The 144,179-nt window shown below is 34.7% G+C and overlaps 7 protein-coding genes and 1 pseudogene across 23 annotated transcripts; 5 read left to right on the forward strand and 3 right to left on the reverse strand.

Moving 5' to 3' along the window:
* Nucleotides 1-658: 658 nt before the first annotated feature.
* LOC127789768 (probable pectate lyase 18) lies at nt 659-2,768 on the forward strand. Its single transcript, XM_052318753.1, has 4 exons — nt 659-840; nt 1,220-1,960; nt 2,036-2,174; nt 2,272-2,768. The coding sequence occupies exons 1-4, from the start codon at nt 722-724 to the stop codon at nt 2,491-2,493; spliced, it is 1,221 nt and encodes a 406-aa protein (XP_052174713.1). The 5' UTR covers nt 659-721; the 3' UTR covers nt 2,494-2,768.
* Nucleotides 2,769-5,345: 2,577 nt separating this feature from the next.
* LOC127791146 (RNA-directed DNA methylation 4-like) lies at nt 5,346-62,020 on the reverse strand. Of its 7 annotated transcripts, none has more exons than XM_052320951.1 (12): nt 19,630-19,834; nt 17,784-17,880; nt 16,664-16,921; nt 16,477-16,557; nt 15,950-16,041; nt 15,723-15,794; nt 7,925-7,966; nt 6,360-6,514; nt 6,153-6,271; nt 5,967-6,057; nt 5,812-5,885; nt 5,346-5,708 (listed from the first exon to the last, which is right to left on the reverse strand). In XM_052320951.1, the coding sequence occupies exons 3-12, from the start codon at nt 16,764-16,766 to the stop codon at nt 5,527-5,529; spliced, it is 1,011 nt and encodes a 336-aa protein (XP_052176911.1). In that variant the 5' UTR covers nt 16,767-16,921; nt 17,784-17,880; nt 19,630-19,834; the 3' UTR covers nt 5,346-5,526. The 7 variants fall into 7 exon arrangements, with proteins under 7 accessions (XP_052176911.1, XP_052176912.1, XP_052176913.1 ...); XM_052320952.1 differs by having other exon boundaries at nt 16,664-16,930; XM_052320953.1 differs by lacking the exon at nt 19,630-19,834 and adding an exon at nt 17,972-18,012.
* LOC127791143 (BTB/POZ and TAZ domain-containing protein 1-like) lies at nt 27,309-80,679 on the forward strand. Of its 9 annotated transcripts, XR_008020876.1 has the most exons (6): nt 75,237-75,424; nt 75,767-75,900; nt 76,773-77,079; nt 77,206-77,522; nt 79,746-79,960; nt 80,401-80,679. XR_008020876.1 is itself a non-coding variant. In XM_052320945.1 (5 exons), the coding sequence occupies exons 1-5, from the start codon at nt 27,346-27,348 to the stop codon at nt 79,891-79,893; spliced, it is 1,053 nt and encodes a 350-aa protein (XP_052176905.1). In that variant the 5' UTR covers nt 27,309-27,345; the 3' UTR covers nt 79,894-80,215. The 9 variants fall into 9 exon arrangements, 8 of the variants coding, with proteins under 8 accessions (XP_052176905.1, XP_052176903.1, XP_052176906.1 ...); XM_052320945.1 differs by lacking the exons at nt 75,237-75,424; nt 75,767-75,900; nt 76,773-77,079; nt 77,206-77,522; nt 80,401-80,679 and adding exons at nt 27,309-27,492; nt 27,836-27,969; nt 28,844-29,150; nt 29,278-29,594 and having other exon boundaries at nt 79,746-80,215; XM_052320943.1 differs by lacking the exons at nt 75,237-75,424; nt 75,767-75,900; nt 80,401-80,679 and adding exons at nt 27,309-27,492; nt 27,836-27,969 and having other exon boundaries at nt 79,746-80,215.
* LOC127790071 (putative pentatricopeptide repeat-containing protein At1g09680) lies at nt 32,387-35,509 on the forward strand (annotated as a pseudogene).
* LOC127791147 (peptide methionine sulfoxide reductase-like) lies at nt 46,322-47,456 on the forward strand. The gene is made up of 2 exons (XM_052320957.1): nt 46,322-46,785; nt 47,029-47,456. Exons 1-2 carry the CDS (start codon nt 46,387-46,389, stop codon nt 47,284-47,286), a joined length of 657 nt encoding a protein of 218 aa, XP_052176917.1. The 5' UTR covers nt 46,322-46,386; the 3' UTR covers nt 47,287-47,456.
* A 3,307-nt stretch (nt 80,680-83,986) lies between the features above and the next one.
* LOC127789567 (peptide methionine sulfoxide reductase-like) lies at nt 83,987-85,073 on the forward strand. Its single transcript, XM_052318489.1, has 2 exons — nt 83,987-84,400; nt 84,643-85,073. The coding sequence occupies exons 1-2, from the start codon at nt 84,002-84,004 to the stop codon at nt 84,898-84,900; spliced, it is 657 nt and encodes a 218-aa protein (XP_052174449.1). The 5' UTR covers nt 83,987-84,001; the 3' UTR covers nt 84,901-85,073.
* Nucleotides 85,074-90,120: 5,047 nt separating this feature from the next.
* On the reverse strand, nt 90,121-101,378 carry LOC127790829 (autophagy-related protein 16-like). Of its 3 annotated transcripts, none has more exons than XM_052320532.1 (6): nt 101,313-101,378; nt 101,100-101,186; nt 100,868-100,994; nt 99,042-99,223; nt 98,681-98,876; nt 90,121-91,513 (listed from the first exon to the last, which is right to left on the reverse strand). In XM_052320532.1, coding segments are annotated over exons 2-6 (1,527 nt in total). In that variant the 5' UTR covers nt 101,102-101,186; nt 101,313-101,378; the 3' UTR covers nt 90,121-90,493. The 3 variants fall into 3 exon arrangements, with proteins under 3 accessions (XP_052176492.1, XP_052176491.1, XP_052176490.1); XM_052320531.1 differs by lacking the exon at nt 101,313-101,378 and having other exon boundaries at nt 90,121-90,918; nt 91,000-91,513; nt 99,042-99,216; nt 101,100-101,301; XM_052320530.1 differs by lacking the exon at nt 101,313-101,378 and having other exon boundaries at nt 99,042-99,216; nt 101,100-101,301.
* Nucleotides 101,379-122,092: 20,714 nt separating this feature from the next.
* On the reverse strand, nt 122,093-124,386 carry LOC127790501 (leucine-rich repeat receptor-like serine/threonine/tyrosine-protein kinase SOBIR1). The gene has a single exon (XM_052320045.1). The coding sequence runs from the start codon at nt 124,336-124,338 to the stop codon at nt 122,365-122,367; it is 1,974 nt and encodes a 657-aa protein (XP_052176005.1). The 5' UTR covers nt 124,339-124,386; the 3' UTR covers nt 122,093-122,364.
* Nucleotides 124,387-144,179: the final 19,793 nt, after the last annotated feature.

The raw sequence follows: 144,179 nt of genomic DNA on the forward strand, positions 1-144,179 counted from the left end.
TCTTTAATGATCAAATCAATCATTATTTTTTAGAATGATGTAGTAATGATGTAATAAATTTCATATTTGGTTCTTAAAATACCGTACTTTTATATAAGTTTGTTAAGAGGTCAATAAAGACTAAGATAATGTCACGTGAAAGATTGAATTGAATATTAATCTAGGTGAATTGGATGAGCTAACTATGGGTGTGTGCTTAGACCCGAATATTTTTTTGAACATAATTTATGATTGTATAGCGTTGGGCTAGTAGGCATGGTCATTGCCTTATTTTATTGAATCTTCAAATTAGAACTACGATATTTTGAGTTTAGATTTTGTTCCATTATTATTAAAATAAAGATTGATAATCGACCTTCCTTAGTGAAACTAGGAAACTTAACATGCTATTGCTAGGAGTAAATTATTATTTTAAAATTTAAATAATACCTTTAAGAATATGATTCCAAATGATCTTATATTACACTTTAGCAATTAATTATACCAAACCATCTGTCAACGACAGATTAGAAGGATGCCCCACAATTTCCAGTAATCACGAGGGGCGATATATAGGGAGGCCCACAAGTTTAGTTTAATCACGCCACTGCACCCGGCTTTATTCCCCTTTATATACCAGCCCCCTTATTTCACTCTCTCATCTCATCCATACCCCTACCCTCCACAGACTCTTTCTTCTCTCCTGGCAAATCCTCTCCAAGCAGAGAGAAAGAAAGGGCAAATGGCAAATGCTTTCCCATTCTCTCTTCACTTTCTTTTCCTTCTATCTCTCTTAACCTTAACCTTCGTCTTCTCCTCTCCTGTCCAAGAGCCCGAAGCGATCGTTTATGAAGTTCAAAGGTAAATATTGAAACTCCGCATTACAACAATAGCATGTTTTGTATTATAGTAATGCTCGTTAACCCTTTAACGGTTAGCAAGTTGGTAAATGACTAAAATATTGATCTTATTTGTAAGTTTTTTTATAGTACATTTACTTATTAGAACATATTTTGTGAGTTGTTAAATGCATAATTTTTTTTTTAATAGAATCTTATAGAAACATTACCTTAAAAAAAAGGGTAATGTTAACTATTGCCTTAAAAGACAATTGTTAAGGTGTAATTAATTAAATGTCATATAATTAAATTATTTAGATATTAAAATAAGATAAAATAAATGTAATTTATTTAAAATGTGACATTTAAATATTGTTATTTTATTTATTTTGTTTAATTAGGAGTGTGAACGCATCGAGGAGGAATTTGGGTTACCTTTCATGCGGGACGGGCAACCCGATGGATGACTGCTGGCGGTGCGACCCCAGCTGGGAGAAGAACCGCCGCCGGCTGGCCGACTGCGCCATCGGCTTCGGCCGCGACGCCATTGGGGGTCGCGACGGCCGAATCTACGTGGTCACCGACTCGGGCGACGACGACCCCGTCAACCCCCGGCCAGGCACTCTTCGGTACGCCGTCATCCAGGACGAGCCGCTCTGGATCATCTTCAAGCGCGACATGGTCATCCGGCTGAAGGAGGAGCTCATCATGAACTCCTTCAAGACCATCGACGGCCGTGGTGCCAGCGTCCACATCGCCGGCGGCCCCTGCATCACGATCCAGTACGTCTCCAACATCATCATCCACGGCATCCACATCCACGACTGCAAGCAGGGCGGCAACACTATGGTGCGGAGCAACCCACGGCACTTCGGCTGGAGAACCTTGTCGGACGGTGACGGAGTGTCCATCTTCGGCGGCAGCCACGTCTGGATTGATCACTGCTCCCTGTCCAACTGCCGCGACGGGCTGATCGACGCCATCATGGGGTCCACCGCCATCACCATCTCAAACAATTACATGACCCACCATAACAAGGTCATGCTGCTGGGGCACAGCGACTCTTACTCCGCCGACAAGAGCATGCAGGTCACCATTGCCTACAATCACTTTGGGGAAGGTCTCGTCCAAAGGATGCCCCGGTAATATCATTATTATATAAGGGCTTTATAGAAGATAAAAACGATAAAAATGATTGACTGAGTTAAAATTTACAGGTGTCGACATGGATACTTCCACGTCGTGAACAACGACTACACCCACTGGGAAATGTATGCGATCGGGGGGAGTGCTTCGCCCACCATCAACAGCCAAGGCAACCGGTTTCTTGCACCCGACATTAGATTCAGTAAAGAGGTGAGAAGAATTCGTCTCACCCCGTGATTGAGCAGTGACGTTAATTACATGAATTCTAACTTTTTGTTCGTTTCTATATATGTACGGCGACATGCAGGTGACGAAGCACGAGGATGCGCCAGAGAGTGAATGGAAGAGCTGGAACTGGAGATCGGAGGGAGACTTGATGCTGAACGGAGCCTATTTTACGCCGTCCGGCGCCGGAGCCTCTTCAAGCTATTCCAGGGCTTCAAGCCTAGGTGCCCGGCCGTCTACTCTGGTCTCCACCATAACCGGCGGCGCCGGCGCACTGAGCTGCAAGAAGGGTTCTCGTTGCTGATCCCGCAATAATAATCATGATCGTCGACATCTAACACCGCCTTATTGCTGATTAATTAGCTTAATTATATAATTAAGATGCATTGTTGAGTGGGGCAGTGGCTTTGGGCATCTGCTGAGCCCTTCCCAAAACACCACATTCGGACACGACAGTAGCTTGTGTAGGGCTACTCATGAAAATAATTTATTATTTTCATGAATTTGTAATTTTATGCAGTCTTTTTAATTTTGATAATCAATTAGATTTCAATTGTCTCAATTGAGTACAATTTTATATGGTAATTTAGTATCTCAAGTATTATATAATAATAATAATATTTGTGGGACTTATATATAATAAAAATAAATATGTAACTTAAGCTCCCAAATTATCCCTCTATCCTCTTCTCTGGAACCCTTGAACATTGTAGATCGTCATTAGCCCCTCGTAGTCACTGCATTAGTTGTCATTTTAAATCATCATGACTGCTCACATGCCTTCTCTGATCATCTTGCTCGATCGTCGGTCTTTTCCTGTTGATGAGACCTCTTGCTTTCTCTTCTTCGGTCATAGTCTTCTCAATTGATAGTGCCTCTAACCTTCTGTCTTCTTCTTCAGTTATAGCAACCGACCATCTATTCAATTGGTTAGTCTTTCTTGATTGACAGCTTTTGTGCCTCTTCACCTTTCACCACTGTCAACAATATTCTCTACCACTTTCTGTCATCGCTAATGTCTTTTTATTTTATTTTATTTATATGTACATTTGGATATATAAATATTATTATTATTTGACATCTGTCATGTTAAATCAACATGAATACACTTCTTCTAAATCGATTTTACGTGTTAGATAAAATTGCATATAATTGAGTTAATTTGAATATAATTGCCTACATTGAAAGAATGAGATAAAATTATAAATTTATAAAAACAAATTAGATTATTTTCATGATTAACCCTTACGTATAATATGCCATGATAATATAGCGTTGCTAAAACAAATACTTGCATATTAATGGATATTGTAATAAATATATGAAGTCATTCTAATTCCTTATATTACTATATATATCCTTATTTTTATTAATTTTTCATAATAACTTAACGGATAAATTTGTTGAGAGTCAAAGCTCAATATCTAGCCTCTCGGATAGATATAGGCAATTTTGCACGAAGACAAATTATACTTAAATTTGATTTAATTGAATTAGTTCAATTTTATTTTATGATTGAATAGATACTTGAAGCTGTTAATTTTTTCTTTTTTTTTTGAGTGTGTAACTTAACAAATACTTTTATTTATCGGTAAAATGTTTATGAAATTAAATAAAAGAAAATCAACATAATTCATAAAAAATCTAAAAACATTTATTTTACATATTTTTTAAATATTAAAAATCAGTTGGGTTTTTCAACAACAATCAAATGTTGCCTCTAACTTTAAGAGCCTAACATCACTTTTGCTATAATTAGAATATTTGATCATTAACCTAAAGGAACAAATTTGAGGCTTTTTGAGGGGACAAATTTGCAAAAGGAAATTAAAGCACATGATATTGTTCTTCTTCTCACCGTACTTAATTAATTAAATAATAATAATAATAATAATATTAATTAATTAATTATTATTATTATTAGTGTTGCTTGACTTTGACAAATTTGCCCCAATATTGATTAGCACCTTTAAACATTTTACTCAATCTATAACTTTTACGCAAGTGGAAATAACCTTTGTGAGTAAATTTCGATCAATTCAATTATTTCGATTTTTTTTCAATAAAGAGATCGAATCGAACCGAAATAATTAAAAAATTCAAATTTAGAAACTAAATCGAACCATTTTACAAATCGAACCGAACCACCAATTTTGGCCAAATTTATTCAATTATTTTATTTTAATCAAAATTTTACTCACCCTTAAATATAAGCATGAGAGAACTGCTATTTACACTTTTTTAAACATTTTTTCTTTAGATGTTGTCACCTCATTATTGAGGTTATTTTGTCTTTTAATAATTTAATTTTTTTTATCTAAACAACCTTAACCATGGTTAGATGACAATATGTTAAAAAAAGAGAATATTTAAGATGACTAACTAGCATTTTTTTGAGGAGTAAAACTTCATTTATTTAAAAAAAAATTCTTTTATTAAGTAATAATCTATTTGCTTCACAATAAATAAATTAATGGAACTAATCTTATTGTTTTGTGTATTGATTCTATACAAATATTAATGTTATATGTAATAAATGGATCCATTGAGAGTTCCCTTGATATGAGTACTTGGATGATGAAGTTAAAGATGAATTACCTAAATCCTTAAATCTTAAATCCTAAATTACCTAAATTAGATGCAAATTAAGACAATGTTGTTAAAAAACTTCACAAATGCTTGTTATCTTAAACAAGTGTTTTCAAAAAAGTAATAAAATAAAAACATGAGAAAATGTGTAAATAAAAAAATTATAAGAAATAATTATTTAACTTAAAAATAAACATAATTTTTTTAATACATTCAAACAAACATAAATATAAATTCTAGATAAATCATGACTTAATAATTAAAAATAAATAATAAATTAAAAAAATAATTAAACATAATTTAATCCCTCTTAACTTTTTCATGGATGGATATTTTTTTAATATTACAAAATCATCTTGAAACATTTATGAAATTATAGAAACGGCTCAAAAATATTTTTTTGGATGTTTTTTAACGTTTCAGTACAAAAATATTTCAAAAACATCAAAGCAACACCCCCAACATATTTCCATTCATCATAACCCTCCGATCCCCCCCTACTCTCAAGCCTTTTTCAAATCCCCTTGATCCAAATCCAAATCCAAAGCAGAGTGAGAGCTGATAATATGAATTTGTTAATCTCATGATCGGAGCATAAACTAATATATTAAACCTATTTGAACACAAATCAAAGTTCTGTACACCCTAATTGAGAAACTAACTTATTAGCACATAATGTTCTCTCTCATTACGCATTAATAACATCACCATCTTCAAAATCATCATCATGATCATTAATGTCATCTTCCTACATGGAGAAGGCTGCTGCATCATCAGACCAGTTGTCTAAATCTTCATGATCTAAGGATGATTTGCTCTCACTTGCACTATCATCAGTCTCTTCTAATTCATCACAAGAGTTTCTACTACTTTTGCTATCCTCTGATATCTCCTCTTCATCAGGATAATCGTTCAGAGGATTCTCCTCAGCTAACAACCCAAGAATTATAATCATAAACTAAACTCAAGAAAATGCCAAGGGGAAAAATATTTAATTGCTTGCTGTAAATAAATGAAGCACAAAATTGATTACCATTAGAATCATCAGTTTTGTCCTCAGATTCAGCTGGTCCCTCATAGAACTCATCATCTTCATCCACTTGCACCCTGTACCCAAGACATCCATCGATATAATGAACAATGCGTAGACTATGAGGTTATGAACATGCCAATCTATGATGTCCTTACAAAGGAAAAAATGAGTTTGAAGCATCATCTTCTGTTACTTTGGCGCCATCCTTCATGGTATATAAATCATAGACATAGCAATCATCGGATGCTGCAGAACGATTGGGAGGGGCACATGAAAATGGAGGGGAGGGGGGGAAAAAGAGTTTGCAAGAAGAACAAGAAGAAGATGCACCGTAAGAAGACCTCGATGGGGCATGTAATCATGAATGTTCGACTCAAATTCAGCAGCAGCACTTGGGATGAATTCTCTTAACAAAGGAAGATAGCTAGACATAATTCTGTGGTCCTCCAAATCACTATACCTGTATCAAAATCCAGACAAAACCAAACAATTTTCAAAAGTAATGCTTCTGAAGATAACACCATAAATCATGTTATGATAAAACTTACTCTTGTTCTTGCGCTTCATTGGTTGTTTCCTCGGCATCAATACGAACAACATCATAAATGCGACACATGTCATCAAGTGCACTGTCTTGCAATGTTTCTGTTTTACTTGTTCTGCTCCTCCATATTTGCTCAAAACGAGCATTTTTTGAAAGGACCTGGTCAACATCAAAAGAAAACCAAACACTTATGACAGAAAAACATCTGACAGGAAAAGTTGAATTGTTCCTCACTCCACACTATTGTAAAAAGCATTATCAATACACTGAAAGCATGACAAAGCAATTTGCATTTTAACTGACAATCAACTACTATCTACTTTCCTACACATTGTTCTAGGACAGATGTTATAAACTGAATACAAAAATATGATACTACAAAAGTGAGGGTTGGGCATTTGATACTTAAAAATTTGGATCTTAAGAAAAAAAGATGTTTCGCAATATTGAAGAATGGATCTTAACTTATACATAAGCTATTGACAAGAAGTCTGGCTTCAAAGGAAAAGTGATTGTAGGAGTTATACTTCTGAGAGAGCAGGTCTATGGAAAAGAGTGCCAGATTGCGAATTGGGAATGGACTGTGGCCTGAAACTTGGTGTAGGGTCTCCTCTTTATGAGGCTTCTTTGGTGTCATACAGCAAAGCAATTGAGCAAAATGCTTTGCTGCTCACTTTTCAGCATTTTCTGGGACAGGAATAATGCTGGAGTCCAGTTCATTAAAGCAATTAAGAATTGCTGGGTTAAAGCTGTGGATGAATTTCTTCGGATGGTATAGTGGGATATTAATAAGGATGGGTAGGATGTCATGAAGTGGAAAATGCAATGAGAGACTCAGTGAAGTCTCCTTTTCCTCCTTCTCAGGTGCTTCGGGAACCTAGTTCTGTTGAAGAGTATTTGGAAGAATAGAATTCCTAAAAAGGTGTTGAGTTTTGTATGGCAGCAGCCTTAGAGCTGATTCTCCCAAGTATCAAATGAGGAAGATGGGTTATCAGGTTGGTTATTAGCATTGTCAGAAGGCAGAACATTACTTCAACTTTTTGTCTGTTCATTGTGAGATAAGGGATTTATGCGGTATGCTGTTTTCTGATTTTGTTGTTTACTAGATGGTGCCAAGACACAACATGATCTTTGAAGGGGTGGGGGACAACTATAGATACATAAAGATAATGATCAATCATTACTGCATGGTTTATATTGGCTTCAGGGTGAGATTTGTGAATCACCATTCTCTTTTATAGATTTTACAAAAACATTAGTATTGTGATTGGTTCTTTTAACTTCAGTAAGTTCCCCCAGTTTATCTAGACTGACCATTTGGCAATACAGTAATGCATGCAGAAAGCAGTGACAGCACAATTAAGTGTGCTAGTTATTGTTACTGCAGGACGTAAATTCATGATAACCACAGGGGCAACAGAAACAGAAATAAATAAAATATTCCAACCTTATCTCCAGAACAAAGAAAAAAATTTAGCATGTAAAGGTACAATACAAAGCACAAAGATGTATAGATGGCAGTATACATTAAGTTATCTAAATCAGTGCCAGAAAATTCCATCCTCATACCTCTTGCTTTTGTTTGGCTTTAACCAGCAATTGGTCTTGTTTCTGCCATAGCATAACATTGACAATGCTGCAGTGTCAGTTACAAGAAGTATGCTGAAATTACAGTTATTTTAAACAGTTAACCATATGCAAGACTCTGTCCAATAAGACAAATAATTATGTAGAAGAGAAAATAGATGAAACAGCCTACATTTTGGAACACCTTTTAAAAGGAGGTGAACAAATGTCAAGCAATTGGAATATGGATTACATCATAACCAAAGAAATTTGATTGAGAATGTCTACAAAAAAAATCCTCAAATAGCAATAAGTTTACTAGTGTATGCCAGTTTCAGAATCAGGGATCTGACACAAGGGCCACAAAAAAGTAACAATAAATAGCTAAACACATGATCCATGTTATGGAACTTATGATCTTACAAAACCGAGACATTGAAGCAACAATAGCATGGCATCATCAAATTCTACAGTAGGCATCAAGAGTTAATAAATTAACATGGTAAGAGAAACCCAATAAATTAGAACCTAAAGGACTGTAAGTTTACAATCAAAACTTGCTATGACAAATACTCTAGATCATGATTTGAGAAAATAATAGGCCACTAAAATAATATCCTAGACTTTTATCACTCAAATCAACCATGCCATTGGAGCAGATGGTGCTGTAAGCTTAGAATGTAAAAAGGTTATTTCCAAATATGGGGATCTGATCTGGAAATTTTTACCAAGAGGAGTTAGCTGGTTCCACTCTTATTTATTTATTTATTTTTTCTATAAGTTCTTCATATTCTCTATTTATAAGCATCCATGAAATAATTTCTTACATTTTTCAAGTATTTTTCCACTGCCAGTAACAAACCAAAAAAGTATGTGCCAATATGGAACTTTGTCCATACAATCAATCATGGGGTTAAATCTTTCTTTCTTTCTTTCTTTACACATTCAAGATTATACACAAGCATTTAGTAAACCAATTTTGAAAACAGTTATAAAGTGTGGGAAAAAAGGTGAATAAATAGAATATTTTTAAATTTGTCAAAAAAATTTATTTCAAAAACTGTCAAAGTTCATGCAGTGGAGCTATTGAAACTGTGGTGGGAAGGAAAGACTCAGAAAGGGCTTCCAGCTGAGGACACTGCACTTTCTTTGAGATGACTGTCTTCTGGATCCAAGTTGAACTTAACAAAGATCTAAGGTCAAATATGTTAAAAGAGGTAATTTCCTTTCTTCTTCTTCTTCTTCTTCTCTCTCTCTTTTTTTTCTTTTTTTTTTGGCTACAACAATGATATTTTTATAATTATTATTTACTTTAATTCTTAAATTTTTAATACATAGTTTCTAATAGTCATCCTATTAGAAAAACACCTATTAAAGTGGTTCATAGTTGTAAAAAAAAATATTAAATAAAATCTTAATAATCTTTTTATACAAAAAATTTATAAAAACATCATTTTTATTATTAGTATTACTCTTGTGAAATTGCATGTGATAGCTGCCCAATCCAAGTTTATATCCGGCAAGAAAAAGATCTAGCATGAAGAAATCTATATCCAGCATGAAAAGGTTTGGCTTCTCTAGATCACAAGAGGACAAGCAATTGATTGGTTGTGCATGTGTATATAATCTAACGAATCATCACAAGGTACCACAGTTTCTTCCCGCAGATATGCATGCCAAATAAGTCAGATGACTATCATATTCAAAAGACCAAAGGGCTGGCTGAAATTAAAAACCTCTGAATTGACTATATAAGGTTTTTGAAGAATGGTAAAACATTAAATTACAGTAATCAAATTCTTGAGTACTTTTATCAAATAAATACATATTACTAAGTTATATTCTTTCATTCATGTTTAAACGGTTGCTGTCCAACTAGGTAAAGTGAAGGGATTCAAATATTGAAGGCAAAACAAAATGAACTTGGAACCAAGAACCCTATCGCAACCAAAGAAGACAAGGTCAAGTAGTTTTCATGATTTTCATGGGTAGATATAAATGTGTAAGTGACCAAATACTAGACTCCTCTCAGAAGGCAGGACCAACCAAAACCAAGTGGAGATTGCAACGCAAAAAAGATCATGGTTTTAGTTTCTTCTGTTGCTTCTAACCAAGGCCTCAACTGTGTTGGTGTTATTAGCTAGGTAAATCTCCCCACTACTACTGTCTTTTTTTTTTTTTCCTGTAAATAACTCCCCCCCACTACTACTGTCATTCTAATGCAAACATATTAATGCAAGAAGAATGAAGATATTTTGACATCAATTCTCCACAGCATGGAGAAAAGTAGAATTAATTGGAACTAAGATGTTATCATTCTATTGGATGGATCATGGAGTGTCTTATCACTTGTGCTTCTCCGATTTGGGACTAGCCAACTAGCAACACATAGGGTTCTGAGGGTGACCTTATGAGATGAGGAATCAAATCAATAGATTAGTCCTCACCAACCAATTCCAGCTAGAAAAGTTGATTCTTGCTTTTTCAGAAAGATCTCCAGTGGAGATTGTACCTATTGCACATCTTTAGGAATCATGACTCATGAGATTCCAACAAAAAGTAATTGCCAGCAGGGAGGCCAAGACCCTTTCAGATAATTTACCTGACCAAGATCTAACATGTGCCCAAAGAAGGATAGTTAACTACTACATGAAGTGCCCCGACCATTACATGTTGGATCAGCAAAAACGAAGCTAATTGATCCATATTTCTAAAAGTTTTCAATGTCTTCAGTAATGACTTATTACTGTTTAGAGCCCCTTTTCGGTTTCTGTTTTTGATCGTTTTGAGTATTGAGTTTCGAGGAGTAATTAAAATCTTATCACGGATAGTATTCAACAGGTTGAACCTAAAACACATTGCACATTTTTAATAAAGGGATCAGACATGCAAAAACAGAGGATGAGTTTTGGTAAAAACGGTAATGTTGCTCCCCTGTAATCAGAAGAGCACAAATTTGAGTTATGAAAACAACCTCCTTGCTAAAAAAAGAAGCAAAACTGAATACAAATATGATCCTCTTCTAACCTTCACAAAAGAAGTGCCTAGTGCATTGAAGGACATATGAAGACGGTAGTTCTAATCTTTCGAATCAACCTGGTTACTTTCGGTTGTGGATTCAGAGAATTAAAGCATATATAATATAAGCCAGAGAATCTAGACATTTTAGTTTAATGGGAGAAACAAATCAATCTTTACTACTTTCCTAGTAGTTGTTTCTCATGATTTGTGGCCAAAAATAAATGTTTGTCATGGCTTATAATTATATATTATGCAGCTCAATCTAAGTATAACAAATTTAAAAATAATATAAAGGATTACACTTAGTATCCATAAAGCCTCTTGAACATCACACAAGAGAGGAAATTTGGCCACCTCATGCTTCAACTTTCAGGAGATAAGCACACAATTGGGCCACCAATTTCAGTTGGCTGCCGCTTCATCTTGCACATGTCCCAATCAATAATTAAAAGAAAATATTATGACAGAGGAAAGCAATAAAAAGCTGTTGGCCAGTGCTGAAACCTGATGCCACCTCATGCCTAATGCTAAATAATCTCTTACCACCTCCTGCCTCCTGCTTTGAAACTCTCAAGAAGAAAAGAGAGAGTTTCTACCGCCTTATATACCTATTCACGCTTGAATTTTCCACTGTAAAACATTGTCACCTTAGGCTTTAATGACCAAAGTCCAGATCTTTCATGTGGCAACCTGGTTGCCCCTTGATCCCAGCTTCTCAATTAATATATAAAGAACAAAAAAATCCAATTAATCTTGAGTCATGATTATACCATTCCACTAAATCTTAACCAATACCACTTTGAAGAGATTATTATCAAAAGAATCAAATTCAACAAGGTTATTTTCAAATGTCTTTACCATACAATCAATTTCAGTGAGAAATATTTTCAAAATTACTCAAAGCTTTCAAGGATGATACATGTGGACCCTTGTCATGATCCTAGGAGGTGAGCTAGGGTATGAAAGGAAGATCGAGAATGATAAGAGAAGAATTTGGGGAAGAGATCAGTTGAGAGGGAGAAATCAGCAAGAAGATAGGGAGAAGATCACCGAGAGAGAGAGAGAGAGAGAGGGGAGAAATATTAGAGAGAAAACAGAGTATTCAATTCATTTTTATCATATCCCCTTCCTACAGCTGAGGCAATATATATATAGCCTCACTTATCTATCAAACAAAGCTCTCTAATCAACTAAGTTACAAGACAAAAAGAGAAAATAACAGAATAACAACACCCATGTGCTGTAACCGAATTACAAAAATACCCCCTAACTGTAATTGTAACTCAATTACAGCTTTTGCCCTTATAATACACAAGGTCGTGACAATTTCCCCCCCTTGAAATATTTCTTGTTCCCAAGAAACTTATTACCACCTAGCCGTTACTTCTTTATCCAATGCCCATCTTCACCCAGTGGTTTCTTCTTTGTTTTTCCTTCTTCTTATCTTGTTTTTCCCTTTTCTTTTGCCTTCTTTTTTCTTTCTCCTCAGCAACAACATTATGTCTTGCTGCCACACCAATTTCAGCCATCCGCCTCTTCCTTAGTGCCGTTAAAAATGAATCCAAATGTATCGCCAGCCCTATAACCCCATCCTTTTCAATTATGGACATTACTTCCAACTTTTCTTGCTGCAATGTTACCTTTGCTTTGTCTTGTGTGCTCGTGCCAATGACATACATGTGAAATGTTCCAAGCAAGGTGCCCGGTGCAATCCCTTGTTCCTTCTCCTCAAGTACTTGGTGAAGAGGCTTTTTTGGCTCCTTCTTCTGCTGCTTCCAGAAATCAATAGAGTCAAGTGTCTCAGCACTAGTAAGAGTGCTTGAGAGATTGTCATTCTCCAATTCTTCTTCCTCACCCTCTTCTTCCATGTACTCCTTAGCCCTCTCCCTCTTCTCGCTTCCCATTTTACCCCAAGCCAAAGAATCCTTAGCTTTTGGTAGGTCCAAAATAGGAGGAAGGATTTCAGCCTCAACATCTGTGTAGATTGAGGGTCCTTCAGTCAGATTTTCTTGATCCAATGCTATTCCATTTCCCACAAACTTCTGATCCGAAACACCCCCAAATCCTTCAACCCATGCATTAGCCAATGAGGGTAATGAGTTGGCATCTTCCTTGTCAATTTCGCCTAAACTGGTATACTTCTTCTGCTCAACATTGGAGGTGAGCAATGAATCTACTTCCCACCTCCTCAATTTCTCCTTTAGCGACTATTTTAAGGAATTCGTCTCTGTTAAAACTCCCGCGATAATCATCGAAGTATTCAGCGGGAAAGTTGTAATGATACTTCTTGATTAGTATCATCGCAAACTCCTACAGCTTCTCGCGGAACATACGGCCAAATTTCTCGCACTCTTTATCAATCCCACTTCTTTTTTCCTTGTCCCCGTGGCTGATCTCCTTCTCAAAATCCTTTCCCCATGTTTGATGCTTCTGGTCAACTGAAAATGCAACCTTCTTTGGTTGCCATAGAGACTCCATTCCAACTGAAAATGCAGCCTTCTTTGGCTTCCATAGAGGCTCCATGCCAACTGAAAATGAAGCATTCTGCTTCATGTATGTACTGCCGCCCCTAGCTTCATGATTAGGACACCCCACTAAAAATGCAGCCTTCTTTGGCTGCCATTGAGGTTCCATTCCAACTGAAAATGAAGAATTCTTTTGCTGCAATTGAGACTCCAATGGTCTCATATATACACTGCTACCCATGGCCGAATTTTCACCAACAGCATACTTCGACGGCCAAGGAATGGGAGTTCTATATATGCTTCTGTTTTTTTTTTTGTTATAGCAGTTCCTATACTCACCTCAATTGCAACTCAAGAGTTGGGGTACCCGCTCTTCTTTTCCTTTCCACTTTGACCCAAGTTAGCAAAAAATTTACAGCCAAAATCTACCTCTTGTTTTCTTTGCTCACAGCCTAAAGCACCAACAATTAACGGGCATAATAAGTTGGAAGAATCCGCTTCTCAAATAGAATCCACCTCTGATTCTTTTTCCACAACTTCCCCCTTCTGGTACTGCTTACTAATTTATAATTGGCTGCTCCAAATTCGCCTCCAATATTAGTAGGCTCCCATGCGATTGCTATAATTTTTCGAATTCAGGCCGGAAGTCACTGCACCCACTGTCTAGTTCAATGGCAGTCACTTGTCTTGCTTTTACTTTCAATTTAGACTGCTTTACTCGCAACTTCCAAAGTCACCAAAGCCTTGCCAGTGAATCCGTTTCTATAAACGCCTATTACCTGTGTTCAACTTCCACTCTTCCTCCACAATTTAAATTGAGACTCATATTTTGAGAATTAATCACGTTGGAAGGTAATAGCCTAGAATCGGTCAGAACCTACCTTGCTCATTTTCAATGTCGAACAAGTGACCAACGTCTTAGCTGGAGGTCACTCCTCCGACGTTTCCTTCAAATCCTAGCTGACCTCACCTTCTCATGCATCAGAATCAGTTACTACTTCAGATCCAACATTCGATTGCCTTGATTCAACAATTACTTCCAAACTTGCGTCCTTACTCATCGGAATCTCGACTCGGCCGCCAAAGACCCCCCAGCTTGCTTACTTCAAATCGGATTGAACACTATTGAATTCTAAACTCTAGCCGAGGAAGACCGCTCTGTGATGCCTTCTGATTGGGTCCGTGAGATGATAAAAAATCACTTGACCCTGCTTCTCCCTCAAACCTTCCTCATTTGACAAGGGCTATTCACCGAATCCGTTTGAACTGGCTATGATAGCCTTCCTCACCCTTGTCGTCAACTCCGGTGGAACTCCTACAACCTGTCTTCTGCTTCAGTCGCACGCGCCTAGGCCATCAGCTTCACCCTTCGATGGACTCACGCCTCTTCGGGACATCCACTACAGTCGCGAACGCTCGGTGGTCCGCTTAACTCTCCAACGGACTGCCGCTTCTCAAGAATGACGTCTGTTCGCGTCACCCCACTGTCCGCTTCTCACAAACAACGTCTATTCGCGTCAACCCACTGTCCGCTTCTCACGAACGACTGTTGTCCGCTTCTCTGGCGTGCTCGCCGGTCGACCCCACTCCGTTTGACTGCAAGGCCATAAGCTCTGGTCGAAATCACCTTCCAACCCAAGTGAGCAACACACCGTCGAGTCCCAGTCGGATTCGCCTTCAAATTAGAGTCGCAACAGAAACACAACCAAGGATGGTACTGCTTTGATACCAATTTGTCATGATCCTAGGAGGTGAGCTAGGGTATGAAAGGAAGATCGAGAATGATAAGAGAAGAATTTGGGGAAGAGATCAGTTGAGAGGGAGAAATCAGCAAGAAGATAGGGAGAAGATCATCGAGAAAGAGAGAGAGAGAGAGAGAGAGAGAGAGAGGGGAGAAATATTTGAGAGAAAATAAAGTATTCAATTCATTTTTATCGCATCCCCTTCCTACAGCTGAGGCAATATATATATAGCCTCACTTAGCTACCAAACAAAGCTCTCTAACCAACAAAGCTACAAGACAAAAAGGGAAAATAACAAAATAACAATACCCATGTGCTGTAACCGAATTACAAAAATACCCCCTAATTGTAATTGTAACTCAATTACAGCTTTTGCCCCTATAATACCCAAGGTCGTGACAACCCCCATGAACTGGGATCAAACTCACTTTATTTCATTTTATTAAATTTGGTTAGCTAAACTAGCGAAGAGAAATCATACATTCCTGGCATAAGGTCCTTCTAACAAGTTATGACACTTAATAATGTCTTACCATAATAATTAACAAGTGACTTGAGAAAGAGAGATCTTACACTTTCAGTCTTAAACATGCGCCTTTGTTCCATAATTTTGCCCTTACTTTCAAATTCATCAGCAGATTTAGGCTGCTTAAGAAATATCAAATCATTAGAACACTTACTATTAGATTCTTCAGAGGTCAAAGCTTGAGATGATTGAAACCGCACATGAAAATCAGACTTCCAAGCACATTCCAGCAAAGAGATCAATAAAACAGTGACACAGGGAAAAACAACTGTACCATAAATGATAGCAAAACATCACTGGAGACCTCTGAGCTGCTTACTGTCTCGACATGTTGCACAAAGAGTTTTCTAGCCTTCAATTCCTCTACTGCAAATTGCTAAATACTTTAGATAGAGGTTGACTGATGCAAGTTTACAAGTTTGTATATTATCTTATCCTAAACAGGAAAGTGGCCAAAAGCTAAATATCTCATAACATGCAATCTATATTTCAAGCATATAGGTTAAGGTCAGCCTGCTAGTAATCACCATAGCAGTTTAGGCACAAAGCTCCCTAAGGACATTCCATGGTATGATGCATAATCAAACTAATTGGAAACAATCTTTATCAATTCATACTCAAATTGAAATTTAGAGAGAGAGAGAGAGAGAACCCAATGTCACAATTGAAGTTCTCTTCTTATACTATACATGCAGGCACTAGTTAAAGTACATACGTTGTCTGTATGCATGCATATATGGGTCCATATGTAGAGAGAGAGAGAGAGAGAGAGAGAGAGAGAGAGAGAGAGGTTGAATGCACCTTTCGCAGGAGAATCAGAAATCGAAAGCTTCTGAAAGTCTAGAAGGGGCCGCTTCAAAGGCCTCTCATTGATTTCAAGCCCTAGAAGGAGCAAGCTTTGCAATCAAACTCTCAGAAACAGAGTTCGGAGATGAAAAAGAAACAATGAGGCATACAAAAAGGCGAAGTGAAGGTTTAAACAACTCACAGAAGGCTTCAAGGGCAGACTGATGAGCTTTGCGTTTAACCCTAACAATCACAGGCGTTTTGTTCTTTGATGGAACTGAAGAGCTTGAGGCTGTGTCAGCCATTGGTGGTACAGAATAAATTAGGGTTAGGGTTTAAAGCTAGTTCATTTCAGAGGAAACACTCTGCCTATAAGTGAGAGAGAAGGTAAGTTTAATTGCAAATGGGAGAGAAGGCTGCTCGCTGCTCCGACTACTCGTACTTAGTTTCCATTTTTAGCCTGCAAAAGCTAAGAAACGGTGGTGTAAGCAAACAATAAATGCAATAAAAATTAAAATAATCTCTCCCTTTGGAGTAACCATTTAAAGATCAAACAAGGTGCATTCTAGTCAAAATTTCACATGGTTCACCTACAAGAAAAGTCTAAAACTTGAATAGCGATCCATCTAGCCAGGTTGCATCAATTTCCATGGTGTAGAGTTTTACAGATGCTGGTCCTCAAAAACAACTATAGAGATTGAAGGAAGAATATTATTTGCCAGCCAATTAGCCAGCAGCTGGTGTAGGCTAAATTACCAACAAAGTTGAGGCTTTTTCTCATAACTGTAAATACCAAGTCAATTTGTTGATGCTCTAAGTATTACTCATATCTAAGGGAATAAAAGCTTGCTTCCAAAATTCAGCACACAAATTTATAGCTTGATTAACAAATAATACATGAATGATTAACAGAATAGCCTGCTTTGCAACTCATTCATGTTGCTTGTATATGCATCCATAGCCATCAGGAAAAGAAAACTACCAGTAATGATTCCCCATCCTCCTTTTCCGCAAGAATTTAAAAAGGAAAACACATTCAAACACAGAAGAAAGTTTTGCATTGAAATAATTTTAAAAAAAAAAGTTTGCGAAAGAGGTTCAACCATTATTTAGTGGACCATTTTCATCATATCTAAATCCTACACTACTAAGAAGTTAGCAATATTTACAGCACTAACCTTCTGTAGAATTTTTTAGCAGAATGGAAAATGAAAAGAAAATAAATAACTTGTATGCATGCATTTTAAGATGCACTAAAGAATGACTATTTCCTGTCCTGCCACAAATCCTACTTCTAAATATAGTATAAATCTTAATCCTACACGTATGATTAGCAATCATGTAGCCCAGTGATCCACACCAAGGAGATATCATCATCACATTATCATGCCCCACGCACAGAGAAGATTGTGTTTGTGCCTGTAAATTAACCCAACCGCATCTTATCAGATATGTATGACACAAATCAAATTTGTAAGAACAATGGATCGATGTTGTTAAAAAATAGAACCATCTCCATGTCACCCAAGTTCTCATCCAGCTGATTGCACTCTGTGCAGATGCTAATAATTTCAAAAGACTGCATACAGAATAACTGATCACATAGCATCATTTTTCTTGCAACAACAATATAAATACGATGTTATATCACATTTCTAAACCATGCTGCCTTGATATACAGTACAGAAAAGCATCAACAACTGCAGTACGAAAATCCTACATGCCTAGAGATTTTCAAGATGTATATCAATGAACAACTAGAATAAAGGATCAAAGGCTGCATGTTGAAAATGGTGGTCTGTAAGGAGGCATTTAGCAAATTCATGAAGCATAAGACAGAATCAAAAAAGTTGCACTGTGATAAGTATGTTGGAGTCCCCAGGAGGATAGTTAATGAGGTCACCAACAAGAAATAACCACAAAATTATCCAGATACAATAAAATGACTACCCCCTCATGGCTTGGCCCATTATGGTGCATAAACATGCATACACTAAACAAAGTAATCACAATATTAGGAAAACAAAATTCAGGAACTACATAATCATCTCCATCGTTCTGAGATACCACAGAACATTGATCATAGCTGTCCAAAGGGCAAAGCGCATAGAGGCACAAAGGCTGTTTGATGCCAAGGTGCAAAGGTCAGGTGCATGCCTCAGAATGTGAGACACGCATCTATCAAATGTGTATAATACCACCTTTTAAAAAAAAAATTGTAACTGAGAAAGGTCAAATAAGAGTAATTGAAACAAATGATAATTGGAACATTACAATACTGAATTGATAAAAATTGGAATAAAAAGTGGGGAAATGCAGTGAATATACATAGGCTACCCACAAAGTTCAAATAACAAGCATGTCGTGGATAATCTTTAAAAACTATGACACTTACAGCACCTAAAGGTTCACGTAGGGGCAGATCATCTTTGGCAATCAAACAACATAGTTGCCAAGAACAGTTGCTCCACCCATATACGAAGATTTAGCTTTGCAACCTCAATCGATCGGAGGTCAAATACTAATGAAGCTTATAATCTTCATGGGCAAACAATAGGATGGTAGTCATCCCCCACAGTAAACATGAAATTGCCAATCTACCATTCCAAATCCGTGTAGACATGAAAGTACTTGAGAACCCTTTAAACTATCAATGACATAATGTTACCCTAAACAAATGGCCAATCTCTCTATTTGTTCTGATTAGCAATTGCTCCAATATTAGACCATATATACTAGGATAATGATTTACAGCCCGAAATTGGGCGTCTGAATGAGCCGGAGGAGGGCTGAAATGTCCATTTCACCCCTCCTTGCTTTTATGAATGTTACGTTTCAAATCCAAATTAGATATGGTTAGGAGTCTGATCATTCACAAGTCCTAATTTTCCACTTTATTCTCCCACAATTTCTAAGCAGCCAAGCCCCAAACGTGCTTCCACACAGAATGCTTGAGCAGCAAGCGAAAACCTAGACAAAATGAAGCCACTTCTGAAAATTTTAACACATCAACGTTGAAACTTCTCCTAAGCCGAAGGAAGAATTCAAACTCTACCACATTTCGGAGCCACAATGTATACAGAGTTTCAAGCTACAATATAGATTCCTATTTTTCAGACAACAATCAATGGCAAGAACCAAAATTAACAGGAAGGTGAAGCTCTTTACCTTCTTTCTGGACCTTCTCGTTCGGATTCTTTATGTATTTTACGTAGTCTGATTAGGCGGAATATCTCCACTAAGTATCACCGCTATCTATCTATCAATCTCTACGAGAGAATTTGCAAACTGCGTGAGTGAGTGAGTGAGAGAGAGAGAGAGAGAGATGGCAGGGCGGTGTGAACTGGAAGGAGATGCTCTGGACCAACGTGCCCTCGAGCCCTCCAAAAGAATTTTGGCCAAATTCATATTTTTATTATTCATATTCAGTAAAAATAAACAATAATAATGTGATAATTTATATGAAAATATTTACCTAAAAAAAAAATAGTTAATAAATTTTGTTTTTTATATTCTTTAAATAGATATATAATGCTAACTAAATACTTTCACATAAACTGTCACATCACTATTGTTTATCTCTACTAGAACTGAATAATATTACTCGTAATTTTATGTATCTATTTAATTCTTGCATTTGATATTTTTTTTGTATAGCAATTCAAATTTTCGTTATTTTGATTACATATCTAAACCTGTATTTTTGAGTTTATTTGACCATTTACTTTTATGTGAAAAAAAGAATTAAATAAAATAATAAAATACATGTCACATTCTGTTTTACATCAAAGTATAACTGTATAAAGGTTAAATTGATTCAAAAATACAAGTTTATAAATATAATCGAAATATTAAAAATTCGGGTTAACACGAAAAAAAGTCAAAGTACATGAATTAAATTAACTTGAAAATATAAATCCAAAAACGCAATCGAAATAATGAAAAGTTCAAATAATCACATAAAAAAATATAAAAAAGTATAAAAATAAAAATATAGATTTCATCGCAATACGAGTGATGCTTTCACAAAGGAAGGTTTTGGCTTAAATTATCTCTTAAGAGACCCTCCCATATTCTCTCGAGCTTTATCACATTGAGATACTTTTTGTCATTTTCTCATAATTATATGTTATGTTATATTTAGTTTATTTACTCTTTAACTTGTATGTTTGAGACTATTATAGTATTATTTCATTTTTTAGCATGAATGTTGAATTGTATCTTTGTTTTTTTAGCGATGTATGCCCTGGTTTTTTCTTGTAAATGCTTATATACTTTTTTTTTATTAATATATTTTTATTTACAAGAAAAAATATAGAATTGACCAAAGAATTTTCCTTATTTGTTGGGATTAAAATATATAAATGGTACATTCTTTTAAAGGCAAATTGTTCTATTGCCCACGTTCGTCAATAGATCAATTTGTTAGACGTTTGCTAGACATGAGCAAATGAGGCATAGGATCCCGAGAGGGGACCCAATCACCTTGCCCTCTTATAACTCTGTGTCGGGCAACATATTGGGCCTATCTTTTGAAAATAGACCCAACCACATTTTTAAACATATTTATTATTTTGATACTTATTCTTTTAATACTGAGTACTAAATTTAATAACAAAAACTTATTATGAGAGACAAAAATCATATTCTTATAAAAATTCAACGCTTGATGTGCGGGATGTCCAATTTTGACAAAATAATGATAATATCAAGTCATAAATTTAATCCTAGGGTAGATAAAAAGTCCTATTCTTATAAAATTCTAATGCTTGATACGTTGAATATACATTTTTAACAAAATAATAAACCACTCTCTTAATATGGAATACTAAATTTGATCGTCAAAACCCATTAGGAGAGAGAAAAGCCTTATAAAAACCTAACACTTGATGTGATGTTTGTGAAGATGCTAAATTAATAATTTAATAAACAATATTCTTAAATTAATCATAGAAAAGAGTTAGAAGATTAGGACGGGCTTACCGGCCCACTTACCAACCGCAATTTTATTTTTCTTTTTTTTTAGGGTGGGGGGCTTAAATGGCTACATCAATGAGCTTACCACCACAAATAAGGACCAGATTCTGATAGGCTCCTCAAATTTATATATATATATATATATATTAAAATTTTCAAAAAAAGATAAATTATCAAAATACATATATTTAGAGATTCACAAATACTCAATTCGATTATGGAACTAACCAGAATTTACTAATCGATTGAATTAAATCGATCAGTAAAATTAAACCGAATTGACTAATTAACTCAAAAAATTGAATTTACCGATAACTCAAAAAATTAAATTCAAACTGTATAAATCTAACTGAATTGAACTAATTAAATCGAAATAACCGACATAAAGCATACAAAATTAAAGAAAATGATTTCTTTTTATAAATATCAAAATAATATTATTTTAAAGTTTCGACTATTTGATTAATTCAGTTTTTCTAATCAAAAAATCGAGCTGAAATTGAAATTCGAAGTTTTGAGAAAAATTAACCAAACCAAACTTATGCAAAAAAAAAATTAAACCGAACCTACAAGTTCGATCAATTTGATTTGATTAGTTAAGATAGACTGAACTCTTGCTCTCCCCTATATTTTCCAAGAGACATCAATTTACCAAGTGTTTAAAAATCATTAGTTGTCAGTTTTGTGTTCAAATTAAATAGAAATAGAATAAAATGATTAATAGGATAAAATATTAATGGGTTGAAATAATACCAAACCATGTTTAGTAAATGAGGTATTGAATGAGTTTACAATTATTTTATATTTGGTATATTAAGAAGTGAATAAAATATTTCATATTATTAGTTGTAAAATAACTAATTTTGTCCAAAAGCATTTTTAAGGGGTTTTATGGTTCTGTGCCCTTAAGGCACTTGATAAGGGTAACAGTTACAATTGTTGGAGCTTGTCCTTGTTTGGAGCGAGTTCTCCTTAGGAAGGTTTTCTTATGGGAGAATGAATATTTTTTTAGAAAAGAAATTATCTTGAGAAGAGTTGTATTAGAGAATAGCGAGAAGCTTTCCTAGAGAGGCATATGACATATCATGATTCACTTGGTTGTGCTATTCTCCTGGATAAGGACAAGGGATAACCTTTTCTCAAACAATCTTGTCCTGCATTGTCTGAGACAACGTAACTCACTTAAAATAGGCTTTCCTTCCTCCAAAGGACCATTCTTTCAAGGGTGAGTGTTTCACTAAAGCCTTTTTCAAGCTTAACTCCGGGACAATACCATGTACGATTGGGATAACATTGCACATCGCATTTTGCAGACGAGATAGTAACGCGTCCCCTGTGTATGTATGCCATGTGTCCCTATCACGTACTAAAGGGTATAAAGACCCCTCAACTCTATGTATTTTGGATCTCTTTCTTGAGCTTTCACTTTCTATCACTTGCATAATTGTGTACAACTTAATTCTCCTAAAAAAGCCCACTTATCGTGGACAACCGACAACTACATGCTTGCATACATTTTTCTTTGCATCCTAAGAACACCATAATATCTTCTAACTTAAGCATTGAAGGGCACATGGTAGGAGAAATTCTCACGTGCCTTTTAATTGCCTTTCGCCTTGCAAATCATCATTCCTTGACAATTAGCTTCTCCCTATCAATTCTCCCCAACATCAAATAAAGCCTTTCCCAACACTCCTCCGAATGACCTTGTTCTGCACTTGGCCTTGCCAATTTCTTGAACTTTTTCAAACAAATAAATTTTAATTGTTGTATTCGAAGAACAACAATAAATCATTTATTATTGTTTTACTTGTTTTTATTCTTTAACAAAAATAGTTTTCTTTAGTGGTAAAACATATATATCTAAAAAGGATATTATAGTCTAAGAATAAGATGGGTTAAGAAAATTTCAAATTTTGAATATTTTCAAATATTTATAAATTTTATGTTTTAAGAGCATGAGATAGAAGAGCCATATTATAATTATATAAAAATATATTTTAATTTACATACAATATATTTTTATTAGAAAAATATATATCTAAATATATTTTGATTAGTCATTTCTTATATTTTGTACCAAACGAAATTCTATTGATTTTGATGATATTATTAATAAAAAATCAAAATGGATGTCACGTATAAAAACCGAATTCCATACTTGAGTCTTCCAATAGATTAGATAAGACGTTTCAAATGCACAAACATAAAACTATGATTAGACTTTAGAGAGTGTTTGGTTTACCGCTTTGACTGTTTATAAGCTTTATTTTCAACTCATAAGTTACATAATTTATTTAGTTGCACGTTTGTTGAAATTTAAGAGTTTTAAACATTGTTGAGCTTATAAATTTTTTTAATAGCATTTGAGATAAGCTACTTTCTAAGCTTTTTCAAATAAGCTCTTGATAGCTTATTTAATTAATCAAGTAAATAACAAATTTACCCTCAAATAAAATATATATTTTCAACATCTACCCTTCTCCTTTATCCCCGTGCCTTCTTTGTCGCCGCCTCACCTATATCTTCTCCGTCGCCGTCACTATCTCCATCTCCTCCATGGTAGCTACCGTGTCAAGCCCCATCCCTATCAATCGCTACCTCTAGACCTATTTCCATTGGCCATCGCCTCTAGCCTCCATCGCCGCCTCCTTCATGTCCATCGTCGTTGTTCATCTTCATCACCATCGCTGTTGTCCATCTTCTCTTCCGTTCACTATATATATATATATACATATAATATTTTAATATATATTGTATTAAAAAATTTAATATTTTTATAAATTAAACCTAAATTTAAACATAAAATATTATATTAATATATATTTTTAATAATTATATATAATTTATCAACATCCAATGATAAAAATTGTATTAGTTGGTCATTAATTTATATTTTATTTTTTATTAAAAATTAATATTTTATAAATTTTATTTATATTATTCAGCAATATGTCTATTTTCATTTTTTAGTTAGATACATATAATTCATTAGTTTTTTTCAAACTAAACATATAACTATATAAATGATAGTTTAAAATACATTTATTCAAATATATTATAAACTTAAATACTACTCAACTTATAAGTATAAAGGCTCCTAAGCACCAAACAATCTCTAAATTAATAGATGTCATAGTGTGAGGCTTGATTTTTTTTTTTCTCTATAGTTGAGAAAATAGAGTTTCGTATATTTTTTGCCCATAAAGTTGATTGGAGGTACATTTGAATTTCAAAGGTTTGACAAAAACAAAATGTCAAAAACCCATTTCTTCTAATGGAGATAACTTATATAGTGTGGGAGAAGCAACCAAACTAATCAACTAATTGACTTTCACCATGTATCAAGGTGTAATGATCGGACTTTTAATGGTTGAATATGTCTATTTTTGTCTTTTTGTTAAGTTCTGATAGCTTGTCAATTCTTTTAAATTAAATACATAACTATATAAATAACAATTTAAATCATATTTATCCAAACACGTTATAAAATTAAACGTTATCTAAATTTTAAGATTTACATAATTTATAAGTATAAAGACTTATAAATTATAAAAAAAAAATAGCTAAATAGTCTCTAAATTAGTATATGTTATAGCACGAGGCTTGATTTCGACCCCCCTTTTATTTTTTTCTATAGTTGAGAAAATGAAATTTCGTATCTTTTTCTCCCTTAAAAGTTGATTGCAGGTAATTGTGAATTTCAAAGGTTTGACAAAAAAAAAAACAAAAACCCACTCCTTCAAATGGAGATAACTTATATAGAGTGAGAGAAGCAACCACCCTAATCAATCAACTAATTGCCTTCTCACCATGTATCAATGTGTAACCATCAGACTCTTAGTGGTTGAAATTTGTGGCCCGTTGGGGCCAATATGTTAATAAGACTTGGTAAAATTACCATTGTGTGTAAACCGACTAAATGAAATTGATAATTAAAAATAGGAGTTAATTAAATATAATCATTGTCGGGCCGACAAGTACATGGTATCCAAGCGAATCGCGAATCGGTGCTGGATTTTCTTTTTTATTTATTTATTCTATAGCACACCATTCTCATTTGCAATAATTTATAATAATAATAATAATTAATAAGAGTTGGTAAATCGAGACAAGTACTGCTTGAGTCACATGATACATTCCTTAACATAAACATATAAATAAGCATGCTACTACGATGCACATAAATGTTTTAAAGGTATTAAAACGTTTTCCAAAGTTTTTTGTATCGAAATATTAAAAAAAATATTTTAGAGCTATTTTTATAATTTTAAAAACGTTTCAAGACTATTTTATAATATTAAAAAAATATTATAAACCCGTTTTCAATTTGAAAATGCGTTTTAGTCCATAAAGAGATTATACCAAAAAAAATTCTCTATCAACTTAGGAGAGAGAAAAAGTTCGATTTACTCGAATTAATCGAATTGAATCGACCAAATTTATTGGTTTGCTTAAGTTTTTAGTTGCATAAGTTGTTTGGTTAATTTTTCTCAAAAATTTGACTTTTGGTTCGATTTTTTGATTGAAAAAACTAAACTAACTGAACCAACCGAACTTTAAAATAATGTTGTTTTGATATTTATAAAATGACGTCATTTTCTTCGATTTTGTGTGTTTTCTATTGATTATTTTAGTTTTATTTGTTTTTTTACTTTTTTGGGGTTTAGTTGATTTTGTTCGGTTTATACGATTTGAACTCGATTATCGGTTACTTTGATTTTTCATGTTACTTGATCAGTTTGGTTCTATTTTACATATCGGTTCAAACTTTAAAATAATGATCAGTTTGGTTTTTCAATTTTAGTCTACCAAATCATTTGCACACCCCTATGTCAACCCATAATTGGAAGATTTTGTAGGTTTGTCTTTTATCTAAATTTAACCTCTAAAATTCTTAACACATAATCGTCAAGCTTATAAATCTCCAAAATAATACTGAGTATCCCACTTCGCCAAATTTATTATAAAGTGTAAGAATCACCACAAAAAACATATCTAAATCTAACTCACGAACACTCGTTACACATTCATTGTTCTATCACTTATTAATTTGAACATCAAAGATTATATCAAAAGAATTTAAATTTATTTTTTTTAAGTGTTTATATTGGAATAGACTCCTATATTTGGCGATTAATCCCATTCATCATGTTTATTCATTACAATAATTTTGAAAAACGTCACTAATTTGAAGGGGTCGGTTGACGTGGCATTTAATCTCTCCGCCACGTGTAAGGCTCAGGAACGTGGCGCCAGCTATCGTGCTCCAGGCGCGAGATTCCAGTCCGAGATGATGATTAGAACAAGGGACACGTCAGATTGACGGCGTGACACGTGGGCCCGCTCTTCGGTCACTAGAAGTAGAAGCTTGTTTCTCATGTTTTGTTTTGAAACCCAACTAAGCCACGTTGGTTAATCCACTACCGCGTTAGCTCCCAAGCATCCACAACCTCTAGAAGAAGTGGAAATATTATTTTAATATTTAATTATGATATTTTTTTTATAATGTAGAAATTGATTAATTGTATTTATTTATTTTTGTCACATCTATAATTTTGTCCCTAGTAGAAATAATAAAATAATTTAATTATTATATAAAAAAATTAAAGTATATGAATTAAATTATTTTAAAAATTAAGTTTAATAATAAAAAATTAAAATAAATATATAAAAAATTATAGAAATATAAGAATAAAAATATGAATTTGATATATTTTTTTTTATTGGCCGCGAGTTGAGCTTCCATGAATCTAGCGCGTGGTTTGTACGCGCTTACGAAGACGGTGACATCTTTGGTTCGTCTCCCTGTCCTCGGCGCTGTCTATAAAAGGAGGCGACGGCTCTCAAAAGGCCTTCCAAGACGCTCTCGCACGCAATTCTTGGAGACGCTTGAAACGATTCACCATGTCGCCGGCTAACTTCTCCAACAGCACGATTGGAATTCCGCCGTTTCCAGTGGACTCCGGCCGAGGCTCCGGCGGATTGCCTGAACCTGATGCCAGAATTGTCACCTCCTGCGGGACGAGCTTGCCGGCACACCGCAGTGTCCTGGTATCCTGTCTGATATGTTCTCTGATCTTTTGCTTCACATTCCATCGCAATCGAGTTGCTTTGTTGTTTTTTCTACTCTGTGTTCGTTTCTCTGGTTTCTGAATCTTTGTTTTCTGTCGGAATCAAATGACATATCATTTCTATGAATTTAATTCTTGAGGCAGTTTAATCTCGAGTTCAAGTTTCGGTTCCTCATTTATGAGCTGCTTTTGTGTTTTATAGGCGTTGAAAATCTCTAGTTTTAATACAGGTCAACTCAACTATCGGCGACACCTGCCATTTGTTGAGGCATATGAATAGAAACGCCTGACATTTTCACTGTTTCTGATTGTGAAAATCGCAGGCCTCAGCGTCGCCTGTATTGGAAAGCATCATAGATCGGCCTCGTAAATACTGGAACTCTGAAATGGCCATTCCGATACTGGGCGTTCCTTCCGAATCAGTAGCTGTGTTCATTCGATTTCTCTACAACTCCAAGTTAGTTATTTCTCCGACGACAATATGATTTCTAATCTGTTACTATGACAACAGGATTCTTTTTCCGCTCCCTCCTTTTCTTCATTAATTTTTCGGGAAGTCGGATTTGTGATGGATTTATTAATTTATGTTCTCCATCTCGGACTTGAGGAGGGGTAACAAAATTTAGAAGGTCGAAATTGATATCCTATGACAAAATAATAAACGAAAAGCAGAGATGTATTAGAAAATTATGTTTGTGTCAATTTTTTTATCAAAGAAAAAGGCATATAAACGTCCTTTCGCTTTCACTTTGGTTTTCCCTGAGAATCTAATATTCAAACCTGACAATCTCCCTTGAAACTTAGCTGGAATATACAATTAAATTCATTTTTCCTCTCATTATGTTTCTCCCTAGCAATCCTATTTTCATACCCGACCTACTCCTCTGAAACTTGGAAACTCTGGAAGCCAATGTCTAAGAGAAAAAGAATGGATTTCCATTCACTTGACTGTAATTGATGTGACAATTAAGTCCATTTCGATGTTTCACGTGATATTCCTTATTTGAAATGTCAGTAATTTTATTTAACGGAACAGTAAGAGCAATAGATTATTCTCCCTGACGAATCAAAGCCATAGTTACATGTGGCACAACCAACTTCTCTTAAATATTTAAGTTTTTATTTGCCTTCCATTACGCTGGTCGGCGTAGTATTTGTGCCAATCCACGCCTAGAAACGAAAACTTTGGAAATCGTCTCTTTCGGCCAAGTTAGAAAAAAAAAAAAAAAAAAACTAAGGAAATCTATCTTCCCAATATTATGTAGGAGTGGATATGAATTTGGTTGGTTCTTGCTGGTGCACGTCAGATGACGTCAATGCCCATGGTATAGGTGCAGCGAGGATGAGCTGGACCAATACGGGATTCATTTGCTGGCTCTGTCTCACGTGTTCTTGGTGCCCAAGCTGAAGCAGAGATGTTCTAAGGCTTTGGCTGAACGGTACTTGAAGATTGACAACGTGGTCGACGTTCTTCAACTGGCCAGGCTGTGCGACGCTTCTGATCTTTACCTAAAATGCCTGAAAATGGTTTACCATAACTTCAAGTACGTGGAGAAGACCGAGGGATGGAAGTTCCTCCAGGATCATGACCCCTGGCTTGAGCTTCAGATCCTCCAATTCATTGATGAGACTGAATTGGTACTTGTCAAAACTCAATTTCAACCATAGATTTAAGAAGAGTGTATATGAAGTTACATTTAATAAAAAAAACTGAACTTTTATGAATGATTTGGTTGTTAAATATCTACTACTGTGTTTGAAACAGCGAAAAAAGAGGACAAGGAGGCGGAGAGAGGAGCAGAGCTTGTATTTACAGCTAAGCGAAGCGATGGAGTGTTTGGAGCACATATGCACAGAAGGGTGCACGAGCGTGGGTCCGTGTGATATCGAGCCGACAAAGAATCGGGGCCCGTGTAGTAAGTTTGCCACGTGTCGGGCTCTCCAGATTCTGATCCAACATTTCGCTACGTGCAAGCAGAGGGTGCACGGCGAGTGTTCTCGATGCAGGCGCATGTGGCAACTTCTCAAGCTCCACTCCTCCATTTGTGACCAACCCGATCTCTGTCGAGTCCCTCTTTGCAGGTACATATCATGACAAACATTTATTTTGGCAACAAATTGTGATTCTCTTACATTATATATATATATATACATATGCTTTAAATTGATTCTCTCTACAACTAGTTTAACCGAATGGTGTAGTCACGTTCTTACCAAAAGAATAGAGCTAGAGGTGTTCATATGTCTCCCAAAACAGAAAGCTGTTTATCTTCTTAGGTTTAAAAGAAATCCTATTTGTCATTTTTTTTAAGGGCGAGCCCGGATTTGTAATCTTCAGATTATAAAAGAGCATAGCATATTACTTAACATTGATACCAAAATTACCCTATCTCATTATAAGTAGAATCCCTTTTTGAAAAATCGCCAGTGTGTATTGTGCAATCCATTCAATACCAACCGTCATAACTTTCGAGGAGTATTTGAAACTTAATTCTACTTCTCAAAACGATCTTGTCATCTAAGCTAATGCTCTTTTTTAATGGTAGAGATGCTAGAAAGCAAAAACGAGCTCTGACAATAGAAATGCGGCGTTGAAAACTTTTAGAAATGCAGATCAATTAGCTCAGCCTTCGTCGGCCGAATAAGTAATTTTTGGCATTTCATGTAGTAGTTTAAATTTTCCTTCCAGCGTATGTTAGATCTTAGTCAATCAAATTAGCCGAAAGAGTATTGGCATCCCTGGCGGCGATCACATTTTGTTGGAAAGCTCATGAGTTATGAGAGCACATCTTCATTCCAAATCTTTTTGGGAAAAAAACAACCCTCCTAGCTGGAATTGTAGGGTGAGAACTCGTTCATTGATTTGATTATTCAGTCTTCGCACCCGTCGGCCAATCTCGCATTGTTAAAGCATAGGTGATAAGACACTCCACCCGATAGAATGATAAAATATCTTAGTTCAAATTAATTCTACTTCTTCTTCTACTTCTCCACACTGTAGAATTGATGCCAAAATATCTTCCTGTGCATTAATAAGATTGCATTAGAGTGACAGTTATTGTAGTGGGGAGAAGTACCCAGCTAATAATAAGGCCCACGCAATTGAGGCCCTTGGTCAAACGTGTGACGTTCTTTTTTCCACGCGGTAGTTTTTATTACATAGCAATCTCCACTTGGTATTGGTATTGGTCTTGCCTTACAGGAAAGTGTCTAGCAGATTTTGGGCACTTTCACATTTATATCTACGCAGGAAAATCATGAAAGCTACTTGTGGTCCTTTATGTTGCGGTGAGGTTATTGGTTCAAGGACTTGGACTTAGATATTTGGTCCAAATCTCACGTCATGATCAAAAGCAAGCGAATATCATTTTCATTGATTCAAATATCATTTTTGTTTCCCTTCAATATTTAAATCCTTTAAAACTCAAATTTGGCTGGACGGCAACCATTTAGAAGTGAATAAAAAAGAATATGATTTATTGATACGTATTTATTTGATAAAAAACTCTGAATGTGATTTCTGTAATTCAAGATTATACCATTCTCAGAAAATCTTATTTAGTCAATTCCGAACTCTGAATATGATTTCTGTAATTCAAGATTATACCATCCTCAGAAAACCTTATCTAGTCAATTCCGAATTTTTTAATTTCTACCATTCCTTTGGTCCTTCGAATATGATAGGCGTCTGAATGATTTGGCATAAATATCTGTGGGAAGAAAACAGTGGTACCTTATGATGATTCATTCGATTAGTTGCACATGCACAAATCCCTTGTCCTCTTGTGATGTCGAGAAGCCCAACTTTTCAATGCTAGATCTTTTCATGCTGGATATAAACTTTTTCATGCTAGATCTTTCTCATGCTGGATATTTTCAAGATAATACTGGCTGAGAATGGAGCTAGTCAAGATTTGAAGTGTTGCATAATGCTGAATTAGCGCAGCCATTATTGTTCAGATGTGCAAGTAAATACATAAATAATTATGTGTGTGAGTTTACCTTCGACTAGGTGTGATTTCTACTGTCTCTTGGCCAACCATTAATTAATAGTATTAAGCTGTTTTTAGAGAAATATTAGTATTAATAATATTAAGCTATTCGGAGTCCTGTATATATATAAATTTTGAAAGATTAGCATTTTTTTTTTAATAATGTTATTAATATTTCTTTAGATAAAAAAAAAAATAATTAATGGTGTGTGTGTTATGTATATGTGAGATGCAGGCAATTCAAATTGAAAGCAAGAGAAGAGAAGAAGGGAGATGAAGGGAAGTGGAAGGTTCTAGCAAGGAAGGTGGTATCAGCGAAAGCCACATCCTCCTTGTCTCTCCCAAAGCGGAAGCGAGATGAGGAAACTCTGGACGCCCCATAACAAACCGCCACCACCACCACCACCAACAAACCTGCTTCAAACTATGTATGAAACTATTTTGGCCATGTTCAATATAAGTTGAGTGAGTATATGTAGGCTCTTTCTGTTTCTTGGCTTTAATTGCTTTAGACGTTGGCTTGGCTTGGCTTGTTGGTAGGAAAGAATCCTAGGTTTTTGCAGATTTAATTTCAAAGAAGAAGAATGTAATAGCTGCTAGCTGTTTATAAGTTTATTCTTAGAAGAAGGAAGTTCTAAATGTAATATATAAACGACGTTTGTTTATATATTTGTACATATACTTTGTAATTTGTCAGTATGTTATTGTTACTGTGTATTTTCTATGATAACATTCTATTTTCAGTGCACATTTTAAAGATAGGGTAGCAAATGAAACAAAAAAAAAATAAAAAAATTGCACTAGAAATGATATTAAAAAAGTTTGGGCCAAATACTTTTCTTTATTTTTATCTATATTTTTGATAGAATAATGCTGAGTGTCATGGCTGCAGCACACCCAGCTGCCATCTCTCATGAGGCAGCACACGTCATGACTGTCACAGTCATGAAGTTTAGCATGGGCCGAGATCTGCTGTCTCAAAATGCTGTCCCATTAGCTGTCCCTCCAATCAAAAATTACCACGTCATCAAATAATTAAACCCAATTAAATTTGCTGCATCTTCAACTTAACGGCAGCAATTAACGCCATCTTCCAAAACTGCTCTCCAGACCTTCACACGGCTCTCTTCTCTCCTCTTGTCTTTCACATGGCTATCTTCTCAATCCCCCTTCCGCCATACCCTCCACTCTTACTGCGCCATGGCCTCCTTCTTCTCCGCCCGTCAAATGCACTGCCAGACTCAGGACCTCATCCGATTCGTTGTCTCTCGAAAGGGGAAGGACTCCGCTGCTTCCGTTTTCACATCGTTTCTCCAAGCCAGAGCCGCCCACCAATCCAATTTCGTGTTCGATGCTCTCATGAACGCTTACGTTGATTCTGGCTTTGTCTCTGACGTGATTCAGTCCTTCCGTTTGGTCCGCAAGCATCGAATTGGCGTCCCATTTCAAGCCTGTGGCCGTCTTCTTGACTTCGTTGATGAAGTCGAATTCGCCTGCAGCAGCTTAGGCGTTCTAATATAGGAGATTTTGGATTGTGGGTACCCTTCTAAAGTGTGCAACTTTAACATTTTGATGCACAGCTTGTGCAAAGAAGGTAAAATGAAGGAAGCCCAGTTGATTTTTTTATCAAATTGGGAAGTGGGATTTGAGGCCTAGTGCTGTTAGTTTTAATACGATGGTTACTGTAAATTGGGAAATTTGGAGGAAGTGTTTAGGTTAAAAAGGGTTATGCCTATACTTACAGTGTCTTGATTAATGGATTTTGCAAGGATAGTAGGTTATATGATGTTTGATGAAATGTGTGACAGAGGATTGGTGCCAAATGATGTTATTTTTACTAATTTAATTGATGGGAGCATGGAAGGGTTGGCTTTGCTGTGGAAATGTATCATGAGATGTTAAGGAAATGTGTGAAACCTGATTTAATTATGTACAACACCTTCCTCAATGGCCTATGAAAGAATGGACAGTAGAGTGATGCGGCCCAATGATGCTACATTTACCATGGTCATCGATGTGTTCTGTGTGATATAAAAATGGGTTTCAAGTTGCTAAAGGTGATGCTGAGTGATGGACGCATCCCTGATGTTGCAACCTATAATGTGCTTATGAACGGGCTATGCAAGCAAGGCCAGATGAAAAATGCCAATATGCTCTTAGATGCAATGCTTAACCTCGGAGTAGCTCCAGACAATATTACATATAACATTTTATTAGAAGTGCATAGCAAGCATGGAAAATCGGAGGACTTTGATGAACTACGCAATGAGTAAGGGCTAGTTCTTGATTATGCTGCTTGTGAGATTGTGATTATGGGTTAGAGCAGACAAACGAACCCACACTTGTACATATATAGATTAGGAGCAGATAAAAGAACCCACACAAATATAAGTATGTAACCAGTAAATGATGTTGCTGGTTACTCACAAATGATTATGTTTTTATACAACTAGCAAACAATGGAAAATGAGCCCTTAATGTACTACTTAATAACAAGTATTTGTTTAAAAACTTGCAACCAGCAACTAGAACCAGCAACATCAACTGCAACCAGCAACCTCAAGTCTTCTTCAAGCTTCTGTGAATTTCTATGCTCCAAATCTTTGAAATGATGAAGTTGACTGATGTATCTCTGCCAATAAAAATGCATAAACAATATGAATCCAAACCTTTAACATCCAAAGTATATAAAAAACACTAAACATTTACAGTAATGAGCAGCAAACCTGTGGTGTCAAAAAGTATATCATTCTCTTCGTTGTTGTCAAAAATCCAACTTTCTACGAGATTGATGTTCCATAAAATTATTAGCCTCCATAACCTTCAAAAATAAAAAACCAATACAAAATAACAAGATTATTGATTTGGTCCTATTTCAGTTTCTATATCATAAATTAGTTGAACCATGACATAAAATCCATAAATACAAGCATAAGCACAAAGACAAATTTGTAAAAGACAACAATTTTTGCTGCCATTTAAAATGGGAAAACAAGATTAATTGAGAAATTTCATACCTTGTTCATACCTCAAACACCTGGTGTGCATTACTTCCCCATCTCTCATCTCCTCCCCAAAGCACCCCAGCAATGCCCACAACTCCTTCAAAATGAATTCCGATATTTGGAACAATCATTCGAACGCGGTCGAGATGTCTTCGTTGCGGGCTCTGGTAGAGAATCCCGACCAGATCTGGGTTGACGACGGCGATGGCAGTGCTGATCGTCTTTCAGTGCTGGTGTGGCAGCGACTGTCTTCCGGGAAGAAGGCAAAGGCGACACCCGACGCCAGTGATTGTGAAGCTGGACCTTGAGGTGGAAGAAGATGATGACTAGAAGAAGGTCAAGCAAGGTACATAGACTGCAAGAAGAAAGTCCGGAGAGCAGTTTTGGAAGATGGCGTTAATTGTTGCCGTTAAGTTGAAGATGCAGCAAATTTGATTGGGTTTAATTATTTGATGACGTGGCAATTTCTGATTGGAGGGACAGCCAATGGGACAGCATTTTGAGACAGCATATCTTGGCTGGTTTAGCATTACTCGTTTTGATATACTTTAGGCTAATAGCACAACAATTTATGGGAAGGATCCAAAGATTTATGGATAATGCTCCACGGATGAATAAGTTGAGGCACAAATTGATAAATTCAAGTTATCCCGAGATTTTAGTATCAAAATCTCACGATAATCTAGTTTTAATTTTGAGTTAATTTTATATTTGTCTGTCCATTTTCATGCTCATTTTCAAACCCACTCTCTCTCTTCTCTCTCAAAACCATCATCTCAATGTGTCTCCCCCCCCGCTTTCTCTCTCAAAACCACCCCCCTCAAATCCAATCTCTCTCAAACCCATCCCCGCGGGTGCAGCGCCTGCCCCTCACACCGCTCTCACACCTCTGTCGCCGTCAACCTTGCCACCGTTGCCTGCACTGCCGTCGCCCAAAGATGGCTCCACCGCTGTCTCCCTCACCAAAACCGCTTGATGTCAGCCCCCTGCTCGCATAGTCGTCTCCCCTGCCAACACTGCAAACACCGCCCGCCATTGCCATCGTCGTCGCCCGCCCCCCACATCGCCTCTCGCACTGCCTCACCCCCACCCGCCTCCCCCCTTGGGCCGCTCGAACTGCCCAAACTTCACCCACACTATTATTTTTATTTATTTATTTAAGAAATGTAATTTTAATACAAAATAAGAGATGATTTTAAGATATAATTGATGCTGTTGCAATAAGTTGGTATTTGAAGTGATCTTAAATAAGAAAATAAATTATTTAATTACTTGTGTGATCTTATTGTATATATATATTAATATTAACATTTTTAATGATAACTATCAAGATGGTTGTTGTTAAATCTGATTGTAAAATAATAAGAAAAAAATTGTTGTTCTTTTTAATAGTAAAATAAAAAAAAAATCTAATTATATTAGATTTAATCTTAAAAATATTAATTTTACTCTAATCTTATTTTACATTGATTTAAGTAATTTTACCAACTTATAATTTTACTCCAATCTTATTTTACACTACTCCAATTTTACCAGGTAATTTTACTCCAATCTGATTTAAGTAAAATATTAATCTTATTTTACACTTATTTTATAATTTTATAAGTAAATAATTTAAATTAAGTAATTTAATTAATACTCTCAGATTGAAGAAAAATTAATAACAGAGCATGAAATGAGAAAAAATAACACAAGCAATATTTTTTACTCAATTGTCAAATATACAATCAAAATAAATTATGTTCTTTCATAATTCAAAATAAATTATATTTTTAATTTTCATTTCAACAGCTAAATCATCATAAAAAAACAATAGAAAAAAATAAAATATATAAATATATATAAATGTATGTATAAACATTGTCTTTTACAGTTGCGATGGGGCTTGACGGTGGCGGTCCAAGCGACGCGGGGGATCAACGACGGGCAACGACGGTGGGGCCATCCTTGGGCGACGGCAGTGCTAGAGCGGTGTGTTGGGGAAGGGGGGACACTGCAACCCGCAAGGGTTTGAGAGAGATAATGGGGGAGAGATAGAGAGGGTTTGAGAGAGGATGGGGGTAAACACTGCAACCAATAGGGGTTTGAGAGAGAGAATGGGGAGAGATAGAGTGGGTTTGAGAAGGGGGAAACATTGCAACCCACAAGGGTTTGAGAGAGAGAATAGGAGAGAGATATAGTGGATTTGAGAGAGGGGGGAGGGAGATTGCAACTCGCAAGGGCTTGAGAGAGAGAATGAGGGAGAGAGAGAAAGTGAAAGAGAGTGAGAGCTGAGAGTAAAAGAGAGAATGAGAGCAGAGGGCTAACTTGTAATTTTGGTTGAGGGTTAAACTTGTAATTTAAAATAGTTTGTCAATTCGTGCGTCAACTTGTTCGTTCGTGTAGCATTATCCAAGATTTATTAGGCCGACGCCAACGAGTGCTATTATACTCGCCAAGGATGAAAATAAAGAGCCAAACCCATAAATCTAACTCCAACAAAGCTCGTCATAGCCAATTCCTCTAGCCCAAAATTTACTAAAATTAAAAATAGCAATTGAAATTGTTGGAGTCATCTTTGTCATCTCCCCCCCCCCCTCCCAACTCACAATGGCCATCAATGTTAGAGAAGCTGACTAGACTCGATGATGAGTAGCAACGGTCGGAGAAGAGATCTTGAAGTGGCAGCGACAAGCAGATCTAGAGAAGATGGCCAAAGAAGACAGGTTGCAGGTGTGGCGGAAGACTAAATCAAGACTCCAACCATCAAATCTGGTGGCGGCGATGAACAGAACCAATAGCGACAACGACGTTTCTTCAACTAGGAGCAAATCGAGAATTGGACATTAATTTGTGATTTTGAGATATTTTGTATTTATTTTTGCATTGGACGAGTATATTGTGCATTTAATTATTGATTGTGTATATGCGTATTTGATTATTAATTTTATATATGTGTATTTGATTATTGATTATATGTAAGGTAAAGTAAATATAATTGAAGTTTATTAATAAATAAAATATAAAGAAGAATTGGGAGTGTGATTTGAGCAGATACAATTTTTTAGACAAAATCAGAATAGAGAATGAATTATTTATAATATAAAAAGAAGTAGAATGAACAGCACGGTTGAAGTCAACTTTGAGCAGATAAAGTCAACTTTAAGACTAAGATAGGAAACACCAAGGGGTAAGGGTAGGTAGTGAACATATATGAGATCTTAGATTCGAAACCTCCTAAAGATGTTATGTAGAAATTAAACTATGATTTACTTGGGAGTGAGTTAGGGTGAGGCCTACCTCCCTTAAGAATAGTGATACACAAGTTCTAACACATAAATTATTAAAAAGAAAAAATGGCTAACCCTCGATCTTCCACTCCCTAAAGATAAGGCAAAGGGACAGCTAGCCAACTCTCAAAAAAAAAAAAAAAAACAAAACCCTCCTCTTGAGAGATTACATATTAACTAGTAAAGGACTTCTCTTATTAATCTAAAAGGAGGAAAAGAATGAGAGTATTTTTTCCTCTTTCCTTCCCCTAAAAAGGAAAATGATTATTCTCTTGAAAAGGATAATTTCTTAAGAACAAGACATTGATTTTACATTACCTTATTTTGCTAATTTGATTAGATAATCTGATCGATACTTTTTCAAGTATAGAACTCATTCACGAATTTGCATTGACATTCATCTTCAATAACATCCCTCAACATCACCACAAATTCACTATTAAAAGCTTGACATAATTAATAAATTAAAAAAATAATTAAACATAATATAATTTATAAAAATTTCTCTAGTTTGTCATTATTTTTTTCTATGGTCTTTTTTTCTTTCGTGTTTTCAAATCAGATAAACATTTTTGATATTTTTTTAATATTATGAAATGATATTAAAACATTTTTAAAATTATAAAACTAACCTAAATATATATATATTGTGTTTTTTAATGTTATCATACGAAAACGCAGAGAGATGTTTTATTGCCCTTAGGGCGCAAATCAAATGATTAAATCATGATAAATTGAGATTCACATCAGTAGAATGTGGATTTGATTTTTTGTCCTGTGCAGTAAAATAAAATCTCCATCTATAATTTACTTTCTCTGTCGAAATCGAGAACACAAATGATAGGAGATCGCACAAGAGCAGTAATTCTAAGAGGGAAAATTCTATTGGCAGCCTTATAAATTACTCTTCACAGCCCGATCAACTAAAATTTCAATTTTACTTTGTACAACCACAAGAATTACTCTTTACAACCCACAAATTTTCAAATATGCCCTCACAGCCACAGCCACACCATTTCTCACCTTACACAAACCCTAACAATTGTCGGCCATTGTTTTCGCGATAAAGAAGAAATCTAGAGACTGCAACAGGTACGCCTTCTCTTCTTTCTATTTCTTTCTTTAATAAGCACATGGTGGCATCGGCGACGATGGCAGCCACCATTGCCGCCATTGTCAACCGCGATGGTGGTTGCCATCGTCGATTTTGGGGTGGGGGGCGGGGTTTCGGGGGTTTCAGAAACCCTCGCACCGCGAGATGCGGAGGTCCAACCCGATTCGGGTTTCTCGAACTCGGGTTGGAGAAACCCAAACCGGAAATTTTTTGTTATTTTTTTTAGTTTTGTGCTTTTTTAATTTTTTTAAAATATGATTGATTTCATATTATTTTTCATATTAATTATATTTTTATACTTTACCTTTTTAATAAATTCAATTGTTGTTAATCTTATTATAAACAATTTTATTTGTGATAATGTATTTAAACATTTAATATAACATTCTTATATGAATTAAATTAATTTTATAATAAATTATTATTATTTTAAAAATGACTGATATAGTACATTCATTTATAGGTATGGCACGTACTCGAGGGTGAGCTCGCCCATCTTTATCTTGTCAACGCCCGACAACTTCCACGAGGATGAGAAGGGTAGAGGGCTCAGAGCAACCATCTTCTAGTGCTCCAGAACACCTATCTTCTAGTGCTCCGGAGCAGCCATCTACTAGTGCTCCAGAGCAGCCATCTACTACTGCTCCAAATGATATTGCTGGACCATTTTTAGGAGACCCTAAAGATCCATCAATTTTAAAGAGTTTTAAAAATCATGTTGCTGTTAGCATATGGGCTGGAGAGGTAAGCGATTATAAAAATAATTTTACATTTAAATTAATTATTATAATTTTATTAATTATTTTATTATTTTTGTGTAATAGGAAAGATGTGTATTGAAGTGTAGTAGTCATGGACAAAGAATTCTTGATTGGTCATTAGCAAATTAGCAACGTATTCCTGATGTTGTCATCAGATCTTAGTTGGCACATTTGATAGAATGCACGTATCGATTTGCAAATCCTACAATTGTGTCAGCCTTTTCAGAGAGATGGCAGCCAGAGATTAACACATTTCATCTACCATTTGGTGAGATGACAATCACACTAGATGACGTTGCTACTATTCTGAATATACCAGTTGTTGGCAGGCCTGTATCAGTCCCTCATTTGACCGGTAATGAGACTCAGAACTTAGTATGTCGTTTACTTGGGGTCTCAGTAGTAGAAGCAGCAGGCCAAATAACGGAGACTCAGGGACCATATGTGAAATTAGATTGGCTGAAAAGAATGTTTATGAACGTGCCAGATTCAGCTCCGGATGAAGAGATCTACAATGCCAGTAAGGCATATTTATTATTTTTATTAGGTTGTACATTATTTGTGGATAAGAGTGGTACCATGATTTCGGTTTCCTATATTGCATTGTTGGAAGATTTAAGTTTATCTGGTAAGTATGCATGGGGGCTGCTTCTTTTTGGCATATTTATATAGGCAATTGGGTATCGCGAGTAGAAAAGATGTAAGGGAATCTGTGGATATTTAACATTACTTGAGGTAATCAGTTAAATTTTATTATTATGTGCATATATTTGACATCTTTTCATATATATTAACAATTATTTATATTAACTGTATACAGACTTGGATATATGAACATTTTCCATTGACTAGAAGTAAATATAACTTAGCATATACTGACGAGTTGCCTAGGGCTCACCGTTGGCTTCCTGTTCGTGAGTACGATTCCTTACAATCTTTGCGAGAGCGACTTGATGACTTAATTAAAGATCAGGTATTTTGTTCACACATTATATTTTACAACTTAATATAGCTCGTCATTGAAATTCTGAAATATGTGCAGATCATATGGACACCATATAAGAGGCATCGTGCACAGCACCCACTGCATGAGATTGCGTTCTTCTTTGGATGTCTTAAGTGTGGAGGGTTTTGCGACAATTTGGGTTTATGCAAAATATATCTCCACCTCCATTATCCTCTGTTGAAGCCAAGTAGGGTACAGCTACGACAACATATAAGGTAATTTATGATTTTATTAATGATAGTTGGATTCGCTGGGATTTTCACTTATTGCCAGCACACCGACGAGGTGAATTTGTCCAAGTGCCATAGGAGTGTAGTGAAGACTACTTGATGTGGTATCATCGTATTATGCATTAAGTCATACAAAACCTTGCACATAGATCCGGATTTGATAGAGGTGATAAAGATGGAGTGACCATTGCTAATGTGGTAAGATTTTGTAATTGTAATTTTTTTTAAATACATTATGTTTAATTTTTTATTTTTAAAATAATTGTGTCTTGTAGCGCATCATAGCATCACTGTCTCTTCTTAGGCGCGTCATATCAGGTGGATCCACTTAGGATGTAGATGCGTGGAGACAGACATATCTTCAAGTATATGAAATTTTAACTATTCCTATTGGGTCTTCTTCTATTGGGTCTCATGCATATACAGTATCTCGCAGAGCGTCTTCTAGTGTGGTACGAACACCGACGATGATTACATTACCTCCAGCATCGATTATAAATTCACCACCTACGAGTTCAGATCCACATCATTCAGTCCCAGACCCTCATCCAGGGACAAGAAAAAGGACCGATAGAGATTATATTTTTATTGTAGTATGAGACTATCTGTATTTAGTGCAATGTTAGTAATTACTCTTTCAGGATGTTATACTTTATATAGTTTAGTTATCATGTGTTTGTTATTATTTATGTATTTTGTATTTTGCACAGTTATATTGGTATGTATGTCAACCTTTTCCCTTTATTGAAAACGTATATCATAATTAAGTTGAAACATAAAATTGTGAAAATAATAGTCACAAATAAATCTTAGTGACAAATTTTTAAAAAAAATTAAATAATATCTTTTTCTTAATGTTTATATACGAAAGCCTTCATGAAAAAACCTTGGGATTAAAAGATCGTATAATTTTTTTTATTTTAAGTAATTGACTTAGTAGTTGTCACGGTATTTCTATACCTTGCTTATGGAAATTATTAATTTATTTAATTAATTACTATATTTGTCATTTGAAAGGCTTAATTTATGCCTATGGCAGTGTGTGAAAAGAATAGTTTGTTCACCATGTCAAATATAGAATCATTAAGATTTTCCAACTAGAATATAATATATGAAAACGTATTATATAAATTTAAAGCTCACGCCATGAAATTAAATAATTAAAGGTCTATCCTATATACAAAAAATGAAATATATATATATATATATTAGAATAAATTACACTTATCACATCCCTGGACTTACTGTAACTGTGCAAAATATTATTCTACTTATTTTACAGCTAATAAGGTAATGGATAATTGTGTAGATTGACTATTCCCTTAATTCATTTAATTGTATATAGTTTAGTTATCATGTGTTTCTAAAATTGAAACTCCTTTATATCATAAACTTTAATTATGGATTAATTAATCAAATACATTTTGTGGCAAATAAGATATTAGTGCAATATAATTTACAAAATAAAATACGAAAATATATACAAAGTATAGGAATGCTCAGATATGGGCAACAAATCACCACTTCGGTAACTCAAAAAATAAGACCACCAAATCCCAACGAAACACAGGCCTGAATCACCCAACTGTCCTCCTCTCTCAGCCGAAAGCATGGCTAACATACGTAATGGGCTGGGCTTCTCCATCTCTTGAGCAAATGGGTTTATGCCCATTTCTCCTCTAAAGAGATAGTAAATGGGCTTATGGACTTCAAATTGGGCTGCCAATAAGTGGTGATATGGGTTAATATTTCAATCACGGGCTGAAGCCTATGAAGATTAAACTTGCCCGAAAAATCATCATCACCTTGGGCCTTATTCGGAAACACAACTTAAGAATCATGTGTCAGATAAATAAAAAACTTCCTGTGTTGCGACATCTTGACCAACTAGAGATAAAAATGCCTGAATTCTAGATATGTATGGCATTTCCCAATCACGTGCATTATCACATCAAAATTTGTACCAATTCGACGGGAGAAATTGATGAGTTTGGCTTAAGGAATACCTGATAAATGACATATATAACAAAAATTGTTGTTAAAATAAATATATGAATAAATAATTATATAAACAAATAAATAATAAAATAAGTAAGAATACTTGCACAAAATGACAAACATTCACAAATTCCATAGTAATCATCCTGTGTTGTAATGTTGGAGGCGGGATCGATCTGAGTGGAAGATATGTAAGACACTGGATTTGTGACAAATGCACCAATATGACATTGTATTTTGAAGAAATTAAATGGCCCATGTCAAGTAAAGTCATCAAATGCTCACACGGTGCAATGTCATCAAAGCAATACAATATATGTAGTAACTCATCCACACGCATGTCTGATCCATATAATTTCGTATACATCGCACGAAAAGATTGCAATTCTCATATCAAACTAAAACGAATATCTCTCCAACTGTGCTCACTCATACCAAGTAACCCTGCTTTTGCGCGAAATCCACAATGTTCATCTGATTCTACATTAACAATACTATGCGTGAACGATTGTATTTGTGGTGGGAAACAATCATCATACCCCTTGAGTCGATTGGTATTTCTCTTCGATATCCATGTTGTTAGGGATGCACTGTCTTGATCAGATTGAACTATTTCAAACAAGAATGGATCACGTTTGGTGGATGTATCAACCTGAATTTTCTTCTTCGATGCTGGCTTACCCTTCGTCCTAACTCTCATGGTTGGTGGCTGTAGTGAAGTCGTGTTTGGATTAACTATTTATCTCAACTTTTGCTTTAATATTAGCTTCACTGGCTCTGGTTCTGAATAAAACATTTTATATATATTCACCATCTCTGGCTCAATCGTTACCTGCGATGGCACACTGTCATAAGCTGACTACATTACTTGCAACATTATCCAATGAATATGCACAGTTGACAAAGGAATTGATCGTCCTTGTACTATGAACTCTGCAATTTCACATGCACAAGGTAAACCATATGTGGTTCTAATCACACATCCACATGAAACTTTGTCTATCCCAATTTTATGAACAAGCTGCAATTGCACTAGCACCATATTCAATGCACTTTTCGATATAACACCTCGCAATTCTCTAAAAATTACTGGCTTGAAGTTATGTTGCACCAACGTTAAACTTTTTTCAAACGACCCTTAATCTCTACATGTTGCAACTCAATAAGACTATTGATAATTGTCCATGATGACTCTAAGTCACCTTGAGAAGATCCAAGATGTCTTTTCAACTTTGCATGTGCACTCTCAGCCCTGTTCGTAGTAACGTTGCCAAAATGCATTATTCTATTTGTCTATGCTGCAACAAAATTTTCCTTATAATCACTCAACCATGTCTTTCTCACATAATTAAGTGCACCCTCATATGCATGATACTCACGTGTTAACTCATATAGACGACGTTCATACTCATCATCAGTCGAAGCAAAAACAACCAGGTTTCAACTTAACATAAATTTCTCCCATGTCTTCTTTCTATCAAACAATTTCTTACATTTGGCGAGCACATTTTTTGATATATGCCACCTATATAACAAGGTGCTCGTGGTTGGAAACACTTTCTATATTGTATTCATCAATCCCAATTCTCTATCAATTACAATTACTCCTGGATACGTATGAGTCATTAGACTCTTTAATTTCTCCATTGCCCATGTGTAATTATCCTTATATTCATGATCCATAAATGCGAAAGCAATAGAAAAAGTTAGCTTAGTTGACCTCACACCAACAATCTCTAGCAGTGGATACTTATATCTATTAGTTTTGTATGTACAATCCATTATTAACACATGAGGAAATGTTTTAAATAACTTTATAGCCATCGGATGAGCCCAAAATAAGTATGTGATACAATCTGATAATCTATCACTTCTATGCCACTCCACATAATTACAATCTTTCAATTTTTTCATCAAGTGTTGTATTTGTGATCGACTACCTTTATTCATGACTCTATATCTTTGTTGTGAATTATATATAGTTTTGATGGTACTCACATTTTTTTCATCTTTTGCCTTTAACGTCATCAAAATATTTCTAAGCTTCACAAGATTGTTAGACATTGTTATCATAATTTGTTTCCCTTTCTCTGTAAGTCAGCCAGCATATGAATGATCTTCAAGTTGAGCTGCTAGTAAATGGTTGTGCAATCCACATACAACCTTCAACATTCAGTGTTCATTTGATAATTTAACACCAAGTAACTCAAATGGATAACCACACTTTTTAGAACCTGTCGTCCTACGGTTTGTTTCTCTTATTGTCTCATCTCCTTCTTCTTTTTTATGATTTATACTTTCCACTCCGTTCACAAGCAAGACGAACTCTAGGTTTTCTTCCTATACCCCCAGATTCAGAACTCTTTATAACAATAACCATTCCATTTTCTTTTCCAACTGTCTTAACCCATTCAATAAGTGTTTCTCTATTACTAAAAATCTCATTACTAACAAAAGTTTGACTAGCATCAAAAGATACGGCATTCTCATTCTGAAAATTCTCTATATTTTGATCATCAAATCCCTATTATCAAAACAAAAATAAGATACATAAATTAAAAATGCACTTTAAACAAAATAAAATATATAAATTAAAAATAATAAGATTATATTAATTTTAATATAAAATAACTCAATTGCGGGTTGGGTTCGGTTCCGACCAGTGCGGGTTGGGAACCCAAGGGTCTCCCGACCCGCAGCGGTTGGGAACCCAAGGCGATCGGGGAACCCTCGGGTTCCCGACTGCTATGAGTCGGGAGACCCTTACTGCTACCAGTCGAGAACCTAAAGGTCCCTCGACTCATAGAGGTCTAGGAAATCCTATCGACGACTAACAGTCGGGGAAGCTCGATTGCAAAGCTCGGGTTATCCGATATTCGGCCTTGAATCTAACTTTTTGATTGCATTTTCTAATCATTCTTAGCATTTTCATGCAACAATCCAAAATTGGAAATAAAATGAGTTACCAAAATATTTACCTGTTGTTGGTTTACGGTTTGCGCTTCATTGTAGTTCACGTGCTGTTCATTGTGCACGACCTGTTGCTTATCATCTTCTCCATAAAATTCTTCCCATCTCATCAATTTTTTGATATAATCATCCATTATAGAAAAGTAGAAGAATAGAATTAAAACTAATAGAAACAAATCAGAACAAGAAGATAATCGCTATGAAGAAATCTTTAGTGAAAGTGATCGCACACAAATTTTCAGTGAAAGTGATCGGCTATGCGAAGACTAAATAAATAAAAAAAAAGTAGTTGGGAGAAAGAAAGTTGTTAGGTAAGGATAATAAAGATTTTTTTAATGAGGGGTAGTTGAGGCAATAGTTAACCGAGCTTATCCGGCTGCCAATAGAATTTTTCTTAAAAGAGAGACATTTTAATGTTATAAATTCGTTATTTTTTTCTATGGTCTTATTTTCATGTATCTGCTTGGCTTTACTGGCACGGTTCACAGTGAACAGTCCACCCGCGTCACATGACTCATTATATGTAACCATGAAGGCTCCCCTCTCTCTCTCGCTCTCTCTCTTCTTCCTCTTTCTCTCTGCGTTTTGGAGTTCCAGAGGGGCAGCTTCAATGTCGGAAGAAAAAAGCAACCCAGCGCTGGATCCGGATCTGGACCAGCCGGAGAATCCGGGGCTGGAGCTGGCCCAGTTCGCGGCGGGGTGCTTCTGGGGCGTGGAGCTGGCGTTCCAGCGGGTGGAGGGCGTGGTGAAGACGGAGGTAGGCTACTCTCAGGGCCACGCGCCGGACCCTGACTACCAGCTGGTCTGCACCGGCTCCACCAACCATGCCGAGGTGGTCCGGGTCCACTTCGACCCCGCCCTCTGCCACTACTCCAATCTTCTCTCCGTTTTCTGGTCCCGCCACGATCCCACCACTCTCAATCGCCAGGTAAATTAATCTCTCTCTTCTGTCGAACGGCCCGATTCTGTTCGCCAAAACGCCTGAATTAGGGTTTCTGGTTGAGGCGAATGGTCACAACTCAATCTGAATTTTCCTGAAATTAGGAATGAAAATGGCCCCAATACGAACTAGATTCATGTTTTACTCATAGCCGGTGGATAATATATATATATTTACAAATTGCAAAACCAAGGATTGGTGACGAGATATCTGGTATTTTTGATGGAGTAGGGCGGCGACATCGGGACGCAGTACCGATCGGGAATATACTACTACAGTGAGGAGCAGGCTGGGCTGGCGAGAGAATCGAAAGAAGCGAAGCAACAGGAGCTGAAGGATCGGCTGGTGGTGACGGAGATCCTTCCGGCGAAGAGATTTTACAGGGCGGAGGAGTACCACCAGCAGTACTTGGAAAAGGGCGGCGGCCGCGGCGGCCTCAAACAGTCGGCGGCCAAGGGCTGCAATGACTCTATCCGATGCTACGGTTGACAAAGCCAAGTTCCCCCTTTTCCTTTAGTTATTATTAATATTAATATTTAATAGGCACAACCAGGGTTCGGTGCACCGAACGGAATCAAAGATGGTTAAGAAAAAGTTATTTGTAGTTCTTGCGTTACACGTGCAACTGTATAATATACTTAAAATAAGCACTTCTAATACTTGGGTCCTCTTATTTCTACTTTATTACAAGTTTACATTTGTGCAGTTGATTCAAGATGTTATATATAAAAGACTCCATTTTCAATTAGAGTGGGATGTGACATAAAATTCAAATCAAGATTAAGTCTAATCTAATCGTTTGAGTGGCTAAAATCTAAATCTAAATGCAAGTGTGTTGAGAAGGTGTTCTTTTTGTATACTTCTTGAGAAGTATTTGAAATTTTAAAAACACCCTTTTCTTGTGTTTGATTTTATGTTTCTAATGATGGACCCTTTTTTTAAGTACCTAAAGAAAACCTTAAGAGTAATCTAAATTTAAGATTAAGGTTTGAAGGGTCGTGTATGCTCGCTTCAAGACAACCAAAACAAGTATTAAGGCGGGCTTGAGCCCAAGCTCACATTTAGCTTGTCTATCTATTTGTCAAGTTCATATATTAATAATATTTTGATGATGATGTCGATAATAAAATATTAATACAAAATTTTAATTATATATCAAATATTCGAGGGATCTCTTGTGTAATATTCAAGTAAATTCATAACTACTTGAGTAGGAGACTAATAGGTATTCGGGTGAATGGAAAGTAAAAAAAAAGATTGTTTTAATTATCTTTCAAACCAACACTAGAGTTATCTTCTATTAGTTATCGAGTATAACATATTTGGGGTTACTTAAATCAAGTATTAAAACAAGTTAGTAAGACTTCAATTAGGTATCAGCTTGTTAATCTTAGACAGCTATGTAAATTATCTAATCGAGTGTTCAGAAAGTCTTCGAGTATTTAAATAAAAACTCGAATGAATCATATTCTGCAATCAATTGGAAACAAATTCCATCCTCATACCTCTTGCTTTTGTTTGGCTTTAACCAGCAATTGGTCTTGTTTCTGCCATATGGATGACATCATAACCAAACAAATTTGATTGAGAATGTCTACAAAAAAAATCCTCAATAGCAATAAGTTTACTAGTGTATGCCAGTTTCAGAATCAGGGATCTGACACAAGGGCCACAAAAAAGTAACAATAAAGAGCCAAACACATGATCCATGTTATGGAACTTATGATCTTACAAAACCGAGACATTGAAGCAACAATAGCATGGCATCATCAAATTCTATAGTAGGCATCAAGAGTTAACAAATTAACATGGTAAGAGAAACCCAATAAATTAGAACCTAAAGGACTGTAAGTTTACAATCAAAACTTGCTATGACAAATACTCTAGATCATGATTTGAGAAAATAATAGGCCACTAAAATAATATCCTAGACTTTTATCACTCAAATCAACCATGCCATTGGAGCAGATGGTGATGTAAGCTTAGAATGTAAAAAGGTTATTTCCAAATATGGAGATCTGATCTGGAAATTTTTACCAAGAGGAGTTAGTTGGTTGCACTCTTATTTATTTATTTTTTCTATAAGTTCTTCATATTCTCTATTTATAAGCATGCATGAAATAATTTCTTACATTTTTCAAGTATTTTTCCACTGCCAGTAACAAACCAAAAAAGTATGTGCCAATATGGAACTTTGTCCATACAATCAATCATGGGGTTAAATCTTTCTTTCTTTCTTTCTTTACACATTCAAGATTATACACAAGCATTTAATAAACCAATTTTGAAAACAGTTATAAAGTGTGGGAAAAAAGGTGAATAAATAGAATATTTTTAAATTTGTCAAAAAAATTTATTTCAAAAACTGTCAAAGTTCATGCAGTGGAGCTATTGAAACTGTGGTGGGAAGGAAAGACTCAGAAAGGGCTTCCAGCTGAGGACACTGCACTTTCTTTGAGATGACTGTCTTCTGGATCCAAGTTGAACTTAACAAAGATCTAAGGTCAAATATGTTAAAAGAGGTAATTTCCTTTCTTCTTCTTCTTCTTCTTCTCTCTCTCTTTTTTTTCTTTTTTTTTTTTGCTACAACAATGATATTTTTATAATTATTATTTACTTTAATTCTTAAATTTTTAATACATAGTTTCTAATAGTCATCCTATTAGAAAAACACCTATTAAAGTGGTTCATAGTTGTAAGAAAAAATATTAAATAAAATCTTAATAATCTTTTTATACAAAAAATTTATAAAAACATCATTTTTATTATTAGTATTACTCTTGTGAAATTGCATGTGATAGCTGCCCAATCCAAGTTTATATCCGGCAAGAAAAAGATCTAACATGAAGAAGTCTATATCCAGCATGAAAATGTTAGGCTTCTCTAGATCACAAGAGGACAAGCGATTGATTGATTGTGCATGTGTATATAATCTAACAAATCATCACAAGGTACCACAGTTTCTTCCCGCAGATATGTATGCCAAATAAGTCGGACAACTATCATATTCAAAAGACCAAAGGGCTGGCCGAAATTAAAAACCTCTGAATTGACTATATAAGGTTTTTGAAGAATGGTAAAACATTAAATTACAGTAATCAAATTCATTAGTACTTTTATCAAATAAATACATATTAGTAAGTTATATGCTTTCATTCATGTTTAAATGGTTGCTGTCCAACTAGGTTAAGTGTGAAGGGATTCAAATATTGAAGGCAAAACAAAATGAACTTGGAACCAAGAACCCTATCACAACCAAAGAAGACAAGGTCAAGTAGTTTTCATGATTTTCATGGGTATAAATGTGTAATTGACCAAATACTAGACTCCTCTCGGAAGGCAGGACCAACCAAAACCAAGTGGAGATTGCAACGCAAAAAAGATCATGGTTTTAGTTTCTTCTGTTGCTTCTAACCAAGGCCTCAACTGTGTTGGTGTTATTAGCTAGGTACATCTCCCCACTACTAATGTCTTCTTTTTTTTCTGTGAATAACTCCCCCTACTACTACTGTCATTCTAATGCAAACATATTAATGCAAGAAGAATGAAGATATTTTGACATCAATTGATGCAGCATATAGCGTGTGTATGAAAAAAATACACCAAAATAAATCCTTAAAAGAACAAATTTCAATAGCTGAAACTTGGCTTTTAAAAAGACGCAAAAACTAGACTGTTTTGCTAAGAAAACCCAAATAGGTTGTTGAAATTTGATTGAGAAAAACTTGATTACAAACTCTAAATCCTAGACATATTTATAGTATTTGACTAATCCAAATCCATCTAATATTTGTAAACAAAACCCAACTAAAATCCTAATAAAAATAAATTTTAAATAAAAGTCAACTAGAATCCTAATAAAAATAAAATCATAATCAAACATGAAATAGAATTCTAAATCAAGTAAAAACATTAAGTAGAATCCTAAATCAAGCAGAATCATGAAGTAGAATCCTAAATCAAGTAGAAACATGAAATAGAATTCTAAATCAAGTATAATTCTAAAACTTAAGAAGTATTAAAATATTGTTCCGGCGTTACTATTCTGGTAATACTGTTCAGGTTTGGTCGGGTCAAACTTGGGTCAGGTCTTGATTGGTAACCGCATCATTTACCTCCATTTGAGAAAAAAATCGACCTCAAATTTTGATCTGAGTAGGACAAATTCACGTTCGGCAAATACAAAGAAAGATTAGCCACTTTGAATGTTTAGAAATACCCATATGATTAGGCAAATCTACAACATAAGTATTGTCATTGGTCTTCTTTGGAATCTTATAAGGACCATACTTATTTGGCTTGAACTTGTTCTGCTTTCCTGCTGAAATCCGTTCCTTCTTCAAGAATATCATAACTTCATTTCCAACTTTAAATACCTTGTGCTTCCTATGCTTGTCAGTTGTTGCCTTGTACTTCTTATTTGTGCAACTTTTGCTTGACATCTTCCTAAACCGCTTGAACTTTTCTAATAAGGGAACATGAGCAAAGACATTCATCCCCTTCTTAACCATATCTACATTGGCATGGGTCTAACTATCGCTGTGTTTGTTGCCTTCTGCCTCTATTGTATTATTATTGTTAGATTGAGAACGTTGAACATTCCATCCTGAGCACTTCTCTAATCTGGTAAATCTTATCACAGGTCCTTCTCCATTCATCAGTTTTCTTGACTCCTCAACAGCTTCCGAATTCATCTGTAGATTTTTCTTGCTTGGAGAAACATTCTTTTGCAACTGTTTCGAATAAAGGCTTATTCCATGACTACTAGCAGTCTCTCCATCACTTAAAATATTAATGCTTGAATCCTCCTTTGGTCTAAGCACTTGATCAGGTATAATAGCAGCTACTATAGTATTCTTAGTTTTAGAATTTAATTTCAGATTAATACCAAAAGTAGTTGCACTACCCGAGTTAACTATCATGGGAGATTCAACACCCCTTTCCACATAGAGACCCGTGTGATCATCTTGCTTTTGCAATCACAAAGGTGAATATGTTCCTATTGCCTTCGATTCAACCATGCCAGAGCTTGAATAAACTGTAGAAGGATCTACTACCATGGCCTCCATCTTGTCACGACCCGAAATCTGGTATGTCATGGCCGGCACTAATCCCTAGGCCCAGCGGCCCCAAAATGGACTAGTAAGCCTCTTCTCTAGCTTGATTTGAATAAAACAACATTACTGACAAGATATAGAACATGAATAAAATACCAATTCACCTTCTAACATAATATCTCAATATTTCATATACAACAGCTGTACAAAATAAGAATATCTATCACACTGCTGTCAATAATACATACCCGATCCCGTATCTTGGGCCCTTGGCACAATTATGTGCCAACAAAAATAAAGACAAAACATCAGACTCTACAACACGTGTATGTCTCCACAGAGCATCATATAATACATCCGGAATCAAAAGAGGGTATGATATTATACCAGAAGATCTGCTGGACCAATAATCAAAAGGAGAATTCCCTAAAAATATTTTTAATAAAACGAGGTGAGTCTTGTGGACTCGCGAGTATAAGGTATGTCATGCCCACTAGGAGAGTATACAATAAAATGCTAGGATGATCATCATAAGTATAATAACGTAATAACAGTATAAACAGTGGAAATATGAACCATAAGTTTAAATAATTTGAGATTTCAAGGAAAGCTTAGTGTAGGAAAAATAGGTGCCTAAAGACAACCCCCATAAGTTGTTCCCTAACCACCTAAGTCCCCTATACTTTTGTATGAGATACATGCACTGATTCTGAGGACACACTAGTAGAAACTGGCCTAACGCCTATATACACATGCACACAAGTATATATATCGGCACATACATCATCATCACACAATATCATCATAAAGGCCCACGTGATAGCAGTGCTGAAACATACTATCCGTGTCTCTCATGGCCTTGGCATGCCAAGCCTCACAGTACCATGATCTTTTCCTGCTGTGAGTCACCAGGGAATCTACTAGTTAGTCCTCTAATAATAATGCAAATGATACCCTAATTTATGCACAAGTCATAATCATTTATCATTTCATGTGGTGTCTAAAATACACCATATCATTCAACATTTCACATTTTCAAAACAAGAAATCAGTTAGGGTATCTTTCTGTTTATGTCTCTCCCAGTAGGATGAAAATATTTCATGCAAGTTAGAAACATTTAAGGGTATTTTTCTATAATCCGCATATAAAAATCATGAACGAGTTATGCATATAAAAATTTATACAAGTTTATAATATTTATGAATGAAACAGTATATACGTGCATAATATAAGGTAAACATAACATATCCTGTCTACTCGCCTGGGAAACGATGACTCAAGTTCGAGTCTGAGGAGAAGATCGAACAAAATCCTGAGAATCTGAGCCTACAATAAATAGAATGGGGTGTCACATTTAGGTAACAAGAATAACGACGTAATGAAATTACCGGAAATCCTAACCATTGCCTAACACCCTGAATCGATTATTTGGTATCTTGGCCAGCACAATATTCAAATCTGGCGTCATGGAATTCGTCGAGCTAAGCCATCGACTACGTCATCATGTCTCGCTTTGCTTGCTACGCGTAAGTGTATAGTGGAACTACACACCCACTTATAGGCTGCAATATCATAATATATATATATATTTACCCATAAACTAGTTTTCTTTTAATATAAATAATATATTTTTTTATCTAAATTCCTCATTTATCAAAAATACATACATATATATATATTTATAACTAAATTGATAAATTTTTTTGAAAACTTAATAATTAATTAATAATTTAATAAATGGTTTAAAAGGAATAAATTGCAATATTCTAGCCTCAAAATAAAAGGAATCCATCAGAAATCAGGATTCGAAATAAACCCACGTCATCATCATAGGCTAGCCTAGAACGCACTTGGGGTCAGTCTTACTCGGTCTTGAGTCATCTAATAGGGCTTCGTCCTTAAGATTCCGATCAACAAAATGACTCGCCAATCATATCGCCAATTCTAGGAGACCTAAAGAGAACCCAAATTAGATCAACCTCGATATCCTGAGTAAGACCAACCTAACCAAGTCATCCTAGGTCCACGGACAAACGACAAGGGAGAACAAGCCGAGTGGGCTAGCCCAAGGGCTGCCACAACTGAGTCAGTCATGCCCAACGCATTGGGCCATCCTAAAACCCAATCGGGCCCCGCCATTCTAGGCTAAAACCTAACCCGACATGCCCAACCCCAAAAGCCCTCATTTCCTTTTTCCTTATATTTTATTTATTTTTTATTTTTCTTTTCTTTTCTTTCTTTTCTTCCTTTCTTTTCTTTCCTTTTTTCTTTTCTTTTTCCTTGCCATCAAACTGCCGCCGCCGGCGATCGCCGCCGGCCGACCAATATACCAATACAAAGCCCTCGCCACGAATAACAACATATATTAAAATGAAACCAATCGGACGGTCAGATCTTAATAGATCTGAAAATTAATTTTCGGCCAAAAATAGGGGCAAATCTGGCCGTCGCCGTTCGCCGGCCGCCGGCCATTTTTTCGACGATCAGAAACTATCCCGAGGTGCGCAACACTAAGGAGAGCAACATACCCAAAAATGAGAAAGATCGGACGGCTAGATCTTTGTAGATCTAGAGTCAAACTCTCGGCCAAAATGGATAAACAAACTGCCAACGTCGCCGGCCACCGTGGCTGGCGATTTCCGGCGATCCAAGACCGCCACCCAACCCCCTCAAGCAAACCGACCAACATATCCAAGAATCAAAGAAATCCAACGGTCGGATCTTCGTAGATCTGACCTTAAACATTCGGCCATCAAACCCCATCGCGCCTCAACCCATATTTCACGAAAACAACAAGAAAAACCGAAAAGATGAAGCCAAAGCACTTACCTCCTTGTAGATCGGGGGCACTTTAACGGTGAAAACGAAGTCGGATCGTCGATCGAACGGTCGGATTGCTCAAAATAGCCAAAAATCCGAGAGGGGAAATGAGAGAATAAAAGAGAGAGAGAGAGAGAATAGTTTCTGTTTGGGGGGGGGGGCTGCCGAGCGCCTCCCCCTTTTCTTTTTATATTTTTTTGTTTTTTTTTATATATATACATATATTTTAATTAAATTAATTAATTTAGTTTTTTTTTTTTTTTTTGGATCTTTACACATCTCCTTTATAGTTGCACATCGATCAGAAGAAACACCACCATCCTTGGATAGTGAAGCAATGCCTGAGCCCTCAAGATTGGAAAATACCCTAGTATGAGTCAACAACCTTGAAGTTTCTGTCGTATTAGCAGCATAAACCAAACTTGAGTTTGCAAACGTGGAGGTTGCTGGGACAACATAATGTTCAAGATCAAGCTCCAAACTCAACGAAAAACCATTTTTTAGTTTATGCTCATCGTTTCCCCAATGGTTGTGTTGCTGTGCATTCCTCCTAACCCCTTTACCACTAGGGTTGGCTATCATACGACCAAGATCATTCTTATCGTCGCTATCATCCATCATTGGTTTTCTAGGATTAATGAGGACATGATTAATGTTTAGTCTTCCCCGTTTAACATAGCCAGCTTGATTCATGCCATTAATCTGGTTCCGATTATCCTTAACTTGTTGTAAAACGCCCAATTGGTTGCGGATTCGCTCCAATTGCTACTCTATTGTCGAGTTATTTCTTGTTGTTCTTAGATTGCTCTCCAAACCGCAGGCAGCCCTCGATCATCGTCACAAGGCTGGTTGCTATCGTAACCATCAAGATTGGCCATCTAATTGATTGATGAACCGCTCTAATACCACCTGACACAGCGTGTAACGTGTGTGTGGAAAAAACACACCAAAATAAACCCTTGAAAGAACAAACTTCAATAGCCGAAACTTGGCTTTTAAGAAGACACAAAAACAAGACTATCTTGCTAAAAAAACCCAAATAGGATGCTGAAATTTTATTGAGAAAAACTTGATTACAAACTCTAGATCCTAAACATATTTATAGTATTTGGCAAATCCAAATCCATCTAATATTTGTAAACAAAATCCAACTAAAATCCTAATAGAAATAAATCCTAAGTAAAAGTCAACTAAAATCCTAATAAAAATAAAATCCAAATCAAACATGAAGTAGAATCCTAAATCAAGTAGAATTCTAAAACTTAAGAAGTATTAAAATATTGTTCCGACATTACTCTTCCGGTAATACTATTCTGGTTTGGTCAGGTCAAACTTGGGCTAGGTGTTGATTGGTGGCCACATCATCAATTCTCCGCCGCGTGGAGAAAAGTAGAATTAATTGGAACTAAGATATTATCTTTCTATTGGATGGATCATGGAGTGTCTTATCACTTGTGCTTCTCTGATTTGGGACTAGCCAACTAGCAACACATAGGGTTCTGAGGGTGACCTTATGAGATGAGGAATCAAATCAACAGATTAGTCCTCACCAACCAATTCCAGCTAGAAAAGTTGATTCTTGCTTTTTCAGAAAGATCTCCAGTGGAGATTGTACCTATTGCACATCTTTAGGAATCATGACTCATGAGATTCCAACAAAAAGTAATTGTCAGCAGGGAGGCCAAGACCCTTTCGGATAATTTACCTGACCAAGATCTAACATGTGCCCAAAGAAGGATAGTTCACTACTACATGAAGCGCCCCGACCATTACATATTAGATCAGCAAAAAACAAAGCTAATTGATCCATATTTCTAAAAGTTTTCAATGTCTTCAGTAATGACTTATTACTGTTTAGAGCCCCTTTCGGTTTCTAGCATCTATATTATTGAAAGAGCATTACCTTAGAATCTTGGATAGCATGATCGTTTTGAGTATTGAGTTTCAAGGAGTAATTAAAATCTTATCACGGACAGTATTCAACAGGTTGAACCTAAAACACATTGCACATTTTTAATAAAGGGATTAGACATGCAAAAACAAAGGATGAATTTTGATAAAAACGGTAATGTTGCTCCCCTGTAATCAGAAGAGCACAAATTTGAGTTATGAAAACAACCTCCTTGCTAAAAAGAGAAGCAAAGCTGAATACAAATATGATCATCTTCTAACCTTCACAAAAGAAGTGCCTAGTGCATTGAAGGACATATGAAGACGGGTAGTTCTAATCTTTCGAATCAACCTGGTTACTTTCGGTTGTGGATTCAGAGAATTAAAGCATATATAATATAAGCCATAGAATCTAGACATTTTAGTTTAATGGGAGAAACAAATCAATCTTTACTACTTTCCTAGTAGTTATTTCTCATGATTTGTGGCCAAAAATAAATGTTTGTCTTGGCTTATAATTATATATTATGCAGCTCAATCTAAGTATAACAAGTTTAAAAATAATAGAAAGGATTACACTTAGTATCCATAAAGCCTCTTGAACATCACACAAGAGAGGAAATTTGGCCACCTCATGCTTCAACTTTCAGGAGATAAGCACACAATTGGGCCACCAATTTCAGTTGGCTGCCGCTTCATCTTGCACATATCCCAATCAATAATTAAAAGAAAATATTATGACCGAGGAAAGCAGTAAACAGCTGTTGGCCAGCGCTGAAACCCGATGCCACCTCATGCCTAATGCTAAATAATCTCTTACCACCTCCTGCCTCCTGCTTTGAAACTCTCAAGAAGAAAAGAGAGAGTTTCTATCGCCCTATATACCTATTCACGGTTGAATTTTCCACTGTAAAACATTGTCACCTTAGGCTTTAATGACCAAAGTCCAGATCTTTCATGCGGCAACCTGGTTGCCCCTTGATCCCAGCTTCTCAATTAATTTATAAAGAACAAAAAAATCCAATTAATCTTGAGTCATGATTATACCATTCCACTAAATCTTAACCAATAACACTTTGAAGAGATTATTATCAAAAGAATCAAATTCAACAAGGTTATTTTCAAATGTCTTTACCATACAATCAATTTCAGTGAGAAATATTTTCAAAATCACTCAAAGCTTTCAAGGATGATACATGTGGACTCCCATGTCAGAACTGGGATCAAACTCACTTTATTTCATTTTATTAAATTTTGTTAGCTAAACTAGCGGAGAGAAATCATACATTCCTAGCATAAGGTCCTTCTAACAAGTTATGACACTTAATAATGTCTTACCATAATAATTAACAAGTGACTTGAGAAAGAGAGATCTTACACTTTCAGTCTTAAACATGCGCTTTTGTTCCATAATTTTCCCCTTACTTTCAAATTCATCAGCAGATTTAGGCTGCTTAAGAAATATCAAATCATTAGAATACTTACTATTAGATTCTTCAGAGGTCAAGGCTTGAGATGATTGAAACCACACATGAAAATCAGACTTCCAAGCACATTCCAGCAAAGAGATCAATAAAACAGTGACACGGAAAAACAACTGTACAATAAACGATAGCAAAACATCACTGGAGACCTCTGAGCTGCTTACTGTCTCGACATGTTGCACAAAGAGCTTTATAGCCTTCAATTCCTCTACTGCAAATTGCTAAATACTTTAGATAGAGGTTGACTGACGCAAGTTTACAAGTTTGTATATTATCTTATCCTAAACAGGAAAGTGGCCAAAAGCTAAATATATCTCATAACATGCAATCTATATTTGAAGCATATAGGTTAAGGTCAGCCTGCTAGTAATCACCATAGCAGTTTAGGCACAAAGCTCCCTAAGGACATTCCATGGTATGATGCATAATCAAACTAATTGGAAACAATCTTTATCAATTCATACTCAAATTGAAATTTACAGAGAGAGAGAGAGAGAGAGAGAGAGAGAGAGAGAGACAACCCAATGTCACAATTGAAGTTCTCTTCTTATACTATACATGCAGGCACTAGTTAAAGTACATATGTTGTCTGCATGGATGCATATATGGGTCCATATGTAGAGAGAGAGAGAGAGAGGTTGAATGCACCTTTCGCAGGAGAATCAGAAATCAAAAGCTTCTGAAAGTCTAGAAGGGGCCGCTTCAAAGGCCTCTCATTGATTTTGAGCCCTAGAAGGAGCAAGCTTTGCAATCAAACACTCAGAAACAGAGTTCGGAGATGAAAAAGAAACAATGAGGCATACAAAAAGGCGAAGTGAAGATTTAAACAACTCACAGAAGGCTTCAAGGGGAGACTGATGAGTTTTGCGTTTAACCCTAACAATCACAGGCGTTTTGTTCTTTGATGGAACTGAAGAGCTCGAGGCTGTGTCAGCCATTGGTGGTACAGAATAAATTAGGGTTAGGGTTTAAAGTTAGTTCATTTCAGAGGAAACACTCTGCCTATAAGAGAGAGAAGGTAAGTTTAATTGCAAATGGGAGAGAAGGCTGCTCACTGCTCCGACTACTCGTACTTAGTTTCCATTTTTAGCCTGCAAAAGCTAAGAAACAGTGGTGTAAGCAAACAATAAATGCAATAAAATAATCTCTCCCTTTGGAGTAACCATTTAAAGATCAAACAAGGTGCATTCTAGTCAAAATTTCACATGGTTCAACTACAAGAAAAGTCTAAAACTTGAATAGTGATCCATCTAGCCAGGTTGCATTCAATTTCCATGGTGTAGAGTTTTACAGATGCTGCTCCACAAAAACAACTATAAAGATTGAAGCAAGAATATTATTTGCCAGCCAATTAGCCAGCTGCTGGTGTAGGCTAAATTACCAAAAAAGTTGAGGCTTTTTCTCATAACTGTAAATACCAAGTCAATTTGTTGATGCTCTAAGTATTACTCATATCTAAGGGAATAAAAGCTTGCTTCCAAAATTCAGCACAAAAATTTATAGCGTGATTAACAAATAATACATGAATGGTTAACAGAATAGCCTACTTTGCAACTCATTCATGTTGCTTGTATATGCATCCATAGCCATCAGGAAAAAGAAAACTACCAGTAATGATTCCCCATCCTCCTTTTCCGCAAGAATTTAAGAAGGAAAACACATTCAAACACAGAAGAAAGTTTTACATTGAAATAATTTAAAAAAAAAAAGTTTGTGAAAGAGGTTCAACCATTATTTAGTGGACCATTTTCATCATATCTAAATCCTACACTACTAAGAAGTTAGCAATATTTACAGCACTAACCTTCTGTAGAATTTTTTAGCAGAATGGAAAATGAAAAGAAAATAAATAACTTGTATGCATGCATTTTAAGATTCACTAAAGAATGACTATTTCCTGTCCTGCCACAAATCCTACTTCTAAATATAGTATAAATCTTAATCCTACACTACTAAAAGTATAATTAGCAATCATGTAGCCCAGTGATCTACACCAAGGAGATATCATCATCCCATTATCATGCCCCACGCACAGAGAAGATTATGCCTGTAAATTAACTCAACCACATCTTATCTGATATGTATGATACAAATCAAATGTGTAAGAACAATGGATCGATGTTGTTCAAAAATAGAACCATCTCCATGTCACCCAAGTTCTCATCCAGCTGATTGCACTCGGTGCAGATGCTAATAATTTCAAAAGACTGCATACAGAATAACTGATCACATAGCATCATTTTTCTTGCAACAACAATATAAATATGATGTTATATCACATTTCTAAACCATGCTGCCTTGATATACGGTACAGCAAAGCATCAACAACTGCAGTACGAAAATCCTACATGACTAGAGATTTTCAAGATGTATATCAATGAACAACTAGAATAAAGGATCAAAGGTTGCATGTTGAAAATGGTGGTCTGTAAGGAGGCATTTAGCAAATTCATGAAGCATAAGACAGAGTCAAACAAGTTGCACTGTGATAAGTATGTTAGAGTCCCCAGGAGGCTAGTCAATAAGGTCACCAACAAGAAATAACCACAAAGTTATCCAGATACAATAAAATGACTACCCCCTCATTGCTTGGCCCATTATGGTGCATAAATACACTAAACAAAGTAATCACAATATTAGGAAAACAAAACTCAGGAACTACATAATCATCTCCATCGTTCTGAGATACCACAGAACATTGATCATAGCTGTCCAAGGGGCAAAGCACATAGAGGCACAAAGGCTGTTTGATGCCAAGGTGCAAAGGTCAGGTGCATGGCTCAGAATGTGAGACACACATCTATCAAATATGTATAATACCACCTTTTAAAAAAAAAAATTGTAACTGTGAAAGGACAAATAAGAGTAATTGAAACAAATGATAATTGGAACGTTACAATACTGAATTGATAAAAATTGGAATAAAAAGTGGGGAAATGCAGTGAATATACATAGGCTACCCACAAAGTTCAAATAGCAAGCATGTCGTGGATAATCTTTGACAACTATGACACTTACAGCACCTAAAGGTTCACATAGGGGCAGATCATCTTTGGCAATCAAACAACATAGTTGCCAAGAACAGTTGCTCCACCCATATACAAAGATTTAGCTTTGCAACCTCGATTGATCGGAGGTCAAATACTAATGGAGTTTATAATCTTCATGGGCAAACAATAGGATGCTAGTCATCCCCCACAGTACACATGAAATTGCCAATCTACCATCCCAAACCCGTGTAGACATGAAAGTACTTGAGAACCCTTTAAACTATCAATGACATAATGTTACCCTAAACAAATGGCCAATCTCTCTATTTGTTCTGATTAGCAATTGCTCCAATATTAGACCATATATACTAGGATAATGATTTACAGAACGAAATTGGGGGTCTGAATCAGCCGGAGGAGGGGTGAAATGTCCATTTCACCCCTCCTTGCTTTTATGAATAAACCCACGTTTCAAATCCAAATTAGATATGGTTAGGAGTCTGATCATTCACAAGTCCTAATTTTCCACTTTATTCTCCCACAATTTCTAAGCAGCCAAGCCCCAAACGTGCTTCCACACAGAATGCTTGAGCAGCAAGCGAAAACCCAGACAAAATGAAGCCACTTCTGAAAATTTTAACACATCAACGTTGAAACTTCTCCTAAGCCGAAGTAAGAATTTAAACTCTACCACATTTCGGAGCCATAATGTATACAGAGTTTCAAGCTACAATATAGATTCCTATTTTTCAGACAACAATCAATGGCAAGAACCAAAATTAACAGGAAGGTGAAGCTCTTTACCTTCTTTCTGGCCCTTCTCGTTCGGATTCTTTATGTATTTTACGTAGTCTGATTAGGCGGAATGTCTCCACTAAGTATCACCGCTATCTATCTCTACGAGAGAATTCGCAAACTGCGTGAGTGAGTGAGAGAGAGAGAGATGGCAGGGCTGTGTGAACTGGAAGGAGATGCTCTGGACCAACCCTCAAGCCCTCCAAAATTTTTTGGCCAAATTCATATTTTTATTCTCATAAATGTTATTCAGTAAAAATAAATAATAATAATGTGATAATTTATATAAAAATATTTACTTGAAAAAGATAGAAGGGCACTTAATAAATTTTATTTTTTATATTTTTAAATAAATATATAATGTCAAATAAATATTTTCACTTACATCACCATTGTTTATGTCTATTAGAGATGAATAATATTATTTGTAATTTTACGTATCTATTTAATTTTTGTATTTTGACATTTTTTTATATAGCAACTCAAATTTTTGTTATTTTGATTACACCTCTAAATCTGTATTTTCAAGTTTATTTAATCATTTACTTTTACGTATAAAAAAGAATAAAATAAAATGACAAAATATATATCATACTCTGTTTTACATCAACGTATAAGGGTTAAATTGACTCGAAAATACAAATTCATAAATATAATCAAAATATTAAAAATTCGGGTTGACACGAAAAAAAATCAAAGTATATGAATTAAATTAACTTGAAAATGTAAGTTCGGAGATGTAATCGAAGCAACGAAAAATTCAAGTGATTACATAAAAAAATATAAAAAAGTACAAGAATAAAAATATATGTTTCATCGCGGCATGAGTGATGCTTTCACATAGAAAAGTTTTGGCTTAAATTATCTCATAAGAGATCCTCCCATGTTCTCTCGAGCTTTATCACATTGGGATGTTTGTTATCATTCTCCCATAATTATAAGTTATCTCTAGTTTATTTACTTTTTGCCTCGCATGAGGCTGCTAATTAAAGTATTGTTTCATTTTCTAGTGTGAATATTGAGTTGTATCTTTGTTTTTTTAGGGATGTATGCCCTAGCTTTTTTCTTGTAGATGTTAATATACTTTTTTCTTGTTAATATATTTTTGTTTACAAGGAAAAATATAGGTTTGACCAAAGAATTTTTCTTATTTGTTGAGATTAGAATATATAAATGGTACACTCTTTTAAAGGCAAATTGATCTATTGCCCACGTTGGTCAATAGATCAATTTGTTGATTGGTAGACATGGGCAAATGGGGCGTAGGCAGTGGCGAAGCCACGTTTTGGCTAACTAGGGATGGGGTCTTGGCCTCAGCTGACTTTTTATTTTTTTTAATTTTTTATATATATTACTATAAATAATTATAATTTTTATAATTTGACCAAAACTAAAATTATAATTTGACTCGGACCCCGAGAGGGGACCCAATCACCTTGCCCTTTTGCAACTTCGTGTTGAGCAACATATCATGTCTATGTTTTGAAAATAGACACAAACACATTTTTAAACATATTTATTATTTTGATACTTGCTCTTTTAATAGTGTATTAAATTTAATCGTGAAAACTTATTATGGGAGACAAAAATCATATTCTTATAAAAAAAATCAATGCTTGATGTGCAGGATGTCCATTTTTGACAAAACAATGATAATATCAAGTCATAAATTTAATCCCAGGGTAGATAAAAGTTCTATTTTTATAAATATCTAATGCTTGATACATTGAATATACATCTTTAACAAAATAATAAACCATTCTCTTAATATCGAATATTAAATTTGATCGTCAAAACCCATTAGGAGAGAGAAAACCCCTATATAAACGAGTGCGATTTTGTTCACCCTCTTTAACGGGGTGATGGTCACCCTCACTGTTTTTGTGAGGGTGAAAAGTAACGGAACGGCAATTAAGGTGACAATCACCCCCATTAAAGGAGGTGAACAAAATCGCTCTCTATACAAACCTAACACTTGATGTGATGTTTGTGAAGATGCTAAATTAATAATTTAATAAACAATAATCTTAAATTAATCATAGAAAAGAGTTAGAAGATTAGGATGGGCTTATCGGCCCACTTACCAACCGTAATATTTATTTATTTATTTATTTATTTATTTTATTTTTTTTGGGGGGGGAGGGGGCCTAAATAGCTACATCAATGAGCTTACCACCACAAATAAGGACCAGATTCTGATAGGCTCCTCAAATTTATATATATATATATTAAAATTTTCAAAAAAAGGTAAATTATCAAAATACATATATTTAAAGATGCACAAATACTTAATTCGATTATCGAACTGACCAAAATTTATTAATCGATTGAATTAAATTGATGAGTAAAATTAAATCGAATTGACTAATTAACACAAAAAAATGAATTTACCGATAACTCAAAAAATTAAATTCAAACTGTATAAATCTAACTGAATCGAACTAATTAAATCGAAGTAACCGACATAAAGCATACAAAATTAAAGAAAATGATTTCGTTTATAAATATCAAAATAATATTATTTTAAAGTTTGGGCTGTTCGATTAATTCGGTTATTCCAATCAAAAAATCGAACTGAAATCGAAAATCGAAGTTTTGAGAAAAATTAACCAAATCGAACTTATGCAAGAAAAAAATTAAATCGAACCTACAAGTTCGGTTGATTTGATTTGATTAGTTAAGATAAACTGAACTTTTGTTCTCCCCTATATTTTCCAAGAGACAATCAATTTACCAAGCTTAAAAATCATTAATTGTCAATTTTGTGTTCAAATTAAATAGAAATAGGATAAAATGATTAATAGGATAAAATATTAATTGGTTTAAATAATATCAAACCATGTTTAGTAAATGAGGTATTGAATGAGTTTACAATTATTTTATATTTGGTATATTAATAAGTGAATAAATTATTTCATATTATTAGTTATAAAATAACTAATTTTGTCCAAAAGCATTTTTAAGGAGTTTTATGGTTCTGTGCCATTAAGGCACTTGATAAGGGTAACAGTTACAATTGTTGTAGCTTGTCCTTCTTTGGAGCGAGTTCGCCTCAAGAAGGCTTTCTCATGGGAGAATGAATATTTTTCGAGAAAAGAAGTTATCTCGAGAAAAGTCCTATTAGAGAATAGCAAGAAGTTTTCCTAGAGAGGCATATGACATGTCACGATCCACTCAATTGAGCTATTCTCCTGGATAAGGACAAGGGATAATCTTTTCTCAAACGATTTTGCCCTACATTGTCTTAGACAACGTAACTTGTTTGAAATAGGCTCTCATTCCTCCAAGAGATCATTCTTTCAAGGGTGGGTGTTTTTACTAAAGCCCTTTTCAAGCTTAACTTCGGGACAACACCATATACGATTGGGATAACACTGCGCATCGCATTTTGCGGACTGGATAGTAATGTGTCCCCTGTGTATGTATGCCATGTGTCCCTATCATGTACTAAAGGGTATAAAGACCCCTCAACCCTTTGTATTTTGGATCTCTTTCTTGAGCTTTCACTTTCTAGCACTTGTATAACTGTGTACAACTTAATTCTCCTAAAGAGGCCTATTTATCCCGGACAATTGATAACTGCATGCTTGCATACATTTTTCTTTGCGTCATAACAACACCATAATATCTTCTAACTTAAGCATTGAAGGGGCAGGGTAGGAGAAATTCTCATGTGCCTTTTAATTGCCTTGCAAATCATCCTTCCTTGACAATTAGCTTTTCCCTATCAATTCTCTCAAACAGCAAATCAAGCCTTTTCCAACACTCTCTCAAATGACCCTATTCTGCACTTGGCTTTGCCAATTTCTTGAGCTTTTTTGGACAAATAAATTTTAATTGTTGTATTCGAACAACAACAATAAATCATTTATTATTGTTTTACTTGTTTTTATTCTTTAACAAAAATAGTTTTCTTTAGTGGTAAACATATATATCTAAAAAGGATATTATAGTCTAAGAATAAGAAGGGTTAAGAAAATTTCAAAATTTGAAATATTTTCAAATATTTATAAATTTTATGTTTTAAGAGCATGAGATAGAAGAGCCCATATTATAATTATATAAAATATATTTTAATTTACATACAATATATTTTTATTAGATAAATATATCTAAATATATTTTGATTAATCATTTCTTATGTTTTGTACCAAACAAAATTATATTGATTTTGGTGACATTATTAATAGAAAATCAAAATGGGTGTCACGTATAAAAACCGAATTCCATACTTGAGTCTTCCAATAGATTAGATAAGACGTTTTAAATGCACAAACATAAAACTATGATTAGACTTTAGAGGGTGTTTGGCTTACCGTTTTGATTGTTTATAAACTTCATTTTCAGCTTATAAGTTACATAATTTATTTCGTTACATGTTTGTTAAAATTTAAGAGTTTTAAACATTGTCAAGCTTATAAATTTTTTTAATTGCATTTGAGATAAGCTACTTTCTCAACTTTTTTAAATAAGCTCTTGAGAATTTATTTAGTTAATCAAGTAAATTTATCCTCAAATAAAATATATATTTTCAACCTCTATCTTTCTCCTTTATCCCTGTGCCTTCTCTGTCGCCGCCTTACCTATATCTTCTCGATCGCCGTCGCTATCTTCATCTCCTCCTTGATAACTGCCATGTCCAACCCCATCCCTATCAGCCGCTACCTCCAGACCCATTCCAATGGCCACCACCACCTCTCCCTATCACCTCTTTCATGTCCTTCGTCGTTGTCCATCTTCATCACCATTGTTGTCGTCCATCTTTTCCTCCGTTCGCTATATATATATATACATATAATATTTTAATATATATTGTATTAATATATTTAATATTTTTATAAATTTAAACATAAAATATTGTATTAATATATTTTTTTAATAACTATATATAATTTATCAACATTCAATGATAAAAATTGTATTAGTTGGACACTAATTTATATTTTTTTATTAAAAAATAATATTTTATAAATTTTATTTATATTATTCAGCAATATGTCCATTTTCATTTTTAGTTGGATTCATATAGTTTATTAGTTTTTTCAAACTAAATATATAACTATATAAATGATAGTTTAAAATATATTTATCCAAATATATTATAAACTTAAATGCTACTCAACTTATAAGTAAAAAGACTTTTAAACACTAAACAATCTCTAAATCAATAGATGTCATAGTGTGAGGCTTGATTTTTCCTTTCTTTTTCTCTATAATCAAGAAAATAGAGTTTCGTATATTTTTCGTCCTTAAAGTTGATTGGAGGTATTTTGAATTTTAAAGGTTTGACAAAAACAAAATGTCAAAAACCCATTTCTTCTGATGGAGATAACTTATATAGAGTAGGAGAAGCAACCAAACTAATCAACTAATTGACTTTCACCATGTATCAAGGTGTAACCATCAGACTCTTAATGGTTGAATATGTTTATTTTTGTCTTTTTATTAAGTTTTGATAGCTTGTCAACTCTTTCAAATTAAACACATAATTATATAAATAACAATTTAAATCATATTTATCCAAACACGTTATAAAATTAAACGCTATCTAAATTTTAAGATTTACATAATTTATAAGTATAAAGACTTATAAACTATAAAAAAATAGCTAAATAATCTCTAAATTAGTATATGTCATAGCACTAGACTTGATTTTGGTCCTTTTTTTTTTTTTTTTTCTCTCTATAGTCGTGAAAACGAAGTTTCGTGTATTTTTCACCCTTAAAAATTGAATGTGGGTAATTGTGAATTTCAAAGGTTTGACAAAACAAAAACCCACTCCTTCAAATGGAGATAACTTATATAGAGTGAGAGAAGCAACCAACCTAATCAACTAATTGCCTTCTCACCATGTATCAATGTGTAACCATCAGACTCCTAGTGGTTGAAATGCGTGGCCCATTGGGGCCAATATGTTAATAAGATTTGGTAAAATTACCATTGTGTGTGAACCGACTAAATGAAATTGATAATTAAAAATAGGAGTTAATTAAATATAATCATTGTCAGGCCGACAAGTACATGGTATCCAAGCGAGAATCGCGAATCGGTGCTGGATTTTATTTATTTATTCTATAGCACACCATTCTCATTTGCAATAATTTATAATAATAATAATAATAATTAATAAGAGTTGGTAAATGGAGACAAGTACTGCTTGAGTCACATGATACATTCTTTAACATAAACATATAAATAAGCATGCTACTACGATGCACAGAAATGTTTTAAAGGTATTAAAACGTTTTCCAAATGTTTTCCAAACCATGTTTAGTAAATGAGGTATTGAATGAGTTTACAATTATTTTATATTTGACATATTAAGAAGTGAATAAATTATTTCATATTATTAGTTGTAAAATAACTAATTTTGTCCAAAAGCATTTTTAAGGGGTTTTATGGTCCCGTGAGCTTAAGGCACTTGATAAGGGTAACAGTTACAATTGTTGTAGCTTTTCCTTCTTTGGAGCGAGTTCTCCTCAAGAAGGCTTTCTTATGGGAGAACGAATATTTTTCTAGAAAATAAGTTATCTCGAGAAGAGTCCTATTAGAGAATAACGGGAAGTTTTTCTAGAAAGGCATATGACATGTCACGATCCACTCAGTTGAGCTATTCTCCTGGATAAGGATAACCTTTTCTCAAACAATCTTGCCTTACATTGTCTTAGACAACATAGCTCGCTTGAAATAGGCTCTCCTTCCTCCAAGAGACCATTTTTTCAAGGGTGGGTGTTTTCACTAAAGCCTTTTTCAAGCTTAACTCCGGGACAATACCATGTACGATTGGGATAACACTGCACATCGCATTTTGCGAACGAGATAGTAACATGTCCCCTGTGTATGCATGCCATGTGTCCCTATCACGTACTAAAGGGTATAAAGACCCCTCGACCCTTTGTATTTTGGATCTCTTTCTTGAGCTTTCACTTTCTAGCACTTGCATAACTGTGTACAATTTAATTCTCCTAAAGAAGCCCATTTATCTCGGACAACTAACAACTGCATGGTTGCATACATTTTTCTTTGCGTCATAACAACACCATAATATCTTCTAACTTAAGCATTGAAGGGCCCAAGGTAGGAGAAATTCTCACTTGCCTTTTAACTACCTTTTGCCTTGCAAATCATCCTTCCTTGATAATTAGCTTCTCCCTATCAATTCTCTCGAACAGCAAATCAAGCCTTTCCCAACACTCCCCCGAATGACCTTGTTCTGCACTTGGCCCTACCAATTTCTTGAGCTTTTTCGGACAAATAAATTTTAATTGTTGTATTCGAACAATAACAATAAATCATTTATTATTGTTTTACTTGTTTTTATTCTTTAACAAAAATAGTTTTCTTTAGTGGTAAAACATATATATCTAAAATGGATATTATAGTCTAAGAATAAGAAGGGTTAAGAAAATTTCAAAATTTGAAATTATTTTCAAATATTTATAAATTTTATGTTTTAAGAGCATAAGCCCATATTATAATTATATAAAAATATATTTTAATTTACATACAATATATTTTTATTAGAAAAATATATTTTTATTAGAAAAATATATATCTAAATATATTTTGATTAATCATTTCTTATATTTTATATCAAACGAAATTATATTAATTTTGGTGATATTATTAATAGAAAATCAAAATGAGTGTCACGTATAAAAACCGAATTCCATACTTGAGTCTTCCAATATATTAGATAAGACGTTTCAAATGCACAAACATAAAACTATGATCAGACTTTAAAGGGTGTTTGGCTTACCGTTTTGATTCTTTATAAACTTTATTTTCACCTTATAAGTTACATAATTTATTTCGTTATATGTTTGTTAAAATTTAAGAGTTTTAAACATGGTCGAGCTTATAAATTTTTTTTAATAGCATTTGAGATAAGCTACTTTATCAATTTTTTCAAATAAGCTCTTGATAACTTATTTAGTTAATCAAGTAAATAACAAATTTACCCTCAAATAAAATATATATTTTCAGCCTCTACCCTTCTCCTTTATCCTTATGCCTTCTCTGTTATTGCCTCACCTATATCTTCTCCATGGTAGCTGTCGTGTCCATCCTCATCCCTATCAGCCGTTATTTCCAGACCCATTCCCATTGGCTATCGCTTCTAGCCTCCACCGTTGCCTCCTTTATCACTGTAAGCACCCCCGCCCGGATATCCCAACTACCCGGCCTATCCTAACGAAAGCGCTTACATAGAGGAAAGAGAATCAGACATAAGACAAAAATACCCTAGCATGTATACATACGAAAAATATAACAGTAGAAGCAAAACAATATACATGCACGCTCACAAGTACCCTGCTGGAATAGTAGTCAAGGAGTATATAAAAATATATAGACACCTGTGCCCACAATAAAAGATACAAGGAATAACCGGGTACAGTAAAAAATGAGAGTCAGAACTCCTAACAAAACATCAGAGAAAACGGGGGCAACTAACTGTACACCCTACCGACACGGCTGGCTGCTAGGTGGCGCGGTCCTCGCCCTCGACTTTTGCTTTACCCTTACTTGGAATGATGGAAAACAAGGTGAGTCGCAAGACTCAGCAAGTTTATATGAAAAGGAAGGCGGTAAATGAAATAGAAGAGGAGATCACCTCAGATATAAACCCACATGTATACACAAGCCATGTGACGCAATAATGCAATAGTACACCATAATAAAACACATACCAGTCCTTGGGGCCCACATAAAACACCTGGCACCTAAGTCCCAAACCAACTTACCGCTGCCTTGAAAGGCAATATAGATCCCCAACAAACCTGTGCGCACTGTCCCAGGGCGGTACTCCCGTCACCCGTATCCCTGCTGGTACTCCCGACAGCCGAGCCATAGGCTCCCTCGAAACGGTACTCCCGTCCGAGAACTAAATACCACTAGTAACCATGCAATGCATATAAAATGCAACGGTGTAATGAGCATCAACGTGATACAAGGCGCCCATACATCCAGGCATCAGGCCACACTCCGCCCATATAGTAAATCACACGCGATGCATATGCCCGTGTTAGATGCAATCTGACCAATCTAGAATGTCCATGATCAAGCATAACCAAGTCATGATAATCCCAACATGCAGCTCGTACCCATGTGCATACCAAACCATGCAACAAGAATAAAACATAACCAGGCATGCTATAATCCCATAACGGCAGAGCTAGTCAGTAGTGCTTGGCACCGGTTAGCGGTCAATAACTAATAGAGACCATTTGACAACCTTAGATAGATTGTACGAGAGTCACACCGTCACTGAGCCATCGATCCTTGCCCCCACTGCACAACCGCTTAGCCTATAAACAACCAAAAAGTCAATAATACTACTCGAACAACTAAGAACCTAGCCCCGGGTGAGTACAACATCATTCTCATAGGCTTGGGGGTGGCACGAACCCCCGTAGGCAACCAACGAATAAAACCCTCAAGACCAGTTTAATAAATTAAATTTTAAAACACACCGTTTTAAATTCCATAATTTATTAACAGCTGAAATCAACGAAGGGAGGTCAAATAAATTGACATCGAATGAATCGACAATGAGGGTATAAAAAACTTACCTTTCCGAAGATAGCCTTAGGCTCGATTTGACCAAACGCGGTCAAAGTTATACAAACTGCAATATTCCAATTATTACCAAAATTAATAAAATTTGACTCTAAATAAAATTTCGACCGCAGAGAATATTAATTACTAGCTTATCTACATATCTGAAATATTAATTTTGGGATTAAACGGAGTTTAATCCGATTTTTGGCTCCAAATTTCTGAAATTCACACGCGAGCACGCTGCTGCTTTTCTGCAATTTTTTTCTTACTGATGCTTGCACAAAACACGCCCAAAATCGGGCTTTAATTGCGGCCAAAAAGGAGCAAGGGAGGGGGTGCCACGTGGCAGCGCGCGGCTAGGTGCTGGAGAGGCCATTGCCTCTATCAAAACGACGTCATTTTGATGTCTAGAGGCTAAATTAAATCAGTCAAAATTCCCCCCCTCGCGCGCCTGCCCGCGGTTTCGATCCCGCGTCCGCAGCCGGGTTGCCCTCGCGCGCGATCGCTCGCACCCGCATGCCTTCTCAACCTATATAGGACCTAGGTTATATTTAAAGTGACTTTTGGCCCTTTCCACAACTTGCGCCAGCCACCCCTGACTTCCATAAATCACACTTTCACCCCCTATTTTAATTACAGTAACGCCCAAAATTTCTGAAAATCCCACAATTAAATTTATTTTAATTTTTCTGTAATTCCAGAAATTCCTAAAATAAATTACTTAATTATCTTAATTTCTTATTTCCTTAAAATCACATAATTTAATTTTATTTAATCACAACAAATTATTTTATTATTTCTTTTAAACCAAACAATCCCAAAATTAATTTAAATCACCATTAATGGGGCGTTACAATCACCATCGCCGTCATCCATCTTCTCCTTCATTCGCTATATATATATATATATAATATTTAATATATATTATATTAATATATTTAATATTTTTATAAATTAAACCTAAATTTAAACATAAAATATTGTATTAATATATTTTTTAATAAATATATATAATTTATCAACATCCAATGATAAAAATTATATTAGTTGGACACTAATTTATATTTTATTTTTATTAAAAATTAATATTTTATAAATTTTATTTATATTATTCAACAATATGTCCATTTTTATTTTTTAGTTAGGTTCATATAGTTTATTAGTTTTTTCAAACTAAAATATAACTATATAAATGATAATTTAAAATACATTTATTCAAATATATTATAAACTTAAATGCTACTCAACTTATAAGTATAAAGGCTTCTAAGCATCAAACAATCTCTAAATCAATAGATGTCATAGCGTGAGGCTTAATTTTTTCTTTTTTTGTTTTCTCTATAGCTGAGAAAATAGAGTTTCGTATATTTTTCGCACTTAAAGTTGATTGGAAGTACTTTTGAATTACAAAGGTTTGACAAAAACGAAAATGTCAAAAACCCATGGAGATAACTTATATAGAGTGGGAGAAGCAATCAAACTAATCAACTAATTGACTTTCACCATGTATCAAGGTGTAATGATCAGACTTTTAATGGTTGAATATGTCTATTTTTGTTTTTTTTGTTAAGTTCTGATAATTTGTCAATTTTTTTAAATTAAATACATAATTATATAAATAATAATTTAAATCATATTTATCCAAATACGTTATAAAATTAAATGCTATCTAAATTTTAAGATTTACATAATTTATAAGTATAAAGACTTATAAACTATATAAAAAAAAAAGATAGCCAAATAGTCTCTAAATTAGTATATGTCATAGCATCGAGGCTTGATTTTCGCCTTTTTTTTTTTTCTCTCTATGGTCAAGAAAGCGGAGTTTCGTATATTTTTTTCCCTTTAAAAGTAATTACATAATGGGTCACGCATTTCAACCACTAAGAGTCTGATGGTTACACATTGATACACGGTGAGAAGGCAATTACTTGATTAAGTTGGTTGCTTCTCTCACTTTATATAAGTTATCTTCATTAGGAAGAGTGGGTTTTTGTTTTTGTCAAACCTTTGAAATGGAGACAAGTATTGCCTGAATCACATGATACATTCTTTAACATAAACATATAAATAAGCATGCTACTACGATGCACAGAAATGTTTTAAAGGTATTAAAACGTTTTCCAAATGTTTTTTGTATTGAAATATTAAAAAAAATATTTTAGAGCTATTTTTATAATTTTAAAAACGTTTCAAGACTATTTTATAATATTAAAAAAATATTATAAACCCGTTTTCGATTTGAAAATGCATTTTAGTCCACGAAGAGATTATATCAAAAAAAATTCTCTATCAACTTAGAAGAGAGAAAAAGATCGATTTACTCGAATTAATCGAATTGAATCGACCAAATTAATTGGTTTGCTTCAGTTTTTTTCTTGCATCAGTTGTTTGGTTAATTTTTCTCAAAAGTTTGATTTTTGATTCGATTTTTTGATTGAAAAAACTGAACTAACTGAACTTTAAAATAATGTTGTTTTGATATTTATAAAATGACATTATTTTCTTCAATTTTGTGTGTTTTCTATTGATTACTTTAGTTTTTTTGTTTTTTTTTTACTTTTTTTCAGTTTAGTTGATTTTATTTAGTTTATACGATTTGAGCTCGATTATCGATTACTTTGGTTTTTCAAGTTACTTGATCAATTTGATTCTATTTTACATATCGGTTCGAACTTTAAAATAATGACCAGTTTGGTTTTTCAATTTTAGTCTACCAAATCATTTGCACACCCCTATGTCAACCCATAATTGGAAGATTTTGTAGGTTTGTCTTTATCTAAATTTAACTTATAAAATTCTTAACACATAATCGTTAAGCTTATAAATCTCTAAAATAATACTGAGTATTCCACCTCGCCAAATTTATTAAAAAGTGTAAGAATCACCACAAAAAACATATCTAAATCTAACTCACGAATACTCGTTACACATTCATTATTCTATCTATTATTAATTTAAACATCAAAGATTATATCAAAAAAATTTAAATTTATTTTTTTTATAAGTGTTTATATTGGAATAGACTCCTATATTTGGCGATCAATCCCATTCATCATGTTTATTCATTACAATAATTATTTAAAATAATTTGTATGCAAAACCTTACGTTTTATTGCATGGATTTTTTCAAAATTTGGTGATAATTTTGAAAAACGTCACTAATTTGAAGGGGTCGGTTGACGTGGCAGTTAATCTCTCCGCCACGTGTAAGGCTCAGGAACGTGGCGCCAGCTATCGTGCTCCAGGCGCGAGATTCCAGTCCGAGATGATGATTAGAACAAGGGACACGTCAGATTGACGGCGTGACACGTGGGCCCGCCCTTCTGTCACTAGAAGTAGAAGCTTGTTTCTCATGTTTTGTTTTGAAACCCAACTAAGCCACGTTGGTTAATCCACTACTGCGTCAGCTCCCAAGCATCCACAACCTCTAGAAGAAACGGAAATATTATTTTAATATTTAATTATGATATTTTTTTTATAATGTAGAAATTGATTAATTGTATTTATTTATTTTTGTCACATCTATAATTTTGTCCCTAGTAGAAATAATAAAATAATTTAATTATTATATAAAAAATTAAAGTATATGAATTAAATTATTTTAAAAATTAAGTTTAATAATAAAAAATTAAAATAAATATATAAAAAATTGTAAAAATATAAGAATAAAAATATGAATTTGATATATTTTTTTTATTGGCCGCGAGTTGAGCTTCCATGAATCTAGCGCGTGGTTTGTACGCGCGCTTACGAAGACGGTGACATCTTTGGTTCGTCTCCCTGTCCTCGGCGCGGTCTATAAAAGGAGGCGACGGCTCTCGAAAGGCCTTCCAAGACGCTCTCGCACGCAATTCTTGGAGACGCTTGAAACGATTCACCATGTCGCCGGCTAACTTCTCCAACAGCACGATTGGAATTCCGCCGTTTCCGGCGGACTCCGGCCGAGGCTCCGGCGGATTGCCTGAACCTGATGCCAGAATTGTCACCTCCTGCGGGACGAGCATGCCGGCGCACCGCAGTGTCCTGGTATCCTGTCTGATCCATTCTCTGATATTTTGCTTCACATTCCATCGCAATCGAGTTGCTTTGTTGTTTTTTCTGCTCTGTGTTCGTTTCTCTGGTTTCTGAATCTTTGTTTTCTTTCGGAATCAAATGACATATCTTTCTATGAATTTGATTCTTGAGGCAGTTTAATCTCGAGTTCAAGTTTCGGTTCCTCATTTATGAGCTGCTTTTGTGTTTTATAGGCGATGAAAATCTCTAGTTTTAATACAGGTCAACTCAACTATCGGCGACACCTGCCATTTGTTGAGGCATATGAATAGAAACGCCTGACATTTTCACTGTTTCTGATTGTGAAAATCGCAGGCCTCAGCGTCGCCTGTATTGGAAAGCATCATAGATCGGCCTCGTAAATACTGGAACTCTGAAATGGCCATTCCGATACTGGGCGTTCCTTCCGAATCAGTAGCCGTGTTCATTCGATTTCTCTACAACTCCAAGTTAGTTATTTCTCCGACGCCAATATGATTTCTAATTTGTTACTATGACAACAGTATTCTTTTTCCGCTCCTTCCTTTTCTTCATTAATTTTTCTGGAAGTCGGATTTGTGATGGATTTATTAATTTATGTTCTCGATCTCGGACTTGAGGAGGGCTAACAAAATTTAGGAGGTCGAAATTGATATCCTATGACAAAATAATAAACGAAAAGCAGAGATGTGTTAGAAAATTATGTTTGTGTCAATTTTTTATCAAAGAAAAAAGCATATAAACGTCCTTTCGCTTTCACTTTGGTTTTCCCTGAGAATCCAATATTCAAACCTAACAATCTCCCTTGAAACTTAGCTGGAATATACAATTAAATTCATTTTTCCTCTCATTATGTTTCTCCCTAGCAATCCTATTTTCATACCCGACCTACTCCTCTGAAACTTGGAAACTCTGGAAGCCAATGTCTAAGAGAAAAAGAATGGATTTCCATTCACTTGACTGTAATTGATGTGACAATTAAGTCCATTTCGATGTTTCACGTGATATTCCTTATTTGAAATGTCAGTAATTTTATTTAACGAAACAGTAAGAGCAATAGATTATTCTCCCTGACGAATCAAAGCCATAGTTACATGTGGCACAACCAACTTCCCTTAAATATTTAAGTTTTTATTTGCTTTCCATTACGCTGGTCGGCGTAGTATTTGTGCCAATCCACGCCTAGAAACGAATACTTTGGAAATCGTCTCTTTCCACCAAGTTAAAAAAAAAAAAAAAAAAAACTAAGGAAATCTATCTTCCCAATATTGTGTAGGAGTGGATATGAATTTGGTTGGTTCTTGCTAGTGCACGTCAGATGACGTCAATGCCCATGGTACAGGTGTAGCGAGGATGAGCTGGACCAGTACGGGATTCATCTGTTGGCTCTGTCTCACGTGTTCTTGGTGCCCAAGCTGAAGCAGAGATGTTCTAAAGCTTTGGCTGAACGGTACTTGAAGATTGACAACGTGGTCGACGTTCTTCAACTGGCCAGGCTGTGCGACGCTTCTGATCTTTACCTCAAATGCTTGAAAATGGTTTACCATAACTTCAAGTACGTGGAGAAGACCGAGGGATGGAAGTTCCTCCAGGATCATGACCCCTGGCTTGAGCTGCAGATCCTCCAATTCATTGATGAAACTGAATTGGTACTTGTCAAAACTCAATTTCAACCATAAATTTAAAAAGAGTGTAAATAAAGTTATATTTAATAAAAAAACTGAACTTTTATGAATGATTTGGTTGTTAAATATCTACTACTGTGTTTGAAACAGCGAAAAAAGAGGACAAGGAGGCGGAGAGAGGAGCAGAGCTTGTATTTACAGCTAAGCGAAGCGATGGAGTGTTTGGAGCACATATGCACAGAAGGGTGCACGAGCGTGGGGCCGTGTGATATCGAGCCGACAAAGAATCGGGGCCCGTGTAGTAAGTTTGCCACGTGTCGGGCTCTCCAGATTCTGATCCAACATTTCGCTACGTGCAAGCAGAGGGTGCACGGCCAGTGTTCTCGATGCAGGCGCATGTGGCAACTTCTCAAGCTCCACTCCTCCATTTGCGCCCAACCCGATCTCTGTCGAGTCCCTCTTTGCAGGTACATATCATGAGATACACTGATTTTGGCAACAAATTGTGATTCTCTTGCATTATATATATATATATATATTTATATATGCTTTAAATTGATTCTCTCTACAACTAGTTTAACCGAATGGTGTAATCACGTTCTTACCAAAAGAATAGAGCTATAGGTGTTCATATGTCTCCCAAAACAGAAAGCTGTTTATCTTCTTAGGTTTAAAAGAAATCTTATTTGTCATTTTTTTTAAGGGAGAGCCCGGATTTGTAATTTCAGATTATAAAAGAGCAGAGCATATTACTAAACATTGATACCAAAATTACCCTATCTCATTATAAGTAGAATCCATTTTTGAAAAATCGCTAGTGTGTCGTTCAATCCATTTAATACTAACCGTCATAACTTTCAAGGAGTATTTGAAACTTTTGTACCAGTAGATCGTATGTTTGATTTCTTATTTTGCGCAGTGTGACAAAATCTCTACTTGCGATTTATCCCTTTTGCTGAAATTGAAAGAATGAGCAGTGGAAATCGCAAAAGAACAGTAATCCAAAAAGTATTTAAAACTTAATTCTACTTCTCACAACCATCTTGTCATATAAGGTAATGCTCTTTTTTAATGGTGGAGATGCTAGAAAGCAAAAACGAGCTGTGACAGTAAGTAAGTATTGACGGCGTTGAAAACTTTTAGAAATGCGGATCAATTAGCTCGGCCTTCGTTGGCTGAATACGTAATTTTTGGCATTTCATGTAGTAGTTTAAATTTTCCTTCCGGCATATGTTAGATCTTAGTCAACTAAATTAGCTGAAAGAGTATTGGCATCCCTGGCCGCGATCACATTTTGTTGGAAAGCTCATGAGTCATGAGAGCACATCTTCATTCCAGATCTTTTTGGGAAAAAAACAACCCTCCTAGCTGGAATTGTAGGGTGAGAGCTCGTTCATTGATTTGATTATTCAGTCCTCAAGACCCGTCGGCCAGTCTCGAATTGTAGAAGCATATAAGTGATAAGACACTCCACCCGATAGAATGATAAAATATCTTAGTTCAAATTAATTCTACTTCTACTTCTCCACACTGTAGAATTGATGCCAAAATATCTTCCCGTGCATTAATAAGATTGCATTAGAGTGACAGTTATGGTAGTGGGGAGAAGTACCCAGCTAATACCAAGGCCCACGCAGTTGAGGCCCTTGGTTAAACGTGTGACATTCTTTTTTCCACGCGATGGTCTTTATTACATTGCAATCTCCACTTGGTATTGGTCCTGCCTTACAGGGAAAGTGTCTAGTAGATTTTGGGCACTTTCCCATTTATATCTACGCATGAAAATCATGAAAGCTACTTGAGGTCCTTTTTGTTGCGATAAGGTTATTGGTTCATGGACTTGGACTTCGATATGTGGTCCAAATCTCACGTCATGAGCAAAAGCAAGCGAATATCATTTTCTTTGGTTCAAATATCATTTTTGTTTCCCTTCAATATTTGAATCCTTGAAAACTCAAATCTGGTTGGACGGCAACCATTTAGAAGTGAATAAAAGAATATGATTTATTGATAGGTATTTATTTGATAAAAAAACTCTGAATATGATTTCTGTAATTCAAGATTATACCATTCTCAGAAAACCTTATCTAGTGAATTCTGAACTTTTTAATTTCGACCATTCCTTTTGGTCCTTCGAATATGATAGGTGTCTGAATGATTTGGCATAAATATCTGTGGGAAGAAAACAGTGGTACCTTATGATGATTCATTCGATTAGTTGCACATGCACAAATCCCTTGTCCTCTTGTGATGTAGTTGCCCAACTTTTCAATGCTAGATCTTTTCATGCTGCATATAAACTTTTTCATGCTGGGTATAAACTTTTTCTTGCTAGATCTTTCTCATGCTGGATATTTTCAAGATAATACTGGCTGAGAATGCAGCTAGTCAAGATTTGAAGTGTTTCATAATGCTGAATTAGCGCAGCCATTATTGTTCAGATGTGCAAGTATATACATAAATAATTATGTGTGTGAGTTCACCTTCGACTAGGTGTGATTTCTACTGTCTCTTGGCCAACCATCAATAGTATTAAGCTGTTTTTAGAGAAATATTATTATTTAATAATATTAAGCTATTCGGAGTCCTGTATATACATAAATTTTGAAAGATTAACATTCTTTTTTTTAATAATGTATAAATAATAATAATAATAATAATAATTAATGATGTGTGTTATGTATATGCAGGCAATTCAAATTGAAAGCAAGAGAAGACAAGAAGGGAGATGAAGGGAAGTGGAAGGTTCTAGCAAGGAAGGTGGTATCAGCGAAAGCCATATCCTCCTTGTCTCTCCCAAAGCGGAAGCGAGATGAGGAAGCTCTGGACGCCCCATAACAAACCACCACCACCACCAAATTGGCGGCTGCTTCAAACTATGAAACCATTTTGGCCCATGTTCAATGTAAGTTGAGGGAGTATATATATGTAGGCTCTTCTGTTTCTTGGCTTTAATTGCTTAAGACGTTGGCTTGGCTTGGTTTGGCTTGGCTTGTTGGTAGGAAAGAATCCTAGGGTTTTGCAGATTTAATTCAAAGAAGAAGAATGTAATAGCTGCTAGCTGTTTATAAGTTTATTCTTAAAAGAAGGAAGTTCTAAATGTAATATATAAACGACGTTTGTTTGTATATTTGTATATATCCTCTTTAATTTGTCAGTATGTTATTGTTACTGTGTATTTTTTATGATAAATCTATTTGTATAGCATTCTATTTTCAGTGCACATTTTAAAGATATGGTTACAAATGAAACCAAAAAAAAAAAAAAAAGCACTAGAAATGATATTAAAAAAGTTTGGGCCAAATACTTTTCTTTATTTTTATCTATATTTTTGATATACCTTAGGCTAATAGCACAACAATCTGTGGGAAGGATCCAAAGATTTATTAGGCTGACTCCAAGGGGAGCTATTCTACTCTCCAAAGATGAAAATAGGGAGCCAAATCCAGAAATTTAACTCCAATGAAGTTTGTCATAGCCAATTTTTCTCCTAAAAAATTTGGTAAAATTAAAAACCATCATCACATGTGGCAATCGAAATTGTCGAAGTCATCCTTGCCATCTCTCCTCCTCCCTTCCCACCCATAATGACCATCAACGTTGAAGAGATTGACCAAATGTGATGACGAGCAGCAACGGTTGGAGAAGAGATGTTGAAGTGGAGGCAACAAGAAGATCTAGAGAAGATGGCCAAAGAGGACAAGTTGCAGGTGCATGCGTAAGACTAAATTGAGACTCCAACTATTAGATTTGGCGGCGGGAATGAGCAGAACTAGCAACGACGACGGTGTCTTCTTCGACGAGGAGTAGATTGAGCACTGGACATTAGTTTGTGATTTTGGGATATTTTGTATTTATTTTTATATTGGATCAGTAATGTTGTGTATTTGATCAGTAATGTTGTGTATTTGATTATTGATTTTGTATATATGTGTGTTTGATTATTTTATGTATTTGATTATTAATTTTGTATATGCACGTATTTGATTATGTCGACGTTTGATTTCGGCCGACCGTGATTCGTTTTGGGCCGCGGTGAGTCAATCCAAAAAAAAATACCGAGAAGGAAGGAAGAAAACCCCCCCCTCCCCCCAAAGTTCCAAGCGTGTACACCAGAATCTTTTACGTGGTTCGGCCAGAACGATGCCTAGTCCACGGCCGCCATCTCATTATTCTCCCAGAGTGGCGGTATCTGATTATTCTTTTCTGTCCCCTCTCTTTGCTCCTCATGGCCCTCTTTATTTCCATTTTTCTTGAGGGACTTTTACAATCTAGATAATATATAAAAATACAGTGTTTGTATAATGGGGGACAAATAGTTCTTACCGCCTTCGCAAGACCGGGAGTGGGATCCTCATTACGAGGGGCATGGGCTGTTACAGATAAAGTGATCGGACCCTACCTCTGACTTCTCAGCAGCTTTGCCGCTCATGCGAGCTGGAGGTTTTAGGCGAGCGACCTGGATGGCCCAGCGATCTGGAGGATATTTCAGGAGCTCGTTAGTCGATTGCTCCGAGCTCGTTGGGGGATTACCGGGAGCTCGCCATACGCTCGCTTTACGAGTTCCGGGTCTTTGATGGAGGCTGGACCTTCCTTGACGAGGTCGTCCGGGCCTTCTTGGCCTTGGGTGATTGGGCCGGTCTATCGGACCGAGTCTGGCCCATGCGGGGTGATGCGGGAAATACATATAACAGATTATTTTTGTGTATTTGATTATCGATTATGTGTAAGGTAAAATAAAAATAATTAAAGTTTATTAATAAATAAATAAAATAAGAAATCAAATAAAGAGGAAAATAAATGGTGTGGTTGGAACAGATATAATCTTTAAAATAAAATTAAAGTAGAGAGTGAATTATTTATAATGTAATAAAAAATAAAATGAAGAGGACGATTAGCTTTATAACTAAGATAAGAAACACCAAAAAGCAATTCAAAAGTAGTCACTAAGGCCATCTCCAACTCACCTCTTTATCTCATTTCCTATTATATTATAAATAAATCACTCTATATTTTTAACTTGACTCGATAGCTGTGTGTGCTCTAACCCACACTCTCTATTCTCCTCTTTATATCACTCCCTATTTCATTTATTTATTTTTATAAACTTCAATTTTATTTATAATTTTAACACATACACAAAATCAATAATTAAATACACAAATTAATAACTAAATATATAAAATAATCATATATACACATAAATAAAATTAATAATTAAATATACAAAATAATCAAATATACACATATACAAAATCAATAATTAAATACACAAATCAATAAAAAAATACACAAATCGATCAATTCCACATAAATTCTCCAAACAATTTCCCAAAAAATTGAATAAACCGATCCGGCTTGCACATATATAAATATACACATCAATTTGATCCTCGTTCAATATACACATACATAAATCGATCAGGTCCTTGTTCAACTCGAAGAAGATGACTTGTTCCTCGTCGCTGACACCAAATCCAGCCATCGTTTTGCTCGTTGTTGCTACTTGCCACTATCTCCAGCAGTTGCTACTGCTCCTCGCCACCATCGTTGCTGCTCCTCACTATTGTTGTCGTTGTTGCTCTTTGCCATTGCTGTTAGTGGCGGTTGTTGCTCTTGCTCGTTGCTAGCGTTTTCTTCAAATTTTAAGGCCAACAAGAAAGAGTCATTGAAGAAATAGAATTGAGGAGTAAATTTTCACTCTCAACTATAAGGAGCCATTTGAAATTCCATAAAAATTTGAAGAGAAAATTATTAAATAGGAAGACCCCCTTGAAAATGATTTTAGCTTAGGGAGGATTTGGCCCCCGCATTGAAGATGGCGTAATCTGGGCAACCCCCAATCTTCCACTCCCTAAAGATAAGGCAAAGGGACAGATAAGGCAAAGGGACAGGTGGCTAACTCTCAAAAAAACCCCTCCTCTTGAGAAATTACATGTAAACTACTAAAGAACTTCTCTTAATCTCATAGGGGAAAGAAGGAAAAAAATGAGAGGATTTTTTTCCACCCTTTTCCTAAAAAAGAAAATAATTATTCTCTTAAAAAGGATAATTTCTTAAGAACACGATATTGATTTTACAATATCTTATTTTGCTAATTTGATTATTATAAGAGTTTTTTTGAATCATCTTAAGAAATTGGTGAGAGGATATTTTACTAAGAGCAAAATTACTATATTACCCTCAGAGACTACTAGCTTGGTGCCGCCACGTGCCTGTCTCAAGAAACGTCATGTGTCATCTAAATCTTCATCCCATATTTGATTTTGAACGAGGTTGACTCGGTCAACCGAGATTCTCTCAAACGTCTTTTTTAGAGATTATCCTATCTCTTCAGATTATGTTTTACGCCATTTTTAAATAGAGGTCAACTTCTACAGGTATGGATCATCTGACTACGGTGTGACTTTTCATTTCATATATTATTTTTAACTGATTTAAGCGTCGGAATCCTCTTGGGGGATTAAAGGCCCCGCCCTTATAGGTACTTACTTCGAAGCAAACCTCGATGATCGATTTAGTATCATCAGAAATAATCTAATCGATACTTTTTAGTATCGAACTCATTCATGAATTGGATCGACATTTATGTTCAATACATCTCTCAAAATCATCACAAATTAACTAAAAAAATAATTAAATATAATATAATTTATAAAAATTCATCTATTTTATCATTTTTTTTTACGTGGCTTCTGTGTCTTTCATTTTTTTTAATTAAAAATGCGTTTTTGATATTTTTAAAATATTATAAAATAATACTAAAATATTTTTAAAATTATAAAACTAACCTAACTATATATGTATTTTTTAACGTTTTAAAAATACCGAAAGGCGACGCAAGAGGCCTTTCGTATCTCATTTTCATGCATCTGCTCGGCTTTACCGGCAAGGTTCACATTGAACAATCCACCCGCCCATGTCATATATATATGTATATGTAACCATGGAAGCTCGTCTCTTTCTCTCGCTCGCTCTCTTCTTCCTCTTTGTCTCTTCGTTTTGGAGTTCCAGAAGGGCAGCTTCAATGTCGGAAGAAAAAAGCAACCCAGCGCTGGATCCGGATCTGGACCAACCGGAGAATCCGGGGCTGGAGCTGGCCCAGTTCGCGGCGGGGTGCTTCTGGGGCGTGGAGCTGGCGTTCCAGCGGGTGGAGGGCGTGGTGAAGACGGAGGTAGGCTACTCTCAGGGCCACGCGCCGGACCCTGACTACCGGCTGGTCTGCACCGGCTCCACCAACCATGCCGAGGTCGTCCGGGTCCACTTCGACCCCGCCCTCTGCCACTACTCCAATCTTCTCTCCGTTTTCTGGTCCCGCCACGATCCCACCACTCTCAATCGCCAGGTAAATTAATCTCTCTCTTCTGTCGAACGGCCCGATTCTGTTCGCCAAAACGCCAGAATTAGGGTTTCTGGTTGAGGCGAATGGTCACAACTCATCTGAATTTTCCTGAAATTAGGAATGAAAATGGACCCAATACGAACTAGATTCATGTTTTACTCATAGCCGGTGGATAGTATATATATATTTACAAATTGCAAAACCAAGGATTGGTGACGAGATATCTGGTATTTTTGATGGAGTAGGGCGGCGACATCGGGACGCAGTACCGATCGGGAATATACTACTACAGTGAGGAGCAGGCTGGGCTGGCGAGAGAATCGAAAGAAGCGAAGCAACAGGAGCTGAAGGATCGGCTGGTGGTGACGGAGATCCTTCCGGCGAAGAGATTTTACAGGGCGGAGGAGTACCACCAGCAGTACTTGGAAAAGGGTGGCGGCCGCGGGGGCCTCAAACAGTCGGCGGCCAAGGGCTGCAATGACCCCATCCGATGCTACGGTTGACAAAGCCAAGTTCCCCCTTTTCCTTTAGTTATTATTACTATTAATATTAATATTTAATAGCCATAACCAGTGATCGATCGGTGCACCGAACTGAATAAAAAATCCGTCATGGTTAAGGAAAAAGTTATTTGTACTCCTGTTACAATTTAAATTATATAATATAGTTAAAATAATATTTTTTTATTTAAAATAATGAAACATATAACTAAAATATTTCTTATTTTAAGGCGATGAGACGACGCCAAACGATGAGATGTAAGGAATATTTTAATTATTTATACATATATATAATCTAAGGTATAATTCTTGATATACAAATAATATGTTCCGTTAAGCAAAATGCTATAAATAATATTAGGATGCAGAGATTGAACTGTAGTTTCTTGTAATTTAAGCACCTATAATACTTGGGTTCTCTTATTTCTATTTTATTACAAGTTTACATTTGTGTAGTTGATTAAAGATGTTATATATAAAAGACTCCATTTTCTATTAGAGTGGGATGTGACATAAAATTCAATTTAAGATTAAGTCTAATCAAATCTAAATGCATGTGTGTTTGAGAGGGTGTTCTTTTTGCATACGTCTTGAGAAGTATTTGAAATTTTAAAAATGCCCTTTTCTTGTGTTTGATTTTATGTTTCAATGATGGACCCTTTTTAAGTACCTAAAGGAAACCTTAGAGTAATCTAAATTTAAGATTAAGGTTTGAAGGATCAGGTATGCTTGAAAGTTTGCTTCAAAATAACCAAAATAAAAGTAATATTAAAGAGCAATGATGATCATCAGTACAGGTGGTAGTCACATAACAGTATTTAATCGACATTACAATAAAATTTATTGAGTGTCCTTTTATCTTTTCAATCAAATATTGCCACGTGGTTACCACATATACTAATGATTGTCATTAATCATGCCCTCTAACATTACTCCCAAAACAAGTACCAAGGCGAGTCTAAGTCGAAACTCATATCTAGCTTACTTATCTATCTTGTTAAATTCATATGTTAATAATATTTTAATAATGATGTTGATAATAACATATTAATGCAAAATTTTAATTAAATATCAAATATTTTAGGGATCCCTTAGGTAATATTCAAGTAAATTCATAACTACTTGAATAAGAGACTTACTGGTATTTGGGTGAATGGAAAGTAGAAAAAAATTATTTTAATTATCTTTCAAACCGACATTGAAGTTAACTTGTATTAGTTATCAAGTAGAACATATTTGGGTTTACTTAAATAGAGTATTCAAATAAGTTTGGTAAGACTTCAATCGAGTATCAACTTTTTAATCTTAGACATCTATGTAAATTATTTAAGTGTTCAATTTTTTTTGACTATTTAAATAAAAATTCGAATGAATCATATTGTCCAATTGATTGGAAACAATGTGTTAAAATATCAAAGCTTTTATGTCTTTGTCTCAAATTGAGTTGATGATTTGCTCAATCGAACTATAGGCCAATTATAAAATATAAAATATTTGATCTAAGACAACAATCAAGTAGGCCAAGTATCCATTCGAATACTTTGAAAACAGTTGAGAGAAGATTCTTGCATCTCTTTAACTAATCGATTGTAAAGATTTATATGCTTGAGTGATAACATGACAATTTGAATATCAAAAAGTGCTCAATCAACTGTTCGTTCTAAAAACTCATTTGAAATCAATTGGAATCTATCAGTTGTTTGAATAATGTTATACATCTAATCGAGTATGTAGAATAACCCAGTCGAGTGAATTAGGATGAAGTGAGAGTTGGCCTCTATAGTCTATCAAATAATCGATTAACTATTATGCTATCTCGAGTATGTGACTAATAAATTGATTATTTTTATTTTTTACTCAATTATCTTCTTGTTGAAATTTAAATTTGAAGTCGTTGCTTGTGCTTTTAATGCTCTCAAAATTATTTTTTAGATGATTATTAGTTTATTAAATGTTATTTGAAAAATGTTAGATAAAAATGTATCAAAAATTGAATTTATGAAACATTTACGATCGTTGGAATGAGAATGTCTCCCTAGAGAACATATTTATTCTTCTCACCATTGGGTAAGAATTGTAGTGCAATCAAAACAAGCAGCTACAAAGGAGAAGAAGAGAAGGAGATAAACACTTACACAAAGCCTCATACTTACTAATCTCTAAGCTATTCTCCAAGCATTTCAAAGAGCTATCAAAAGATACATCATTAGTTACAAGCAAAAAGAGAGAGAGAGAGAGCACCTACATTTCCTATCTTTATTTCTCTCTAAGTTAGGAGAAGTCTCTTTGCATTGTGAGCTTATTGCTAGTTTCTCTTGTTGTTACAAACCTTCTTCATCTGGAAAAAGTTGTTGGTTTCGCTTGATTTAAGAAAAGATAGTAGTTTTGGTTTCACCTTGAAAAATTGTGTAAAAAAGGTTTTAGTTGATCCGTTTAAAAGTTATATAGCAAGTTGTGTGATTTAAAAACCATTGGTAAGAAATCAAGGTACGTGAAATAGACAATGGAGTCGAACCACTATATATCATTGTGTGTTGTAATTTTTAATTCATTTATATTTCAATTTTAGTTAACTTTTAATTTTTATTTTTGAACAAAAGCTTAATTCATCTTCTCTCTTAAGTTAACCGTGTCTATCACATCCAAATGATCAAATTTGATCATCCATATGGATCATCCATATGGTCTATCCTAACCCTTTAGTCTCGATATATAAAGACTATATCCTATGATTTATTATATACGAACATTATTATTATATTATTTCGAGTATAGTGTTTGACTTGAGGATAGAATGATCCATTGGGAGACCAAACCTTGCCCTATCTTTTTTCTTTTAGGAGGTAGTTTAGACAAGTTTGAACTTAAGGATCACTTAGACAACCTCAGAATTAGAAAGAACTTGAAGAGAGTTCAAGTATATCACGAGGTGGTCATCAATTTTAATGTTAAAAACTAAAACATAAAACAATATTTCTAATAATTTTGTGTATTAAATTTATTTTAACCTTTTTCTCCACCTGTTTCCTTCTCCTCATGTATGCTCAGCGAAGGTGAAAGAAAGAAGAAAATAAAAAGAAGGGAAATCCCTGTTGAATTAGGGTTCACACTATGGTTGAATTAGGGTTAAATCGAATTTTATTTTTATTAAATAAATACTTAATGATTAAAATTTAGATAAAAAAAATCAAATAATATTATAATATACTTTATTAAGTAACATTTTATTTACAAATCAACAATTACAAAAAATGTTCATATATATGTCACACAACATTCAAAATTACATATCATTATAAATATTTTTATTGGGTTGTTCTTTATCTTGAATAAGATTTGAACAAACAAACTTATAGATGATCTAAAGAGTTAACATCAATTCCTTTTAGATTTTTAAATTATTGTTATATTTTGATAATTAAAATATGGAAAATGTACCCCCCCCAAAAATGGTTGATTGAACCAAAAGGGTTTTGGATTCAATTGGCAGCGGTTGGTTCATCCATTCATTTGATTAGTTGACTAAAGAGAGTTCATCTTGCTTTATGATGTGTAATGGGTTAAAATCCATATTAAACTAAGACTCATTTTAAAAAAAAAAAATTTAAAAAGACAAATGAAACAAATAAGGAAAGCCACAAAAGGCCTATGAAACTCAAAGGTCCCAAGAGACCCTTTTGGTGAAAGACTTGGAGTTACACTTATTGATCTAAGTGTGTACGCTTAGTTTTTTGGAGACCTTCTTCTCAAAATATCTATAAAGATAAACATGTATATTATTATCTCTATAATTTTTTTTTTTATAAGTCGGAAGCTAGTCCTAAGATGGTTAGGGACTCTTATCACTCTAAATATGAGCAAAATATTACACAAAATTCCTTACAAGTTGTTTAGTTTTTTAGCAAATCTAACTTAAGGATAGGAAAGTTTACACGGTGAATACAGCGCCTTTTGACAAACGTTTTCTTGTGTGCATAATCTTGATGAGTTAGAGATGATTTATGGACTTATACATTTATTATTGTATATATCTAGGGATAACACTCTAAAACCTAGATGGTCTATAGATGTAGAATTTATATAATGAGTTTATATGGTTAAACCAACGATCATTGGTTTTTGGGTCAAAGACAGACACTGTAGTCAGCTTTCACTTTTAGGGCTTATTTTCACTACATGTTGTCACATTCTGTCCCAATTTTACCCAATGGAAGTTTGGATTAGGGAAAAAAAAAGAGAGACCTTTTTGGTGTTGTATACTATGTAAATTAGAGGATTCTAGAAAGTTTTAGAATGTTCCGTAATTTCCTAAAACATTTTAGAATGTTCTAGAAGACTCTAGAAATGTGTAGACTAGTCTAGAAAAGTCTAGATTAGTTTGGAAGGTTCTAAATCACCATCGAACCTTATAGTATTGTAAAATATTCTAAAATATGGTAGATGTGAGAGAAACTTCTAGAAGAGTTATAACCACCGTAAGATCAAATTGATTTTCACCATCTATTGAGGAGGTGAAAGGCTATAAATAAGAGCAAGCAATCCTTTGTAAGCATGAAGCCAAATTAGAACCCTTGTAAAGTCTTCTTTAAAATAATATAAGTCCTTTGCTTTCCAAGTTTCCTTTCAAGTATTCTTGCTTTGTTTCCACATTCCCTCTTACTTTCTAAAGTTCCGTAGCTATTTTTATAGTTTGTTTTGAGAATAGATTGACTTAATCGTAACAGATTGTGAGCAAGTGATACACGGTCGTTGGGAAAAATACAAGCCGTGACAATGTACATGCACTATCTTTTTAGTTAGCAGCTTATTGACATGATTGATATTTACTTCAAAAGTAACTGTCCCTTAATGATTACTCTAAAAATCCAAATAACTGCTCTCAGAATGAATGAGCTCATGTTCTTAAGGAGAGTGATCAACAGTTGAATAGACCACTTCAACTCCATCTGATGAGGGACTGAATTTACCATTAAACCTTTTCTTGTTTGGTGGGCCCTACTAACCAAGTTAGGACTGAATTTACCATTAACCCTTTTTTGCTTGCTGGATGCACCATTTCCCTTCCTACTACAACTGAGTGCCCGAGTCCAGGAAACACACACTTGCCAAGATTCCTGATCCCAGCCAGTACAAGGAACTTAGATAAACTGACTGTACAGATTCACTTGATTTTGAAAACAAAGCTATACTAATTACAAGCATCAGCTAAATATACAAAACACATAAAAGAATCAGCAATGTGTTCCCCACTGCCAAAGAGCCACAGAAGTCGTTGATAATAATACAGTGAAGAAGGAAAAGGAAGCAGAGTTGAAATGCTTTGCTGAAACACTATCATAAGACTAACAACTGATGGCTCCTTCACTGATCAAAGCTTCCGATGGTAACAGATGAGCAAACCCTTCTTTCGATATCTTGAGGGCGGAATTCAGACTTCTCTCGGAGCAGAGCAAGAAAAATTCGTTGTCAGCAAAAGCCTTTTTTAGGGCTACGCTTAAAATTTCATGAGATCTTCAGCAAGAATGGCCAGACATGACAGCATTCTATGTACAGAAAATGGCACCAGAACTGGTAAATTAACAGTAAGATCGACCAATTATGTCCATGTACAAATAACTCCATTCTTGTCTGCAGAGGCTAGAGGTTTTCCAAGACCACTCCATGAACAGCATAGAACAGAGGCAGTATGTTCCTTGAGGGTGCTTACTGTGTTTGTTTTTGACACGGGCCATATGTAGACAGATCCATCAGCAGATCCAGCTGCGACATAATTATCGTCTGCACTAAGGCATGATCGGCTCCAGTTAGATGCCACTCTGTTTCCACTAGCTCTTAGTGTGCCACAAACTTCCAGAGAACGCACGTCAAACAGATTGTGCAAGTTGTCTCTCCCACTTGTCAATATTATGTTTCCATTTCGAGAAAGAGAGATTGAAGTAACAGCCTGTGAATGGGCAGCGACTTCACTGAGGGGCTTTCCCGTCTGAATATCCCACAACCGAAGATTCCCATCAACATGACCTGACAAAATTGTCTGTCCATCAGCACTAAAACATAGGGCATTGCAGTTGCTGTGGAAGATTATTGTGTTAATACAGTAACCTTTCTTTAGATCCCAGACTTTTATGGTACGATCATAAGCTGCACTTACAACATGGCGACTGGAGACTTTGCTCACATCTACAGCACAGACTTTATCGATATGTCCTGTCAGAGTATGATTCATTCGACCAGAACTCACATCCCATACAAACAAGTTGTTTGAACTGCTAGCAGCAATTATGGATCTGTTATCTTGAGTAATTGCAAGATCAAGAACAGAGCCCAGGCAACCATAAAGAGTGCTACCAAGTGACCCAGTGTTTGTATCCCACAATTTGACAGTCTTATCCTGTCCTCCACTAATCAATTTCCCGGTATTGTATTCAAAAAGTATAGCAGCGCACCCACCTTCATGGGCAGACATCTTGTGCTTGTATGCAGTAGGAACTGGAGACTCCACATAGTACTCACCACCTTCACTACGGCGTACTACACCATCAACTTGCTGTCTTGCAAGTTGCTCTAATCCACTTGCCTTGAGACGTTCAAGCATATCTTCATAAAGTGCATTAGCCTGATGTAATGGGAGTGAAACGATAGTTAGCTAATAAATAGTAGTAGGTATAACATCTAGAAACTTGAAAATCTGGACTTTTACGAAAGTCAGAGAAAATAAATGAGGACAACCACTTGATTTCAAGATTGCAAAACAACTAAGATTGAAATATTGACCTAGGACCACTCCAAGGGTTCACAACCCCCAAACTTCCCCCCCACCCCCCCCCCCCCCCCAAAAAAAAAAAAAAATCTTAACAAGCACTTCTTCAGATCTCTGTGTGTGTGTGTGTGGCATTTATCAGGTTTTAATTCAAAAATATAAAAAAATCTCTACCCATAAAAGCTGATAAGAAGTACTACTTCAGATCTCTCTCTCTCTCTCTCTGCACCATTTATCAAGTTTTAATTCAAAAGTTTAAAAAAAATCGCTGCCCATATAAACTGATAACAAACACTTCCTCAGATCTCTCTCTCTCTGATTCGAAGACAACTTTCTAATGATTCCACTCCTCGTACTTAAACATAATTGAACAACTGAGAGAGATAGAGACTTAATAACCTCTCAGGGTAATCACACAGCCCATAAACACTTTAGAATAGAACAAGTGATGAATATTCTGATTGGCAATTCAACAATTAATTTAGTCCCTAGAAGAGACATCTAGGATTTCTTTACGCAGGAAGTTTCCAGGATGCTTATGGCCTTTTGTGTGTGTGCACGCACATGCATGCATGTGGGGTTCATAACATGGGCCCATCATTAAGGTATATTTAAACTACCATGCCATGGAAGAGTTACAATAGTGAACTTTTTTAACATGCAGACAAGGAAGTTATTAGGTATTGAACAAAATCAAGCTAACCACAAGGTTCAAAAAGTCACTTATCTGTACATCAACAAACCAAAAGGATATAAACTAAATAAAATGATCTCTAAACATATTGCAAAGTATTTATTTGGTAACAAACATAACAAAACACCCTCTAAAAGTTTTCGGTAAAGATATGATCTGAAGAAACTCTACTTAAACCAGATGAGGTAGTTCCTTCCTTCCAAGATTAACAGTTATAGTAGATATCTGCGTATGTTAGTAAGGATTAGACATCAACAGAAAAAGAATAATTTCCATTTCTACGATTTATTGAGGGAAGAATAAGAAGAGAGAGAGAAGGGGGGGGGGGGGGGGGGGGGGGGCCTTCATCCGACAATATCTTTGAATTTAATAACATATAATAGGATAGGATAGTTTCTCCATTTTTGTCAAATGGCTATAAGACCATCATTGGTGTATGCTCAAAATGGCAGTTAAATACCATCATGTGCAAATCTGCCAGCAAACAAGACCGCTCGCAAACGACTCAAAGTTTAGTTTGACTAGGATTCATTCAAACTCGTTTATTTAGTTGAATAAATAAGCTTGACCTTGAGAAATGAGCTTGAGCTTTAAGGTGCTCAACTCATTTGGGCTCATTAACAAGCTCGTTTGTGGTTTGTTGTAGGCTTGCTTGGGGCATGTTTTGAAATAATGTGTTTCTATAATTGAAATTCTCTTTTGTTATATTATTTATATTATTCAATATTAAATACATATTGAAATGCACTAATTTTATATGCTTATATAAATAAACCTGAAATCAAGCTTATACTGATCTTTAAATTAGGGTACATTGACCATACACCCCCCTAAACTTCAGTCTTTTAACTCCAACACCCCTAAACTTTAAAATTCACCCAATTAGTCTTAACTTTCCAAAATTAGTCTTTGAGCCTTTGGCTTGGGCACCCCTTAGACTTATTTTTAGCCAAATCGGTCCTTGAACTTTCTTGAAAAGGCCATGACACCCCTTATGTAAGAAATGAAGTTAATTAAATATGCAGAAAGGACAATTTTAATTTCATTTAGTTTTAATTAATGTCATTTCTTATGGAGGGGGTGTCTTAGCCATTTTGAGAAAATTTAGAGACTGATTTGACAAAAAATAAAGTTCAAGGGGTGTATGGTCAATTTACTCAATACCGTTAGCAACAGAAGGAGGTGCCATGGCTAATTTTGAAAAGTTCAGGCACTAATTGGGAAAATTTTAAAGTTCTGGGGGTGTCAAGCTAGAAGGGTGAACGTTTAGGGGTGTATGGTCAATCTACCCTTAAATTTAAAAACTTGTGAAAAGGCTCTATGCAGCTCGCCTAAAGCTTATTTGAAGCTCATTTAATATAAATGAGCTAAGCCCAAGCTTGAGCTCAATAAGCTTCTAAATAAACAAGGCCCAAGCCTCATTTTTTTAGCTTGACTCCAGCTCAGGCTTGGGCTGTAGCCTAATAAAATTCTAAACAAACAAGCTAGAACTTTTATAGTCTCAACTCATTTGCAGCCCTACGCAAAATATGAATGTAGCCGAATTCAAAATGTTATGATGGAACTACATCTTTACAAAAAAAGACAAAATAAAAAATAAAATTATATGCAATAAGGTTGACATGACATCTATTAAAAATAATATGCAAAGGTCACATTAAAATAGATTGGACATATGAGAAGAAGACCAATAGACGCACTTATGAGGTGAGTGGATAAAATGGAGGAAACATATAACACAAGAGGGAGAGGAAGATCAAAGAAGACTTGGTGGAAATCCTTACATGACATAGCCTTACAAGGACATGATCATGAATAGTGATGGCTAGAGGTCTTGAATTCATGTGGCCAACCTACCCAACCCTAATTAATGGGATTAAGGTTTGTTATTGTAGTAGTTCCTCAACGAATGATTCAAAAAGAAAACACTGTGAACAATTTTTTTTTTTTTTGGGGGGGGAGCCTCCCTATCAATAGTTGTGTAGTGTGTAGAATAAAAATTCTAGATAGAAAAAATATTGATTGGAAAATTACCGATTTGTCCTAGAAATCAAGTTAATAGTTGCAACAAGATCAACACCAAAAGAAAAAGAAAAAATTTCTAATGCCAACACTAGTAAGTATCAACTAATCAATAAACTTGACATAAACATTTGCTCGACAATCTGTCATAGAAATGATAACAAATATCGTGATCCACCAATTTGGTAATTGCTAAGGGATCACTGGGGCAAGCATAGCATTTTTCTTAAGCTTTTTTAGCCTTTTTCCCCCTTTTTTAATTCAAGGTGTTTGAAAACGAGTTACCTTTTTAGCTTTTTAACATTTTAAGCATAAACAAGTACAAAAGCAGAAGGCTTAAACATTCTGATCTTTTTTGCTCATTGGCACAGGTAGAGCGTGCCCATTTCAGGAAATATATTTGTCACCTTTGCATCACTTAAAAATATAAAATGTCAAATTGCGCTTTTAAATCTAAATATTTTATTGAAAAAAAAAGGGTTAGTAAAAAGAAACTATTTTGATTATTACTAAATAACCAACTAAGTTTTTCTGACTACTAGCAACACTAAGATTGCTTGTTTGTGATTGGGGTAGGTTACAAATTCAACTTGTGAAAAAAACCACTTTACAAATCAAGGGTAAGGCTGATAGAAGACACAAACATTTCCTACTCTTGCAAAGCGGGTATTGGGGAGCCTTGCACACTCAAAACTTGTGATGACCCTAGATTTATTATAATTAATAAATAATATGTTTTCTAAATAATTTCATTTTCCCCATATTTTTCCCATTAACCAACCAGATTACAAGACCTTTATCTTATTATGTGGGGTTGACTACATGAATTTTAGCTTTTCATTCATTTTATCCATAACCTTATCTTTGTAAGACCCATATAACAAACCTAAATGTCTCCCAGCAAGTTTCTTTTTGTCTTTCTATACCTCTTTTGCTAACTACTTCCATCCCGTCCACTCTCTTCATAGGAGCCTCAATCAATTGAATATGCAACAAAAATTACAAAATTTGGAAATCCCATGGTTTCTTTCCGTCATCTAGATAATGACATGCATCCAAGATGAAACCAATTGGATAATAATCCATCCATCCATCCTCTTTTGCTAACTACTTCCAATCCATCCACACTCTTCATAGGAGCCTCAATCGATTGGATTGTTATACTACGAAAATTACTTACTTTGGATATCCCATGGTCTATCTTCATCGTCTAGTTAATGACATGCATCCAAGATGAAACCAATCAATCCCCTTTATAGATGACTTTGGGTGTTGTTTTGCCATATTAGGCCATTTCATGCTTGTTCCCATCCTTGACCATCATTAGATTAGGGTTTTCTTTCATGAAACATCTTGGTTTACTCACAAGGGTTCAACACTTCTTTTAGATCACATAAAACCATTTTTCTCAGTTCTGGAGCTAAGTTCCATAACCTGCGAGGTTGGGTTTCAAAACCTTGCAAACAAAATGTTGGCCAGAACATCAAGTTCCAAAACCTGGAATGCCATGTTTCTAAACCAGTAAGGCAGAATGTCTGCTGAAACCCCATGTTTTGAAGCCTACACTCTTCATCCGAAACTTGCTCCTGTCCATGCAAAAACAGTCTGTTTTCTCAATGAAATACCTCATCATTGAACCTTAATATCATTTTCAAACACCCCACATAATTTTTATGAAATAACTAACCTCTGTGCCACATTGGAACTCATTTTTGAAATTATAAAACCATTGGATTTTGGCCATCTCGTTCTTAACACCATTAAAATTAACAAATAAACATCCAATATTCAATACATTATTCAAAACACAAAAACCTTTCTCACACAGCTATAACCACATTACCACAGATCCATAAAGCCCCTAAAAACTCAAAACTATGGCTAGAATTTACATTCAATGTTCAAGAAAGCATATCAACAACAAAATATATGGGAGACTTCAAAATAAGCCATTCAATGGTATGGACTTCTAAATCATCCCTTGGCTGTCTCACAGCTCCCTTAGCCATCTGGAAAATGTTAAAGAATGAAGGGGATGAGCTATAAGAGCTCAGTGAGTTCACATGCACGCACACAATCCATGAATGCACCAAAACAATCCCAATAATCAGTTTCTCCCCCAAACAATTCCAAAGGCGGCAAAACCGACTCAATGGTTGACAAACCCCAGAACCACAGGGTGGTCCCTGCCCAAACACCAACTCAACGAGTCCAATGTCGTCTCGCCTTGAAACTCTTGCAAATAGGCCATAAAATAAAATTTGCATGCAATATCAAGGTTAGCTAAAAAATAACCATGCATTCACTCAATGCAATCATCAATGCCATGCCAACAATATGCCGTCTTGTTATGCACATGAATAAGGAGTAAAACTTACCAAAGCAAACTCGAAGCCAAGAAAAACTCTCTAAACAGTTTGCTCTTTGTTCCTACACAAGGTTTTTACCCAACAACATATATATATTAGACACCAACCATTGCTTAAGCTGTTGTTGGCTAAAGACTTAGTCATTCTACTTACCTTCAAAAAAATCCACCCAAATCAGTAGTTATTCCTTCCAAGAACAATGGCTCAACAAAAGAGCAGAGTCCTTGACTTCCTTCTAGCTTCCATGCACCAAAAGAAAGAGAACAAGTAGAAAATACAACCTCTACACATTTTTGGTCAGATGGCCATTTACCTCTACTTTTCAGCCCCTTTTCCCCACTTTAAGAGTGATTTTTCATCATTGTTTAAATGCTCTCTTATGCATGTATTTATATATTTTTCAAGCCTATAGCATTTTTTCCTCTATTTAAGCAAAAAATTCTCCTTTTTCAGGAGATCATCAGATGGTCAGCTTCAAGGAGGTGAGGGAGCAGGTTTTGCTCCCTACCAAGCCTCCATTTTCAATAGAGATCCCCCTTTTCAGGATATCTCCCTCACTTTCAAGTTATTCAGCTTTGGGAAGCCCCTTTCTCAATGGTCCTGTCTTTGCTTCCCATTTTCTTGCATGTCATTGACTCAAAAATTATATGCATATGCATGCCCTTTCCAAATGCTCAAAGCCATGCACACCCAAGGCCTCTGAAACATCCACAATGTCTCTCACACATAGTCCATTGAATCTTTACATAGTTGAGAAGACAGTGTTAATCATAGTTCGTTTAATTGATCTCATCATCCATAGTTTGTTCAATGTTTAACACCCCCCCCCCCCCCCCCCCCCCCCCAAAAAAAAAAAAAAAAATCCAGTCCAAAACCAACACTCTGAACTCCCTAAAATGTGGTTAAAAATCCATTAAATCATGTCTTTGATCTCATATACAATGCCCATCAAATGGGCTTTCAAATTCATGTCAAAACAAAATCTCAAAACTCAATTTTCAGGTTTCAAAGAAATAGGTTTTGAAACTTGCCTTCACATGTGTTACAACCCTTAGGTAGAACTCACCCTCAAAAGCTAGTTGTTAAGGAGAGGGTGCCCAAGAGGTTATAATCCCAACACTAGGAGCCTGAACTTCCAATGTGGGACAAGTCTCATACCATATAGTGGACCATAACATACCACCACGCTCCGCAGCCCGATGCCTACAACGGCAGGCTATGCACTAGCCACTGCTAGTCTCGGGAGAACACTGCAATGCCGACGTCACCTCCGTCGCCGCTCGCTTGCAATGGGATCCATGGGGTCAGCTCTGATACCATTGTTACAACCCTTGAGTAGAACTTACCCTCAAAAACTAGTTGTTAAGGGGAGACTGCCCAAGAGGTTATAAACCCCACACTAGGAGCCTGAACTTCCAATGTGGGACAAGTCTCATACCTTACAGTGGACCATAACAACATATTTCGGAGCCTAGCCTTAATTCTTCAGCTTCAAGAAGCAAAGTCTTAAAACCTGTCCCAACACGTTTCAAAACCTGGGTCCCTGTCAAACATTCTACTTGAGATGTCTTGACAACTGTACTTCTATGTTTCAAAACCTTATAACTTTTTTATGATATTTCAAAAACCTTCTACCCCATGTTTTGAAACATTGTACTGTAACTTCAAATTTTCTACTTTCCAATGCCAATATTCATCAAAAACTCACTTTTAAATATTTCAAAATAGGGAAACAAAAATATGGGTTGTTACAAGAACCCTTTTAACCCGCCAAGTTTTTCTTCTGAACAAGATCTTTTCTGTTTCTTTAAAAGTCAGCTTTTTTTTGCTTAAAAAAGCAACTTTGAAACAGCACTAAGACACAAATTTGATCTGTATATCTTTAGTCTCTTCCAAGAAATGCATCATATATCAATTGAAGATATTTTAACAAAGTACCTCATTCAGCCGTTCAGCATCCTGCATTTTTTGATACATCCACCGGTCAACCAACTTCTTGTTTTCAGCTTCAGCAATCTTTGCTCTCATGGACATCTCCTCAAGTTGTGCTCTCAGTTCCTGATTCTCTTCTATTAGCAATTCTAAAGATTTAGTCTTTTCTTCTAAAAGCACAGTGGTCTGAGTGCATTCATCCCTGAAGCATGTACATTTGTTTTATTCTCAATATCTTTCACCTTAGTGGATAAAATCTAAGGCAAAAAGGAAAAGGAAAGTAAAATAATAAACAAATTCTTACTTAAAAAAATGAAATATGAACTTATTTTTTGTTTGATGTGTCAAATAAAGTAATAGCATCAACCTTGCTTTTGTGAGCTCATTCTGTAAATCTGAAATTATGGCTTCTTTTTCCTGAACTAAAGCTTTTGAAGCTCTAGACTCAGCCACTTCTACCACGAGCTGCTCAGATAGTCGAGCTTGAGCTTTGTAACATTGCTGAAGTTCCAGTTCCAGATTTTCTGACTTCTCTTTCCATTCTGAGCCCTTAAAAACAAAACAAATTAGCTCAATCACAACAATCAGTGCAAAGAGTCAGGAAGACAAGTAACATCGTCAAATATTTCCATCTAGGTTCGAAACATATAGAGTTTAACCTTATCAACTGTATAAGCAGTAAGTATAACGTGGAAATCAAGTAAGCAATCATCACAATATCTGTGCCAAATGAAAGAGCTAGAAAAAACTATTCCATGAAAATAATGGTCAAACGGTTCAAGCAACATGCAACAACAACAGACTTTGTGTCGGTATTAACCAGATGAACAAACGCGGGATTGGAAAATACCCTTTAACAGAAACTTTGAAGGGAGAGACGAAAAATTTTAGAAGCATGATGTTTCACTGTTTCTGAACTTTGGAAGTCATATAGTAGTTCTCCAGACTTCAAGTGCAGGAGAAGTAGAAAAATGATCCTGACTTCCAAATTTGTTTTTCTTTAATGGTTCTGAGATTGATGACTACCAAAATAAAAGACATGACATATTATTGTTCAAGACTAAAATCTCAGTCATGCTTAAATTTACAAAATTGAAAGCAGTCAGTAAAAAATATGTGCTTCAAATGTCAACATCAACCATAACAACAATGGAAATAAGGAGCTTATGATAGATGAGTGGGCAGACAGAGAACTAAAAGAGAAATAATGCATCAATAACAGGATGTAATGGCAATAGTTGTACATAAGATAAGCTACCAAAGTAAAAAAATACAATTTTAAGATTGCTCTAAAAGTAGAAATTTGTCTAACATAGAACAGCTGGCCAGAAAACATGTGCAGTAAGTATCTAGAGAAGAAATGATAAAAGTACAAATACATCTACAAGAGGCTAATGCAAGCAACTTGGATTCTCAAAGAAAAAGGAAAATGAATTTAGTAATACTTGCATGCTTTCAACAGATAACACCTAACCAGAAAATGCCTATTTTCTTTACAAATATTTGTTGATCTTCATCTCATTTCTAAACCCATCAAAAGATACATTATTCAGCTTTTATTGATTCATTTTATTTCCATATCTTTTCCTTTCCTTTTCGTCTCCCTCTAGAAAGCGTACTTTCAAGCATAGCACAAATATAGTATTAACTAAGAGCGGACATGAGAAATTGCCAGTCAAGATGGTTATCCAGAATGAAGATAAGAAATGGAGTTGCTGATTTGGTGATGCAAAAAGAAAATTGTTACACAGGTTTAAAAAAAAAAATTGAAAACAGATTGTTAATTGGTCACTGGCAACTTTGAATGGCATTGTTCACCTCATACCTAATCAAGCATCAGCGTTAGCTTTTGTTCAGTGAATTTACACATCCATCTTCAAATAACAGGATCAGCATTACCACCATACAACCCGTCTCCACAGAATAATAAAAAACCTTTTGCACGCAATATGGAAAGAGAAATTTGAAATTCTCACTGCAACCAAAAACACTCGTTCAAGTCTCAAATTCAGAACAACTTCATTGCACTTGACAACTTAATCCCAAGTGAAATTCTCGGCCCAGCGTATAGGTTCAGAAACAGAAACAGCCTCCAATTTCACCTTTCTAGAAAGTGGAAACTAGAAAAAACTGCTCGATTTACCAACTAAGACACAAAAACTCTATACTAAAGAGGTATACATATGTACATACCTGAGAAGAAATAGGGCGAGAAAGAGCGATCATAGCCGGAGCATGAGCTCCCTCTTCGAGTAAATGCCGCTTCCGCAAAGCCTTGAGAGCGTGGTTGATTGCATCCATCGCAACTTCCTCTTGCGACCTTAAAAATTTCATTCCCATCATCAACAAAATTCACATAGATATATCTACCGTAACACCGAATTACAGCCAAAGAACGGAGAAATTGAAGCCTGTAATGGCTTACATATTGATCGAATCGGAGTGCGCCTGAGCAAATCGCTTGATTTCTAGGGTTTCTGAACCCAAATCGTCGGATCGTGAAATTGAGGATCTGGAGAGAAGATCGATTCAGGGGGAAATCAAACAATAGCATCGACCAATTCTTACGAAATACTTCAAACTCTGAAGTCACTTACAAACTATTTAGATTTTATTTTATTTTAAAAAATTACACTACCTTGAGCTTGACTTTGAGTTCAAGTTTGAGTTCGTGTTCTGTTTATGATGCACGAAAATGTCTCGGAGCTCATTGCAACATTTGCAAAATGTTTCGTCTTTGAAATATCAAAAAATATAAAAAATATTTTTGGGTTGTATTTTGTAATATTAAAAACTTATTTTTGTTTTTAATTTAAAATTTTTAATTTTTTCAAAATTTATTTAAATGTATTATAGGATTTATATTTTTTTAAATTAAATAATTATTTTTTATAATTTAATATATTAAAAATTATATGTACAAAAATGTCCTTACATTTTTTTTATTTATATATTTTTTATATTTTTATTTTTTAAAAAATCTTATTTTTTATTTCCGTTTCATATTGTTTCTCTTCAAGTTTTCTTTTGATCAAGAAAGAGCAATCTTGCCCCACGGGCGTAACACAGTTAGTTCTCAGGTAGAAAATTATATCTAAAGATGCAGGTTCGAGTTATGGCAGTTGCAGTGTGGGAGTTTCACCTTCTTATGGATACCATGCATTGTGCCTCTTATTTAGTGCGTTGTTGTGTACCGTGATTAATCCCTTTTACGTACGTGAAATAGTGTGAAAAATTCTTAAAGTGAGAGATTTCACTTTCTAGGCAAAAAGCAATCTTAACCATAACTATCATGATAAAATTTAGATTTCTCCAAGGATGGGCTTTTACTATTCTATACATATGAAAGACAACTAGTTAGATGCTTTAATATTGTTTTGTGGTGTATAAATAGGGTACATGAATAAAATATTAAAAAAATTATATCAATACCGGGGGATCTACTAGTAAGCTTCCTTGAACTTCCACTGTCACATTCAATTTTTTAGTATAAAAAAAAATTAATAATAGCCTAATCCAAAATAAATTACAACTCAAAAATTTGTGATATACAACTCTCCATTCTTGATCATAATCCATTTAAAAGTAAAAAATTATAAGCATAAGATCAAACCCATCCAAATCCTATTATTAATTTCAAACAAGCTCAAATAATAGTTTTCACATTCAATTTAGCATCGAAAGAGAAATCCAATTGTCTCCTTCCCCACACCTCTCTTCCCCTTATCTCTCTCTTCTCATTCTCGCCATCGTTCATTGTTGTTGAAGTCGTTGCCATCAACGTTTTTTCTCGACGTTCGCCTATAGTGCTATTTTCATCCCCGTTACAGCTGCCTCCTCTGCCGTTCGCCGCCATCAACACTTTTAGTTGCCAACGCCTCTCTCTCTCTCTCTGGGTCTTCTCATTCTAGCCGACGGCTTCTCCTTTCCTATCGCTGTTCGCTGCCACTGCCCGTTGTTTGCTGAACATGTATATTCTAATCTAAATATATAAATATACACAAATTAATTATATATATTACTTAAAAGATTTATATTTGATATGCCTGCAAATTTTTGAAAAATTTATATGAAACGAAAATGCAAACATGGGCCAAAAACACCCAATAAAGTAGCTGAAAACCCATGGAAATTAAATAAAATAAAATAAATATAGTAAAAAGGGCAAAAAAAAGCCCAATTGGGGGCCAACCACAAATTTTGTTTTATTTTTTAAATTATAAAATAAAAATTAAACTATAAATTATAATATTATAATATTTATTTTTAATAAAAATATATTCATAATCATCACAATATAATTATATTTTTTTTCTTTATCATTCATACAAAATGTAAAATTTTATGATTGTAATTATGTTATGTATAAATAATTATATATATATTCTTATGTTATTATTTATTTATATTGCTTGAATTAAAAAGTTAAAAATTGTATGTAAAATTGTATAAAATTATCACATTTCACAAAAATCAACAATTATATGTAAAATTATACAAAATTATAATATCATATTTTACGTTTATATAAATAATACAAATAGATAATATCATAAAAATATACCTTAACCAAAAAATATATTTATTCGTCACTGTTTAAATTATATTTTTGTTTAAACAAATATATTTTTAATAAATATATTATATACGTGTTAATTTTAAATTTTTAAAACTTAAAAATAAAATGATCAATCCATACACTTTATGAATTGATGTTTTTATCATTTATGATAGATGTTTTTATTATTTATGATAGATTAAGAATGTGTATTTTTTTAATCAAAATTTTAAAAATATTAAGTGAAATCTATTGAAAAATAAATACAACTTCCAGATTGGAGAACAACAGGAAATGGTGATAAGAGAGAGAAAAGACCTAGAGAGAGAGAGAGAGGTCGACAACTAGAAGTGTTGATGGCGGCGAACAATGGAGGAGGTGGCTGTGATGGGGATGAAAGCAGCACTAGAGGCGAACATCGAGAAGAAGCGTTGATGGCAACAACAGTGAACAGTGACGAGACTAAGAAGAGAGAGATGGGGGGAAGGAGAAAGAGAGAGTAGGGGAAGAGAAACAACGATGGAGGCTACAGCCTTATTGAACGGCGACCAGAAGCGCTGATGGCGGTGGTGAATCGCAGTGGAGATGGCTGCATCGGAGGCTAACAGCGGAGAATGGACCAGAGGGAGAGTAGCAGATGAAATAGAGAGAGAGAGAGAGAGAGAGAGAGAAATAGGGGGAGAAATGATGAGGTGAAGTAAACACAATGGAGAAAAGAGAGAAAGATGGTCTATGAGTGATAGAAAGAGAGAGAGAAAATATTGGGCTGTAAACCAGATACTGGGCCGCACGAATAAAATTAAAATAAAAAAATTTTAAATGCCTTCTGTAAGGCTGTCGGTAGAGCTGTCTGGCTCTCTAGAATTATTCATTGCAAATAATGGAAGATAAAGACTTTTTCTTTATATATTAGGTTTGATAAAATTGTTAATAAAAATGAACTATATTACAAAATGCCCCTAAAATGAGAGTTAAATATTATACTCTTTAAATCCTTAAATTATATCAAATAGTTTTGTGTTAAATTATATAAAATAAATGAAGAATTCTATGGACTAATTGTTGTTGATTTTAAAAGCTTCAAAGAAGTCTTTGGAGTCAACTCACTTTTCGTGGGGTTTCTAAACATCGAGGCCTTTGGGCTATGGGCTATAATAATACCAAGTCTTCCATCCATGTGATTTGATTATTTTTCTTTAGGTTAAATAATGTTGATGGTCTATGAAATTTAATTTTATAATAGATTAATTTAATTTTTAATTTATTTATCAAAATTATAAAATTTCTAATCTTGTTATAATTTAACTCATTAATGGGTTCTTTTATTCTTCAAAAATTATTGAATTTTCTTTTAAGTCATTTTCCTTTAATTTTTCAAAAATTATTGCCAAAATTAAAGAAATTCTTCTCTTCATCAATTAAAATTTTGTCGCAAATTTTATTTATATGTGAAATTATGTATATATATATTTAATAATATTTATTTTTTGTTTTTATTTTTATTTTCTTCTTTTATGTATCTCTAACGTGATAAATTTTTAACAAAATTTTTGAAAGAATGATTAAATTGTACTAAAATTAAAAATTTAACTGTTAATATGAGATAAATTTTTATTTTAAAATTACATTTGAACTGATGAATTTATTTCATGCTGATTCCTTAAAATATTAAAAACATGTATCATTATGTTTTATTTATTATATTTTTATACAATAATTCTATAAACATTTTGGCATATGGTGTGGTAATATATTTGTATATTGCCCAAAGTAATATATATATATATATATATATAAAGCAATGCTTTTGACAATATTGCTTACCTTTACTAATCTCATTATTATTCAACTACCACTAACTAACTTTAGTGAAACAATACTTTGACAATATTTCCTACCTTTACTTATCTCATTAAATAATCTCGCGTCTTGATTATATTATATTTGAATTATTTTTTATATTAAAATTATATTTATAAAAAAAATTATTTTTTTTAATTTACACTTTATCTAACATTTTTGTTTCTTATTTTTTTGAAAAAAATACCCTTTTTCTATTTCTGTTTTATATCAGAAACGTTTCATGTTTTTCGTTTTTTGTTTCCGTACAACCTAATAGTCGACTAAAATATTTCTTTTGGTCGACTAAATAAGTTTAGAATTGTAAGCACCCCCGCCCGAATATCCCCAACCACCCGGACTACCCGAACGGGAGCGCCTACGGGAGGAGAAAAATAATAAAACACGAGACAAAGACCACCCCGGCATGCATACACGAAAATAAGAACAGCGGAAGCAAAGCTCAAGACATGCATGCACTATGGGTACTCCGCTAACACAGCGGTCACAAGATAAATAAATAAACACAAACTCCTGTGCCAACATACACGAGACTCGAGAAAACACCTGGCACAGTACGAAATAATAGAGCAAATTCTACTTAGACATCAGAGTGGATAGAGATTGACGAGACTGCCTGTACACCACACCGACTCTACCGTTAAAGCTAACTCCCTTGCTATGGCCCACGCCGCCACTACCTAAAATGATGGAAAGCAAGGTGAGTCGAGAGACTCAGCAAGCATAAAAAAGAAAAGGCTGAAGGCTACACAAAACCAGAAATCTCACCCCAGAATAAACCCCAGGTACACACAAGCCATGAGACGCTACAACACAACAGCTCAATAGCATAACAAAATAAAAACACATATCGGTCCTTGGGGCCCACATAAGACACTTGGCACTCAAGTCCCATACCAACCTGCCGCTGCCCTGAAAGGCAACAAATGTCTCCACAAACCTGCGCGCGCTGTCCCAGGCCGGTACTCCCGTCACCTGTATCCGTCGGTACTCCCGACAACCGAGCCATAGGCTCCCTCGGAACGGTACTCCCGTCCGAGAACTAAATACTACCAGTAGCCATACAATGCACATAAAAATGCAATGACGTAGTGAGCATCAACGTGATACAAGGCGCCCATACATCCAGGCATCAGGCCATGCTCCGCCCACATAGTAAACCACACGCCATGTATATGCTCGCGGTGGATGCAACCTAACCAAACTAGAATGTCCGTGTCCAAGCATACTCAATAAATGAATATCCCAGCATGCATCCCGTACCCATGTGCATATCAAATCATGAACAGTAATACAAGATATCTAATCATGCAGTAAATCACATACCGGCAGAGCTTGTTAGCAGTGCGTGGCACCGGTCAACGGCCAGTGACTAGGAGTGTCCACCCGACGGTCCACATCAGGGCCGTACGATAGTCTACTCCAACGTTACCAACAACCGACCCCTGCCCTACTGCTCGATAGCTCTAACCGAACCATAAATAAATCTAAGAAAACTGTAAATAAACCCAATAAAATCATAAATAAACCCGCCCGTCTAGGAACCTAGTCCCAACTGGGTTCAGCATCATTCCCAAAAGGAGTGGGGGCGGTACAAACCCCCATAGGCTCACAACAAATAAAATGCTAGAAGTCTCGGATTTAATTTAATTAAAACAAATGAATAATAATTCAATAGATAAGGCTAAGTGCCAAAACAAAGTAAGGGAGAAGACTAAATACGAGGAATCACGGGGTCTTTCACGGGAATTGAAAAGCACGAGGAGAGGGTTAAGAGCTTGCCTTTACACAGCCGTTTCTTGCTTTTCTTACGCACCCGCTGCGAAGTAAAACGTTCGCTGGCAATAAATAAAATCGCGACTTTAATTAAATAAATCTACCGTGTAATATAATTAATTTAGCCATCTAAATTCCACATAGGCACCTCGTAAATAAAATCCCAATAAATCACATATTTCTTTTAAATTAAATCATGCCCAAAACATCCCTAATTCATATAATTAATACGTAAAACCAAACCGAATTAAGGGAAGACAAGGGGTTCACCAAATGGAAATAGATCGCAAGGGTAGAGGAGAACTTGCCTCGTTCAGCTGATTACAGCGTTTCCACGCTTAAACATCACCAGATTAATACACGCTGTAAATTAGATTAAACTCCCAAAATTAACAAAATTGGGCCCAAAATTAAATTCCAACCGTACAAAATGATTTATACACATTTATTTACTTACCAGAATAATTAAACTGCGATTAAACTTCTTTTAATCTGAGATTTCTCCCACAAAAATAGCCCTGCGCGCAGCTTCTTCTTCTTCCTCTTTTTTTCCTATGATTCTGCTTCGAATTTGGCCGAAATCGGCCTTAAAATCGCAGCAAAAATGCTGCTGGCAAATTGGGCGACCCACAGCGCGCCACGTGGCGCGCCCAGCAGCCGCACATGGCTGCCACCGCCTTGCCCCAAACGACGCCGTTTTGGGCAAGGATTTTGGCTGAAAAATCAGCCAAAATTCTCCAGCGCGCGCGCACACCCGAGGGGGCTTGAACCCGCGACCTCACCCAGCACACGAGCACTCGCGACCGCCCGCGCTAGCCGACTCCTTTAACCATATAATGCCTTCACTTATATTTAAGGTGATTTTCGACCACTTCGGCAAATCACATTTTAGCTCCCAGAACTTTCATTATTGGCACACACACCCCAGACTCCAATTTCCTTTATTGCACTTACACCCGAAAACTTTCAAAAATCCATTAAATTAATTTATTTTTCTTATATCTCCAAATTCCCAAATAAATTAATAATTTCCATAAATGCAAGAATTAATAATTATCTTATTTACTTATTTTCTCAAAATAACATAAGTAAATATTTTCTCTTAATTTCTCTAATACTCTAAAATGACATCAAATGCCAAAATTATTAATCATTATTTATTTCTCAAATTTTCGGGATGTTACAAGAATACTTTGAACTACTCCAAAAAGTTTTAGGAACCAATTTGTTTCACCAATGTAAAAGATTAGTCGACCAATATTGGATAGTAAACTATTAATAGTTTCTAATACCAAACCTTAGTCGACCAAAGACTAGTCTTTGGTTGACGAAAGTCTTCTAATAGCCCGAGTAAGGATGATCAATGATTGTTTAATTGACCAAATGATATATATTAGTCGATTAGATTCATCTAAAATGGTTTTTTTTTTTTATTTATCTAGAAAGACTATTTAGTTGATCAAACTATGATTTGATAAACAAAATGCTATCATCTCCAAAAATTTGAACTTTTAGCAAATTATAAATTTGGATTAAACTTTTAATTTTATTAATTATAGTATTTAACTTTTATTTTATTTCAATTTTGGGCCACCATTATTTTTTCTTTAATAAAACCATTAAATACTAATTTATCATGTCACCTTAGATTAAAAATGCTATGTAACCTAAATAAATATTATATATACAGTTATATTTTTAACAAAAAAATATAAACTAAATATATACCATATATAAATATAATATATAAATTGTAAAAATATAAATTGGCAACAAGTCCCATCGTCGATAAGGTTTAGACCACCTTTATCGATAATGGAAGCCTCATTACCCTCAATGTCAGTCCTGAATTTTTTAGAGTCCAGGGCAAAAGTAAAAATTAGGTCCCCATATATATATTTAAATTTAGTGATGAACTCACTCTTATTTTTCAATCGAGATCTAACCTCTTCAAATTAACTACAAATTTAACATTCCAACCAAATAAATTGTGTCAATTCAAACTTCAATATATTAAAATTTAGAATAAAAGCCTACAATATATAAACAAGATGAATACTTATAACAATTTAATAAGTTCTTTTTCATCCAGCAAAATAAATTCTTTTTCATCCAACAAAAAAAAAAAAAAAAATCTTTACATGCTGAATAGCTGAAGCAAAACAATATCAATCTATTTGGAATCCTTTTGCATTCTTAGCATTAGCAACTAGCAAAACAAAAATGTCTTTACATCCTCAATAACCAAAGCAAACTGCAGCAGCCTACTTGAATCTCTTTGCATCCTCAGCAACCAGTAAAACAAAAATGTATTTTCTTCCTTAATAGCCAAAGCAAACAACAGCAGCTTACTTGAAATCTCTTTGCATCCTTAGCAACCGGTAAAATATCATCACCATTTGCAAGATAACGTGAAAAACAACAAAATCACAACTAAAAAAGTATTATTTAATTGATATTTTTCTTGCATTTTGAGAAGCAAAATCCTTAATGATGCTTTCAAATTCAAGCTTTTCTAATGTCTCATTTTCAATGGATAATATTGCTAGCCCATTTAGCCTTTCTTGTGACATGGTAGACCTCAAATAAGATTTCAATAATTTTAATTTAGAAAAGCTTCTTTCTGCAGATGCTACAATCACAGGTACAATCAATAGTATTCTATAGGCAATCAAAACATTTGGAAAACAGTCAATATCTTTTACAAACTCTACAATTTCAAGTGTTGTGTTTATTGTTGATGGTAAATGATATTGCAGCACCTGTAACTCTGAAAACAAATCACTTGCATCAACATCAAAAGACTCACCATTTCTTAAAGTAGTTTCAAGCTTCACACAACAATTTTCCAATTCCTCATCACCCAATGAAGTTAACTTCTTTGAATTAAAGAAGAACCCAAAAATACCATCATATGCTTGCATTTGTTCAAATCTACTCCTTAATGAAAAAAGAGCCATATCCACTACACAGATGAAATAATTGACTCTAAATGATTCTTCAACTGATTGTACTGTCTCATTATTGGCATTCTCATCAAATTGTTTCTTTTTATAACTTTGACATTTTTTAGGAAATTCAAGTTTAATCCCCATATCACAAGTAATAGTTTTAGCTTCAATCATACCAGATGCAAATCTATTTTCTCTATAATTCTCAAAAAAAAAAAAAAAAATGAGCCCTTCCAAATTTTTTAAAGCAGCATCAATGCACATATCTTTAGATTGTAACTTTTTGCTAACTAAGTTAATTTTCAACAAAATATCATGCCAAATAATCATGCCTAATAAAAACTCAAAATTTTCTAATTCATGTGTTGCTAAACTTTCAGCTTCACTTTTTGTTTTAGCATCTTCATTAGTTTCTACTACTTTAAATAAATCTTCTTTTATTTGAGCAGCTTGGGATCTTATTGCTTTAACACTCTCTACACAACTTTCCCAACGTGTAGTTGACAATGTTTTGAGAGTTAAACCATCTACGTGATCTTGTAAAATCTTCCAACGCTTTGTAGAATTAGCAAAAACACAATAAATGCGTTGAACCACCCCAAAAAAGGATTTCGCTTTCACACAAAAGTTTGTCATATCACATAGTGTTAAATTAAGAGAATGACAACCACATGGCATGAACAAAGCTCTATGATTTATTTCAAGTAATCTTCTTTGTACACCTTGATGTTTTCCTTTCACATTAGAGCCATTATCATAACCTTGTCCTTTAACATCATCAATTTTAAGACCAAGGGACTCTAGGACAGATTGCAATTCATTAAAAAGTCATAATCCTGATGTATCTTTTACAATTAAAAACTCTAAAAAGTACTCTTCCATTTTCACTGGACTCATTGACACATCCACAGACCATATTATCAAAGTCATTTGTTCCTTATGACTTGAATCAGGAGTGCAATCAAGTATCACTAAAAAATATTTTGCTTGTTTGATTTTTTCAATGATTGTACTTTTGACTTTTGAAGCCAGCAAAGCTATCAGCTCATTTTGAATATGGCTTAGATAGTGATAGTGAATCTCATCATTTTGAATTCGTCGAAAATTTTCTCTTATTATTGGATCAAATTCTGCAACCATTTCCAATATACCTAAAAAATTACCATGATTTTCTTTATAAATTCTCTCTTTTGTTCCACAAAATGCAATATTATTTTTAGCAAGACATTTTACAACAGAAGTTATTCTTATCAAAACATGTTTCCAGTATTTCTTCTCTCTCCTAATTTGTTCTTGTATGCCTTTATCAATTGTTTCAATTTTTTTCAATCTGTTATGTAATTCAACCCAAGAACTCATGTTAGTTATGTGTTCAATGTTGTTTTCATGTTATTTAAGCCTCTCACTAAGATGTTTCCAATCTCTAAGTCCTTCGTTTGCTAATTGGGTTCTACAGCACATTATCTTAAACAACTTACAGCAAAAACAAAATACCTTATCCAATTCCTTTGAGTATACTAGTCATTTTCTGTCATGAGTCTCTCCATTTGGCAACTTTCTCATGTAATAAGTCGAGGAAAAATGTGTAAAGTTTTCGTCCCTAGGAAATTTGATATTATTATCTCTTGCAGGACCTTTTTCCCCAAGTAAAGCTCTCATTTTTTCATTTAGATTATCCCAAATTCTAGGATAAAAAATGTTTAAAGGAAAACTTAATTCTACACCCTCAGGTTCAGTGTCTTCATTATTACAAAGATGATCAAAATCTTCATTCTCAACATGTTCATCTCCACCTAAGTCACCTACCTGTGCATTAAAATCATTCTCAGTTCCTACCAATTCTTCCACATGATTTTGTTGTTCAGATTCATTGATTAAATCATTATCAATTCCTACAAATTCTTCAACATGATTTTGCTGCTCAAATTCATTGACTAAATCTTCAGTTGAGTTATCAAGTGAACTATTTGTTTTGTTTTGAAAAAATTTATCCAGAGCACCCTTTTGAGATTGAGTTAATTCTTCTTTCTATCTTTTTCTTCTTCTTTTTTTTTTTTTTTTTTGACTTATGAGTGTTTCTTACTAAGCATTGTTACTTGAAACAGAAACAATATAAGGAAAATCAATACAATTTTAATACTTCAAAGAATAAACAAAGAACAACATAACCTGGAATTTGAGAAACCCCCTTTGGGAAATCCTCTTCTATAGAAAGTCCACAAGGATGCTTAGAATCTTAGATCAGCGGACTTAAAGTTGAAGAGTCCGCCCAGCTCACCCTCCACAGAAAGTTCACAAGGATGCTTAGAATCTTAGATCAGTGGACTTGAAGTCGAAGAATCTGTCCAGCACTAAGCGGACTTGAAGTCCGCTGAAGGCGGGAGGACTTGAAGTTCGTTGGCCTTCAGCGGACTTAAAGTCCGCCCAGCAGTGCACTAAGCAGACTTCAAGTCTGATGAAGTCCACCCAACATAATAATATAATATAATACTTACTAAAAACATTTTAGGCCCTCCTGAATAATGGGCCCAGGGTGATCACACTGACTGCCTCGATTCAGGGCTGGGCCTGATTACCCTATATCTCTTCTCCATCTTTCATGCCTTTGTGAGTGTTTTACCACTCTCAATCCTTTTTTCTTCTTTTTTTTTTTCTTATTGTTGATATCATCATGTTTTGACCCCTCTCAACCCAAGTCCTATGGCGTTAGGGTTCCGAACACAAATGATCTATCGATCGAAGCTAAGTTGAATTGGAAGCCGTTCTCATTCTCTTCTAATATTGCACATTACGTCTTCAAGAAAAAAAGAAAAGATGAGAATGATAATGGTAAGGTTTCTGATGAGCCAAATGTCATCTAAGAACTAGTAAGAGAAATCGAGTAGGAGGTTAAGAAGATGAGATACCACGATCTCGATTTGTAAGAAAATAACCCTTAAGTTTTCATAACGAGGTTTTCAATCTATGCAGTTATGCAATAAGGTTATAGAATAAGTAATAATTATCTTATTTTAAAATAAGATTTATTTATCATATTTTACTTTTAGATTCAAATAACCCTTATTTTTTAGTAATGTGACTGAGAATAAGGTGAATATATGAACGGATATAAGTGCTTTAAGCCATAAAATAAATATAATACATACAACTTATAGGCACAATAGTTATTTCTTATTTAAAATAACTATTATTTAAAATATTTTTTACTTACACACCCAACTAATTATTATTATAATCACAATAATAATGGTCGAATTTGCAGAGTCCCAGCTAGAGCACGTAATTCAAATTGCGCTCTGCTATTGTCTTTCCATTGTGAATAATGTTAGGGGTAATCACTGATAGCATTACTCTGCCTAGTACATCCTCCAAATAGGCGACGTCACATCATTGATGAAATGTCATCAGTGAGGACCCCAAGCATTACTCTTCCATTATCTAGTTTTTCCAGTTATTGCAAGAGTTGGCTTTGGTTCATATTTGACCCTTTTTTTCTAAATGTATTCGATAGTTTTTTTGTAAGTTCTAGGCTTTTTGGTCTCCAGGATATGGAGCTCTAACGTTTGAATCTAGTTTGTGTTAACTTTTCTTGATTGCTTGTACTGTGTTCCAAATATGTCTTACCATTGTTTGTGTATCGTTATTTTTCTGTTTTATGTATTGTCGGTTACTGAAAAAAAATAACGATCGAATTTGGAAACACCTCCAAGAATGCCTCTGGCTTGTTCACTAAGGGAACTTTCAAGGCCCTCCTGCTCAAGCGCCGTAGGTTTTGTTTCATACAATTGATACTTCGATCATTTTCTTTCGACTTCATTTCTCTCTACACCAATTGTTCTATCTCCCATTGATGGACAATTTCACATCATCAAATAAATTCGTTTGTTTTCTGCCCTTTTTGCACCTGTTTCTGGCAACAATTGCTTTTGCGGTTGATCACTATAAATGAATCAAAGACTGAATAATTTTCCTTCTCGAGCTATTCGATGGTTCTCGATGTTTATGGAAGAGAAAGAGACTAAATCTTAAATCCTAATTTAGGGTTTTGTGCGCCTTATAGGTCAAATTAACGTGTCTCCTTCATTATAATGTTATAATTCTGTTACCCAATTACGTTGAGTAAGCTGCAATCCTTAAGTGATTCATTATTAGTTGTTGCATTCATTTTATTTTGATTTCAAATGATAGTGAAAGAGGCTAACAAAGATGATAAAGCTTAGATGACATCATGACATGATACAAGTTTTACCGAATTCTGTTATGTTAATTTATGGTGTTGGCAGAATGAATTTATGAATATGGATTGTTGAAAAGGTTTGATCGTTTGTTGATATTAGAACTTTTGTGAATTACTTCAGTTATACTACTAAAACAGTATGCAGGTTACATGGCAAGGCCTTGTGTTTGTGTAATACTCGTGCTGTTTCATTTTGTTCCCTTGTATAGTGTCGTAATTGGAAAGCTCGTGAATATGGACAACAATTTTCCAGTAATAATTCACTGAAGTTCATATTGTATCATAATGTTGAAGCAAAAAATTTAGGATAACTAAGGGTATTCACTATATCAACGAGGTTGATTTTTTGTTGAAAACAGAAGGAATAGTAGTGCTACTGTTAGTACTCAAGCCGTGATTTGAGGAAGGCACCTTAGTTCCCTTGAATAGTGTCATATTTGGAAAGCTTGTGAATATGGACAACAATTTTCCAGCAATAACTAATTGAAGTTCATATTGTATCATAATGTTGAAGCAAAAAGTTTAGGATAACTAAGGGTATTCATTATATCAACAGAGGTTGATTTTTTGTTGAAAATAGAAGGAATGGTAGTGCTAGTGTTAGTACAGAAGGAATGGTAGTGCTACTGTTAGTACTCGAGCCGTGATTTGAGGAAGGCGCCTTTGCAACAGCAACTTGACTTCTGGTTCTGGAATTTGCCATAGTCTCGATTGTTCATAGATTTTGTTTTCTACCACTACAGATTCACCACATAAAGTGAAAGCTTGTAGAATATAGATTCCATTCTACAGATTTGCATTCATGCAAATAAGAGACCTCCTAGACACTTTAAGAACTCCATCATCTCTTCTATAGGAATAACCATTTTTATCTACAATAGATATAATCTTTAAGTTTGGTACATGTCTCACAGGTGTTAGTTGATTAGTGGTTAATTTTGTTAAAAATTCTGTTATAAATACACCTTTCTTTTGATCTTAAAATTGGCTTAAATTAGATATTAATACATATTTTATGGTTATGTGCAAGTTTAAATTGAAAAATGAATGAAATGAAATTCTAAAGTAAAATTTAAAAATAATAATAATAATACATATATAAATATATATAATACATATACATCAATACATGCGTACATGTGATATATATATAATCTAATTTAATATATATATGTGCCATGCATAATACATATATATATAATATATAATCTATTAATAACACTCAATTGCTTGTTTGCAGGCATGAAGAAGGTGGGCTTGGAGACTCAAATTGGATTGAAGAATAAAAAATTCAAACCCAACCCATGAAGAATTAAAACCCAACACATGCCCATTAAATTAAAGGCCCAAGGCCCAACACATGTTTAAGGCCTAACTTAGCAAGCCCATGGAAGATATCATTTGGAGAAGGCCAAGCATTTTTTTAATCCTAATGAAGACCAAAAACCCAATTGTAGAAATTTATTTATTTTTTTTATTTTTAAATATTTATTTTATGAGTGATTTATTATGTGTGTTTTTTTTATTAAAATCCATTTAACTTTAGGTGTGTATTTAGTTAAAATTCATTTAATTTTAAGTGTGTATTATAGCTAAAATCCATTTAACTTTAAGTGTGCGAGTGCCCATTAGATATAATTATGTCTAGTTGAATAATTGAAATTGTATAGTTTATATTGCATCTTGTGGGCTATAAATAGCTCATTTGATTGCACTTGTAAGTGTAATTATTATTCTTGAATCAAACTTTAGTTGTTTCCTTAGAATTCTCTCTTTGAGAATTGTTTTTGTTCTCTCTTATTTTCTCTACTATTTTCTCTTGTAATTTTATTTTCTTTCTTTCTTCTCTTGAATTCTGATGTCCTTTATTGTTATTTTATTATTCACCGCCTAAATGGCCAGTTAATTGCTGCCTTTAAATTTCTGCAATTTTAATTCCTATCATTTTATTATCCACCGCCTAAATGGCCAGTTAATTTCTGCTATTTTAATTCCTGTCATTTAAATTCTGTTATTTAAATTACGCCATTTAAATTCCTGTCAATTAACTTTTAAATAGAGATGAGTAGCTAAATCCAATCTTGGGTTAAGGTAAGGACAGTGTCCAATGCCAATGATTCCCAAAGAAAACTGCGCTTAAAATGAGTGACATTAATTTAAATTTCAATATGGGTGTGTAATAATTATTGAAAAATCACTAGGTTTGGATTGGAGCGTAAGCCTAACTTAGAGCTTTCATGCCATGTATGAGAGTTACTAAAACTGAAAACACTATCATACCCAAACCCGGATGATTAATTTAGTTGTTTTGTGTATTAATTGCAATTGGATTTATGATAGTTGCTTAAATTAGAATCCCGCATATCATGTATGGGGATTGTTTAAACTAGAACTATCATTATCTCTAATTGCATTTAATAACAAACCCTCATATCTGAAATTAAATTAATGTTGCTAATCTTTTCTACTAAAAATTGGAAATTAACGGGTTGGTGCTGAAATTGTCTTAACTCAAGTGCTATTCAATTTCATATCCCCACATTAAGCATTTATTTCAATTTCTGCCTTATTTTATTTCCTAGTATCTGTTATCTAAAAAAAATCATAAAAAAATCTTGTTACCAATTCATCTAAATGCGTGTGCGTGACATTTTTTTTCTTTTGCCATAAAATCACTCAATGGACGACTTGGACTCATCCAAAAAGTATAAATTTAAATTTGGACTACAACTACACTCATACACTGACGAATATAAATCTCTCACCTAAATAAAAAAAAAAAATTATTGTGTTTTAATTGCAGGGTGAGAGTGCAGCCATTAGTGTCATGCAATTTTAACTTTATATCTCTTATTCCCATTACTCTACATTCATGGTCATTTCCTAGCAAACCTTCCCTCCAACTATAGCCTGATAGTTTAGAAACTAGTGCCTTTGAGGTGTCATATGATATAAACATTCTAAATCCATAATCCATATCTCATTTTCAACTTTTTTTGAAACAATCAAAGCATCTGAACTATCATATCCAAATTCATAGATAGAAGAAACATTTTTAGAGTTACCTCTTTCTTATAACTCTTTCTTTCTCTTTGGACAATTCTTCTTGATATATCCTTCCTCACGGCAGTAGCAACACTTTATCACTTTCTTGTCATTCCTTTGATGTAGACCTCAATCTATTCGCCCCTCTCGGATCTCTCTTGTCTGACCTTATCTTGATAGAGAGTGCATCTCCTAATGTGCTCTTTCCTTCCACCTTATTATGTAGTTCTTTTGAGTTTAAAGCACCTATAACATCATTAAAAGATAAAGTATATCTACCATGCTTTAATATATATATCCACAAAAATTTTATAAGATCTAGGTAAAGAGTGAAGTAATACTAGAGTTTTGTCCTCATCATCATACTTTACCTTTATCTTTTCAAAATCCAAGCACAACTTATTGAATTCACCAATATGCTTTTGTAGTTTCTGCCATTCATTCATCTTAAATGTAAAGAACTCAGCCCTTAAATACAAGCTACTTGAGAGAGATTTAATCATGTATAAGCTTTCTAACTTAAGCCAAATCTCTGCTACAATCTTCATCTTAGACACCTCTCGTAGCACTTTATCTCCTAAACTCAATATTGGGGTATTGTAGGCCTTCTTACTTATTTATTTCTTTCTTTCTGTGGTATAAACGGTAGGCATCTTGGTCTCTCATTCGAGTGCTTCCTCCAATCCAAGATTTCCAAGCAAAGCTTGCATTTTCATTTTCTATAATCCAAATTCATTATGTCCATTAAATTTCCCAATATCATACCTTATTGCAGATGAGGTTGACGCCATTTCCATTGATCAGAATTTTTTATTATGACCCTTACATGTTGGTTCATGTTTTTTGTAACGCCCCACTTTTCCTAAGCATGCATTAACTCGAGATTTCGAGAATATTTTTTTTTTTTCAACATCATACACACAACATGAGTCTCTCGATATACATATCCTCATCATAATCATTTCCCGACAATCCCAATTATACCTTCTCAGCATATCAAAATTTAAAAATTAATAGACTAAGACAGGTATTATCAATCACATCAGCGAAGCAAGATCGAAACCTCGATGATATATAACCGACCAATTCCTTTTACAATTAAATAACCGAATCGATATTTCACATGAAAATATCAAAATATTACATAACCTCTTAACATCGTGATCATAGACAAAAACCTACGAAAACTAAACATGGCAGCTACATCTCGACGACATCCTTTCTCTTGGCACCACTACTTTCACCTTGAACGTTTGAATATTCCAGGGATATAGTCCAAGTTAGATGTTGAATTATCTAAGTGAGAGTTCAAAAATATTTTCATGAATATATGCAAAATCATATATAAAATCAACAAATTCCGACATGACCCAGCCTAAGAGAATCCCACATAGCACTTAGCCCTAACCGGGGAAAATGCAATCTCTCTAAGGCGACACGACTACATCGACCCATTGGCAACCACAGTCCTGCTTAAGAGGGACAACCTCGATATATGAAACCTGGAATCACCCTATTATCATTGTTAGGCATTACGTTCCTACTCGAAAGCATTCCAAAACCCAACGCAACCTTAGCCCCAAGAGTATCACATCAGCACTATACCCAGAGTCAACGACACCTCGATATTAATGCTATTGCTCATAGGAACCTAGGGTGGTGTCCACTCTTAGCCCCGCCACTTGAGCCAACAATCGGGGTGGTGTCCACTCTCAGCCCCGCCACTTGAGTACCGTAGGGTGAAATCCGTCTCAGCCCCTTCCCAAATGGGTCACATAGCATTAATCCTCGGCACGCATCCCGAGAGCAGTCACTCGAGGGTTTCGTCACAGGATTACAACCCACGTCTCACATGGGCAACACATAACATGCCAATGCCAATGCCAAAAATCATAACATGTATGACATAAAATCAACATCTCCATGTATGCAATTTACCGTACGAAATTTAATACGTGCATACGAAATTGAATATGTACGAAATTTATGTGGATTGAACAACTCACAGTAAACTATTCACATGCCACAAACTAGTTTTTTTCCGGTAGAACCACTCACCTCGAATGTATTCAGATTGCCTCGATCCTTGTGCACTACCTCGATTCTCCTGCCAAGCGTACTATAACTCAACCTTGAGCCTCAACGATACCCTAGACATCGTATGCATTCAAAGGGAAATCAATATCTATTTTCCCAATTTTCTCATTATTTTTCTCTAATTTCTTCCAATGTTTCTCTCGATAATTCCAAATAAATACCTATTCAAGCATGTTTCCAAATTTTTCTCCATAATAATTCATAAAAAAATATTTATAAGCCTCTGGAATTGTTTGGAGATTTTCCAGATTTTTCTCCTATTTTCTCAAATTTCCATAATTACTTTTCCTTGAGAAAATTTATTTCTCATTGATTTCCTTCGAATCTACTTCAAGAAAAATCACCAAAACTCATAAAATAAATCTTTATCCTTTTGGAGTTTTTTCAGAATTTTATAAAAAGCCCTCATATTTATTTTCCATTTACATTTACTTTCAAAAATCCAAAATAATTATCTCCTCAAGAAATTTTCAAGATAAAAATTCATCAAAATAAAATATTCCTATTTCTTGAATTTCTAAATATTTTTCAGAATTTTATTTCCTTTAATTTTATTTTTTCTCAAATTTTCTATATTTTCAGTATTTAAAAAATACAAAAAATACCTCCGATCATCTTTTCTGGCGACGGTGACCGACGACCTGCTCCGATGGCTGATCCGACGACATCACCTTGAAGCCCTCCTCAAGTCGATCACAATGGCACCCTCATATGGCCGAAAAACTCGTCGAAAGTAACCCGATTGGACGATTTACAATCCAGCTCCGGCGAAACTTTGCGTTTTTCGATGAGCTTCAAAACACCTTCAAATCTTAATGAAACTTCAAAAAATTCTCCAAAAATAATCCTCAATACATAGAGAATAAAATCCCCTTATCCCAGACCTCTGATTCGCTCCCAAACGTGAGAAATCCGAAGTAAAATTTGTGATGCAAACCCTCACCAAAACTCGGCTATTTATAGCAAAATTCGTCTATTTTTCCGATCAATCAGAGGCAGTTGCTTCTCCCTTACGCGACCTTGGCCATGCCCTGTCGAAGAACAACTGCAAATCTCTGAATTTTTCGGCCACAAATCGCGGCCAGATCTGTCATTTCTGAGTAGATTTTTCAGAAATTACAGTTTGGCCCTCTTGAAATTTTCTTTTGCATTTTGGTCCTTATCCTCAAGCCCCTGATCTTCCCAGCACCATCACTAAGACCCTCAAGATTAGTACTTCTCATTTCTCTCTGAAAACTTCCAAAAAATTACCGTTTTGACCTCCCTCGGGCAAATTTAGAAAATTGCATTTAGGCCCGATTGATCGTTTTGACCTTAAATCCACCCGTTTCAACCCAAAATTACTTAAGGGTTGTCCTATACATAAAATACTAGTCCTGGACACACTTTTTTGATTTTTTGGACATTGTCTATAACAATTCGGTATTACGACCTAATCGGCAGCTATATTTTTGCTGTACCGAAAACTGTTCCCGATCTCATTTCTTTCGATGCCATAATTCTTTTCTCGGGACGCTCGTTACTGATGTACCATTCTCTTTAGAGATATCTAAGTCCCTGGGTACTCCCTCCAGTTAATTTGGCGATTTATTTTACTTTTAAACCCACTTTTCGGTATTTTAAATTTACTTAAATTACACGGTGACCTTTCACAAATATGGGGTATTACATTTTTATTGATTGAATAACTGAGCTTTGATAACAAGTTGTTAATGTTGTACACAAGAAACACTCAAATAGAACTCACATACGCACACTCGCACACACAAACATTACAGAATATAGATATAAAACAATAGGAACAAAAACAAAAACTCACAAGAGACAAGAAATTATCCTAGATCAGATCATCATGGTGTTGATGATCTTACGTCCAACCTTTCAACCGAGAGCAATCCTTTCACTTTTCTTGAATGAACAATACACAAGTGCTTCACACGAGCACACTCATAAAGATTACAAAGGCTATTAAATCTAGACTTTTCTCTCTCACTACAAGAAAATTATAAATTTATGACGGGGATCCACCCGTCACTAATTTGTGACGGGTTTAGTGATGGAAATCCATCGCTAAAATATTTTAGTGACGGGTTGAAATTTCCATCACAAAATTGCGACGGGATAGGTGATCTCGTCTCTGATTTGCAACGGGGACAACGGTCCTGTCTCAAAACATTGATGGATACGATCTCCCATCGCTGTTTTGCAACGAGATCAAGCATCTCGTCGCAAAACAACGACGACATGCTCAGCCCGTCGCTGAACTGCGATGGGACCCTTCATCCCGTCGCAGTTCTACGACGAGACTGACATATCCCGTCACAAAATTGTGACGCGACTGGGAAGTCCCGTCGCTTTTTTCCCCTTAAGATTCCCCCCTCCTTCCCCACTCCCGAACGCCCTCTACCCCTCCCTCCCCCTTCTCACACCATTTCTCCCCCCTCTCTCATAGTTTTCTCTTCCTTTTTGCCTTTCTCTTTTTTGCAGCTGCTACCTCTCAACATTGTTATTGTCTTCAGTGCCATTATCGTTGTCTTCAGTGCTATTGTCATCATTCTTTTAAGTCATTGAGGTAATTATTTTGTGTTATTTAGTTTTAGTTTTAATTATTTTGTGTTAGTTTTAATTATTTTGTGTTAGTTTAGTTTAATAGTTATTTTATTTTGTGTTAGTTTAGTTATAGTTATTTTGTGTTAGTTTAGTTTAATAGTTATTTTATGTTGGTTGAGTTTAATGATTATTTTATATTAATTAGTTTAGTATTAGTTTAATTATTTATATTATTTTGTGATGCCTTTTTTGCGATGGTTTATTACCCCGTCACTAAACCTGTCACTAAAAATTTAGTGATGGATTTTATGTTTTTAGTGATGGATTTTTCCGACACTAAAATTGATTTTTTCTGCTGTATCACTTATTTTTTTCTGATGCACTAATCGCATGATCAAGCCTTCTATTTATAATATATAGAGGCAGACTTTACAGCTTAGAACATTGGTAGTTACTATTACAGATTGGGAGTTACCGTTACAGCTCACCTAACTAACTAACCGAAGCTTGACTTGATTTTGAACGCGACCTTGGGCTCACATGATGCAAACAAATAACAAGCTTCTTTCTCACACGAATCATTCCCTCATACTTAATTCACTATTTTGTAGCACACTCAATCGTGCTTGATCTGAGACAACATGCATTTAATCACCTGGCTGTTAGGCCTCTGTTCAGGATCTTCAAGAGTGCAAAAGCAAGCAATCTCGAGGACCTGAAGCATCTGCTCCTCGTACCCATTGCCCATCAGCTTAGGCTCAATTGCTCTTTTTGGATCACCAGAAGTCATGACATTTCTCATCCACCTCACCAAGCTCACCTCTTCTGTATGTTGGAAGAATTCATCAGATGGAAACTTTCCTATCACCAGAACCCCCAGCGTCACACCAAAGCTGTATATATCACACTTATCTGTGAACGTCAGCGTCGAATAGTACTCTGGGGCAATGTATCCCAGAGTTCCCACGACATAGGAACTTCTCACTTGAGTATTTGCGTCAGGCACTAGCTTTGCAAACCCGAAATCTGCAATTTGAGCTTCCATCGCGTCATCCAAAAGGATGTTTTCAGGCTTGAGATCTCTATGAATTATACGAGGAGAATGGTCCATGTGTAGATACTCAAGCCCGGCTGCCACTCCCAGTGCTATCTTGTGACGAGCCAGCCAATCCAGTTCTCTAGTACCTGCCGAAACTTGTTTCAGCATGCCCCTTAAGCTTCCATTCTTCATGAATTCGTATACCAGGAAATGGCAGTCAGGCCGGAACGCATGAGCTAGCACAGGTAAAAGGTTCCTGTGTCGTATCAGACCCATAGTCTGAATCTCAGATCTAATTTGTCGAATCATCTTGTTCGGAGCCCTAGAATCTTCCTCTGTCAACACTGTTGCATCCCCTGTTGCATCCCAGTAGGGTTTAACTATCTTCTTTATGGCTATCACAATTCCATTGCTTCCAGGCAACTCCTTCTTGTAGACTTCTCCACATCCACCTCTTCCAATGACTTCCAGCGATGCCAGTCCTCCTCCTTCCTCCAGGAATGCCAAATCTTCGGGTTTCTTGATTAGTGGGCTGAAGATTGTTGGACCCAAATCCCTCTTTCTACCTCTAACCACAATCACAATTACTTTGAAGAACACTAATAACAGAAACCCGGTTCCGCTCATTGATAATCCTCCGGCCAGGAATCCTAGAATGCACACACCCGCCTTCTTTGCCCCTTTCCCGTGCTTGTGTCCCCTTGCTGGTGCTGGTGCTGGTGCTGGTGCAGGAGCGTGGGTAGTGCTAGTGTTAGTACTCGAGCCTTTACTTGAGGAAGGCGCCTTTGCAGCAGCAGCTTGACTTCTGGTTCTGGAATTTTCAGCACGTATGAAACGCTTTGGAACCGTCTTCCTTTCTGTCAATTTAGACGAGGATCGGCCGGCCTCATTCAGCACCGGCACCGAGCTTCCGAGCTTGAGCAAAGGATTCCCTGAGATTTTGAACACTCTGAGATTCACAAAGGATTGCAGGCTTTGCAGCGATGAAGGTACTTTCCCGGAAAACTTATTGTTGGCAAGGGAAAGTATTTCCAGATTGGGGGAGTACTTCAAGAAGTTCAGATTCCCGGAAAATCTGTTGGAAGAGAGGTCGAGGACTCGAAGGCGTGCTAACGACGACAGTACCCCTGCCGGAACCTCCCCAGACAAGTCATTGTCTCGGAGGTTAAGAATTTCCAGTTTCCGGCGGGAAGCTATTTCCGGTGGGATCTGGTCAACAAGCCGGTTGTTAGGCAGAGAGAGCTCTTCGAGCTCGGACAGCTGCCCAATTGCCGGAGTCAGAACCCCGGCGAGCTCCCGAGATTTCAAGAAAATCCTGTTAACTCGGAGAACATAGGAGTTGTTTGAGCCCTTCCTCCTCCGGCAGAAAACTCCGGCGCAGTTACATGGATTCTGCTCATCCAGGCGTTGACTCTTGGACATTCCCAAGCCTTCTTGGACAATTAAGAGAGCATCATGATCCGGATTGTCAAGACTGAGATTATTAGCCTGAGCAAGGATGATCACCGAGAAGACTGTGAGGACGGAGCAGAAGGGCGTGGTTCCGGCCATTGCGCCGGGAATTCGAAGTGGTTGGTTGCTTATATAGGCGGATACAACGCGGATTGTGGACTCTGGAAAAGAATGTGCATGACACGAAGCAACCGCACAAATTACAATATATTAATGTATGAGTGTCCTTCAAAATGCTATAATTAAGTGTTTAACAATTAGGTGTATTTGATTGCAAATGCGAAATTTGGATAAAAAGAAAATCAATTCTAGGGAATTAAATTACTTAGAATTAAATTTTAGGAAAAATATCAATTAAATGCGTTTGATTAGTTTAATTTTCTAACTAGAAATTACCTACAAATAAATCAAATATACCATACAAAATATTTAGAAAACCACTTCTTCTCCTTAACCAGTTGCAGATCCCAGCAAGCCGGTTGCAGATCCCATCACTGCCATACATACACACACCCAGCAAGTTGTAGCGCCCATCGCCGTCGCCATTGCCAATTGCAGCACCCATCATCGCCGCCATTGTCGGTTGCAGCAACCATTGCTCTGTTTTAGAGGAACAGAGCATCACAAAGAACTCTGGAATTTATCCTCAATACTAATAATCGAAGCAACCTTAAATAAAAAACAAACACAAATAATCGTCAACATACAGCAACAACAGAAGCCATCACCACTTACAGTGCTCAAAAGCCTGTCATGTCATCGAGCTTCATCCACATCCCACTGACTTCTTGTTTCATCCATATACACAGAATACATGTACACACATAGTCAAAGAGGCAGCGGTGAGAGCGGGATCGAGGCGATGAGAGCGAGATCAAGGGCGAGAGGCGAGGCTAAGGCAGCGAGAGAGAGTGAGATCGGCGAGAACGAGGTCAAGAGCGAAGGGCAGGGGGCTGGCCCACCGCTGCCATCTTCGGTACCCATCTCTCTCTCTCTCCCCCCTCCCTCCCAAACCCACTTCTTCTCCCTAACCCATTTCTTCTCCCAAACCCACTTCTTCTCTCTCCCAAAATGGTTTTCTGGGCCAGATTCCTGCTCATCCTCCTCCTCGTCTTCTTTGGAATGGTGACCGTGTCCGGCGCCGATGACTTCGTCTACGGCGTTGCAGCCCTCGCCACCATGACGCGCTTCGACGTGGACTCTCCCTCGCCGCCATCGCCGCTCTCTCTCTCTGCTTCGCTCACTCGCAGGTAAGGGCCATCCTTTCTTAACGCTCACCTGGAAAAGAAATTCTCGCCCCTCCCACGGGAATTGATTTTCCACCAAAAGTGGGAGGTCACGTGACCCTAAGCGAGAAAATATTTTCTATGAAAAATTTGACTAATCAAACACTCTAAAAGCTGGAATTTAGATAGAAAATAACCATTTTCCATGGAAAAAAATAGCCAATCAAACACACCCTTAGTAAAACTGTTATTTAGACATTTACTTAGTAACACTTGACATTCATACATATATATTTATATCAATTTTATATAAAACATAATATATTAAAATATATAAGTGTCATAAGTGTGTTTGAATAATAATTTTAAAGTTTAATAATGTTATGTAGATGCTTTAAACCAACACTTGAGTGACATTTCACCAAAAAAAAACTCCCTTATTCCTTCCTTCTTTCATTGGCCAAACACCCGATTAACCCAAATATCCGAATCATCCTTTCATCCTCTATAACCCATCTCCAAAAATCACTCGTTGTTAGCCTACCATTGCTAGCCACCTCCTCAACCTCATTGTCACAACTACCCACCCCAACCTTATTACCACTCACCATCTCTACCATAGCTTCTTTCTCAATTCCTCATTGCCATAGTCACCCCCCTAACCTCGTCCCTACCATATCTTCTCCTCTATCCTCTACAACCTTCATTGCCCACCTCCCTTGTCTCGTTATCGGCAATGACAAACAGGGCTGACTCAAGAGTTGGTGGGTCTTAGTGGATAACTAATTTAGTTGCCTTCTAAAAAATAATAAAAATTATTAAAATTTTATTTTTCTTATTTGTTAATTTATAAAATCAATAATTAATTTTTTTATATTTTAATTTTAAAAAAAATATTTTTTAATTGACAATATAGCCAAATTAGTTAATGTTTCTCGCATAACACTTACCATATCATTAATTAAAATTCACTTATATTGTAATCACCAAGCACAGCACCTTATGTATGCATGACACGGACCACCCTTTCATTATCTATAAAATTTATTGAAAAATAAGTTATCAAAAAAATATATTTAAACATAATTGAGTAAACATAATTATTTTAATAATTTTTATATAATAATCTTACTAGAAAAATTTCATATCTTAGGACTGTATGTTGAGATTTATTTTATTTAATTTTTTTTAAAAAAATTAAAAATAATTTATATCTATCAAATATCACCCAATAAACTATCATTTAAATTTTTTTTATTTACATGCCCCATTAATTATTATTATTATCATTGGTCGAATTTGTAGAGTCATAGCTGGCGCACTTGATTCAGATTGCGGTATGGAACTCTCTTTCTACTATCTAGTTTCTTTCGTTATTGTAAGAGTTGGCTTTAGTTCATATTTGGTCTCTCTATTCAAAATGTATTCGATAGTGTTTTGTAGATTCAGGTCTTCCTGAAACTCGGGATATGGAGGTCTAACGTCTAAATCTAGTGTGCAGTTATTTTATATATATATATATATATATTTTGGTTACTGAAAAAAATAATGGTCGAATTCGGAAACAACCTCGAAGAACGCCTCTAGCTTGTTCAGCAACAGAACCTTCGAGGCCCTCCCGATCAAGTGCCGCAGATTTTGTTTCGTACAGTTGATACTTCGATCGTTTTCTTCGACTTCATTTCTCTCTACACCCATTTCTCCCATTGATGGACAATTTTGCATCATCAAGTAAATTCATTTGTTTTCTACCCCTTTTGCACCTATTTCTGGCAACAATTGCTTTTGTGGTTGATTGTTGTAAACGAATCAAAGACTGAATAATTTTCTTTCTCTGCCTGCTCGATGGTACTCGATGTTTATGGAAGAGAAAGAGACTAAATCTTGAACCTAATTTAGGGTTCTGTGCACCTTACAGGGCAAATTAACGTTTCTCCTTCATTATAACGCTATAATTTTATTACCCAATTACGTTGAGTAAGCTGCAATCCCTAAGTCATTCATTATTAGTTGTTGCATTCATTTTATTTTGATTTCATTTCATATGAAAGGGAGGAGGCTAACAAAGATGATAAAGCTTAGCTGACATGATACAAGGTTTTCCCAATTCTATTATCTTAGTTTGTCACTTTTTTTTTATGGAAGAAATTATCACCTATGTGGGAATCAAGACTTTTGCCAATTATGTTATGTTAATTTATGGTGTTTGCAGAGTGAGTTTATTTGGGACCATACGACTTGTACATTGAGGGCTATACACGCGCACACAAATGACTAAAATATCTCTTGAGCCTCACTGCCTCATCGCCTTGGGTGAGGGGTATTTTGATCATGTATCTCACCGCCTCATCACAGTGCCTTGAGTGAGGGTATTTTAATCATTTGTATGTGTGTATAGCCTAAGGTGTAGCCGTCGATGTACAAATAACGTTTTTCATTTATAAATACAGAATATTGAAAAGGTATGGTCGTTTATTGATATTGGAGCTTCTGTGAACTACTTCAGTTATACTGCTAAAATAGTATGCAGGTTACATGGCAAGGCCTTGTATTTGCGTAATACTCGTGTTGTTTTATTTTGTTCCCTTGTATCGTGTTGTGTCTGGAAAGCTCATGAATATGGAGAACAATTTGCCAGCAGTAACTAACTGAAGTTCATATTGTATCATAGCGTTGAAGCAAAAATTTAGGATAACGAGGGTCTTCACTATATCAATAGAGGTTGATTTTTTGTTGAAAATAAAAGGAAGGTGGCTAAGGCATGCTGGACCAAAAGGAGTATGATTTCGCCATGCCTTTGCCTCCAGGGTGATCTTAAAAGTTGTAATTGTTGAGTTCTGATGGTGTTCATGTTGAGAAATAATCTCTATTTTCTCATAGGGTGGTCTGCTAGTGGATCGTATTGATTTCGTTGGGCTCGACCCAAACAATAGGCCCATAACTCGGCATCGAACTCGATCCCTAGGACCGATCCTAGCCCAACACCAGCTCGATCTACAGCACCCTCATCTTTGATATTTTACTCTTATATTGATTTTGATGATAAAAAATAAATTATTTATATCTTAAGTCAAATATATGATTTTCAAGTTTTTAAACAAAAATCAATTTCAATTACCTTTGTAAAAATGAAAATCAAATGAATTACATGTATAGAGATTTGTAAAAACAAGTATTAAGATTTAAAAGAATCTCTTAAATGATTTTTATAATTTGGTTTTGAATCATTAGGTTAATGAAACAATATATTTTCAAATGCAAAAGACCATGCATGTTCTTTATAGATTGATATTTTTGTCTTTGACATGATTTTAATAATAAAATTCAATTATATTTTATGATGGAATTATTTTATTAATTTTTATTTACTTGGTGCTCTAATTTTTTTATATGATTTATTAAGCACTAAAATAAAAAATTAATTTCATCATACAATTGAATGTCAAAAATCTTTTTATAAATTTCTTGATAATATTTAAAATGTAGTATTTTTATTTGATTAAAAATGTCGAACCAAAATTTTTTAAAAGGTTTGAAAATAAAACAAGTGTAGTTGTTACCCCCAAGTTTTGTACCTTGTCACTAGCCAAGCCCAGACTTGGGGAAAAACAAGGAACCACTCCTTTTGGAAACTAGTTTGTTCATTTATGTGCATAAACTTATAATTTTTCAATTTGTTGACTAATGTTATTAATCTATCGACTAACACTACTGCATATGTCGAGTAAAGCCTTTAATCTATCACACTACAACAGATTTTGCTATTAGTGACAATTTTTTAGTGGCGTTATGAATTTTCGTCACAAAAAAGAGTACTTTTTGTGACGATATAAGCATTTCATCACGAAAATTCGTGAATTGTTGTTTTTTTGTGATGATTTTGTGATTTCGTCACAAAAAAATGTCATGTATAAGTTAGCACCAACTTTTAGCGCCATCACCGGATTGCAAAAATTGATTTTGTGACGCTTTGTATATGTAGGTGACGAAAAATAAAATGTCAGCATATTAATATTATATTGGGTGACGATATTTGTGTCACAAATGCATGGATGACCATCTATGACGCATTGGATATCGTCACAACTGTAAATAGTATTAGGTGACGTTAACTTTGGTCACCAATTGATAGTAATATTTTAGTTTGTTGCATAAAATGACGACTTTAAGAAAGTCACTAATGAGTGTTACATTTGGGGACGATATGATATGCGTCACGTATACAAGAATAACTTATTTGTGATGCATTGCATATTATCAGATTTGTGAATAATATTAGGTGACGTTCAATTTTGACACCCATTGTTAGTATATTGTAGTTTGATGCACAAGGTGACAACTTTTGAAATGTCAATAATGAATATTATAGTCGGTGACGATTTTCTTTTCGTCATGTATGCAAGAATACCTATTTGTGACTCATTACATATCGTCACATGTGTGAATAGTATTAGGTGACATTACGTTTTGTCACCCATTGTTAGTAATATTTTAATTTGATGCATATGGTGACGATTTTAGAAATGTCACTAATTAGTATTACATTTGGTGATGATTTATTGCGTCACGCATTCAAAAATACTTATTTGTGACACATTACATATCGTTATATTGGTGAATAGTATTAAGTGACGATGAGTTTCGTCACCCTTTGTTAGTAATTTTTTAGGTTGATATATAAAGTGAAAACATTGCACTACAAGAATTTGAGGGATTTATCCACACATATTATACGTAGGTATTTACCCACACATAATTATAATATGTGTGGGTGATTAAATTAGACAATTCGTTACATCATCCACATTTATTATGTGTGGGTAAATTGATATATACTTATTTTGGCGAAAAAAAATCCCTTCATTTTCAAAGGTTGATAGGATATTTTTCGATAAAATTTTAGTTGATGTGACATTTTTTTTATTATATTGCCCACACATATTAATAAATGTTACTCATGTGTAAGTAATTGTTTATAAACTTACTCACACATAATTACAAATATTATATATGTGTGGATATCCACGTTTTAGTTAATGTGATATTTTTTGGAATTATATTGCTCACATATTAATAAATATTACACATGTGTGGGTAATTATTTATAAACTTACCCACACATAATTACAAATGTTATCTATGTGTGGATATCTATGAATTTATACTTCAATTATAAAACTACTTTGTTTTAATTTTTATAATTTAAAATAATTTATTTATTTTTATTTTATTTACAAATATAAATAATAAACCTAAAACTAAATCCCTACACTAAAATTGTCCCTTCTCTAAAATTAAATCCTTACCCGATTTCTAATTTTTAATTTCTAAAATCCTTCTTTTGTTCATCTACTCATTTCTAAAATCCCTAAAACTAAACCTTAACAAATACATTGTACCATTAACCTTATAAAAAGTTCCTATAGGGACAGAAACAAAGCTTTAAACCTCTAAACTTTTTTCTATTCCATTGTAACGTTTCTCATATCAATTAATTTTCAGATCTATCTCGGTCTCTTTTAAGATTTAACTAACATTATTATAAACAATTCATAATGTAATTCTGTAAATGCACTAATATAATTATTAAGCTATTATAATTAAGTATTAATTATTTATTGATAATATAATATATTAAAAATATGAACATATTAAGAAGAACAAAATATATCAAACTAATTTATTATAATTATTAGATTTATTATATAATTAAATTTTTAAATAAATATTATTTTGATGCAATAATTTAAATTATTTTATTATCATGTTTTAGATGATTATCATAAATTATAATTTAAATTATTTAATAATTATCATAATTTAAATTATTTTATCAGTTATGATAATATTAAATTATTTTATTTTTATCAATTAAATAATTATTAATATTATTTTCATAAATTATTTTATTTTTTATTTAATAACTAAATATATTTCAAAAAAATAAAAAAAAAACTAAAATGTTGGCGGGAGAAGCCCCCGCCTCTTTGTTGGCAAATCCCTAAATCAGTGTTAACTCCCTGCCTTCCCCTCTCACTGTTAACTCCCTGCCTTCCTCAGCCCGTTGCCTTCACCCCTGCCACCTCAACGCTATCGCCGCCTCCAACCACGACCTCTCGCTGCCTCTACGCCTGCCAAAGATCTTTTTTGGAGAAGCGCGAGGTATTATTCTTCCACGAGTGGTGCTGTTGGTAGCAGAAGGTAATTTCGTCTTCAACTTTGTTTATATCTCCAAATGATTTCATGCTATTCATATGTTTAGGACATTGAATCGACGCCTTTCAACGGAACGACGTCAACTTTATTTGATTGCTTGCCTTTCCATCAACATATCTATAAAATTCTACATTTTCTATGGGACCATTTCCGTTGAATATCTACTTCTATATACAAATATATTACATACGAAAGTTAATTAAACCTAAATTGCTTGTTTTTCGTTGTAGCAATTTCAATTTTTTTTCCCCCTCATTTTGTGGTTTTTATCTATTTAACACTTTCAACAAGTAATTGCATATTTCTGTATTGGTTTATTCATAGTTATGTTGTATTATTCATTATTTTGTTTCTTTGATGTCCTGTTGTATTATGAATCCGTTTTTCAAACGACATTCACTCCTAATTCATAAATAAATTGGTTGAGCACGCTTATTTCATCCCCACTATTCGAATAACAGCTAAAACTTTCTGTGCAGATTATAAAATTGTGTCAATCAACAGAAAAAAGTACTAGGAATGGTCCTCTGAGGCTGAGGCATGATCTGCACAAGAGTTACGACTCTAATAGCACAAGGACATGAATCTCATTAATGTGAAATTCTATTAGTTGCTATTTATGAGTTCTTAGACTTAGTAAATACATTAAGTGCCTGTAAATATTAATTTCTAAACATTTTGAAAAGGAAAAAAAAGGAACATGAATGTACTTGAAAATTTTAAAGTGTTCATATATAATTTTTAAAAAATGATGAAATAGTTTATGAAGAAACGTTGTTAATTTTTTATAAAGGAATGTAGCAGAACTTGTAGAATTTACAGGTAGCATCAGGCATTGGCTATGGTTGGGGTAGGAGAAGGCTGGGCAAGATCTAATGGGTGTCCTCCCTTCATGGTTGATGAGTTATGAGGTCATTGCATGTGATTTTGATGGTCAATAGTGGAGGTGCAAAGATTACATTAGAATCTAAGCCAGTGGGGCCTTAGATGATATCTCATAATAGACGCAGTCGGATTTTTGTGAATTTGTGCTGCTTTTTCAATTGGACAGTGAGTGCCATCTCATAACATTTTCCTTTGGTGATTTATGGGGAATTTTTAGGTAATTACTCTAACGGATCTTGTAGTCATGGGTCATTTTCCTTAATGTAAAGCTAATATTTAGGAAAACAAATTTCATTAAGAAACAAAAAGAAAACACCCATATTTCTTCCAAAATAGGATTCTAAACTGAAGTGAGAAACAAATACATAAAATTACTTCTCTGTTAATATTACTAAATAACTAAACCCTTACATAAGTAGAATCATAATGGTTAACAATAATTTGAACTCTTGATCTCCATCACAGGATGGCTATTCCTCCGCACTCCTTATATAAGTAGGAATAGGAATGACAAGTTTATGGTTTCTATCTTCCAATTTGGACTTCCAAGGACATTGAAGACATTACATGATTAGTTGGGACCTAGTTGTAGGAGTCAATGGAAGGAGTCTGTCCCTTGTTATTCTTTCATTCTGTTGCTAGAAACGAAATAAAGATTTTGCAAATAAAAAATGTGTGGATTGACACAAGGGTCTGATTGTAGGGTCTTTTTTTTTTCTTTTTCTTTTTGTTTACTTGTGCCGCAAGTTGAGCCCAAAAGCATCCCTTCTCGGTTGCAAATTTTATCATGATCTTTTGAAGGTTGTTAAATTGAAGCTTGTCTTGTTCTACACTTGAAAGTTCCCTCAAGGCTATACTTTGGTTTAGCTTTTAGCAGGAAGGCTTATAAATTTAGTAATATGGTTAGGAAGGTTTTTTTCAATTCTATATGCAAATTTACCTGAATGAAGTCAAGCAAGCTATGAAAAAAAAATGGTAAAATAATTGGATTGGATAATATCCTAATAAAAGCATAGAAATGCATGGGAGAAGAATGTATTTTATGGTTAATGCACATGTGAAGCAAATGTATATCATAGAAATAGTTTGTAACATAAAATAAAGAGAAAGACTAAAGAAAACTTAGTAAAAAATCTTTGTACATGATTTAGACATGAGATAAGATAACGACTTTATAAAAGATATGGACATGGATAGAAACGAGAGAAGAGCTAGAATTCATGTAGTAGAACTCACCTTGTGGGCACCTTATGGGATGTAGGTTTGTGATGGATGGTCAGGAAGGTAGGATTTGGCTTTGCTCTTGTTTATCATATTTAGGTAGAGATGTGGCTAGGGGAGGTCTGTGCTTCCATTGATCATAGAGGCGGCTTTTGTAGAAGGTTTCTTAGGATTAAAAAGCCGGACAGTTATCTCCCCCCCCCCCCCCCCCCCCCAAGTGGCAACAAAAGTGAAATGTTCTAAATATATAATTTGGGACTTCTTATTTCTTTGGTTTTCTCATGATTAATTAGGTTCGGTTTATGTAGGATTTATTCTTCAGATTTCTTTAGAGGCTTTTGTTGTGTGCTGGCTACTTCATGTCTAGGTCTTGATTTAGGCTTTTGTTGGTTCAATTAAATTTTATTCTCTCTCAGCAACAAAACAACCTTTTCAAGGAGGCTGACCGGGTGGAAGTTTAACTGGTGATAAGCCTACTATCTAATTATTCCCCAATATTACATGTTGATTTATTTCATTGTTAAATAAACTTTACATGTGTCCAACTCGATAAAATTTCTATCTTACATTGCATGTTTCTATCCTTCCAACACAATTACCACTATGACCGCAATACATTTACCACTGTGATTGATTTCAGGTTCAAATGAATCGCATGCATAATCAATTGAAGGGTTGGAGTGAAGAGGTTGAAGTATATTGTGGTGGTACTTGTATCGTCACATTTGAACAAGTTTTGTGAAATCTACTTCTTTAATTCAGAACTTTTATTGAGATACTAATTAGATGTTAATTACTTTTATATTTTTGGATGTGTCATATTGGGATTTATTTTTTGTGACAAAGATTTGTTCATCATATATCAATTCATTTTGTGTGTGTAATATGATTTTAGTATTTTTAATTTCAAATTTTGGATTAATTCATAATGAGTATAATATTTGTCAAAGAAAAAAATTATAGGTTTATACAATTTGCTACAAAAATAATTGTCACTTTTTAGATTGTGCAATTTTGAGTGACGACTTGTTTTTATCACCAAATTAACAAATTTAATTTATAAATTTATGACAATAAAACTTTGGCCACCTATCTATACATACAATTTTGAGTGACATTTTGTTTTGTTGCCACTAAAAATAATATATAATTGTATGAATTTAAGACATTTTTAAATTATCACTAATTGGTTATCTTATTCTTTGACAATTTTATTAACGTTACAAAAGTCATGCTTATAGTGACGAAAAGTTCTATATGTGACCAAAAAAAATTATTTTTTGTGGCAAAAAAGTTTATAAAAAAATATATTTGATAGGTGGCGATATTTATGCATCACCAATTAACATATCGACCCAATTTATTAATGACGAAATCAATATTTGTGACGAAAGGTAGTTGCCTTTTGCAACGATTTTTTATGTCACCAATTACATGATATTTTGTGACGTTTTAGTTTGCGTCACCAAATCAAACTATTCAGTGATGATTTGATCTAATAGTGACGAAATATAGAAAGATTATAGTGACGATATTAATGTCACTGTTGTCACAGTATTTAGTGACGATAGAAATTGTCACTATAAGAAACCCCATTACAACAGTTTTGTGAAGATTTGAACTCTAAGATGACACAATTTTATTGGTTTTCGTGGCAAAATTACGCGTCACTCAAGGAGATTCTTTTGGTGACGGTAAAAATTTTGTCACCTTTTCTTTATGCATTTGTGACGAAATATAAAAAACGTCACTAATTACTTTTCCCTACGGACCTAATGTGACGATGGCTGTGACGCCATAAAATCGTCACCAATATAGTTTTGTGACGAAATTCTAATCATATGTGACGATTTTGTGTCGCCACTGATGACCAAATTTCTTGTAGTGTCAACTAACAGAAATTTTAAATTCAATCTATCGATCGATTCTCTTCATTTGTTGACCGAATTTGTCCCTGAAAGTCTCTAATAGTTAGCTTTTCAAAATTCAATGGCTATAAAGAGATAAATTTCTCTGGAAGCTTGTGGAATATCTATAAATACAAATCAAGAATAATCTACAAGAAGCTAATGGATGAGAATGAAGTGAAGTGAGCTTACAAATTATTGTCATACTTCTCAATTGTATTTATGCTTTAACTTTTCTCTCAAAGACTTTGTACTTAGTTTGTTTCACTTGATTCAAGTCTTGTATTTTACATTAAGAGATCTTGTAACTAAGAGATTTATCTTTAAATTTTCTCTTTATTATTCAATTATTGTATTTACAAGATTGTTAGCTAGAGGACCTAGCTACTTGTGTACAAATAGGAGGTTTGTAATTTTCTAATATTAGACTAGAGAGTCTACTTGTGATCAAGTATATATGAGATTTTAGTGAATTGATTTTAAATCCTTAATGAGATGTTAAGATAGTGGATTAGACTTAGTTTAAACTGAACCACTATAAATCCTTTATGTTCTTTATCTTTCTTGTTTTTTATCCTTTAAGCATTGCATTGTTATTCTATACATATTTTATGTTTTAACTCACTAAAACCTCATTTATATAAAAAAAAAAAAAGATTTTAAGTTCTATCATATTTTTTAAATTACCCAATTTACCCCTCTTGGGTGTGTCATAACATTTTAAACCTATTAATTGGTATTAGAGTCAAACTCCTTATTCTAGATCTAACAACCTAAGGAGAGATCTATGGCTCTTAATAAAGGTTATCCTATACTAATGTGCCACCTTATTTTGATGGCTCCTATTATGATTTTTGAAGAAAAATAATTTACATTTTCTTGTAATCTATTGATTTTAATTTGTGGTATGTTGTAAAAAGGGATTTGTTTCAAAACCAAATCCATTTGGAGTGAAGAGGATAAAAACTATTTTGTTTTAAATATCAAACTATGAAAATTTTACATGAAGCTTTGCATGAAAATGTTTGTGCCAAAATTTCTAAGTACTCTAACGCTAAAGATATATTGAATACTCTTAATTCAATTTATCTTACTAATCAATCTTGTGAGTTTGTTGATGATGTTCATAGGGAAAACAAAGAAGATGCTTTAAAGAAAAGCTCCCATGCCTCAAAAGAAGAAGATCAAATCTCATCATGTGCTTCATGGAAAATGAAGAAGATGAGGTAACATTTACTTCTACTCTTGATATTGATATTGAAAATGATCACGAGTCTAGTTCTTTAAATGCTAAAAATGATCATCATGATATTTTTTCAAATATAGAGTTGTGGAATGCTTTAAATGAATTATATGACAAGTTTGAAAAACTTTGTTTAAAAACAAAACTCTTCAAAAATAATTAGATTTATTGTCAAATGAGTTGGAAGCTTTAAAATCAAAGAATGAATACTTGCTTAATTGCAATAAAGAATTTTCAATGGAAAATAATTTAAGAGAATCTCAATTAAAATCTCCTAATAGTGTTTTAAATGAGAAACCTATTTTAAATAGAGAGATTTCAAATTCATATGATCATGAAAAAGATGTTCAAAATTTTAATAGTCAAATAATTAATGTCCAATGCTCATCTTTACACACCTCTCATAATATTAAGTGTTTTATTGTTGCAAGATATGTCACATTGCATTTTGTTGTCCTTTTAAAAGAAAATCATCTAGCAGTCCAAAAATGAAATAGATTCCTAGGGAAATGTGCATAAGGATAAAATGAAAATCAATTTCAAACAAAAATTATTTGCTTCACATCCTAACTATTGGTATCATTTTATAAACAAAAGTTTTGTAAGAAACAATCCACATAGGTTTAAACAAATTTGGATTTCTAAGGAAGAGTTCTATGCTAACAATGGTGAACTCAATGTGATTTGGGCACCAAAAACTCGTGCATAGTTATTTTTGCAAATTTGCTTAACATCCAAATGATACTCAAAGTGAAATCTTTATGGATGAATCAAACATGAAAGAAAAATGGATGAAAAAGAGATTCGACCCCAAATGATGAATTTTCATCCAAGAGTAAGAAAAATTTTATGAATTAAAATCTCGGTGGTACACTTCTATCCCTAAACTCTCTATACTTATGAGTTTTAATGATAATGAATTATAAATTAGCCTTTATGTTTTTGCTAAAAATTTTAATTAGTTATAGTTATTTTCAAATTTTTTATATATGCATTGATTAAGAGGAAGAATAAATTTGTTGATATGTGTTTGAAAATATTGTATTGGTAGATGGTCTTAAGCACAATCTAATTGACATAAGTTAATTGTATGACAAGAGACATAGAGTATGTTTTAAATGCTAATTCATGTATAGTATGCATGTCTCAAAACTAATGAAGTAAAAATAGTAGGTAATAGGATAAATAATGTGTATATAGTTTACCTAGACCTATCTAGTATAGAGAAATGACTAGTATCCACCATTTCTCAAACACTTAGGCTATATCATAAGAGACTAGACACGCAAGCATGAATGTTGTTGATAAGGTATCCAAATATGATCTTGTTAAAGGATTGTCTAAACTAAAATATGAAAAATATTACAATTGTGGTGCATGTATAAAAGCCAAACAAATAAGCATATTATTTAAGCCTAAAAATGAAATATTAACCCCTAGGCCTCTAAATCTAGCTACTTCATTAAGATCTTTTTGGCCTTACGAGGACACTAAGCTTAGGTGAAAAACATTATATGTCAGTTATTTTAGATGATCATTCTAGATTCACTTGGATAATATTTTGTATTTAAAAGAGAAATTCTTAAATCATTTGAAATTTTTTGTAAAAGAGTTCAAAAGAGTAAAGGCATATGTATTTAAAAAAGAAGTGATTATGGGAAAATTTTGAAAATGATAAATTCGAACTCTTGTGAGGATAAAGAGTTGAACATAATTTTTTTTGTCCTAAAACAATTCAACAAATTGAGTAGTTGAAAGGTTTACATTAGAAATGGCTAGATCTATGCTATAAGAATCTTTCAAAATATTTTTGGGTAGAGAATCCATTAACACCTCATGTTATATCTTAAATAAGATTTTCATAAGACACTTCTTAAAGAAAACCCCTATGAATTATATTATATAAAGATAGAAAACCTAATATTGCACATTTTTATATTTTTGGTAGTGCATGTTACATCATTAACAATGAAAAATATTTTACAAGAGAATTTGATGCTAAGAGTGATGAAGGAATTTTCTTAAGATATTCAACTCAAAGTAATAATATGGAATATTCAACAAAAGAACTCTTGTTACGACCCGTTAACAATGTTTGCGTCACTATGTCAATATTTTTGCATGTACTGTATATTTTTATTGATAAACGAATTTGAGCCATTATATTTAATGTTTGAAGATAAAATATGCATGATTATGATCAACCATGATTGTGTGCGAAATTTCATAAAAATTAGTTTTCGGACATATTTTGTAATTTTATGAAAATTTAGAAATTAAATGTAATACCCGGAAAAATTCTTGAGGTTGTAAATGGCATTTAATGAAAGGCATAAATGAAAATTTTGAAATAATGAGGCTAAATGGTACACTATCGCAATTTTAAGCGACCAAATCGATCGAATGGAGTACCTCGAACTCTAGATAGTTAAGAAAAATGGAATAGTACCGACAAGTGATTCGAGGAATGATTTTAGGTGTTAAAAGAAATTGGATCGGGAACGATTTTCGGTAAAGTTATGATTCACGCTGAAAAATCGAATCGTCGTAGGGAACTTTCGGAAAGTCAACAGAACACTGAGGGAGCTCCGATTTTGCATAAGAATTAACCGTGAAGTGATTTTGGGATGAAACAATGATCCCGTGAGGGCCCGGGGCAGAAATCGACCTTGTCGAGTAATTTTGAATTATTAAATTTAGAATTTTGATAGTTTAATTTAAATAAAATTAATATTTGAGAATATAATTGTAATTATGCAATACTTAAGTGGGATTGAGAATTTAATTAAGGGATTTATATATAATTTTTATGATTTTAATAAATATATATTATAAATAATATATTATATAAATCATATAATATATGTATTTATGTGTGTGAAGTGTATGTGAGGTGTGCGTGAAGGCAAGTCTAATGCCTCGTTTTCTGAGCGCGTTATAACTCAGGACAATTTTGGGATAATTTTTTTTTTTTTTTATACTACTAAAACTAAGACTAAACCATATCGTTGCTCTTATACATCCCAAAATTTTCATTCATTTATTTCCAAAGAGAATTATCATAAACATTAAATACGGAAGCTAGAATCAAACCTAATATTATAACATTAATAAAAAATCAACTCTTACATCACGAGAACATAAATTTCTCAGCATGACTTAATCATAAGTTCTCAACTAACATTAACCCTAAATAGGGTTTTACATCATCATTTCTCAGACATTTAAAATTCGAAATAGCAGAACTTAAATATATAAGCAACATAGCATACGTTCAATTGATCATACAACTCATCATGCACTTTGCTAAGTGCCATTACATGCCTCATTTATCCTCGTTTCTGCTACTATCTTCATCTGGACGTTTGAATATTCCAAGGGCAAAGCACAGATTAGATGATGAATCATCTAAGTAAGGATACAAAACATTTAATGCTCATGTATGTATGCAATGCACATAACATCATAACTCTCATGTTTGGGTCGACTGCACCTTAAGATTACCCACCATTTTTCCAGTCTCCGTACCAGACCGAGGTGTATGGGTGTACCCTTGGCAAAGTAATGGAGCCAGTACTCACTACAGGAAAAATGGGTATTGGCGACAAAGTTTTCCCGGTGGTTTTAATAATCGTCGGGAAAACACCAAAATTATCGACGATTTGCAGGACCGCCGGTGATTGGTGAAAATTACTGGCGGTTTTAAAACCCCCGGTAATGAAATACACATTCCCGACGGTTTTAAAAAATCGTCGGTGATTTTTGAACATAACCCGCGGTTTAATAAAATCGCCGGTTGTGTTCACCCATCCTCGGCGGTTTTAAAACCGCCGGGGATAGGATTATATAAGTCCGCGCGCACCCAGCCCAATTCTCCCCCGCACGCTCCCGACCGAATTCTTCCCCTCACCCCCTTCGATCTCTTCCAAAATTCCCCTCCCTGCAAACCCTAACATTATCTAGCTCGCGCCTCGCTGCCTCCCTCGATCGCCCTCGCTGCCTCGCCCTCCCTCGCTCACTCTCAGTCGATCGCCCTCGCTGCCTCCCTCGATCGCCCTCGCTCGCTCGCCTCGCCTCGCCCTCCTTCGCTCACTCTCAGTCGCTCTCGCCCTCCCTCGCTCGCTCGCCTCGCCTCGCTCTCTCTCAGTCGACCTCGCCCTCCCTCGCTCACTCTCAGTCGCTCTCGCCATCGGCCTCGCCCTCGCCCTCCTTCGCTCACTGATCAGTCGCACATGCAACCAGAGAAGTGTTGATTGGAATTGGGGTAAATTACAGTTCGATTGCTCCGCGATAGTTGTTCTTATTGAGTGTAGATTTTGATGATTGATAATTGGCATGTGTGAATGTGAATTTATATTTTATGTTCTAACAAAGCATGAAGCCTTCATAAGGCTTACAAAGTTATTCTTTAGTGATTTCATGACACAGGTTATATATAGAAACTTCTTATACTTATATAGAGATTTCATTATATATGGAAACAAGTTTTTTAGAGAGCTTTCTAGAAATTTGAGTATTTGAGCTATGAATGGAAAGTTCTTCTTAGAATGGAAAGTCTAGAAGATATATTGAATCCTTGTTCATATATGGGAAGTTCAAAAGATATATATGGAAGTTTTTGAGGAGATTGGAGTAGTCCACTATATGGAGTTGCCATATATGTAACTTGGCGACATGGCATTGTTAATGTGGCATTTTGATGACATGGCAGCCACATGGAGCACACTCATCAAGGTTACATCTTCTCGTTGGTCTAAATATGGTAAGAGAATCATGGAGTAAATTTAAAGGTTCTTAGAAGCTTCTTTTCTTAGTTAAATATGGAAGAATTTTTGAATTGCATTCAAATGGAGAAGCTAAAGATTCAGCATTATTGTTCATCATTAATAGAGGAAATTAAGGTTTGAAAGTTAAACCTTGATTGATATTACTTTCCTTTATTGTTGATTCTATCTCATTAAAAGGATCCTCTACTCAAATCATGGAATCAATTATCCTACTCATTATGACTAATTGATATCTTCATTATGGGAGAATATTCTAAGGATATCTTGCATATATTCAGCTACACAAATTGATTCTCTTCTTGTTGTCAACTTTTTTAGTATGGAAACTTGATCAATTAAGGGCTTTTGAAGTTATGATTGATATCTTCATTGTTGGACAAATTTGCTTCATTATTTGAGAATATTTGGATGGATTTTCCACCATTTGGAGGTTTAAATTCAAATTTCAAATTAGCTATACTTGTTATGGAAGCTAAGGGGCCAATTGCACAATCAAAGGTGATTGAAGATTCAACTAGAAGTCAGAATTGATTAGTTCTTATTTATGGTCGATTTTGCAAGAATTATGAAGGATTTTGTTGATATTTTAATCCTTAAAGTCAACCATGCATTATTGGAATTGATTTGCTCATTCAAGGCTGATTGGAGATCAACAAAAGTCAAAGATCTTGATGATCAATCAAGTTAGCTGATTATAGAAGGAAAATCAAGAATTCAAATGAAGGGCTGAGATTGGCTTGAAGACTTGACACATGGAGGGCTGAGATTGATCAAGGAAAGCCTTCTCTAGCACTATATAAAAGGGTCTCTTGAAGGCTTTGGAATAACTTTTGGAAGCCCTATCATTTTCTACATCATTAGCCAAGATTCTCATTCTCTCCAAGTCTTTCTTTTCCTCTATCTTCTTGAGAGAAAACTAAGAGAGTTCTCTACACTTCATTGTATTATTTTTGAGAGAACCCTATTTTTCAATCTCTACTATCTTGTAAAGAGCGTACAAAATCCAAACTAGTGAGTGTGAGACTCCAGAAATAGTTTGGTGGTGGTGAAGCCAAGTGAAGGCTTTGGTGGTTGTAAGAAAATTTTCATATAGTGGATTTGATTGAAAATCCTAAGGAAGGGAATCCTTAGGTAGTGGATGTAAGCCATAAGGGCCGAACCACTATAAATCGCTGTGTCCTTCTTCTCTTCACTCTTTACTTATTCTTGCTTGATTATACTTATTTGTTTTTGTTTTTGTGTGGCCAAATCCTAAGGCCTACATTCTTGTTGGCTATTATATTTTGATTTGCTTTAATTGATCATTCTTTGTACTCATTTAATATTCCATTTGGTTTATTTAAAGTCTTGTTATTGTGTGCATTCAAATCACATGTTTTTCACCAAGTTGTAATTTGAAGAGTATATTGGATCTAAGCACATACTAGCACAGCTGGCGGATATCATATTATCCATCTAGTATTTAAGTGCTCCCGTACTCTCAACTACAATTTTGGTTTATATTAAATTTGTTTTCTCATATATATACGTGCATAAGTTTTGCATTAAAGTTTTTAAAAGGTGTCAATTCACCCCCCCTCTTGACTAAGTTAGAACTCAACAGTTCTTCCTTGATCAGGTTTGTCTCCAGCTTGTGTAGAATGTATTTCTATCGTTATTTATCTGTCTATACGTATTAATCTTGCGTGTTATCCCAGATCCTCTGTTTATCGGTTGAGATTTAGATGATAATTCATTCTATTATATCATAATTATTGATCAACATTGTTGTTTTTAGAGTTAGTGTTGATTGGAGTAAAATTGATTTGATCATTTCAATGATTTTTAATTTTTGTTCTTATGTTCTAACGTTGAGTTTCTTATAAAATTTCCTCCACTGATTCTTCAGCATTGCATATAGTTCAAAATATTGAAAAAAAAAAATCATGGATATTGATTATTGAGAAACTAGAACTGTGATGCTTAGAATCACTTCCACCAGAAAACTTATGAAAAATGTTACACAGTATTGACTGGAAATTCTTCTTACCAATGGGTAGACCAAATTAAAAGGATTGTATAAGGATATGGTGTGAGAGTGAATCTTTAGAGTTTGTTTGGCGAAAACTTGAGAGCATGAGATGACGTGTTTGATTAACTAATTATAGTAGATGTTTCTAGGGAGTGTCTCAGAACTCACCAGAAAGTTGTTTTTGTTAGATTCAAAGTTGTAGTTGTATGAAAGTGAAAATTATATGAAAAAATCAGAACCTAGCTTACTTCTTTGATTCCAAAAATAACCAAAACCAGAACAACAAAATCCATGCACAGAAAAGTCACAAGTTTCAGGAGGTGGCATAAGGGTTCCTAATCATTGTTATTGGATTACTTAACATGGTAAAAAATAGTTTATAGATACAGGTAAATGATATATTGATTTGATTGGCGTGGGAAGAACTTTCATGGTTTTGCAGCT

This window comes from Diospyros lotus, chromosome 14 (genome assembly GCF_014633365.1).
Source record: "Diospyros lotus cultivar Yz01 chromosome 14, ASM1463336v1, whole genome shotgun sequence".
In the NCBI taxonomy this organism is placed as follows: domain Eukaryota; kingdom Viridiplantae; phylum Streptophyta; class Magnoliopsida; order Ericales; family Ebenaceae; genus Diospyros; species Diospyros lotus.

What these genes read in the sequence shown, in the direction of transcription:
- LOC127789768 (XM_052318753.1), top strand. Translation starts at nt 722, where the DNA reads ATGGCAAATGCTTTCCCATTCTCTCTTCACTTTCTTTTCCTTCTATCT. An exon ending in CTCGTCCAAAGGATGCCCCG is followed by an intron (nt 1,961 to 2,035) that starts GTAATATCATTA and finishes TAAAATTTACAG; the next exon opens with GTGTCGACATGGATACTTCC. An exon ending in ACATTAGATTCAGTAAAGAG is followed by an intron (nt 2,175 to 2,271) that starts GTGAGAAGAATT and finishes GGCGACATGCAG; the next exon opens with GTGACGAAGCACGAGGATGC.
- LOC127791146 (XM_052320955.1), bottom strand. Translation starts at nt 16,766, where the DNA reads ATGGCTGACACAGCCTCAAGCTCTTCAGTTCCATCAAAGAACAAAACG. An exon ending in AAGCCAAACAAAAGCAAGAG is followed by an intron (nt 6,515 to 7,924) that starts GTATGAGGATGG and finishes GATGTTGACCAG; the next exon opens with GTCCTTTCAAAAAATGCTCG. An exon ending in CAAAACTGATGATTCTAATG is followed by an intron (nt 5,709 to 5,811) that starts GTAATCAATTTT and finishes TTGGGTTGTTAG; the next exon opens with CTGAGGAGAATCCTCTGAAC.
- LOC127791143 (XM_052320941.1), top strand. Translation starts at nt 27,346, where the DNA reads ATGTCGCCGGCTAACTTCTCCAACAGCACGATTGGAATTCCGCCGTTT. An exon ending in CGGCACACCGCAGTGTCCTG is followed by an intron (nt 27,493 to 27,835) that starts GTATCCTGTCTG and finishes TGAAAATCGCAG; the next exon opens with GCCTCAGCGTCGCCTGTATT. An exon ending in CGATTTCTCTACAACTCCAA is followed by an intron (nt 27,970 to 28,843) that starts GTTAGTTATTTC and finishes CCCATGGTATAG; the next exon opens with GTGCAGCGAGGATGAGCTGG.
- LOC127791147 (XM_052320957.1), top strand. Translation starts at nt 46,387, where the DNA reads ATGAAGGCTCCCCTCTCTCTCTCGCTCTCTCTCTTCTTCCTCTTTCTC. An exon ending in CCACCACTCTCAATCGCCAG is followed by an intron (nt 46,786 to 47,028) that starts GTAAATTAATCT and finishes TTGATGGAGTAG; the next exon opens with GGCGGCGACATCGGGACGCA.
- LOC127789567 (XM_052318489.1), top strand. Translation starts at nt 84,002, where the DNA reads ATGGAAGCTCGTCTCTTTCTCTCGCTCGCTCTCTTCTTCCTCTTTGTC. An exon ending in CCACCACTCTCAATCGCCAG is followed by an intron (nt 84,401 to 84,642) that starts GTAAATTAATCT and finishes TTGATGGAGTAG; the next exon opens with GGCGGCGACATCGGGACGCA.
- LOC127790829 (XM_052320530.1), bottom strand. Translation starts at nt 101,228, where the DNA reads ATGCTATTGTTTGATTTCCCCCTGAATCGATCTTCTCTCCAGATCCTC. An exon ending in CACTCCGATTCGATCAATAT is followed by an intron (nt 100,995 to 101,099) that starts GTAAGCCATTAC and finishes GAAATTTTTAAG; the next exon opens with GTCGCAAGAGGAAGTTGCGA. An exon ending in ATGCTGAACGGCTGAATGAG is followed by an intron (nt 91,514 to 98,680) that starts GTACTTTGTTAA and finishes CCATTACATCAG; the next exon opens with GCTAATGCACTTTATGAAGA.
- LOC127790501 (XM_052320045.1), bottom strand. Translation starts at nt 124,338, where the DNA reads ATGGCCGGAACCACGCCCTTCTGCTCCGTCCTCACAGTCTTCTCGGTG.